Raw genomic sequence first — 143,404 nt, 5'->3', positions numbered from 1 at the left:
ACATCTACGAAATATCTTCGCAGCAGAACCAAGTTGATACATAACACCGGCCGTCGGGTGGGCCGAGCCTGGAGGGAGTGTGACTGCTAATGGTTTTCTCCTTGGGCTGATGAAAATGTTCTAAAGTTGTGATGGTTGCACAGCTCTGTGAATATAGGGAAAACAATTGAATTACATGCTTTCAATGGGTGAATTGGTTTGTGAATTATATCTCAATGAGGATGTTAGTATAACAAATAGGGTATAAATACTGTATGTGTACTGGAACATCCATGTTCGTAGCAGCCAGGAAGTAGAAGCAACCCAAACGTCCATTGACAGATGAAAGGATAAACTAAATGTGAGATCTCCATACAGTGGATTACTCAGCTTGAGAAAGGAAGGAAACCCAAAACAAACAAAACTTAAAAAAAAAAAAAGTTAGGAAACCCATCACACGCTGCAACGTGGATGAACCCCTTGAGGACATTATGCTCAGGGAAATAAGCCAGTCACGAAAAGACGAGTGCTGTGTGCTTCCATGGATACCAGGTTATGTAAAGTAGTCAAATTCATCGAAATAGAAAGCATGGTTGGCAGGAGCTGGAGGGAAGGGAGTTCTTGTTTCATGGGTATAGTTTCAGATTTGCAAAATGAAAAAGTCCTGGAGATCTCTTGCATAGCAATGTAAATATATTTAACACTACTGAACTGTACAGTTGGAAATGGTTAAGAGGGTAAATTTTACATATTATTTGTCATAATTTAAAAATTGGGGAAAAAGAAGACTTTGTGTCCTGTGTTGCAGAGCAGCACCCATTACCTCAACTCTGTCTGCCCTGACGTCCTGTTCTGTCCCATACAGGGCTGTATGGTCTCTGCAAACATGAGGGAATTTCTCAAAATGCCTTTAAAATATACTTAGGGAGTTCACGTGATATTGGCACAGTTGTTTCTCTTTGTGGCTTATTTTATTTTGAGAGAGAGAGAGAGAGATGAGGGCAGAGAGAGACTCCCAACCAGGCTTCACACTGTTAGGATGGAGCCCGACGCAGGGCTCGAACCCACGAACCCGTGAGATCACGACCTGAGCCAAAGTCAAGAGTCAGATGCTCAACTGACCAAGCCACCCATGTGCCCCTCTTTGTGGCTGATTTTAATCTCATTAACCTAGTTCTAGGAAGCTGATGATATTTAGAGATGGTGAGTTTAGAGGATAAAAATTTGAGGTAGAACTGTTCACATGTATTTTTTCTCATTAACTGCAACAACTAAAAGCAACTGAAGATCAGGTCTTAAATGATAGGAATGGGGCTGCCCGGCTCTTCTCTAAGTTTGGTGCACAGCAGGGTGGTCTTCAGGGAAGTGGAGTGGTGCTCACCCAACTGAATTCTGGGGCTGTCTGGCCTGTTCAGGCTGTGAGTGGGGAAGCGAGCAGCCAACGGCCCAAGTGTTGGACCGGAAAGCATCCTCGCTTCTTGGTTTATCTCTTTCCCCTCAGATCTACTGCCCCTTGTTGCAGTTGACAGACTCCCCAGGGGGAGGGACAGCTGGAACTGGCAAAGGCAGGCAGCCTGGGAGCCTTGTTGCTTCTGCCAGGAAGGCCCAGGCCTTAGCCCAGAGGTTCTCAAATCAGGCGGTTCTGCCCCCAGGCAACACTTAGCGATGAAGTCTGGAGACATTTTTGGTTGTCTCAACTTGGGAGCATGAGTGCTGGAGGCATCTTCTGGGGAGAGGCCAGTAATGCTGCTAAACTTCCTCCAAAGCACAGAACAGCCCCCCCCCCAACCCCCCCCCCACACACACACACAGAGAATGATCCAGTAGTGCTGGAGGCAAGCAACCTTGGGCCTTTGCAAGGCTAGCTCCTTGTCACCCCGGTCTCGATGGAAATCCATCTTTGCTCGGGAGGGTTTTGATCTGCCAGCGTAGTTTTCTTTTGTTTGTTACATTCTCACTATATTATGTTTTGTTTGTCTGTCTTTTGTCTGCACCATCTTCCCCCCCGCCCCGCCCACCAGGTGCAATATACTAATGACTAATACAAATTCCAGAAGTCTGCAAAGATTAGAGACCCCCTTCCTCCTCACTGCTCTGGCCCCAGCGTCTCACATAAGTTGTGGGTCCTAGTGAGATGCAGCCAGTATTTATTTCATCAAAGACTGAAAAGGATTTAATTTGCTCTAGTAACTGGGCCTCCTCCCTGCCCCCCAGGGCATGCCAACTCCTCTTTCTGTCTTTGTCCTGAAGTCTCTGACCCCTTCCTGCCTCCCCAACTCCTCCTACTGTGGTGGGAACAGGCAAGGAGTGAAACTCCTGGGGCTGGCCCCTGGGAAAAGCAGACCTGCAGGGCTCAGGGAAAGTCCCTGGAACCTTTGGCATCGGAGGAGTGGGTAGAGAGGAAGGACTTCTGGAAACTTAAAAAGCTGAATGGGGAAGGGCAGGCGGGGCGGGGCGGGGGTGGGGGGTGTCCCAGTGTACCTGGCCATTCACCATTTTTAGTGGAAAAGAAAGGAAGTGTATTGAATGCCTTCTAGGTGCAGGGCAAAGTAATCTTATTTAATCCTTTTAATAATTCTGAGATGAGGACACTCAAGTCCCGCACAATCAAATAACATTTTACGCCACACAACTAGGAAGTGGCCGAGTTGAGATTTAAATCAAAGGTGTGATTCCAAAGGCCAAGCTTCTTGTTGAGTCTTTTGGTGAGACCAGATAAGAAGAGTCCTGTCCTTGGGCACCTGGGTGGCTCGGTCGGTTGAGTGTCCGACTTCGGCTCAGGTCATGATCTCGCGGTTTGTGGGTTCGAGCCCCACGTCGGGCTCTGTGCTGACAGCTCAGAGCCTGGAGCCCGCTTCGGATTCTCTGTCTTCCTCTCTGTTTGTCCTCCCCTCTCATGCTGTCTCTGTCTGTCTGTCTCTCAAAAATAAATAAACATTAAAAAAATATATTAAAAAAAAAAAAGAGTTCTGCCCTCGAGAGGGCTTCCAATCTGGTGGAGGGGCAGACAGGCCCACAAATAAGCATACGGAAGTTGTATTAGGTATGGCCTCTTTGTCACTTCCCTGTAATCAAGTTAATTGCTCAAACACTTACATATCCAAATTAGTAGGCAATCCAGTACTGTGTGCTCCTGTCCCTCTCTCTCTTTCTTCCCCTCCTCATCGTTGTTTTCAAGAACCCCAAGTGTTTGAACCCCAGGGCTTTAGGTCTGTATTGATCAGTTCTGAGTGAAAGATAGCTGTGTGGTTCTTATCACCTGATCACTACAGAGATTCGTCATTGCAAGCGCTGGAGTGGTTACCAAGGTTACCACTCTTTACACTCCTATAGCAGCTGTTTATACTCCCGGACCCAGCCATCGTCCCAGAGGGAGTCCCCACGCGCCAAGGCGGCTCCGGCGTCAGGCATGTACTGCCAAACCTGCTTCGATCAAATAGGGCCACGGCAGTATTTCTGGTCCCACGTGTTCTTGTGGAACCTCCATCCCTCCGCCAAAAGGTGGGGTCTAATTCTCCTCCCTTTGAATGTGGGCTGCCCTCAGTGACTTCCTCCTGTCGAAGTGGATGCAGTAGAGGCAAGGCTGCTTGACTTGTGAGGTCAGGTCGTAAAAGGTGATGTGGCTTCCTTCCACCTGGTTGCCCTGCTGCGCTCTGGCCCTCAGGACCCAGTCACCCTGCTGCGAGGAAGCCTAGGTTGTCTGGAGAGGCCACATGTAGGTGTTCCTCTGACAGTTCCAGCTGCGGCCTGGGCAAGCGGCCAGCATCAAATGTCAGATGTGACCGAGCCAGCCTTCGGGTCTCCCGAGTCACACGATGACCTGTCCCTGTTGTGCCATGCCGGAAGTGACGATTCACTGAATCCACAAGCGTAGTAAATGCTTTTTTTTTTTTTTTATGCCACCGACTTTGGGGATCGTTCGTTGTGGAGCCGTCACAACTGGAATACCCGCACCTGTGAGAGTTTTTGTCCTGCCGTTGAGGTCACCAGCCCAGATACCCCTGTCTTCATTGCTTTTAAAGGCTTTGTCAAAGGTCAACCTTTGTGGGGGCACCTGGTGGCTCAGTCAGTTGAGCGTCTGACTTAGGCTCGGGTCATGATCTCACTGTTTGTGGGTTTGAGCCCCCATCGGGCTCGCTGCTGTCAGCGCGGAGCCTGCTTCAGATCCTCTGTCCCCCTCGTTCCCTGCCCCTCCCCTGCTTGTGCACACTCTGTCTCTCAAAAATAAATATAATCGCTTTTTAAAAATGGTCAACCTTTGTGTCATTCTGACACCTCCTGGAGAGAATTCATCTGCATCACCTATTTTGACATAAGATTCAGCATGTTATGTGAAAGCCACTCGTGTCTGCATCCTGGGTCAGCTCTGAGCTGTCTTGGAGAACAGGCCCATGTGTTCTCTGTCTTCAGTGGCACCTGATGTGTGGCAAGGCTAACAGTTCCTTATGTGATCCCTGCACGAACCAGAGACTCAAAATTCAGACCCGTTGTACAATATCAGATGTATTTAGTAGTTGTGTTTATGTATGTATGTGTGTGTGTGTGTTTGTGTGCGTATTTAACAAAAAATTCTTAGAGGCTCTTGGGGGGCTCAGTCTGTTGAGTGTCCAACTCTTGATTTCGGGTCAGGTCATGATCTCACGGTTCATGAGATCAAGCCCCGTGTTGGAGTCTGCGCTGACAGCTTGGAGCCTGCTTGGGATTCTCTGTCTCCTTCTCTCTGCACCCTCCCCCCCCCTCACCGCCCACTCTCTCTCAAAATAAATAAACGTTTACAAAAAACCCAATTCCTATGTATATCCATACAATGGAACATTATTCAGCCTTATAAAGGAATCAAGTTCTGACGCATGCTACAACACGGATGAACCCTGAAGATATTATGCCATGTGAAAAATAAGCCAGACACAAAAGGACAGATACTGTAGGAGTCTACTTATATGAGGCAGAGTAGTCAAATGGTCAGATTCATAGAAAGCAGAAAGTAGAGAGGTGGTTGCCAGAGGCCAGCAGGGAGGAGAGGAGGGGTTAGTGTTTAATGAGGATTGAGTTTCAGTTTGGGAAGATGAAAAGAGCTGTGGGTAGTTGATGGTGATGGTTGCACAACAGTGTGAATGTATTTAATGACCGTGAACCGTATGGTTAAAATGGTAAATTTTATGGTCTGTAAACTTTACCACGTTGGGAAAAAAAGATTTCTGTATAACCTGTTATTTTTGAATATCACCAAGACTCCATGGGACCCATTACACAAACTCAGCCCTGGGAGAAGCGATAGAGATGCTTTCTAGACAATTTCATCTCTTCCTCAGAAAACTTCTGTGCGAGAGCTACATAGGAAAAGAGGTCAAGTGCACGCATTGTGAGCCACTTCCCTTTCCTATCATGTGCCATTGAGAGCCTTTGCGTTGAAAGTTCAGCCCGTGATCCTCCCCACATGCTTCCCAGTCCTGTGGCTTCGGCTCTGTCATCAGACTCCAACGTGGCAGAGCTCCTAAGGCGCACATCTCGGCCACACGCTCCTTATGGTGCCCGTGGACTCGGCAACACCAATTCTCAAATAGAGCCCCCCCAGGTATACGACCCCTTAGCCTGAGGGAAAGAGCGCTGAGCCAGAAGCTAGAAGGCCTGGATCATTCATGTCCCGGGTCTGCGCCTCACTGCCTGTGTGGCCTGGACAAGTTGTTTTACCACCCTGTTCCACTCTTACTGCCCCCCACCTGTCACAAATACTTCCTGAATTACATCCTCATGCAATGTGTGCTCGCCTCCTCTTCTCTGATTAAGACCATTAGTCAGTCACTCTCTTACTGTCAGTTTAATCAGATTGTGAGGGGGCACTGGATAATTTTGCTGTGTGAAGAAGGCAGGCGTAGAAAGGGTCAGGAGTGAGGGAGGTAGATAGGCCAAGGGGAGTCTTTGGTGAGTGCCACAGCAGTGTGCTGGCTTTTAGGGGCAGGGGAGTGAAGTCGGGAGCTGGGAGATTGCGCCGGGAGATTGCCAGGCAAGTTAAACCACCTTTGCAGTTTTATAGGGATATATCATAAAAACAACCTAAGCTGCGATGCCTTTATGAGGTAGAAGACTGGTACCCTCCCTAGACCGAGTGTGATGTCTTGAGGAGAAGAAGGGGAGAGGGGATGTATATTTCTGAGACCTTTCCCCTAATTCTGTATTTTCTGACAGCTGTGTCGGTTAGGATTGGGTTCAGCTGCGAGTAATAGAGACCTTAAAACTAAGGGCCCAAAATACACAAGTTTATTTCTCAAATAAAAGAAGTTTAGAAGGTTGTAGTCCAGGGCTGGTTTGAAAGCTCCATGATCATAAGGGACCCAGGCTCCCTCCGTGCTCTCCACTTCGCCATCCCTAGGATATGGTCATCATCCTTATAGTCTAATATGGCTGCTGGAACTCCAGCCATCACATCATACTCCCAAGCCGCAGAATGGAAGAAAAGAAGAAAGAGCACACATGCCACCGCCCTTTCAAGACTTCCCAGAACTTCCACCCATTACTTAAGCTTACTCGTGGACTGTTACTTAACCTTGCTACAGTGGAGTCTGACAAATGTAGTTTTTTAGCTTGGAAACAATATACCAGCTGAGAAACTGGGATTCTTTTAATTTGAGAGAGAATTGGAGAATAGACATTTGGTAGGCAGTTAGGCCTATCGTGGTCATTAGGAAATCCAGTTCACTGAACCACATGTTCCTTTAGCATTTATTAAGGGGTTGTAATGTAAGAACCACTTTAACCTTAAAACTTGAGGCTCCTTTTCATTTGCAACTACGTGGATGGAACTAGAGGGTATTTTGCTAAGTGAAATTAGCCAGTCGGAGAAAGACAAATATCACATGACTTCACTCACATGAAGACTTTAAGAGACAAAACAGATGAACATAAGGGAAGGGAAACAAAAATAATATAAAAACAGGGAGGGGGACAAAACATAAGAGACTCGTAAATATGGAGAATAGAGGGTTGCTGGAGGGGGTGTGGGAGGGGGGATGGGCTCAATGGGTAAGGGGCATTAAGAAATCTACTCCTGAAATCATTGTTGCACCATATGCTAACTAATTTGGATGTAAATTTAAAAAAAACCTTTAAGCTCCTTTTGATGTGTTGTGTATAAAGATACTAAAGGTGTGCTATTCATTCAACAACATTTGCCAGTAAATGGCAAGCATAGCCCTGGAGATGAAAAGATGAGTAAGGCACAGCTTTTGAGCCCGTCCTCCCTTTATCACTACTGCTCCCGCTGTAGACATTTGGGCTGTTTTGGGGCACCTGGGTGGCTCATTCAGTTAAGCGGCCGACTTCGGTTCAGGTCATGATCTCGCGGTCCGTGAGTTCGAGCCCTGCGTCAGGCTCTGTGCTGACAGCTCAGAGCCTGGAGCCTGTTTCGGATTCTGTGTCTCCCTCTCTCTGACCCTCCCCCGTTCATGCTCTGTCTCTCTCTCTGTCTCAAAAATAAATAAATGTTAAAAAAAATCATTTAGATTTGGGCTGTTTTGCCTGGCTCTGCACACCCATGTTCTGAAAACAGCCGTGACTCCCTGCAGATGGGGAGGTCTCGGTCATACCTCGCGGGGGAAGCAAGCTGGTCATGACATTTTAGGCAACACTGAGATCCCAGAAAATAGGGAATGCAGTGTGAACATCTATTGTTTCAAACTGAAGAGAGCTGTTTCCCTTGAAGGGAAACAGTTAGATTTAGCACTAAGAATAGAGCAAGAGAAACATGGGCCCAGTGCCTTAAGCTGAGAAATGAATTTCGTTAGAGTCCCATTTATTGTCTATTGTCTCCATTGGTCGTTCTGGTTGGGCTGAGATCTGATTTCCACCTCAGTTCTCACAGTCAGTGCTATTACTTCCCTTTGTGTGACTTTTGGGAAAAACTTCAATATGAATCAGATTGTGTTGTTAGTTCCCACCAAAGAGAGACTTTTTTTTTTTTTTTAAGGCAGGGAGAATAGACTCAGACTTAGATCAAAATACTTACATCACAATGGAATGTCTTTTAGCAGTACTGTTGAGTCCTCTGCCTTTCATTGTTTCAGAGGCTGCAGCTGAGTGAGTGTTCCTGTCCTAATTTAGAACAGAGCGCACCTGCTGCTTAAACCCTGAACTTCCTTAAGCTCAGCCTTCCTTTTGTAGTTTTTTGTTTTTATGGTTTTTTTTCATGATATTTACAAACCTGAGATTTATTATCGATGCTTCCTGGTCAAGGGAACGCAGAAAACTCTCCAACTTAAAGGGAACATTGAATTTCTGGATTCCCAGCCTTTCTCATTCTTACAGGCTAACTATGGATCTTCAGGCTTCCCAGAGGTTCCACGAGCGATCAGTCTTCCAAAACGTTCTTCCTTTAAGTTGCCAGGATTCTATTTTTGATACTTGAAACCAAGATTTTTTTTTAAATGTGTGGTAAAAAAAAACCCCACGAAATGTAAATTTACCATCTTTACCATTTTTAAGTGTACATTTCAGTAGGATTAAATATATTCACGTTGTGAAAAAGATCTCCAGAACTTTTTCGTCTTGTAAAACCGAAACTGAAACCCAGTCAATGACAACTCCCCATTCTCTCCTCTCCCCAGCCCCTGCTAACCACCCTTCTACTTTCTGTTTCTATGGATCTATTTTAGATACGTCACATAAATGAAATCATACGGTATTTTTTTCTTTTTGCAACTGGCTTATTTCACTTAGCATAATGCGGTTTATCCATGTTTTGGTATATGACAGGATGTCTTTTTTTTTTTTTTAAGTAGGCTCCACCCCCTACGTGGGGCTTGAACTCACAACCCTGAGATCAAGAGTCGCATGCTGTACCAACTGAGACAGCCAGCTGCCCAGGATGTCCTTCATTTGTTAAGGCTGAATAATATTCCATTGTATATATCTACTACATTTTGTTGTGCATTCATCCATCACTCCACACTTGGGTTGCTTCCCTGTGTTGGTTACTATGAATAACGCTTCAGTGAACATAGGCGTGCACACATCTCTTCAAGATCCTGCTTTGAGTTCTTTTGGATAAATACCCAGAAGTGGGATTGCTGGATCATGTGGTAGTTCTACTTTTTTTTTTTTTCTTCGAGAAACCTCCATACTGTTTTCCTCTTTCGGTTTTAACCCGGAGGTATGGATATGTTAATCTCTTCGCAGGTTCAGAAATGTACATCAGGGAAACAGCAATGTTATTGTCAGCCACTTGAGAAAAAAAGAGTGGAGCCAAATTTATATCAAATCGAAATTATCAAAATGAAGTTACAGCAAAGTCACAGCAGTGAGCCTTTCATTTTGAAATCATACTCTGGAGTGCCTTCATTTTCAAGCTGATTTTCACTTCTTTATACTTTTTTCGGCCTTGTCTCATTAAACCTCATTCTCCATTACTCGGATGAATTCTCAGCAGAGTTAGCGATCACTTTTTTCCCCTAGTTCTCTTGCAGTGTTAGGTAAAATAAAACTGGACAGAAAGCCAAGCCCTTGCATGTGCACCACTACATAAATATTTTTATGGCTAAGGTTATGTGCACATTTGGTCAGAGGTGCTAGCCATAAATTTGATGTTCAGCGCTGCTGTGCTACACACGGCCACCAATTTACTCTGATTGTTGTTGAAACACGGACACACACAGGCGAAGGAGATAAAGAGGATAAACTTCTAGTTACAAAAAAGTCATGAGGATGAAAAGTACAGCAAAGGAATATAGTCAATAATATTGTAATAACTTTGGTGACGGACGGCAATTACACTTATGGTGCGCATTTCATAATGTATAGGATTGTGGAATCACTATGTTGTACACCTGCAACTAATATAATAGTGTATGTCAACGGTACTTCAACTAAAACGTACTCTAAGAGGGTCTCATATCATATCAAAAAGTCTCAGTTTGAACATTTTTGTTGGTCCAAACTCAGCCTGAGTGGTGGAGTTGAGCAAACCCAGTGCGACAGCTAGTAAGCATGCAAGTCTTCCTTTATACCTGTTTTTCCCCCCAAACATCTGAAATAATAGGAAGGTTAAGAGGTGCTGTTTGAAGCCCAGATTTCTTGTAGTAGAAACACTCTGAGGACACTTCCTGGAGTGGAGGGTGCTAAGCTAAAGGGTATGGAATCAAGACTGTGGATTCTGCCTACCTCCAGAAATTTCCTTCCTTCTCTGGGCAGCTGCCTTGCTTCCTAAGAAGCCCTGAGACAGTGGTTCTTCTTGCCCTTAACCACACATCTGAATCACCTGGGGCAATTTAAAATTTTGGGGTATTCACACCAGTGATTTTAGATCCTGGGCTGGGGGCGGGTGGGGAGTGGGGGGTGGGACCCAAGCAACAGTATGTTTTGAAAGCTCCCCAAGGCTGAGAACCGTTGTGCCAAAGAGAAAGAACAGATTGCTACTGCTTTCTCCCCAGCAGCATGATTTGTAAATTTGCCATTTTTGTTAACGAACAGCACACAAACTTATTTCAAAGTTGAAGTGCCACGTAATCGGAGACATTTATGGTCTCAAATATAACAGCAGGGTCCCTCAAGGAGTGTTCTCTGTACAAGAAATAACAAATGGATGAAAACGTATACGTGCCCAATCAGTACGTCCCCAAACTAATTTCCATTACAAAACCATTTTTCCATCTTATGAGTATTTGCCCGAACTACGGAGTATGTGTTATTTCTCCCATTTGTGTGGAACTTCGCACTTTTCAAGGAGCTCCAGCTCTGTTGTGTTTGGGGGGTCCACTTGGAGGGTCCCACACATGGTGCTGCTTGTGATTCTAGTGAGTACTGAATGGGTGTGACTCACTGGATTTTTTACCCTTTTAATTCTTTTTCACAGTCGGCCTCCTGGTCTCTTACCTTTGATGTTAACTGGATAAACTGTGGTTCGTTTCCTGTTATTTGCAACTTTGGAATTAAACACACAAATGAAATCAAAGCAGATGAAAGGCCCAGGTCAGCTATCTTGTTAAGGGTCACAGCTGTGGTTCTCGAAGGTCCCGGGCCAACAACTAGCTAGTCCTCCCTCCCTCCATTCGCCAAACGGAGGCCTCTCCTGCGGGGGCAGAGTTATTAAGGTTGGCCAAAAGCTCTCTGAAAAACATGTGTTATCTGAGTGAATGGTTAGTTTTTTCTATGCTGAATCACATATTTTGTTGCTTGGGAAATGTATCTGACAAAACTTAAAATAGATGATTTGTCCCAGTTTACTCAGCTTGTAAGGCCTTGTCCTTGAACGTCCCGTACCCCCCGGAGATGCTGGGAATAATAATGTGGTGCAAGTTCGCTCATTGGTTGGTGGGAGGGGGTGAAGAGGAGGCATTATGGGCAGCACATTTTCCTTCTTTCTTTCTTTTTTTGTTTTTTTAAAGTAGGCTCCACACCCAGCGTGGAGCCCAATGCGGAGCTTGAACTCATGACCCTGAGATCAAGACCTGAGCAGAGATCAATAGTCAGACACTTAACCAACTGAGCCACCCAGGTGCCCCAAAGGCAGTACCTTTTTTAGAATTTGGAGTCCGAGGTACTTGTGTTCATTGCAGTTTATAACTCAGAGCTTCAAAATTGCAAGGTCATGAACATCTACCCCACAAGTTGCTTGTGCAGATTAAATGATATTAGTTATGCATAGTAAATGTTTCTTACGCAGCCACTTGATGCGATCACTTGTTAGAAAACCATTCTGGTTTTAGTATATTTTCTGTCACAAGAAAGGAATTGAATTTAAGGAGTCTTACCTGTCACTCTACTACATGCCAGGCTCCTGTTGCTGCACACAGGAGGCAGAAGAAAACAATAACCTGACGCCTACAGAGCCTTTTAGGATCTACCTAGGTGGTGAGAAGAGCCACCCCCACATGATACATTCGACAATATGAGGCAGGGTTGCCTGGGTGGCTCAGTCGGTTGAGCATCCAACTCTTGACTGTGGCTCAAATCGTGATCTCATGGTTCATGAGATCGAGCCCTGCTTTGGGCTCTGGGCTGACAGCATGGAGCTCGATTGGGAGTCTCTCTCTCTGCCCTTCTCTCGGCCCCTCCCCCGCTCGTGCTTTCTCTCTCTCAAAAGAAATAAACTTAAAAAAAAATAAAAAAAATAATGTGAGGCAGTCTGTAAGCATGGGCTGTGGTTCATTCTCCTGGGTTAGGGTGGAGCTTGAGCCAGGAGTTCAAGGACAGAGACGGAGGAGGAATTCCAGGAAGGAGGAACAGCTCAAACCGCTATTAGCTCAGCAATTGGCTGTGATTCCCACGGGCCTTGGCTGCATACAGCAGGTACTCCCTCCAGGCAAGGAAGATGGCAGCTAACAGCCCTAGGCTCCAGCCTCCAGGTTGGGAACTCCTTGGAAACAGTGGGAGCTTTGAAGCCTGAGTGTACCCAGCCCCAAGTCAGTTCCTGGCAGGAGGTTACCCAGCCAGGTTCCATGACCGAAAACCTAAACCTGGACACCAGGGCCAAGAAGATGGGGTGGGGAGTTCTGCAAAGGAACCAGAAAAGGGAAATGGCGAGTGCACTGGGCAAAGACTGTGGCCATCACAGACCACGGTGTTTGGAATTCTGATATTTTGCTTTCTAGACAGAAAACCAAAAATCTGAATTGTTCCACAAAAACACCAGAAACCAAACAACTCTGTAGGTAGTCCCCCTCCGCTGTCTACAAGGTGCCACATTAAGGTCACTGTCATACTGAGCCCTATAGGGAATGTTCACTGTGTTGCTTGCCTCTCCTCCCTGGCACTGGGCACATTTTCTCTACGGTTTCTCACAAGTCCCTTTTTCCTTGCTCTTTCCCAGCTTGCAAACCCATGTGATGCTTTTTTTAAAATGTTTATTTATTTTGAGAGGGAGATAGAGAAGGAGAGGGGTAGAGAGATAGAATCCCAAGCAGGCTCCAGCTGTAAGCACAAAGCGGGACATGGGGCTCGAACTCACAAAACATGAGATCATGTCCTGAGCCGAAATCAACAGTCTGACATTTCACCAACTGAGCCACCCAGGCGCCCCATGTGATGCTATTTTGCAATGTTTTCTCTTCCTCCTTGTCTTACTTATCCTGTAGATTTTCACCGTGTCCTCTTTTGGACTCTTACTAAAACAAAACACTAATAATGAAGAACTTTCTTAAAAGCTTTTAGGATGTTGTATGCAACATATACTGGCCCAAGAGCCACCCCAGACTTCACTCTGAGAGTCCAGGTGGGAGTGTATAGATGATGATGATGTGATTCTAAATTTTTTAAAAAAGAAAGAGGTTAGGCACAAACTCAACAGCGTCAGCCAGAATAGCTTCAGAAGTAGATCTTCCATATATAAATACTCATACTGAAAGGTAATTTTTTAAAATCACAATAATGTCCTTCTAAGCCTTTAAATAAATCTGAGAACACTCTTGCTATCCTATCATTCCCAAATATACATAAATGTGTTTTATATTTTTCTTTGTTTATTTTCAGTACTCAAATTGTAAAGGCAAAGATTTATCTGAGTTCTGAAGACACTGTTTCCTTAACAGGAAATGAAACTGCCAGTGTTTTACAAAGCAGACAAAGTACCTAATTTGATGAAGAAACCATGCTGACGCACCAGAAGAAAATAGTCTTAAGCGTAATCAACTGAACATTTGTGTGTGTTTCTAAAATTAAGTTGCCTTTTAAAAGAAATCACATTGCTTTATAAACAAAATCATGTATTGGTGTGATCCACAGCTTAAAATGTATTTTAAGAACTTCTGACTTACATGCTGATTAGAAAACACAAAAGTCCCAACCATTTAACATTTGGGGATAAGGTGAATGGTGTTGGAAGTGGAGAGACAAGTCATTGGAAAATCTTAAGAACAGAGCAGTGTCAGGCCATACATACTGTTTTTTATTTTGAGAGTTTGCATTTTTTGGTGACCTGTTTATATTTTTGCTTTCACCCAGTTAGAAAGTTGCACAGGGGGCACCTTGTGGCTCAGTCGATTAAGCCTCTAATTTGATTTCAGCTCAGGTCATGATCTCATGGTTCATGACTTCGAGCCCCACATCTGGCTCTGCACTGACAGTGAGGAGTCTGCTTGGGATTCTCTCTCTCCCTCTCTCTCTCTGCCCCTACCCGACTTGTGCTGTCTCTCTCTCTCTCTCAAAATGAATGAACTTTAAAAAAAAAAAAAAAGGAAAGAAAGTTGCACAGCTTTACCCAGGGACAAAGGTTTGTTTTGTTTAAATAACTATTAGCTGATTTTTTTAATTAATTTTTTTAATGTTTATTTTTGAGAGCGAGAGCATGCGAGCAGTGGAGGGACAGAGAGAGAGGGAGACACAGAATCAGAAGCCGGCTCCAGGCTCTGAGCTGCCAGCACAGAGCCCTATCTAGGGCTTGAACCCACAAGCTGTGAGATCATGACCTGAGCCAAAGTCAGATGCTTAACCGACTGAGCCACCCAGATGCCCCTATTAGCTGATTTTTTAGTTTACCTTACAGTCTTTCAAATTACTTTAAAAATTATAGCTTGTAATTCTTGCAATATATGCTTTGTCACTCTGCTCATCTTACAACCATGAATCTTCTACAAGAGTAACTGGAGAGCAAAATGCTAGAATTTCCAGCCTCCTAGGCAGCTGAAGTTTACCATGTGACACATCCTGGCAAACGAAGAGTAGGTGGCAGTGCTCAGTGATGGTTTTCTTCAGAATTAAAAAAAGAAGAAGAAGAAGAAGAAGAAGAAGAAGAAGAAGAAGAAGACGACGATGACGACGACGGCCAAGCTATAGGAGGACAGGCTGGGTATTTTACCCTCTGCCTTCTCCTTTTCCCTGTGTACAAAGTGGACACATTGCTTGGAGGTTCTGGAAATGACATTTGAGCTGACTGCCGAGGAAGAGGAAAAGTTCATTAGGCAAAGGAAAACCCAGATCTTCAAAGACGGATGGTCCCCTGCCTAGAAATTATATTTAATAAAGAATGACTGAAGGCCTGAATATCTGATGCATCTGTCTTGGAATCATCAAAAGCCTGCTCCAGTGGGCAGGATTAAGGCTACCATTGGGCAAGTACAATAACAAAGAGACAGCTTTGGACCCCAGGCTAGCTGAAGTTTTTCACAAATGGAGCTTTCCAGCAATCCTTTGAGCTACCGTGTAGGTCATTTCCCTATTATCACATATATTCAAGTAGATGCTGACGGATAGCCACCGAGGAACGGTAGAAATGGGAGTCCTGCGTTAATGCAGTGATGCTACTATTTCAGTTTTGTTCAAGCATTTCTGCCCTTGCATGCCCTAAATAATTTTTGAACAACTATGTATCGCCTCGCATATTTGGTCTTTTAAAAATTTAATTTTTAAACTTTCCCTTGCAGATTTCAAATTGACATCTTATGTTTGTAAGCACATAGATTAAACAATTGCAAACAATATGATTTCTGATATAGTATACATTACACACATACTTTAAATCTATTTTTATTGTTTCACAATCTTGGCACAGCTTATTTAGCTCATTCAAGTAATGGAAAGTGACGCTCTGTTAACCTAATGGCAAAGCCAATCCTCACTGTCAAACTTATTAGGGAAACTAACTTTTAAAGAATTGTGCAAAATGTTAGCCCTCTCCCTGCTCACCAAGGAATGATGGCCCTGTAACTGACCGGATTCTTGCCTTTGTGCAGTTTGTGCTCTAATAGAGGAGACAGATCTTAAAGGGTTGCACAAACACAACTGGGAAGAGTGCAAGTAAGGAGTTGTTAGAGGAATGTATAATAAGAGATGGGTGTGTGGTCTGGAAGGGCTTCCCTGAGGCAGTGACATTTTAAGCCTAGAGTTGAGGAGGAATAGGAGTTAATTAGGTGAAGGGGAATGCAAATCTTCAAAGAAAATCTCACTTCATTTTTTTCACTTGAAATAAACATGAAATGGGGCACCTGTGTGGCTCAGTCGCTTGAGTTCTGACTTCAGCTCAGGTCATGATCTCGCGGTTTGTGGGTTTGAGCCCCGCTTTGGACTCTGTGCTGACAGCTCAGAGCCTGGAGCCTGCTTCAGATTCTGTGTCTCCCCCTCTCACTTCCCCTCCCATGCTCATGCTCTGTGTCTCTCTGTCTCTCAACAATAAATGAATGTTAAAAAAACATTTAAAAAGAGAAATAAACATGAAATATTATCTCACTTCTAATGATTAGATAAAGCATTTTGTCACCTGGATAAAATAAGTTGCAATTCCTATAAATTTTTTTTTTAGATCTTGAGAAAATTGTCCTAAATCTGGTCTGGGATAGAACTTTTATGTCTTTTATGTCTGATGTAATCTGCAGTCTCTTCTGGGTGGTAATTAACAATCCTGATAAAATCCTTGGGCAATCTCTTCATGGAATGTGTGGTTACCCACTAGCTGAGTGACTTCTGATGCTCTTTAACCAGTAGTTTCTGTATTGTACAGTGACATCTCTACCAAGAGAGAATCTTTGAATTGGCTTGCTTAGGGGAGTCTTTCTTTGTGGAGTTTGAAAGAAAACTTGTTTTGTGCCCCTAAGCAATCTGAGAATCTGGTGAAGGGGAGCAGACTATGTCACTCCAAAATATGTCTCTTTGACATAAAGATTATCTTGAGCTGGTTATTTTTTAAGAAACATCAGACACAGGAGAAGCTCTGAAAACCGACTAGAAATTAACCTTTTGTAAGAGACATTTACATGTATAAGAGAAATCTCCATTTGTAAGAGCGTCTCTCTCTCTCTCTCTCTCTCTCTCTCTCTCCCCCATGAAGAGAAGGATGACTATAAATCTCTAGGAACTCTAATCAATGGGAAAGGCAGGGAGAAACCTGCCTAACAACTATGCCTTTGTTTCCAGGCTTGGCCTGATAGTCTCCCACAACTGCCCTCCCTCAGCATTTTCTTTTGTCTTTAGCTGGAGATGGTGTTTAAGGTGGTCATTTCGGGGAGTTACTCATTTATCTTGGGCTTTCCCATGTACACAGGAGGTAAACATGTTATTAAAAATGTTTGTTTTTCTCCTGTTAATCTTTTATTCCAGGGAGTCTCAGCCAAGAACCTAGAAGGATAGAATGAAAATTACTTTTCCTCCCCCACACTGGCATTACTCTTAAGGAACTCTTCCCTTTGGAGCTATACATTGCTGAATTATTCTTTGCTTTGGTGCCCAGAGGTTTTTAGACTTAATTTTTTTTTATTTCTTTTTTTAACGTTTATTTATTTTTGAGACAGAGAGAGAGACAGAGCATGAACGGGAGAGGGTCAGAGAGAGGGAGACACAGAATCTGAAACAGGCTCCGGGCTCTGAGCTGTCAGCACAGAGCCTGACGCGGGGCTTGAACTCACTGACCGCGAGATCATGACCTGAACCGAAGTCGGCCGCTTAACTGACTGAGCCACCCAGGCGCCCCGGTTTTTAGACTTTAAGGTAGCACACTGTGCTAGGATACAAGGTGGATGAGGGATACACCTTTTTTTTTTTTTTTTGTCAAGTGGGAGAAGGGCAATTATGGAACTGGAGATAGGCAAGGGGAGCCAAGACTGATCTCTTCACCTCAGGTGCATTGTCAGGAGATTATTTCCAGAAAGAGTATATGGAATTTGAGGTTTGGAAACCAAGTTCCTAAAACTCAGTCTCCTGAAAAATTCTCAAAAACCTCAAGTAGCAAATGTTTCTGTTTGAAGGCCCTGAACTAGATGACTCCTCAGTGCTTGAGGCAGAGGCTTGTGTAAAAGACTATAGGGAGTGATTTATCAGAGATAATGTCAAGAGATTACTCTAAGGGCTCTGGGAAGGAGGCCCCTGGGGCAGCATCCTATGTCTTTTGATGATTTCTAAGGTTCCTCAAAGCCCACTCTTCTCAGTGGCTCTTTGAGGACAGAGTGATTATTATTCAGTGGTTATTGTTGCAGAAAGATCATGTGGTACTTTAGTCTCTGAAATGCAGACCAGAAAGAAACAGAAACTATTCTGAGTTTGTCTCTTAGGGGTTGTGATGCCGAGGACTTCAGGCCCATCGCCAAAAGGGTTCTTGGCTTTGCCTGGAAAGAATTCAAGAGCAAGCCATTTAGAGCAAGGGACAAATTATAAAGTATAGAAGTAAGAAAGGGGTTGCCTCACAGACAAAGTAGCAGTCTCTCCTCCCAGATGAGAAAAGGACTCCCCTTTGCCTCTACCAAGGGGTTTTATTAATTTTTTTTAAGTTAGCTAACCATGGAGAGACGGGCTTACTCTTTAACTTTGGGTTTATCACTTACAATTGGGTGGTTAGTTTCTCCATTGTCTTAGGGTTGTGGAATTATGCATAGGGAGTAATTTTAAGAATGTCCAGCCTAGGGCACCTGGCTGGCTCAGTCTGTAGAGCATGTGACTCTTGATGTTGGGGTTGTGAATTCAAGCCCCATGTTGGGCATGGAGCCTACTTTAAAAAAAGAAGCAGCAGCAGCAGCAGCAGCAGCAGCAGCAGCAGCAGCATGCCCAGCCTGTGTGCTTTTACTGCCACAAGCAGTGGGGTCTTGTGGTCTTCCATGAGTCGGATCTTGTGAGCCTTTTCATGACCTGCTGACTTTTAGGTTAAGCATCAGCCTAAAACCAAAATGGCCCTACTTTGGTCAACTTGTCTTGTCTCCCTAGCCTCCCATCCCTCCGGCCTCATTTGGAGTATATGAAATCTACGGGTTTGTTTTAAAGCTAAATCTCAAATAATTATCATTTGAACCAAAAGATTGTGTATATTTCATTTGAAGAAAGGCATATTCTTACACATTTTTTGTTTTTTTTCTTATCACTTGTAAATGTCGACTTTAAAATTTTCACTTCCTTTTTTGGTCCAGATCCCATGAAGATATCACTTCCTACAAGTCATTACCAGGAAATATCCAGGTTTGAAAATGTACGCTGTGTTTTTTCCCATTCAGTTGTAGTCAGAGTAGTAAACTTCATGAAATTCGAACCTAGGACAATACACCCGGAAAAATACTAGCACAATAACCTGGGTTGCAAAACCTGTTTAGCAAGTTTCAGCTGAAGGTTAATTAAAACCTGCTTGGAAACCTCTTAAAACAGGAACAAGAATGTAAGCCACACACCACCACCACCTAGATTCTTCCCTCAGGATCTTTCTCTTCACCACTTCTCTCGGTATCAGTGGGCACACTTCCCCAGAGTTCCTTCGGGTCTGGAGCAACACCGCAGTGTTGGTGACCACGAGTGTTATGGCGCTGGCATAACCCTTTTCCTCCCGTCCCAGGGGAGGAGCAATAAAACAGCTGCTCGGTACCCCCCCTCCCCTTTAGCAGTTCTAACAGACAGCATGCGTATGCCACTCCTGAAAGCATTTTAGCTTCTCTGGGAGGTTAAGTAGTGTTGGGTTCTGAGGCTGAAGGGTTGTAAGAATTTCCCCCAGTGTTCCATGTTTTAAGTTGACATGTTTTAAGATGAGGAAGAGTTAAGTGACATTGTTCTGGCCGAGACAGGAGAGGGCACAGAGAAGTCAAAGGCAGAATAGGCGAAGGTAGAAATGCTGTGTGATATGTGACTTGCCTGTAAGAGACTATTGAGCTGGCCGAACATTCTGGAACATTACTTACATATTCTTTCAGAAGTTCCTCAGGGTTACCGCTATTATTTCTTTTGTCCAGGCTTGTTTAGAGTGGTTGTCAGCTAACACCCCGTTGGTGGATAAGCATCTGCGAGATGTGCAGGAAACAAGGCCGGAGTATAATTATAACATAATGCTTTAACAACATTGCACAAGACTGCCTCAGTACTATATGCCAGAGTACATAGCGACTGTCTTGCTGACAGGCATTTGGATGGTGATTAGTGTTGGATCACGTCCTGGAATCAGGCTTGAAGCCAGAGAAACTGGAAAATGATTTTTGTTTTTCAACTCCTTGGAGGCCTGTGTGGAAAATTTAGGAGAGCACATTTTTGTTTCTAGTAACAGAACTGACATGTAATTTGAGGAAGAAAAAGTGAAATAGGATGGTTCTTGAACCACTTGCCTTGTCTTAAAGCTGGTCTTCTGTGGAAAAGTTGAATTTTCTTGCAGGGCTGGCTGAGAAGTGTTGAGGCAGGGAGCAGTTGATAGGAAGCCCACCTTCCCCCTGGTTCTTCCACACCTAATCTAGGCACAGGCAAGACCCTTTCCAGGTGGCAAAGAAACAGTCTTAGCCCCAACGCACCAGCAGTAATAATGACCAAAGGCCACCATGTATGATGACACTAGACAGTGAGTTGTGGTTTGTGAGATGAACTGGAGCCTGGCTGCCCAGTTCAAATCTCAACCCCATTGCCTTTTGGTTGTAAAAACAGTGAATAAATTTCTTCACCCCTACACCCTGCCTTCCTCATGCACAAACGATGGCTTTGTTTTAAGGATTAAAAGTGCTCTATAATTATGAGCTTTCTTTTTGTTTCCAATTAAATTGTGACTTTCAGAATGGGTGCCTATTACAAGAATAACATTAGAGTTGATTCTCCCTTTCCTTCTAAAACTGGGGCTGGGGGGCACCTGGGTGGCTGAGTCCGTTAAAGTGTCTCTTGATTTCCACTCGGGTCATTATCTCCTAGTTTGTGAAACTGAGCCCCAAATAAGGCTCTGTGCTGACATGGCGGAGCCTGCTTGGGATTCTCTCTCTCTCTCTCTCTCTCTCTCTCTCTCTCACTCTCTCTCTCTCTGCCCCTCCACAGCTTGTGCGCACCCTTTCTTTCTCAAAAATAACTTAAAAATTTTTGAAAAGTAAGTCTGGGGCTGGTTTATTTCATTTATTTAATGAAATAAATGGTTTTATTAAGTGCTCACAGTGTGCAATGCATGCAATAAGGCCCCGAGGATATAAAGATTCTGGGATATGGTCCCTTCTCCCGAAATGTTAACAGTCAAGGAGGTAAACGTTTCTGTTCACACTGTTATGTCAAAAGCATAAAGAAATAAGTAAATCTGAGGCCAAAGAGTGTGGTCAAGTGCTCAGAGAAGGGGCAAGCGTGTGGTAGAGAAGGCACATGCGTACGGAGTGTGGAGCCACAAACCTGGTTGACAGCCCAGACCTGCACGCCCAGAGTGAATCCAACTTGCTCAACCTCTGTCAGCCTCCGTTTCCTCATCTTTAAAGTGGGCCTGATTCAGTGGTGTGCCGAAGCAGGCTCGAACTCGCTTGGGAGAGCCTCTTGTTAAATATTCAGGAATTTTGCAAGCCAGTTAAAACCATTGGTAGCTTCAAATCAGTCTCGGTGGAAGTATTTACACCATGTTAATCAGCCACTTCTACAAATCAAGGCCCCCACCCCCACCCCCAGCGGGGTTATTAGCACAGGTCTGGAATATGTAGGGGAGGCAAAACTTGATCCTCACGGGGTCTTTGGCTGGGCTTGAGAATTTCATTAACGTAAAACAGATTAACAGGAGAAAAGCATATACATTTATTTAATCTAAATTTTATGTGACATGGGAGCCCTTGTAAGGAAATGAAGATCCAAAGAAATGGTAAAACCCAAGTGCTTTTACACTAGATTGAACGAAGAGAGTTCCAATTGTGGAAAAGTAACTAAAATATCCGGGGAGGCCAAAGGAAGAGAAGGATTATTTTGACGAACTCTGTTTGTACAGAATCCTGGCTTTGACTCCCTAAGGAAGCATGTTTCTTTTCTCCTGGTACGGGTGGGCATCTTTGCACATGGGAGTTTCATCTCCTGTTTTCAGAAAGAAGAGGGGAGATAAGACCGCCCTTCTTGTCATCTGCTGTTTTTCAAGCGCCTTTAGCTCAAAGTAATCCTTATGCCAAAGTGGCATATTTTGGGGTGGCGTATCCTGCCACCCTTCAAATATGCTACACTGATGTCATGAAGATTAATGAAGTCACAGAATCACGGCATCTGGCCCATAGTAAACGCTCCACATAGGTTACGATAAGTCGATCACATAGGATATATTAATAATATACATCCTGCAGTCCATATTCTTAATCTCATTTATGAATAGCAACTGATATGAAGAAAAGCCAGGATCTAATTCAGTTGCCTTTGACTCCAAAGGAGTGTTCTCTCCACCAGACCCAAACTGCCTCTGAAATCACTTTTGTTGTTGTTATCGATTGACTGGATGAAAGAAAGCAGCGTAAGCAATGGGGTGGAAGAAGACAGCCCTGTCCACAGCTGGCAAAAGTCTCTCTGAGCTAAGCCGGAAGTGAATGCCCCCATCCTCAGCCCCTCTTTAAAAGGCTCCCCCTGCTGTGCCCCTGTCACTACCGAAACAGCAGAGAACACACTTGCTCCCAATAAATGTCGCTTCTCTAGGAACCCCTGATGCTCAGAATTTCCTAGCTGTTGATGTCACATCTGGCGCAGAAAATGTACAAGATGCACCTGGTACATCTCAAAAGCGAGGACACTAACAAAACCTGAGGTCATGTCCAAAGGACCACGAAGCCAACTTGAAGAAGCTCTCCCTGGACAATCAGGGCAATGTGAGCTTCAATATGAAAAAATAAGAACAATGAATTAAGACACAGGAAATGTTTAAAGCCCATGAGTTAATAATGATACTTGGCGGGGGTGGAGGAGAGCCTAAGTGGAAGATGATGGGGAAGCCAATTCATTGTTTTGAAAAGTAGTAAATAAATGGGAAGAATCCAATATTTATCCTGCCTCTGTTGGGTGAACTGTATTCCATGGCAATGAACTGCAAGATGGGAGAGCGTTCTTCTTATAGGAATATTTTAGCTAATAACTGAAGAAATAGAATATCACCAACAACTAACGAATCAGTGGACCTAGCAGGTGTTGATATTCATGGCTGCCAACATAACAGAAAGCAACGGCTAGACATTATATGTGTCTTGATGGGAGAAAAAAGTCATCTATGAAATTTTCTTGCCAAAAACTCAAACCTGAATCTGCTCCAGTTGGGGCCCAGTTGGTAAAGTTTTATTTCTGACACCTTTGGCTCTCTTGTTTTTTAGCCGCACAGAGGCAGGCAGTTTTGTATTAAGGTTATGGCAGTGTTTCTCAAGCTTCATACAGACCCCTTTTAGAGGAAAGCATTCTCACAAACCCCCAGTGGTGACTGAAATTACTTATCTTACTTACTATAGACATATAACTAGATGTGAATACTTCATATTCACAGCTCCTATACAACTGTAAAACCAATATACATTTACAAATAAAATCTAAACAAAATGACCAAATAAAATTCAAATGAATGACACTGAATTAATATGAGGGAAGATGTTTTGCTCAAATCGAGTTGTTGCTTGCAAAGGGACACAGTACTGATGGCTGGGGTGGATGTTTTTGGTTTCAGCACTGTATGCACTTGGGTGACGCAATTGTGTGGTGATGTCTCTCTAATAACTCTCTAGAAGGCTCTCCTTTATGCTGTGTTCTGGGACTTGGTCTTTGTTAATGACATGGTGTGAAAAGTGAGCAACATGAACACAAACCGAAATGGCTGCACTCACACCGCAACTAGGATTCAGTTACAAGGTGATTGATTATCTAGACCAGTGGCTCTCAGCCCTGGCTTCCCTTTGAAATGCACATGCAAATACAATTAAATTAGGAGTTTTTCAGGGTGGGGCATTAGTATTTCTTAAAAGCTTTCTAGGCCATTCTAAGGTGCAGCCAATACTGAGAACTACTGATTTTGATGCTCTAGAAAATGCTTATACTGATTAATCTTTATAGTCCAAAAGAAACACCAAATTCAATCATTCTTAGAGTATGAGCTGGTTTGAGAGTATGGCGGTGAACCCCCAGGGGTTTGAGAAATTTGGTCTCCGGAGTTTGATCTCCAGGCCTACTTGGGTGGCCTTAGGCAACTTAGCCTCTCAGAGGTTTGGTTTCTCATTAGTAGAAGAAACTATTAATGGTACTTCCCTCTGCAATGTGTTTGTGAGGATTAGATGTACACAGAGTGCTACATGTAATGCCTGGTTCCTGGTGAGTACTTAGCTAAAGGTTAGCTCTTATTATTAACTGATGAGGGAGCAGAAGGCAAGCTGACAGGCCACAAACACCCCCACCCCCCAGGTGGGATAAGTGTGATATTCTGGGGCACTCCTGGCTGCCCAAGAACAAAGGAAAGGGGGAAAACAAATGGTTAACTGATGGGGATCATAGTCCTGTGGGACCTGAGTCTCCATCACCCTTCCAAAGTGCTGCGGGGAAACAAAGGCAGAAGGAAATGGCAGATAGAACTAAATTTCCTTATAACCTGCAGCCCATTGACAAATGCTTGAGGCTGGCAGGGTAAAACGTTTCTCCAGGAACTCCCTTCTGTCTTAATGCTAATGCTTTGCTAGAGGGAAAAACAACCTTAGCTTGACAATAGCTAGGCCTCCAGTATCCTGTGAGTCTTTAGCATGTGAAAATCTCACTGGAAACTTCCCCTGGACTTTACCGCCCCCAACTCCGTAGTATATAACCAGTGTCTCTTTCTGCCCACGGGTCCTGTCCCCGTGCTTTAATAAAATCACCTTTTTGCATCAAAGACATCTTCAAGAATTCTTTCTTGGCCGTTGGCTCCGGACCCCACGAACTCCACAATCACCCCAAAAACCTCCTCGTTAATTATGATGTTGATAACCCTCTGGAAACTACTAAAACATTTCTTGGGCAGGTGCAAGCCACAAGAAAGAGGGGATGGGAGAATGGGGTGCTGGGCGAACATTATGAGGAAGGGCATTTGGTGGCGTTAGGTGGGGCAACAAACGCAGTGAGGACGGATGGGATGTTCAGTAAGGGTGTGGGACTGTCAGTGTGAGCTGGGTAACAGCTGATTGGCGTGAAGCCTAGATGGGCAGTACACGGAAAAGGGATGAGAATAATGCACAGGGTCACCCAGAGGTGACAATGCCCAGGAAGAGATGATAAAACAAGAAAACGAAGATGCAGCCAGTGGAGCAAACAACTCTAGGAGCAGACAGGGCCACCTGCAGACTCTGAATGGGAGGCTAAGGCTGCCGTAGTCAGGGAGAAAGCCGCTGCTCCCAGCGGGAGACGGTGGCTGCTTTCTCAGAGCTGGGCCAGCCCCATTGGTTGCTGCTGAGCGTTCGCTTGCCTCCAAGAACAGTGGTGTCATCCATTCTAGGCCTCGCTGGAGACCCAGTGGAAAGGAGACTCACAGGATGGGGTAGAGTGGGCATAAGGCATTAATGAGTCATTCGGCCTCTTCTGAATTGTTGCTTCTGCCTTTTTGTGGAAAGGACTACTTCCTTTCCCTAGAAAGGCTATTCCCTGGAAGCTAGGCAGCTGATGATCTTGGGCTGTGGTTTGGATAATGACAGACCATGGCTCTACTCTACTTGGGTCAGTAGCAGGATGTCATAAGCCTATACACGGACAAACCCAGCTACTTCCGCTTTTAATCGTATCAGAAATTTTGATTTTATACGTTTTTAAGAAATGTAATACACTTAGCGCATAGCAGTTTTTTTTTAATTTTTTTTAACGTTTATTTATTTTTGAGACAGAGACAGAGCATGAACGGGGGAGGGTCAGAGAGAGGGAGGCACAGAATCTGAAACAGGCTCCAGGCTCTGAGCTGTCAGCACAGACCCTGACGCGGGGCTGGAACTCACGGACCGCGAGATAATGAGTCGTTCGCTCAACCGACTGAGCCACCCAGGCGCCCCCTTAGCAGTTGTTTTTTTAAAAAAAACCAACCACACAGAAAAACCCTGAAATATCCTATGTAATATAGTAATTGGCAAGTCCTTAGTCCGAAATACTATTCTCCTCAAGGGATTATGTCAGGCAGAGTGTTTTAGTAAAATAGTAATTTTAAAGTTATCTTTACAGAAAGCTGTCTTTCTCCCCATTTTCCAGGTTTATCATTGTTTATTATTTCCTTTAATAAAATTTCCCAGAACATGTTTTCTTACCTGCCTGGTGATTTCAAATTTTACAGATTGGTTTTAAAGTTTAGTTTTTAAAGAGGTGCCTTTGTAATCGAGTTAAACATTCAGTGGGCTGATGCTGTGGTGTTTCAGCTTTTAATTTTTCTTTAGTTTTATTTTAGCGAGAGAGAGAGGGAGCGTGAGTGGGGGGTAGAGGGACAGAGGGAGACAGAGAGAGAATCCCAAGCAGGCTCTGTGCTGTCCGTGCAGAGCCTGGTAGGGTGCTTGAGCCCAGGAGCCATGGAGATCATGACACTCAACCAACTGAGCCACCCAGGTGCCCCTCAGCTTCTAAATTTTAAACTTAAGGGACTTCTTTAGAGTGCACACAACCTTCATCAAAGCTTTCGGGTGACAGCGCTGTATTTTTAGGGCTAAACTCTAAGAAGAAGGAGAAAACAAAGAGTTATATTGTAACTCGCTGGGTTAATCTAATTTATTCACATATTTAACCACGGTCAGCATGTAGTTGTTTTCCTCAAAGAGGCCCACTTTCCAAAACACTTTTCAAAATGTCTTCTTTTCCCACAAGGCTCTTTGTGTTTAGTTAACCCTTTTTATGCTTGCGAGCTTCTCTCTGCCAGTTAGCATCCTAACAGGACCCTGGCTGAGAGTGGACTCTGTAAACTTGCTTTCATAGCAAGCTGTCTGCGCCACCAGTAAATCCCGGAGCTCTCCTGTGTTCGGTATAGTGCAGGATCCCATTGTTTATATGGCTGCCTTTGAATTTAGAAGCCAGAACAGACTTAAAACGGGGTGCAGGGCAAAACCCCCCTTTGACTGAGGAGCCCGGGATTTCTTTACTGGAGCACCCAGAAAGAAGATACAGAGCATTGTTTTTCAGGTTATCTGAGGACTTGGAAAACGTTCATCTTGGAAATCAGCACAGTGGTTCTTATCAACTACCATCTCCATTATTAGGGGACTTGCTGGGTTTAGTTTAGTTCCATGTAATGAGTAGTAAAAGGGGGTAATATTTATCTAAGACTGTCTCTTCCTCATGGTTCTTAGTTTCATTTTCATTCCTGGAGAAAGCTTTTGTTTACCACTCCCCCCCTCCCCCCAACCACCACCTGTGGTTTTCAGCAAATTGTCCACAAAAAAGCCCTTTGTTCCCACAGTATCATAGACTGGCCCTCCAGATAATTTCCCTGGTTGGTACCTGCATCCACCTCCAGCCTTTTTGTTTGCAGTCCCTGTAAAATTGTTGGTCCCCTCCCGATTAGCAAAGTGATCCCTTTTCCTGTCAGAGTAGCATTTTGTGTGGGAGGAGGTTGCTGCGGGCAATGTGCACGTGTCCCTGTACGCTCCCAGTCCCATCTCCACCTTTTATTTGGGTAATAAAAGGGCTTGCTTGTTGTGGGCTCGCTTTCTAACCTGGTTTCTCAGCTCTTGAAAAATCTGTCAGGTCAAGTGTAGTGTTACCAGTGTAAAGTCATTTTACATGCTGCTGCCTATAAAACCATGAAATTCAACTGGCTTCCTTCCAGACTGTGAGAACAGCTTGTGACCATTTTAAATTGGGTTAAAAACTGTTTTTAAACAACTGTAAAGTTAGGTTTCTTGGCCATTTTTATTTTGCATTCAACAGCAAGAAAAACGTCAAGAGAAAGATTCGTAAAAATGCTTATACCGATTAAATCAAAGGGTAGTTTATTATAAAAGAATCAAAACAGAAACTCTAAGTACCAGTGTGTACATTGTACACATTTAAATGACTCACAAGAATGAAGTTTTTTTCATATACATTAAGATCACACCACCTTGCTGTTTATCAAAAGATGTTCAAGGAGAAATCTGACTCCAAACTGCATACAAGACTGCCATCTTAAACAGACCGCATTTCAAACATGCAACAACGCCACTGGTAATAAAGCTTTGGAACGGGTGTTCATTCTATTATTCGACTACAAACAGGACAGAAAGCAAGATCAGTTGAGAATTTAATCTAAAATAGAATGGAAGCTGTCATTTTTCTGCACCAGCACTCCTCACTCCTCTGCTGCCATCTTTAGCAAATACTCCTTGTCGATCTTGAAGAGTCTCCATCCCTCTTCGCTGGACAGATCAGAAGCACCTCTTCTTTTGTAGAAGTTGATAGATGGTTCATTCCATTCGGCTACCAAGAAGTGCATGCTGCTGCAGCGACATTTCATGGCAACCTGTTACAAGAGACAGCAAAACAAACTCAGTGACATTTCACCTCCTTGCCAAGACCTGAATCGGAATCAGTCCTTAAAATAATTCAGTAACCCTTACGGATTCAGAAACCAAAACCAACACATACCTGGCTTAGGTTCTTCAGAATTTCTGATCCTATGCCAAAGCCTAAAAGAAAGAGAAGTACCGTTTACAAAGTCATCTTTAGGACTTGAAGCCCTGATTTCTCTTTAGAGCGCCCCCCTCTTAACCGAGCCATACCTCTATAGTCACTCATTACGAAGAAGTCCTCAAGATACAACAGTTTGCCAATCCACGGGTCATAGGTAAAGTAGTACATGGCGAAACCAACAACACTGTGTCCTGTAATAAGAGGATCACATGAGATGTGGACAAAAAACAACCCATAAAAGCTGTAGCTGCAAAATCAGAAGCCTATCATAGGTTTTTAAAAATATACATGCATGTATTATAGAAATAAGTAGCCACTGAACTGGACTGTTTCCTGATTTTTATGCTAGTGCAGTCCAGGCCACTGTTGGATGATCTCACTGTTCTGAGAACATGTATTTGCAAAAAGCACACATTAGAGCTAGCTGAAGCGAGGCTAAAATCGTGGACTGGCCACTCTGCAATCTGCTGGATCTCACACTCAGGAAGTGAGAATGCTTTCATTACTTGCCAGAGCAACACTGCTATAGTCTTAAAACTAAACACACACATTATTCACATCCTATCGATATATTGGTATGTTGACTTGGGAATAAGTCAGGTTTACACGGCAGTTCAGAATAATAAATATTTGTAGTTTAGAAACTCTGCTTCCTTAAAGGTCAGGACATCAGGCCAAAAGCGTAACGTTTAATTTCAGAACTTGCCTTCCAATTCGCACATCTTCAATTTGCTCTCCCCAGTTTTAAGCCAGAAGAAGCAGAGGTACCCAGAAACAGGTATTATGTAACATCCACATACCTCTGAAAAGTACCTCATCCCGTATGTTTTCCGTTCGTTTCTTCTAGCTTGGGGAAGAGACTTCAGAAAAAAACGAAGCACCCACCCAAACAACTTCCCTTTTTAGCTCTGTCTTCTGACCAGTCAACAGGGACCAGCAAAAAAAACAAAACAAAACAAAACAAAACAATCTGACTCCCTCTTATAGGGTGTCTGTAATTTCAAATGGAGGCAAAGGTTTCAAATTAAACTTTCTAGCCGTTTTATAGTCCTGAGCAAACACAGGAAGCGAGTACACTGGAGTTTCTGATCTACCGTGTTTTAAGTGTGTGATAATAGGACCTTACCTCATTTATCATGATCATCTACTTTATTGTGTAAAGGATCTTTTAGTTACCTCCCCGCCCATCCATGTACACGGAAGGGCCATGTACATGGCGAAGCTAGAGACTGTAACCTGAAGATTGGGACAAATTAAAGAAAAAAATGTGATTTAACACAATTACAAAAAAAGGTTACGTTAGGGTCAAACAAGAACCATTTATGAAACTGAATTACAACAAACGACATTATACCTAACTCTTCCGGGTCTCCACAGCACTCTGATACTTACTTAAACAGCTCAAACTCTTCAGGGTCTCCACAGCACTGATACTTACTTAAACAGCTCTTTCAACCTGCCCTATTATGTGCAGCACATCTACTTTTTTTTCTCAGTAGTTCGGACACTCGCTATTATTTCTGGCCAATTGCTCAGTAAGTATCTTTGGCCTGTGTTGTCAGTGGTTCTACACAACAGACACTATGTTTTTACACAACACTCGGTGTTTGGCTTCTGGAAGGGAAGGGTGGTTACCTTCCGGAGACCGGTGCTCCTTGGGCACTTCTGCAACCAGGCAGTGGTAGAAAGGGTGCTCTCCGAAACCATCCTCTAGTAGATCTGCAAGAAGGGGCAGCAGGGACAGACAGTGATGGCCTTGGTGAAGATGACAAGCACCGGACGCCCTTCCCCCGCCCTGCCACAGTTGCGTTACCTTTTTCAGTTAACATTACTTGCTCTTCCATATATTCGTATTTGGCCAGTTCCTGGGGCGATGCACATAGGAAAAAGGGAGACGAGAAGAAAACTTTAAGTGAGGCCCCGGCCTAACCAGCTCAGAGGGAACAGGGTGGGCGGGGCGGGGTGGAGATTCACTCCCAGAATCCTGCCCGGAGCGGCCGGGCCAAGGCTGGAAGTGGCTGGCGGACAAAGGGGGACCTGCCTGAGCCGCTTCCCACCTCCCGCCCCTTGCCCCAGTAGGGGCCCGGGCCTCCCGCTACCTTGATTAGCCGCAGGATGTCACTGCAGTCGGCGGCGGTGGCCGGGCGGATCACGAATTTAGCCATTTTCGTCTTTTGCTTTTCTTCCCTTTGCGGACCAGGCCCCTGTACTTGAACAGCAGGAGGAGGTGGTTCCTCATTCGTCTCCCGGGAGCGTCCTTTTCTCAGTCAGGCTGGCACCATGACCCGGCGAACCTTTGCAAGCGACGGAAAAGCTTCCCCGACTGCGACTAGCGCTGCACACTCGGGTGTCCGCTGGGCTCCGCTTTTTAGCGCGGAGAAGCCCCGCCTCCGGCCGTGAGGCGGAGGCCCCTCGTCCAATGAGGCTCCGACCGCCCCCCTCTTCCGGACACCGCCCTCCCTTCCGGACACCGCCCTCTCTTCCGGGCCTCCGTGTGAATCCGCCGGGCGCGGGCGCGGGCGCGGGCGCGGGCGCGGGCGCGGGCGCGGGCGCGGGCGCGGGCGCGGGCGCGGGCGCGGGCGCGGGCGCGGGCGCGGGCGCGGGCGCGGGCAGCGAGGCGAGCCACGGGGTTCTGTAGGGGCGCCCTCTACCGACGCCTCTCGAAACCTTCCAGGAAGCCCGAAATGGGAACCTGCGTGTCCCCCACGCACCTTCGCAAAAGGAAAAGAGGAGATCTTCTTGTGGTCCCTAGCTAGTGACTTTCCAGTTTCTTCCTTAACTGGTCAGGAAAGGAAACTCAGGAGACCCAGCCTTGGGCAACTTGAGGATTAGAGCAGCAGTTCTCAAAGTGTGGTCCTGGGGAACTTGTGGGTTCCAAGATCCCGTCAGAGAGTGTGTCAAAATTGGTTTCATAATAATAGTAAGACGTCATTGGTCTTTTTCATTCTTGTTGAAAATTTCCAGAGGCGACGTGATGTGTGTGTGATGAAGTCACTGTTCTGATGACTAATGGAATGTGTGCTTGTATATTCTATTTTTTATGTTTATTTATTTATTTCTTGAGAGAGAGAGAGAGAGGCTGAGAATCCCAAGCAGGCTCAGCACTGTCGGCGCAGAGCCAGATGCGAGGCTCGAACTCACGAAACCAGGAGACCGTCACCTGAGCTGAAATCAAGAGTCAGACTGAGCCACCCAGGTGCCCCATGCTTGTATATTCTTAGATTTCCTAGAATTTCCTAAGGTAAACTATTTGGGTTCTTCAGTAATTTTTCCCCTCTATATTTGTAATTTTTAGAATTAACACACTGTTTTCTTTCTTATTTTTTTCCTTATTCTTTCTTAAATCTCTGACCTTCCTTGTGGACACCCACTTCCCCTGCATGAGGTACACTCTTTACAATTTCCTTTAGTCAAGATCTGCTATTGAAAATTTTTCTGTTTTGCTTGTCTACATATGTCTTTAATTCATCTTAAAATTCTTGAAGGGTTTATTTCACTGCTTATAGAATTTGAGGTTGAAAGTTATTTTCTTGCAGCATGGTGATATCAGACTATCTTCTGGCTTCTATTGCTGTTGAAAGTTGTTGTAATCCTTACTTGCTGCATCCTCTGTGCTTCTTTTTCCCCTTTGCTTTAACTTTTTATTTTGAAATAATTACAAATTTACAGAATGTGTGATGACATTGCTCTCGCGACTAAAGGAATGTGTGCTTGTGTATTCTTGTGTTTAATAGAATTTTCAAAGGTAAGCTTTTTGGATTCTTCAGTAATTTTTAAATGTCCCGAGAGCAGAATGTTTGAGAACGGTTGAATGAGAGTATAGCTGTTTCTTGACTGTACCCACCGGAACAAGTATTTAGCCTTTTGCAGGTAGTTTTTCTTTGACATTCCACCTTCCCAGACAGAGCCCCTGAGGGCTTGCTTTGGCTGCCCTACTTGGGTTCCAGGATGAGTCAAAGAGAAAGCAGAGAAGGGTCCCACAGCGCTCTCCGTCTGTAGAATGAAAGGTTGGACTATCACCAAATGACCCCTCAAACATCCAACAAGTGATTCTCTGCCTTTGCTAGCAATACCCTGTATGTAAAAAGGAAAGCAAAAGTAAGTTCTTTGTTACCTTTTCCCACCCTCTGGGAATGTTATGCATAGTGAGTCACCTGGGAATTTACCAAATGTCTTTCTCAAAGATCTTTAAAAATAGCATTGATTCTCATCTGCCTGAGCTACTTCAGGTGATGTGTTTCCTGACACCATGACACATGGATGATCATCCATAGGCCCTTCCCTACTCCCGGTCTTACTCATGGGAGGATCGAGGAGAGCTAATTGCGTAAGTATGTGTTTACTGATAACGGTAAATTAGACCTCCATGACTAAGCACTAATGATAGCTGTCCTGTTGAAGCAATAGTACGGCTCTTTTCAGTTGGGTTGCTTAGTTTTTCAGAATAATGCTAGTTTCATTAAAATTTGTTTCATTTTCTATGTATTCTATTTTTTTTCAGTTGAAATTTCATGCTTTTATGCTTCACTTTGCCATTATGGCAAGAGGAGCCCATTCTTTTTTTTTTTTTTTTAAGATTTTATTTTTTAAGTAGTCTCTCCACCCAACATGGGAATTGACCTCACAACCCCGGGATCAAGAGTTGCCAGCTCCACCAACTGAGTGAGTCAGGCACCCCCAAGAAGAGGCTATCCTGAAAAGCAGATGGCTACAGAAAAAAAAAAAAAACCTCATTGTGATTGTGTTTGTGCAAATGTAGAAGCTTAGAACCCTAAGAAATTTGAATTTTCTTTTGGCGGTGAACCAAGTTAGGCTTTTCCATCGTCAGGAATAGATACAATGGATGACTAACATTACTCTTGATACTGGAATTTATATTTATTTATTTATTTTTAATGTTTATTTATCTTTATTGTGGGGTTTGAACCCACAAACCGTGGGATCATGACCTGAGCTGAAGTCAGCCACCTAACTGACTGAGCCACCCAGTCAGTTTATGTTTAAAACTGCATAAAGAGGGATTACCTGGAAAATTTTGATTTGGTTAATGAGTCAACAAATCAACAAGACTTATTGTGTCTTGTGCTAGGTACTTGGGAGTTATAAAGGAAGATTCAGTTTTGAAACCAGCCCTCAGGGCATGCAGTTTACTTTTAGAGTTGTGTGTGTGTGTGTGTAGTTTACTACAGCAGAATTTAAGTTTTGTGAGAAAGAGAATTCCTACAAAACTAAGGAGGTCTTAGTATGGGTAGAGTAGGAGGAAGGGAAACCACCAAGGCGCGTTGTGGGTGTTTTACATTCATTGTCTCATTTGATCTTTACAGTGTGTTGTGAAATGGGTAATGTTAGCTGCATCCATCTTTACAACTGAGAAAACTGGAGGCTCAGAGGGTTACACAGTTGCCAAAACTAGGAAGTGATAGAGCTAGGAATGAAGGAATTATGTTGATTTCCATGCCAGAGTGAATGAAGCTGTCCAACCTGCCCTATTGAACTATTATGGAAAGTGTCATGGTTTTCTTCTGTTTATAGAAGTAGTACACACTGATTAAGAAAATTGGAGAATGGCAGAGTTACAAAAAGTTAATAAAAATCCTGTTCGTAAGTTGGTTTTCTTCCAGTCTTTTTGTCTATGTACATGTACACGCAGGACTGATACTCAGTTGATATATACAGTGTAGTAGATTTAAAATGGCCGCAAATTCATTTCAGCTCCTCCCGTCAAGAGGTAGAGTCTGTTTCCCCACTCCTTGGATCTGGACTGGCTTTGTGACTTGCCTTGACCAATAGAATGCAGTAGAAGTGGTGATATACAACTTGTAAACAAGACCTCAAAAGGTCCTAAAACTTCTGCTCATGCTCTCCTGGGACACTGCTACTGCCATATGAGGAAGCTTGAGCTAGCTAGCCTCCTTGAGGAGGAAAGACCTCATGAAGACAGGGGTCCAGCTGGTAGCCAGCACCAACTGCAAGATACATAAGTGAGGCCATCTTAGGTCATCTAATCACACTTGAGCTCTCAGGTGATTGTGGTCGTACCAGTGACCCTAGGTGAGACCAACAGAAGAACAGCCTAGCTGATCCCAGGCCATGTTATTAACCTGAAGAATCATGAGCCAATAAAATGGTTTTTTTTTTAAGTCACTAAATATCGGAGTGCTTTGTTATACAGCAAAGGCTAACTGAAACTAGATGGTCGTTTTGGTTCTTTACATCTGGCTTCCATTCTGATTGGTTGTAGTGTCCGTTCTGACTGGTCTGTGCTTTTTTGCTGTACCTTTCAAAATATTAAAAAAATTACTGTGCGTGTGTGTGTGGGGTGTGTGTGTAATAACAACAAATTGGTATCCTATATGTATAATTCCTATCCTTCAGCGTAGTATATTGTCTCCTTAGCTACTACAGCTTTGGAATTCGATTCCCCATCTGTGTGGTCATGTCATTTACTTAACCTGGTTAAGTTACCATTTTTTTTGTCTGTAATGAGTAAATAATAAGAATATCCTTAATATGGTTAGTTGTTGTGAGGATTAAATGAGGTAATGCATAAAAAGTGCTCAGCATAGCACCTGGACTGTTAGCTTTATTACTATTAACATTTGTAGTATATTTTTCCATCTCATTAAGTATATTTATTTTTTTTTAAAAATATGATGGCTTCTTAGAATTCCATTCTGTGCAGTTTATTTTACCATTCTCTTGTTGAAGATTTAGATTTTTTTCACTCATAAATAATGCATTGATGAACACCTTTCCATCCAGGTTCAGCCCAGGTTTCTGATTGTTTCCTTAGGAAGATTCCTAGAAGTGAAATTACCAACTAAGCAGAGATGTCATTTTGTTGATCTGAAGCTAGACAAACACTCCAAATTCAGGTCCTCATTACATGAAAGTATAATTTGAGATGACTCCGCAGATGGGCTTGCTCTAGAACTTAAAATTATCTAAGTTTTGATAACATCTGACATCTGTATTCCACAGGTTATAATACTTGGGATAGACTAGAGTTTGGGTCTTCTCCAGAGGGGGTTTTCTTGCTACATGTGGGCGAAACTTTATGGGTATGATCAATAAAAACAACTAGCCCCAGGAAAATACCTTGTTTTGGGCCAAGGTTTTCTTTTATTTTTTTGTCCTTTTTTTTTTTAATTTGTGAAATTATCCTTTAGGGCCTGGAAAGCTGTTCCATCTTTAGGGGTGCACCATCAAAAGTGTAAGACTTCTCTTTGTAAATATAAAGTATTACGTTGCTTTAGGCTGCAGTTAAGAGGCTGGTCAGTAATAAGTAAGGTATTAATCAGGGCTCTTGTCTGCAAGTACCTGATTCTAACTAGTTTAGGCAAAGGGGGAATTCACTGCTCAGCACAGGGAGCACAGGTCTGACAGGAACTAGAACCTTGTGGTACAGTCTGAAATATACTGAAAAAGAGGGAAGATCGGTGCTTGTAATGGACATCTATTTGTTTCTCAGAAAATCATTTTTTGCTTTTGAATAATTATTTCCCCCCTAAGCCCCAAAAGATGGTTCTCCTTGGTGAGGGGGGAGGAGGCTCCCAATCAGAGCATGCCATCTGCTTTGTCAATATTGTGATCCAAGCCATGCCAACCAGTGTCTTTTCTCAGTGATGCCAAGAAAGTCCTTCCCTTTCTTCTGGCACATCTGAGAAGATGTGGAGGTCTGAGACAATGACTTTGACCTGCCTGGGAAAGACTGACCCCATTTGAGTTTCTGGCTCTGCATAGCCACAGGTGGAATGGCCTGTATGCTCCCAATCACCTCTGTTGCCTGCTTTTGACCCCCTCACACCCCCACCCCGACCCCCACCCCAGGTACTACTACTTTGCACGCTTGTAAGGAAAAAGGGGCCCGAATGGTTAGAAAGTCTCCATTCCATTCACTTCGGAAAAAAGTGGGGATAAGAAGCTCCTGGGCCAAAGAGGGGGGGTTGGGAGAGGTAGATACTGTGTGGGAATATGCAGAAATAGGGATGATCATACTTGAAATCCCTGGGGTTGAACTTTAAGACATGTGATATAACTCCTTTTTTTCCCCTGTCTGGTCATCTTTGTTTTCGTTTTGGTTTTTGTCTGGTGGTCTTTGTGAGAAGGCCAGCGCATTGGCAATTGTGTTAAATCTGCAGAAATCGCCTCTTGGAAACCAGATGTAGAGGCTGAGTGACCTTTAGGCAAAGACTTGGACACATTCCAACTCTCTGAATGTTTATGACTTAAGACTGGTGCTTTTGGCCCAAGGGCCATTGCTGTCCACCATGAACACTTTTTATTTCAAGGTTCCACAATAGCAAGACAGTTATTTGGAAGCAAGTTGTTTTATACCTCCCCTTTTGTATCAGTTATCTATTGCCACATAACAAATGACCACAGACATACTGGTTTATGTTATATACATTTATCATTGCAGTTTCTGTAAGTTGGGTGTCCAGGCGTGGCTTAGCTGGTTCCTTTGATTAAGGCGTCAGGCAGGCTGCATTCTCATGTGGGAGTATGGCCAAAGAAGAATCCACCTGTGAGCTCAGGTTGTAGGCACCAGTAGAATTCATTTCCTTGACTGGGGACTTTGACTTCTTACTGGCTGTCAGTTGAGGCCACCTGTGGTTTCTAGAAGCTGCCTGCAGTTTCTTATCACGTGGGCTTATCCAGTATGGCTGCTTACTTCATCAAGCCAGAAAGGAGAGTCTATAGAATAGTCTGCTATAAGATAGTGTTTTTTAATTGTGAAAAAACCCCCACATAACATCAATTTTATCATCTTAACTATTTTTAATCATTTTTACAGTACAGTAGTGTTAACTATGTGCATATTGTATGACAAACCTCTAGAAATGTTTCCTTTTGCAAAACTGAAACTCTACACCCATTGAACACCTCCTCATTTCCCCCTTCTCCTAGCGCCTGGTAACTACCATTCTGCTTTCTGACTCTGTAAGTTTACTCTTTAGATACCTCATATAAGTGAATCGTACACTGTCTTTTTGTGACTGGCTTATTTCACTTAGCATAATGTCCTCAAGTTTTATCCATGTTGTAGCCAATGATAAAACTTCCTTCTTTTAAAAAGTTGAGTGATATTCCATTGTGTGTATATACCACATTTCTTTTTTTATATGCAAAGTTTCACAAATTTTATTTTTTTAAGTTTTTATTTAAATTCCAGTTGACATACAGTGTTCTATTAGTTTCATGGATGCAATATAGTGATTCAGCACTTCCGTACATCACGTGCTGCTCATCACAAGTGCCCTCCTGAATCCCCATCACCTATTTCACCCATCCCCCCACCCACCTCTCCTCTGGTAACCATCAGCTTGTTCTCTATAGTTAAGAGTCTGTTTCTTGGTTTGCCTCCATCTCTCTTTTTCCCCTTTGCTCATTTCTTTTGTTTCTTAAATTCCACATATGAGTGAAATCATATCTTGTACCACATTTCTTGACACTTAGGTTGCTTCCACTTTTTGGCTCTTCTGAAAAATGGCACACTGAGCATAGGTGTGCAAATGTCTTTTCAAGACCCTGTTTTCAACTCTTTACGATCTTTACCCAGAAATGGGATTGCTAGATTATATGGTATTTCTATTTTTAGTTTTTTTTTAATTTTTTATTTTTAACGTTTATTTATTTTTGAGACAGAGAGAGACACAGCATGAACGGGGGAGGGTCAGAGAGAGAGGGAGACACAGAATCTGAAACAGGCTCCGGGCTCTGAGCTGTCAGCACAGAGCCCGACACGGGGCTCGAACTCGCGGACCGCGAGATCATGACCTGAGCCGAAGTCGGACGCTTAACCGACTGAGCCACCCAGGCGCCCCTCTATTTTTTGTTTTTGAGGAACCTGTCCATGTTTTCCATAGAGGCTGTACCATTTTACATTCCCACCAACAGTGCACAACGGTTCTCTTTTCTCCACATCTGCACCAGCGCTTGTTATCTTCTTGGTTTTGTGTTTGTTTGTTTGTTTGTTTGTTTTGGATAGTGCTCATCCTAACAGGTGTGAGCTGATAGCTCTCTGTGGTTTTGATTTGCAGTTCTCTGATGATTAGTGATGTTGGGCATCTTTTTATATGCTTGTGGGCCATCTGTATATTTTCAGTGGAGGAATGTGCATTTAAGTTCTTTGGCCACTTTTAAACCAGGTTATTTTTTTTTTCAATTTTTAATTTAAAAAATGTTTATTTTATTTATTTTGAGAGGGAGAGAGAGAGCATGAGAGAATCCCAAGCGGGCTCTGCATTGCTGGCGCGGGGCTTGATCTCATGAACCATGAGGTCATGACCCCAGTTGAAACTGAGAGTCAGACGTTCAACTAACTGAGCCACCCAGGTGCCCCAGGTTATTTGTTTTTAATTGTTGAGCTGTAGGAGTTCTTTCTATATTCTGGATATTAACGTTTTATCAAAGATATGATTTGCAGATATTTTCTCCCATTCCTTAGCTTGCCTTTTCACTCTGCTTATTGTTTCCTCTGACATACAGATATTTTTAAGTTTGATGTAGTCCCATTTGTCTATTTTTGCTTTTGTTGCCTGGCAAGAGAGGGTTTTACATAATGTAACATAATCATGGGAGTGACATCTTATCGCCCTAACCACATTCTCTTGATTAAAAGCAAGTCACAGGTCCTAGCAATATACACGTGGAGAGGATCACACAAAGGGGTGAACACCAGGAGGCAGGATCATGGGGGCCACCTTAAGGTCTGTCTGCACGCAAAGGTCAGTAAAAGCCCATTTTTTATTTAACATTTAACAAACATTTTTTAAGGTCTGTTTCCTGCCAAGCATTGTGCTTGGGGATTATGAAATAAATGTGGCATGGTCTCTGCTGTCCACTGGCTTACAGTTAAACATTACAGGTTCTAGTTATGGGTGGAAGGGATCCAGCCTCCTAGAGAAAAGTGACAGGAACAATCAGAACTGACGGGGCAGATACACGGTTTGTCGCTTGTCCAGTGTGACCTACCTCCTTGAGGCAGCCCTTCCTCTCTCCCCTTCTGGAGTCCTGTCCAAGGGAAGACGATTGCCCACTACTCAGCTGAGGGGTTGAGGCTCTAACTCCTCATAAATACTTAGGAAACTTGCAAAGTACAGTCAGCCATCCTTAGGCCTCCCAAAGTTTCAGCTCTTTGAATCTAGGTATGGAGGTTACTCAATAAGAAGATCATAGGAAATAATTGCCTGTTAGTGCACAAAGTTTTAGACACCCCCTCTTTTCCCTGTGGCCCCTGGGTACGTGTAATAGATTTTATAGTTCAAAATCCAGCTTAGCAATCTTTGTACCATTCACAAACTGGCAATTAAATGTTAACTGTGAATCCAGAAAATAGAGGATACTTCAAAGAAGGAAAAGCAAGGGCATGAACTCCACCCAAGCAGCCTCTGTGTGACCTGAGGAGCAAGGAACAGACCCACATTAGAGCCCTGATGTGAGTGGATGTTGGGCATATTCTGCTGGGGACAACAAAGGTTATTACCTTAGGACTTATTCTGGAGGTGGAGGAGAAGGTGGTGAATCATTCCTTTTGAAGAGATGATGGAGGTAGGAGAAGGGGTGCAAGAAGGTCAAAGGGGGACCCAGAACCATAGGATTGGGAGAACTGTAATACATTTTAAGGTCTCCTTAAAAGATCAATTATAGAAGGGTGCTACAGGAGAGGAAGAAATGAGATCTGCAGCTAGCATTTCTTAGTGCCTATTATGAGTGGCATGCCTGGCTTGGCATTTTACAGATGTGATTTCCTTTAGTCTTTTTTTGTAATGTTTATTTATTTTGAGAGAGAGAGCATGAGCAGGGGAGGAGCAGAGAGACAGGGAGAGAGAGAATCCCAAGCAGGCTCCGCGCTGTCAACGCAGAGCCAGACGCAGGGGCTCGAACTCATGAACCGTGAGATCATGACCTGAGCCGAAATCAAGAGTTGGACGTTTAACCGACTGAGCCACCCAGATGCCTCTGATTTCATTTAGTCTTTTTGTTTTTTATTAAACATTTTTAAATGTACTCCTGAAATCATTGTTGCACTATATGCTAACTAATTTGGATATAAATTAAAAAAAAAGACTAATGAAAATAGAGAACACAAAAAATATATATATATTGTACACCTGAAACTAATATAACACTATATGTTAACTATACTCAAATTAAAATTGAAATAGGGGATGAGATCATGCCATTTGAGATAACATGCATGGACCTAGAAGGTATTTTGCTACATGAAATTAGTGAGACTAAGAAAGACAAATACTATATGATTTCACTCATAAGTGGAATCTAAAAAAACAAACAAACAAAAAGCAGAATTGAACCTATAAATACAAAGAACAAACTGATGGTTGCCAGAAAGGGTGTGGGAGGTTGGGCAAAATGGGTGAAGGGGAATAGAAGATACGGGCTTCCAGTTATGGAATGAGTAAGTCACAGCATAAGGATACAGTGGATGATATTGTAATAGCGATGTAATGGGACAGGTGGTAGCTACGTTGTGGTAAAAATAGCACCATGTATAAACCTGTCAAATCATTAAGTTGTGCACCTGAAACTAATGTAACATTGTGTGTTAGCTATACTCAAAAAAAAAAAAAAAAAAAAAAGAAAAAACATCTTTTAAAAATGTTTATTTATTTTGAGAGAGGCAGAGAGAGCACAAGCAAGGGAGGGGCAGAGAGAGAGGGAGACACAGAATCCAAAGCAGGCTCCAGGCTCCGAGCTGTCAGCACAGAGCCTGATGTGGGGCTGGAACCCATGAACCTCGAGATAATGACCTGAGCTGAAGTTGGACACTTAATCGACTGAGCCACCCAGTCAGGGAAAACTGGGAATGAAATCAGCCATTTATTTTATTTTATTTTATTAAAAAAAGCCTTTTTTTAATGTTTATCTGTTTTTGAGAGAGAGAGAGAGAGAGCGCGCGCGCACGCGCGCGCAAGTGGGGGAGGGGCAGAGAGAGAGAGGGAGACACAGAATTCGAAGCAGGCTCCAGGATCTGAGCTGTCAGCACAGAGCCCGACACGGGGCTCAAACTCACGAGCCATGCAATCATGAGCTGAGCTGAAGTTGGACGCTTAACTCACTGAGCCACCCAGATGCCCCTGAAATCAGCCATTTAAATAAAGCTAGCATGGATGAATATAATCTGGAATAGTAAGGGTTAAGAGTTTTTTTTTTTCTTCAAAGCCCCCCAACCTCTATTGTTGAGATTTCTGTCATCATAGAAGCATAGAATGGTAGTGATTCACTAGTACAAATTTCTCATCTAATAGCTAAGAAAACTGAAGCCCATAGAGGGTGAAGTACTTGTCCAAGGTCACACAGCTAGAAGGTGGCAAAGTCAAAAATACAAGTGAGGTCTCCTGATTCTAAGTCAAGAGATCTTTTACTATACCTCAGAGGTCTTCTGGCAAAAATGGAAAACTTAAAAACAGACAGTATATTAAATACTGTCCTAAGGCTAGAGTGCAGGTAGAAAATTGTAAACATTCCATACATTTGGTCCACTTCTCACAAGTTAAGTTTCACTAGCGCATGCTTTGTTTTAATTATGGCAAAGAATGCTTGGTCTTGTTCCAGTCTACTCAGTTTCTTCTTCTTCCTAAGCCTTCTGTCTCTGGTCTCTGCCTTGTGCACCTCCCCCCCCCCCCCAACCCCTGCCCATCCCAAGGACTGATAAGTAGGACTCTGCTGTGTGAATCACAAACACCTACAACTGAGACAAACACACAATCAACTTGCTAGGAGATCCATGCCACTTAAGAGGCTGCAGGCAGCTGCCCCCATCCAGACTTCTTCACGGGAGAATTCCAGAGGCCACAGAACTTCACATTCATGGGGGATTCCCCTCTGAACGTCTTGTCAGTGAGTCTGGGGCATCACAGTATCACCATGCTTTCTGAGATCAGCGCTATCCCAGTTCTTTGAAAATGGTCATGGGGGAGGGGAAGAAAAAATAAAGAGGTTAGAGAGGGAGGGAGCCAAAATATAAGAGACTCTTAAAAACTGAGAACAAACTGAGGGTTGATGGGGGGTGGAATGGGGGTGGGTGGGTGATGGGCATGGAGGAGGGCACCTGTTGGGATGAGCACTGGGTGTTGTATGGAAACCAATTTGACAATAAATTTCATGTTAAAAAAAAAAAGAAAATGGTCCATAGCCCTGCATTCATGTTATTCCCTTACAGACAGAGCACACACTCCTAATCTGACAGGAGGAGTGGGTTTTCCTATCCAGGCAGGTGACATAGAGAATGCCAGCCTATTGACATGAAGCCAAAGGGCAGTTGGCTCAGTAAGTACTTTTTGGGAGGTGGGGTTGAATGTACTGTGTGGCAGCAAAAGCAGGAAGTTTGAGGCCAGGCAGACCTAGGTGCAAATCCCAGTGCTGCCAGTTACCAGCTGTGTGATTTTGGACAAGATTCTTGAATCTCAGTGTGCTCATCTGTAAAATGGAGTTAGATCGTTTTGTCCTCTCACTATTGTAAATATTAAATGCTGTTGTGAGGGGCGCCTGGGTGGCTCAGTCGGTTAAGCGTCCGACTTCAGCTCAGGTCACAATCTTGTGGTCCGTGAGTTCGAGCCCTGTGTCGGGTTCTGGGCTGATGGCTCAGAGCCTGGAGCCTGCTTCCGATTCTGTGTCTCCCTCTCTCTCTGCCCCTCCCCCGTTCATGCTCTGTCTCTCTCTGTCTCAAAAATAAATAAACGTTAAAAAAAAATTAAAAAAAAATAAATGCTGTTGTGAAACCCTTTATAGAGTGCTTATAATATAGTTGGTACCCTCTAAATGTTTATTCCTTTCTGTCTGGCTGGTAATACAAGGAGTATAACAATTTTTAGATTAGGAAAAATAATTGTGAATAGTCCAATAAGAAGAGGGAAGGATTTATCTCTAAACCTATTTTTATCCTGCCCTTACACAGGATCATTCTCTTATTCATTGACCTTTGTCATGAAGCTTTGACCTTCCTCATGAATAATCACTGTGATGTGATTCAGTTAACATTTGCCAACCAATGAGGCCTTCCCGGTGATCACAGAATCAGGAGTCATCACAGAGGTTGGGTAGTCAGTATTGTAATCCCTATTGTACTCTGCCCAGAGCGTTTTATCTGCTTGGCCAGACATCATGTAGACAAGGTCCAGTCCAGAACACATCACCTAAGATAAATTATTTACAACTCCGCCTCACTTTAAAAGTGGACCTCATCCATGACCTGATTAATATTTCACTATAAACCCCACCTGGAGATTTTTTAAAAAAGAAGCAGCTTGGTGAAAATAGGAGAAAATGTGGAAAAGACCATTATACAGAACATATTCATTCACACAACTTTTTTCCTTTCTCCTTTTTACAGGTATTTTATAGTTATGCCAGATAGAGGGAAATTATGCAGTTACGGTGCTTAGAATCTGGGCAAGACAGCAGACAGAACAATTTCCCAAACTTTCTATTTGGTACCTAGTCTCTGAAACCATGGTTAAAAAGAAAAAGCTGTAAAAGAGCTGTGAATAGTGGTTAAGCACTCTTCCTTTACCTTCAGCAACATGTAACCATGAAACACAATGTACGGTTCTATCATTCTCTTGTTCCACTTCCAGATTAATCCAATTCATTGAAAATTCTCTTCAACATGTCCAAGAATCCCAGTGAACCCCAAGGTGCGTAAACACAAACCACACCAAGGCACTACACAATTAAATTTCTGAAAAGCAGGGATAAAGACAAAATCTTAAAGATGAGACTAATCACTGGTTTGTCATCAAAAACAATGCAAACCAGAAGATATTGGGAACATCTTTATTTTTTTAAAGTTTATTTATTTATTTTGAGAAAAAGATTGCATGGGAGGAGCAGAGAGCGAGAGAGAGAGAATCCCAAGCAGGCTCTGTACTGTCAGTGCGGAGCCCGACACGGAACTCAAACTCATGAACTGTGAGATCATGACCTGTGCTGAAAGCAAGAGTTGGATGCTTAACTGACTGAGCCACCCAGGTGCCACAGAACAACATCTTTAAAGCATTAAAAGAAAAACGCTGTCAACTTCCAATTTTATATCCAGTGAAAATGAAAATGTTCTTCAAAGATGAAGGCAAAATAAAGACATTTCAGTTAAGCCAAAGCCAAGAGAATGCATCGCTAGTGAGTTTACACTACAAGGAATGCTAAGGGAAGTTCTTCAGGCTGAAGGAAAAGGATACCAGATGGACACAGGGGTTTACACAAAGGAATGAAGAGTAAATATGGTAAATATTTGGGTAATATAAAAGATATTTTTCTTGTTTTTAATATCTTTGAAAGAGAATTAACTGCTTAAAGTGAGAATAATAACAGTATATTAGGGGATTTATAATAATTATCGATATAGAATTTATGAACACAACAGCAGAGATAGGATGCAAATATATCATTAAAAGATTCTTACATTGTATGTTAAATGCTGTAACATTCAAAGGTAGACTGTGGTAAGTTTAAAATGCATATTGTAAAGCTCAGAGCAACGACTAAAAAATGAAAAGGGTGTAGCTCGTTTGTCAGTAGAGGAGATAAAATGGATTCATAAAAAATAATCCAAGGGAAGAGAGGAAAAGAGGGAAAAAGGAACAAAGAACACCTAGGACAAATGGAAATATAGGACTAGTGTCGTTCCTCTGTCAGGTAAGAAACTACCAAAGGAAAAGCCTAAAACATCTGTATTTACCTGTTAAAACAGAGGTGCTATGTTTGGCCAAGATGAGTTGTGATTCTTTGAGGTTGGGCACATTGCAGTCCCAGAATGATATTGGGATTCTGTTAGCAAGGAATTGGAAGGGAATGGCTGTAGGGTAGGTAACTAAAGGTGTCTGCTGGGATTGGTCCTGGAAGTATAGAAAAAGAAGAATCTCAGAGGCCAAAATTGACACTACTCAGCTTGGCACTGTACTAGAACAAGAATACCCCAATGAAAGAATTCCAGCAGCTGAATCTTGAGATGGATCTTTGAGTATTGTGGGGATGGATATATCAGTCTCTCCTTATTCATTTATTTAACAGATTTGTATCGTGTCAGGTATTGTTTTTATCTCTGGAATTATAGCAGTAGAAAAACCAGACAAAGATGTCTGCCCCCATGATGCTTACATTCCAGTGAAGGTATCTTAGCTGAATGCAACAGATTCCACGTTCATCAGTCAATTTTCTGATTATAATTGGATTTATTATGGCCCTCGAACTGTCCCACATTTCATTATGAATTAAGAAATTCGTATTTTTATTTCATCGATCAGTCGCTTGGTTGATGTGACTCTTATTAGGGACATATATTTCACCTTTAGTGAGATGACAAACTGTGTTTTTGACCTGCTTATCTGAGGGCCAGTACTTGAACCATGGTAAATTCAACAAGGCATTTCAACCCTGTGAGCCCCTGTGGGAGGCATAAAGCCACACAGCTTTCTCTAGTTAATACCTCAATAGTGCATCTTTCTCCCATTTGGAGAAAGATGTTTAAATTTATTCATTTGTGTGAAAGGGATACCAGAAGGAAATATTAAGTTGTAAGGTTCTAAATATCTCTGAAAAAAAGGAGTGCTGACTTTGAAACACTGTGATTTGTGTGATGTATTAAGAACTAATGGGGTTAAAGTTCCTCCTGCCAGGATTTAAGCTTTAAAAAAGTTTCCTGTTGATGGTCATTTAGATTGTTGCTTTTTTTCCTGCCCTTTCATACAATGCTCTTATGCACATTCCTGTATATATCCTTGAGTACAAGAGCAATGATAGAGTATTTACCTAGGACTGGAATGCTGTGTCAAAGGGTTTATGCATGTTCAACTTTATGGAATACAGCCAGATTGCTCCTCAGAGTGATTATGCCAATTCATACCTTCTACTAATCCGTGAATGAGAATTCTTGCCTGCCATTCTCTGTCCTCACCAACAGTTAATATTTTCAGACTCTTTGGTTTTTGCTTACCTGATAGGTATGAAATGGTATCGTATTATGGTTTGAATTTAATTCATTGATGTTGATCTTTTCAGATGTTTTTTGGCCATATATTCTTTCTTCTACTTGAATTGCCAATTCATGACCTTGTCCATTTTTTATTGGCATCTTTACCTTTTTCTTATTCATTTTTAGTAACCCTTTTATATAATTTATTATTCTAACTTCTCACCCCTCCTTTTTGTTATTTTTGCTCCAGACATGTACCACATCTGTGGCTAGGATATTTTTCTTTGTTGATAGTGTCTTTGGTTAAAAAATATAGTGTCTTTGGTTATATGGAAGTGTTTCATTTATCCATCCATTTTGAACTAAGATTATACTACTGTGTATAAGCAAGTTCCAAATTTTAATATTATCATGGCGAATTTTCCCTATTTTCATGTTTGTGGCTCTTTATATTTAGTGGCTTTAAAAATTTAAAGTCCAGAGCTCCTGGGTGGCTCAGTTGGTTAAGCATCTGACTTAGGCTCGGGTCGTGACCTCATAGTTTGTGGGTTAGAGCCCTGCGTTGGGTTGTGTGCTGACAGCTTGGAGCCTAGAGCCTGCTTGGGATTCTCTGTCTCCTCTGCTCTCTGCCCCTCCTCCATTTGCTGTCTCTCTCTCTCAAAAATAGATAAACATTAAAAAAATTAAAGTCCATTTTTATGAAATAAATACAGCAAATGCAACTTTATTTTTGTAAATATTTGCCTGATATGTCCTTTCTCCTAATCTTGACTTTGACCTTAATGTATCTTTATGTTAATGTCATACTGAGAACAGGCCACTGGGCATGGTACACCCTAGTTGCAGAAAATAAGGGCCCTGTGGCCAGTACCAGCTTATATGTTTATTATTCAGGTTTTGAATTTCTTCTTGCTTCTGTCCCTTCATCACTTACTGCTGTCGTGGTGGACAGGACCAGGGGGTGGATAAGGATGATATGTATGCAAGGATCTAGCCAATAAATGAGACATACTCAGATCCAGTGAAATAGTAATAGGTTCTGAATCTATTTTTGCCAAACACAGTGGAAAGAAGTAGAAATAGAGTTTCCTTATTTCTGGCTTGAGATAGAAAAGAGTCCTAGTTTAGGAAAATTAACATTCAGAGACAGGATTCTGAAATGACAAATTTCAGGACATTTTGTTTGCCATATGTTGGTGGGCCATTTGATGATAACCTAGCAATTAAGCTAGAACCATATGTCATTACTTTATAATTTACCAAAGTAAAAATAACTGTAGAATACCTTTTTTCCACATGGGGAAACTAATCAGAAAGGGAGAAATATTGGCTGAAGGCCTGTATAAATGCTGAATATGCACATGAGAGGGGAACTTGAGGATTATGATTTGAGGCCCCGTGATCTAGGTTTCTAGATGATTTCTCATTTCCCAGTTTGTTCTCATTTCCCAGTCAATTCCCCTGACTCTGCAGAATTGCCTGATTCTAGCAGTGATTGGTGTTATAACATGGCAGGAATCATGAGACTACTTCCCCAGATCTCCCCATATCATGTTTTTCTGGGCAAGTCTGGAGTATAAGACCACGCCCTCTGGTGGAGAAAGATACCACTCACTGCTATTTGGGAAATGTTTGTTAGTCATCATTTGCTAGCCATTTTAATTTTGGGGGAAAGATATTTAATATCTCTCAATCCTAATGTCTTTATCTATCAAATGGGAATACTGATCTCCTACAGTTCTTGTGAGGATTAAATAAGATAGCTGAGCGATAAGTGCTCAGTAAATAATACTGTCCATGCTAGTATTCCCTCATAGTTGAACAGATATTTATTATGTATTTTCTGTATGTTAGGCACCGAGATAAGTAGTCAATACATGGGTGGCTATCATACTGCTAATCCATATTATTATATAATTAAATTACAGTGTATTCGGCACTGTGCCAGGTATAGGAGCCACAGCAGTAAATAAGATCGAACATTTAAGTCTCTGGATAGGTTTTTCTGGTTCTATTAGTGAGACTCTTTTCTCCCTTATGAGTTCTCTGGACTTCCAAAGAGATCACAGCCAGATGCTTTCCTGCAATGTGGCAGGTTCTGGCTGACTATGGGACGGAAAGGAGGGTAGAAAAACATGATCAGCCTCTGTCCCTTATAGGCAGGTGGGAAAGAAGCTGCTCACGATGGGGGTCTTTTGCTTTGCTTTGCTTTGCCTTCCCTTTCCAGAAGAACCTAGCGTACCATGGGGGATGTTCTGCTGTCACAGGAGAAAAGAATATAGACACAGAGCAACACAGACCAAAATGTTCACTCTGGCCCTTGCACAAGAAAGGACAAGAAAGTAGGGGAGTTGTATTTTCCCAGTCCTTAGGGAAAACCCAGCCTTTTGGACCTCTTCCTCTCCTTAGCAAGTGTCAGTCATCCAGTTCCTTCTGGATGAGACAGGCTAGGAGGGTAGAAAAAGACTGAGGATTTCCTAGGGCTTGAATCAGTAGAAGAGGGAAGAAAAGAAAAAAACCCTTATCATGGTCCTCCCTTAGAGAGGATAAGCTGTAAAAAAAATCAGACCTTCCTCACTGCCAACGTTCTTGTGCTCTCAGGGACTATAATGCTACAAAGAGTTGCTTTCTTTTTCTCTACTAAGTGTCCTCTTCTGCTAATCAAGCTTTCATAGGAGGCACCAGACTCCAGGAATAGGGGTGGGGATGGGGGGGGGAGTAGAAAATAACCCTTTACAGTAATAAGAAAAAAAAGTTATTTTTAATTTAAAAAGCATCTTGAAGGGTTTAGATTATGCATAGATAATTGATTAAATTTATAATCCTGGGGAGGGTAGCTCTTGAGGTTGACATTTATCTTGAGGTTGACATTGTTCTCTCCTACAATAAATCATCCTTTCTTTCAGTGTGATGGACCCAATCTTTAATTTGAACTCTGAATATGATCTATAATGTGGATCTTTTTGTTCTTATGTTATACTCATATGGAAGATTATGAAAGCTCAGTCTAGCTGGTTGTTTAAAGCCTGGGTTAGGACTAAACTAGCCTTTGAAGGTGTGAACATTGCTTAGAGTTCCTCTCCCTCCATGACTAACCCCCTCAAGAGCTGCTTTCCATCTTCCAATCAATAAATCTTAACTAGACCTTGAGAATGAACTATATGCCCAGACTTGAGATTTAAAAGATGACTCCTGCCTTTACAAAGCTTACTGTATCATTGGAGTACCATGATGGACACTTCAAAGTCATCAAAGAAAGAATACAAACAAAGTATAATTAAGTGATAAATTGTCAGATACAGACTTAGTGAAATAGAAGTTTAGAACAATGAAAAGTTAATGATGACTACAGGAGTCGGGAATTCCTCTTAGAAGAAGTAGGACTTCAGTTAGGTTCTGCCATTCCATAAAGAGAGGAAAGTACTCACTTTCACCAATGGCCAAATGACGGAAAGAGCCTAAATGTCCATTAACTGATGAATGGAGAAAGGAGTTGTGGTTTATATACACAACGGAATACTACTTGGTAATGAGAAAGAATGAAATCTGGCCTTTTGTAGCAACGTGGATGGAACTGGAGAGTGTGATGCTAAGTGAAATGAGTCATACAGAGAAAGACAGATACCATATGTGTTCACTCTTATGTGGATCCTGAGAAACTTAACAGAAGACCATGGGGGAGGGGAAGGGGAAAAAAAAGTTAGAGAGGGAGGGATGCAAACTTTAAGAGACTCTTAAAAACTGAGAATAAACTGAAGGTTGATAGGGAGTGGGAGGGTGGGGAGGGGGGGTGATGGGTATTGAGGAGGGCACCTGTTGGGATGAGCACTGGGTGTTGTATGGGTACCAATTTGACAATGAATTTCACATTAAAAAAAGAGAGAGAGAGAGAGGAAAGTACTTAGCAAAAGGATCATAGCATGAACAGACCAGAGAAAGAAACCAGAAAGTTCAGAGCCTCTGTTTGCTCATCTGTGAAATGAATCAGGAAGCCAGACTGTTTTCAGTTTTGTGGGTCCAGCAGTTAGCAGAGTTTCTCTCATAGCAAAGGCACCTGATATGTGTGTGGGTCTTGAACAAACATGACATGTGGAGGAGATGGTTTGGAGGTTTGCCTACCCAGAGGCAAAGTTGATGTTAGCGAACTGGGACCCTCCTTCAGGAAGCTGGGGCTCAGCTCAGAACTACCCTGAGAGAGGCACACGTTTCTCCCAGGACGTGGACCTAAGTCCTCTGAGAACGCAGCAAGAAAGGGATGTCTTGCTTACGTACCTCCCTTCTGTTCCGGACACATGGCCCTAGTTGCCTCTAGCACAAGATTGATTTGGGTTGGTCACTCAGGGAACTCTCCTGCCTGCAAGTGAGCAACAGGGCCATTGATACAGTGGGACCTGGCCAGCTTCCATGGGTGCCTTTAATTAAAATGATATATGTTATGGCACAAAAACAGACACATAGACCAATGGAATAGAATAGAAACCCCAGAACTAGACCCACAAATGTATGGCCAACTAATCTTTGACAAAGCAGGAAAGAAATCCAATGGAAAAAAGACAGTCTCTTTAACAAATGGTGCTGGGAGAACTGGACAGCAACATGCAGAAGGTTGAAACTAGACCACTTTCTGACACCATTCACAAAAATAAACTCAAAATGGATAAAGGACCTGAATGTGAGACAGGAAACCATCAAAACCCTAGAGGAGAAAGCAGGAAAAGACCTCTCTGACCTCAGCCGTAGCAATCTCTTACTCGACACATCCCCAAAGGCAAGGGAATTAAAAGCAAAAATGAAGTACTGGGACCTTATGAAGACAAAAAGCTTCTGCACAGCAAAGGAAACAACCAACAAAACTAAAAGGCAACCAACGGAATGGGAAAAGATATTTGCAAATGACATACCGCACAAAGGGCTAGTCTCCAAAATCTATAAAGAGCTCACCAAACTCCACACCCGAAAAACAAATAACCCAGTGAAGAAATGGGCAGAAAACATGAATAGACACTTCTCTAAAGAAGACATCCGGATGGCCAACAGGCACATGAAAAGATGCTCAACGTCGCTCCTCATCAGGGTAATACAAATCAAAACCACACTCAGATATCACCTCACGCCAGTCAGAGTGGCCAAAATGAACACATCAGGAGACTATAGATGCTGGCGAGGATGTGGAGAAACGGGAACCCTCTTGCACTGTTGGTGGGAACGCAAACTGGTGCAGCCACTCTGGAAAGCAGTGTGGAGGTTCCTCAGAAAATTAAAAATAGAGCTACCCTATGACCCAGCAATAGCACTGCTAGGAATTTACCCAAGGGATACAGGAGTACTGATGCATAGGGGCACTTGTACCCCAATGTTTCTAGCAGCACTCTCAACAATAGCCAAATGATGGAAAGAGCCTAAATGTCCATCAACTGATGAATGGATCAAGAAATTGTGGTTTATGTACACAATGGAGTACTACATGGCACTGAGAAAGAACGAAATCTGGCCCTTTGTAGCAACGTGGATGGAACTGGAGAGAGTGATGCTAAGTGAAATAAGCCATACAAAGAAAGACAGATACCATATGGTTTCACTCTTATGTGGATCCTGAGAGGGGGAGGCTCCACCAGGGGAGGGGAAGGAAAAAAAAAAAGAGGTTAGAGTGGGAGAGAGCCAAAGCATAAGAGACTCTTAAAAACTGAGAACAGGGGCGCCTGGGTGGCGCAGTCGGTTAAGCGTCCGACTTCAGCCAGGTCACGATCTCGCGGTCTGTGAGTTCGAGCCCCGCGTCAGGCTCTGGGCTGATGGCTCAGAGCCTGGAGCCTGTTTCCGATTCTGTGTCTCCCTCTCTCTCTGCCCCTCCCCCGTTCATGCTCTGTCTCTCTCTGTCCCAAAAATAAATAAAAAACGTTGAAAAAAAAATAAAAAAAAAAACTGAGAACAAACTGAGGGTTGATGGGGGGTGGGAGGGAGGGAGGGAGGGGAGGGTGGGTGATGGGTATTGAGGAGGGCACCTTTTTGGATGAGCACTGGGTATTGTATGGAAACCAATTTGACAATAAATTTCATATATTGAAAAAAATAAAATAAATAAAAAACAAAACAAATTAAAAAACAAAAAAAATGGTATATGTTAATTAGCCAGGTATGTGTGATAATGTGAGTCAGGAGGACAGATAAACATCGTCCCCTTTAATTTCTTGGAAAACTTTCTTAGCCTTTTTATAAAGCGTTTAGTTATGAAACTGGAAAAGTCAATTTGAATAATTTAGTGTCTTTTTCTCTAAGGGAAGAACTCTCTCACATGTCATTTCCTCTCTGTGGCTTTCCAGGCCACTATCCTGTCACCTTACCAAAACTCCTTCAATATTCCGTTTCAGCAGAATGCATTACTTACTGCTTCCTCTGAGACCTTATGGGGCATTATTCACTGGAGCAATTATCACAGTGCATTTGATTACACTTATGTTTTTTTCTCTCTGGGCAGTGAATTCCTTGAGGTCAGGAACCCTACCTATTTGATCTTTGTAGCCTTAGCACCCAGCACAGCACTTGGCATATAGGAGTTGCTCAATAAATGCATTAGATTAATATATTGGCTCTATTGATTATTTTGTATTTAAACTTTTTTGTAATTAAAAAATTTTTTTAATGTTTACTTATTTTTGAGAGAGAGAGAGAGAGAGGCAGAGTGTGAGTGGGGGAGGGGCAGAGAAAGAGAGGGAGTCACAGAAACTGAAAAAAGCTCCAGGCTCTGAGCTGTCAGCACAAGCCGATGTGGGGCTTGAACTCAGGAATGGCAACATCACGGCCTAGGCCGAAGTCGGCTGCCCAACCAAATGAGCCACCCAGGCTCCCCTTTAAAAAATTGTTTTTTAATGTTTATTTATTTTTGAGAGAGAGAGAGAGAGAGACACAGAGCATGAGCAGGGGAGGGGCAGAGAGAGAGGGAGACACAGAATTCGAAGCAGGCTCCAGGCTCTGAGCTGTCAGCACAGAACCTGATGCCGGGCTCGAACTCACAAACTGCGAGATCATGACCTGAGCCAAAGTCAGCCATTCAACCGACTGAGCCAGGTACCCCCAGCTGTGTTGATTATTTTTTTAAGTTTTTATTTAAATTCCAGTTAGTTAACATATATATATAATATTAGTTTCAGATGTACAATATAGTGATTCCAAACTTCCACACAACAACTGGTGCTCATCACCAGTGCCCTCCTTAATCCCTATCCTGTATTTAACCCAATACTCCCTTCTATTAACCATCAGTTTGTTCTCTCTCTCTCTCTCTCAAAAATAAATAAACATTAAAAAATTTAATAAAAAATAAAAAATTTTAGTGTTTATTCATTTTTGAGAGAGAGAGACAGAGAGCGAGAGGGGGAGGGGCAGAGAGAGAGGGAGACACAGAATCCCAAGCAGGTTCCAGGCTCTGAGCTGTCAGCACAGAGCCCGACGCAGGGCTTGAACTCATGAACTGTGAGATCATGTTCTGAGCCAAGTCGGATGCTCAACCAACTGAACAACCCAGGCACCCTGAGATTCTCTTTTTAAATGTTTATTTATTTGTTTTTGAAAGAGAGAGTGGTAGAGAGAGAAAGGGCAAGAGAGAATCCCAAGCAGGCTCTGCACTGTCAGCGTGGAGCCTGACATGGGGCTCCAACTCACGAATTGTGAGATCATGACCTGAGCTGAAATCAAGAGTCAGACACGATCCACTGACTGAGCCACCCTGGTGCCCCGTAAGAGACTCTTAACGATAGAGCACAAACTGAGGGTTGATGGAGGGAGGTGGATGAGGGGTGGCTATATGGGTGATGGGTGTTAAGGAGGGCACTTGTTATGATGAGCTCTGGGTGTTATAAGTGCTGAACCACTGAATTGTATTGAAATCAATATAGCACTGTATGTTAACTAACTAGAATTTAAATAAAAATTTGAAGGAAAAAAAGGTCACACTAAAAAATTATTCTATTGCTGAGTAACAGATTACCACAAGCGTGGTAGCTTACACAACAGACATTTATTATCTCAAAATTTCTGTGGTGAAGAGTTTGGTCATGGCTTAGCATGGTTGCACTCAAGGTGTCAGCCAGGCCTGGGGTCTCATCTGAGGTTCTGGGTCCTCTTCTAAGCTCAAGTGGTTGTTTGTAGAATTCATTTTCTTGCAGATGTAGAACTCATGGTATCTTGCTTCTTCAAGGCCAGTGGGAGACTCTCTATCACCGAGGAAGGCTGGGTTCCTCTTTTAAGGACTAACTTGATTAGGCCAGGATACTCTTCTTTTTGATTAACCGAGAGTCACACTGATTGGGACCTTAATTAAATCTGCAAAATGCCTTTATGTTCACCTTATACCAATAACCCAATCATGAGACATCCCATAACCCAATATGATGACATCCATCGTATTCACAGGTCCCACCCACACTGAAGAAAAGTGACATGGATACAAGACATAGATATCAGGGAGTGGGAATCTTGATATTCTGCCTACTGCAAGCCCTGAATGAGATGCCTCTGAATGGCTCTGTGCCTCTCTTAGGGAAAATAGGTAAGTCTGAAAGCCAAAGGCTAGAAGCAGGAGTGACCTCAATTACTATTACCTCTAATGACCTACTGGGGGAATTTATGCTTCCTGAATCTGCAACTCTGGGCTCTGTGGAGTTTGAGGTTCTGTTCCACATAGGGTCACACTCTTGCCAATGGGTACAGCAAGGGGCCCATTTAACTATAAGTATGGCTGCTGCCAGGGCTCTGGATTCCTGTGGCCAAGGAGTCACCATCTTGGCAGGGGTAATCGCCCTTAATTAGCAGGAGGATGTAAGGTTGCTGCTACACAATGCAGTGGAGAGGAATGTATGTGGAACTCAGGTGTGTGTGTGTGTGTGTGTGTGTGTGTGTGTGTGTGTGTGTGTGTTTATATTATTTATATTTATATTGGGTTTTTTTTCATGAGTGCGATAGGCAGAATCAAGTCCTCCCAAAAATGTCCCCAACCAACTTCCCAGAATGTGTTAATATCTTAGGTTACATGGCAAAGAAGAATTAAGGCTGCAGATGGAAGTAAAATTGCTAATCAGCTGACATTAAGATAGGGAGATTATCTGGGGCACCTGGGTGGCTCACTCGATTAAGCGTCCACCTTTGGCTCAGGTCATGATCTCATGGTTTGTGGGTTCGAGCCCTGCGTCGGGCTCTATGCTGACAGTGAGGAGCCTGGAGCCTGCTTCAAATTCCGTGTCCCCCTCTCTCTCTGCCCGTGCCCCACTCACACCCTGTCTCTCTCTCTTTCTCTAAAAAAATAAAACATTAAAAAAAGATAGGAAGATTATCTTGGACTATCCTGGTGGGCCCAATGTAATCACATGGGTCATTAAATGTGGAAGAGAGAGTGTCAGAAGGTGATGTGACTCGAAGAAAGGCACAGAGAGATGCATTGTTGCTGGCTTCAAATAGGGTGGAAAGGGGCCATGGGCCAAGCGGTAGAAGTGGCCTCCAGAAGCTGAAAGGAACAAGAAAATGGATTCTCTTTTAGAGCCTCCAGGAATAGCCCAGTGAAACCTGTGTCAGACTTCTGACTTTCAGAACTGTAAGAGAATAAATTTGTGTTGTTTTAAGCCACTAAGTTTCTGGTAAATTTGTTATAGCAGCCATAGGAAACTAATATCGTGGGTGAGGAAAAACTGTCCAGAAGTAATTCACTCTTGTTGTATCAGGAGTACTTTGCATCCTAGTCCAGGACTGTGCCTTATTCGTGTCTGTATTGTTAGTCTCTTAAATGTCAGTGAATCTCTATGGGTGTCTGTGGTGTTGAAGGAGGAAGTGGGGAGGCACGGGGGGAGGAGACGAAATGGTGGCGGTGACAGTATTAGAGAGGAGGCAGGAAGCCCAAGAGTTGGTGGGGACTGAATCTAATGTCGGTTCTCTGCAGTGTGGACTGGCTTTTTGGAATGCAGAGAATTTGCAGGTCAGTGGCAGGCATGGGGAGGCAGTGCCCCAAGCAGCTTGGTCTTGGTGGAACTCTTGGTTCAGGAATGATTCAACAGTATTCTGAGCTTCCTGGATATGCCCCATCAACAGAGAACCCTTCTCTAATTCCCTCTCATCCACTCCCTCACCTGCCACCCAGAGTGTTTCTCAACCTTTATAGTCCCAGACAGGAAGCCACAGACTTCAGTTAGAGATGGAGCAGCTCTGATCACTGAACTCTTTAATTTGAGCTTCCTGTGAGCGACACTGTTTCTCTAAGGTCCCAACACTAAATCTCGGTACTGTAGGGCACCCCGAATATGCCCTCCTCTAACAGCAGCCTTGGCCGGAGGCATTTATTCTAGTACTTTAGAGCAGAGTGCTCTCAGTGTGTGTGTGTGTGTGTGTGTGTGTGTGTGTGTGTGTGTGTATCTATCTCTACTTTGTATCTGTCTGTCTGTATCTGTATCTGTATCTGTATCTCTGTCTCTCTATCTATCTCTATGTCTGTCTCTCTGTCACTATGTATCCCCTCAGGGAAGTATTGTGAGTACTGCCAGGGCCAGGGTGAGGGAGTTAGAGCAGCCTGAGCAATACATGGGGAGTGAGGAATTGTGGGTAATAGTAGGACCTAGAGGAGGAAATGGCAACTTTGAAGAGACTTTTAGGAGTAAAATAATTCTTTCCTCCCTCCACAGATGAGGCCAAACAGAAGCCGTATGTGGTGACCTGTGCGATGCGTTAGTTACTTATATAAACTGAACGAAGCAGTCTAACAATCCTGTAAATATCACACATAAAGATGAACCAGCTAGTGTCATGTCGGTATTTCTAAAGATAAAGTAAATCAGTACTACTGGCACCATCCGGTTTTTGTGTGGTCCCATCTCCAAAAAGCACGAAATACAAATTTATACCCAAAAACGTGTTTTATGAATTCAAATCACCAGCATGATTTTAGCATGTATGAAATGTACAAATCCTTATTGTAAAGTAAGTTTTGAAAGCTTGCATGTACTGTGAAGCATGAGCTTTTGCTAAGAGAGTGAAATATGTTTACGGCTTTGTTGCCTTCATGGTTGTGTATCCCGGTGCAGCTATAATTGTGTCACAGGTACTTGTTGCCTTTCCTTGCCCCAGGAGCAGCAGAATTAGCTTCTACACTGGCCCAGCTAAACAGGCTACCCTGAGGACTAACAGGAGGCTCTATTTCCCAGCTGGGATGGTAGCCCCTGAGGTGGGGTTAAGGTGGGTGGGCAAGAGAATGGAGGGAAATAGGGTGCAGAGTGAGGAATAAATGTAAGAGAACTGAGTCTTTTGGCACAAGTGGATTAAATGGGAGAGAGGGTGGGCATGACAGGATGAAGAATGAACAGAAGGTTAGGCATTGGTAGGAGAGACACCATTGAAATTGTACTGTTTAAGCCCTCTTTTGTTGAAAGAGGCACTTTTATTGAAGATGACACCCTGAAATGAAGACGTCCTATCCTAAAGAGGCCCTCTGATCCCATGTCACTAATAGTATGACATATTTTAAATATTTGCTATTTAAAAAAAAGTTTATTTATTTATTTGAGAGAGAGAGAGAGAGAGAGAGAGAGAGAGAGAGAGAGAGAGAGAATCCTAAGTAGGCTGTGCACTGCCAGCACAGAGCCTGACATGGAGCTCCAACCCACAAACTGTGAGATCATGACCTGAGCTGGCATCAAGAGTCAGATGCTTAACCAACTGAGCCCCCCAGGCACCCCAAATATTAAGCAAGAGGAAATTTGTTAGAGGAAAAGGAGAGCATTAAAGATAAGAAAGTTTCAACACTTGTTTTTTTTTTTTAATGCTTATTTATTTTTGAGACAATGCGAGAGACAGAGTGCAAGCAGTGGAGGGGCAGAGGGAGACACAGAATCCAAAGCAGACTCCAGGCTCTGAGCTGTCAGCCCAGAGCCCAACACGGGGCTCGAACTCACGAACCGTGAAATCATGACCTGAGCCAAAGTCGGACACTTAACCGACTGAGCCACTCAGGCGCCCCTCAACACTTGGATTTGATGAGCAGTCATAAAAGTGGAACTGAGGAAAGGTAGGGAAATTGATAAAAATCACTGTTCCAAAATCACGTAGCCTGAGTTTTGCTTCCCTTGGCACAAGCAGGTATATTACTAAGCACTTTCATGTAACAGCTCTCTAGTCTTTCCGGGTTTTTCTTTAGGGTTTGTGAGGGAAACCCCTTTCCATTGTTTCCTCCTCTGCCTCCTAATTTTGGATCCTTTTGTGTAATCTCTGTCTCTCTGTCTCTCCCTCTCTATATATGTATGTATATATAAGGAACTAAACTAATTTTTAAAAAGTAATTTCTGGATCCTAATTGAAATTGTAGCAAGAATCAGTGTTGGAAAGTCAATGACATAGTTTTCCAAAAACATATTCTACCTAAATTAGTCATCTAAAAGTTTATATGGTTTAATAGTCCAAGGAAAGATGGTTACTAGATACTTTTCACTCATTACTTGATGGAGAAGACGTTTAATTTTTTAATGTTTATTTATTTATTTTGGGGGGGGAGGGGCAGAGAGAAATCCAAGCAGGCTCTGCACTGCCAGCACAGAGCCTGACATGGGACTTGATCTCACAAACCGTGAGATCATGACCTGAGCTGAAATCAAGAGTCGGTCCCTTTGCCGACAGAGCCGCCCAGGTGCCCTGAGCAGACAACGTTTTAAGTTTTTTTTTTTTACCTGATTTTATTCTTCTACTTGCAATAATGACCTTACTAATATCTTATGTATCTGTCAATGCCTTTTATTTTAATGATACATTTGATACTATATCTGTTTCCCTGATACCAAATCAAAACAGAACTAATGGGACACAACAGGAAACAAAAAGGTGGGGTGGAGAATCTGTTACTTAAGGACAGTGATCTCACCACTATACAACTGTTGCATGTTTCCTGGTCTGATTTTTGACCACTTGCCTTCTACTCCTGCCACCCCAAATTTGGTACAACATATATGCTTTACAACAATACACATACAGAAATCAGGGTTGCTAAGCTGTTTTAAGATTTTTATGCATCAGCCATGTGAGAAAATTGTAGACATGTGAATGAATGCTGGGTGGGCTGGGTTTAGCAGGAGTTCTGTCAGGTCAGAATTGAGGTAAGTGGGTTAAGTGATGGGATCATTTTTTTCTTGTTTAAGTTATATCTGTAGTGGCCATCTGTGGGTTTGGTTGCTCAGTACTCCTTTTCTAAGAAGTGCTCCATTTCCTTATCTATGTGGTTACTGTTGGAAATAGCCATGTTAGTAGATTGTGATCTAGCACTTGGCCGTGGGTCTCAGTGAGGGGATTCCTGGTGAGCCACATGGGCCAATCATATGATCTTGCCCTGCTGCCACAGTTGACCTGTTCAGGGGTGTGTACCTGATCCCACTTGGGCCAGTGAATCTCTTCTCAGGACCTTTTTCTAAATTGAAGTATAACTGACATAAAATGTTATATTGGTTTCAGATGCATGACGTATTGATTCAGCAATCCTGTACATTACTCAAATGTTCAGCATGATAAGTGTAGTCCACCATCTGTCACCATACGAAGTTATTAAACTAGACTTGACTATATTTCTTATGCTGTGCTTTTTCATCTCCATGACATACTTATTTTATAACTGGAAGTTTATACCTCTCAATCCCCTTTCTTCTCAGGAATTTTTGTACTTGGGATACAGAAATTTGGGTCAGTCTCCATGTGGCTATGGTTATAAGATGTAAAGTTCAGGAATTTCTTTTGCTATGTGGAGAAAGACATTATACAGAGAAAAAAGAATGAGGCCAGTGTGCAAAGGAAAGCTAAGATAGAGATCAAGAGAAGGCATCTTCATGGCATTGAGTCCCTGGTTTCAGCTGTTCTGGTTCAAATCAACACCATTTATATGCTGATGAGAATGTGTCTGGCTGGAAGGTGATGTGACTGCACAAAAATCATGAGCTGTCCCTATCCATTGTTATACCATGTTTGTAACCTGAAAAATTCTCTTGAATTTTTCTCTCTGAGCCTGACATTGCATTAACGGAAAGTTCAAGTAAAAAGAAGACAAAATAGTGCAATTCAATAAAATATTTATTGTACTATGTTAGGTGTGGTAAGAGTGTTAAAAAGTATAGGTGACACAAATCATAACAACACCAAAAGGTATTATCACTGAAAAGGTACAGACACTTATGAACAAAAATGAAGGAGATCCCTGCAGGCTGAAAAGAGAGTCTTCTGGATGTGGGGCTGATAAAAGGGACAGGTAGGTAGAGAGGAAAGACAAAGCCAAAGACCATGTTCCATTTGTAATTTATAACGTGATTTTTTTTGAAAAGCCAGCTTAATAAAAATCGACACATTTTTACTAAGCATGGTGTACCATAAAAGCATACAATATGGACCTTGCCTCCTAGGAAATAAACACCTTCAGGGGCAATGCAAGACTTTTGTATATTTTGGAAAGATCCTCTCTCATTACCTTGTTTTGTTTCTTTAGACTGCTTTATCACGTTTAAAATTATGTTATTTGCTAACTTGCTGACTTATTTTCCTTCAAAACTAAGCTCCCTAAGGGCAGGGATTTTTGTCTATTTTGTTGCATACCCAGCATCTACAACAGCGTCTGGCGCACTGCAAACGGTTTAATAAAAATTCCTTGAATGAAATGGAGAATCAGGTCGTAGGGTAAAATCATGAAAACTCTGGCTTTAAATATTTCTGGGCCAGCCAAAATCTCCAACTTTCAAACACTAGGGGGCAGGCTAAGATTAGAATAGAAATGTTTTTCCATTTAGGTCAGAGGTTCCTAACTTTGCTTATGTAAAGCATCACCTCAGGGAGCCTTTAGACGTTCTAAGATCCTGTCGGACTCCTAACTAAATAGGAATCCCCAGAGGGTGGGGCTCAGGGATCACTATTCCGTAAGGCTGCCCAGAAGATTCCGACGTGCAGCTAAGCGCAAGAACCACAGACTGGGAGCCGAGGCGTGGGGGTCAAGGTGGCGCGGCCTTCGGCGAAGCGTGATAACGGAGACAAGCTCTGAGGATCCCTCGCCTCCACGCGCTCCCTGGCCGTACTGTGTGGGGCCTTTAATCAACAATGGCGGGGATAGGCCTGTCCTGTGGGCAGTAACACGCCCGGCGCTGCCGATCCAGTGGGAAACTCCGCAGAGACAGGCTCCCGGCCAATGAGCGAGGCTTCAGGCGCCCGGAGCCCACCCCGCTCCGCAGAGAACCCTCGCCCCCGGGCAGCAAGGCCCCGCCTCTGGGCTGGAAGGCCCCGCCCCTGGGCGGCTGCCCCCGCGAGAGTGCGGTCGTGAAGAGCGAGGTCTGCTCCCGCGCTCGCGCTCGCCTTGCTCTCGACTTCCCTCCGCCAGCTGTCTCGCGTGGCCCGGGTCTCTGGTCGCGCGCGCGGCCTCAGGGCAAGATGAGGCAGGCGGCGCTGCGGTAAGTAGCAGGGGTCCGGCGTGGCCCTTTCGGGAGGGTCGCCGGCGCCCGCCCTCCGCGCTGCTAGCGGGTCCGGGCGCTAGGAACCGGCCGCCGGCTGGCGAGACTGATGCAGTGGTTTGGGGGGGAAGAAAGTGGGGCCGGGTGGGAAGGGGCGCCCGCCTTCCGCTACGACGCCTGGACGCGTGCCCTCTGCCCCCGAGTGAAGCACCGCGACCCCCACTCCTGGAGCGGAGTTTGATATTAAAAGCGAAGCGGCACTTTGAGGGAGGAAGTTGGGTGTTCCCTGAAATTCCTTTCTCTTTGCTCATCACGGGTGTGGTTTGGGGGTAGCCGCTTGTGAGAGAGCTGGCGTTTAGCACTCCACCTTACTTCACAGCTCTTTGCCCTCCTTGGGAGAGCACTTTCAGGGTTAAGTGCTTGACCCACTTGGACTCCGGGTTAAGTGTGTTGTAATGTGGGGAGAGATTGCGGGGCACCTCTTAGGCTGCCGGGACCTCAGTCAGGACTGTGCGCCTAGGTGCCGGAGTCCAGCTCCAGCAGGTCCAGGGATTCCCGAAGGATGAACGGCGTGGGCGAAAAAGTGAAAATAGAACAAAACTAAAATAAAAAACAAAAATAAAAATGGACACAGACAACCGCAGTGTGTTGAACTGGCCGATTTATTGTAGCAAACGTGGCATTATATATGCGAGTGATTTCCTTGTAATATACGTCGTCTGTGTTTTTTAACATTACCTAATTTTGAAAATGTTCCTGTGTGTCATCAACCTTTAAGAAAGAACATGGCGATTTTCCCCTAATTTTCCCGCATACCCTTTGATTATTGATTAATTTCTTACATTATTCCATTATGCATCTGCATTTGTCTATAATTATCTATAGTCTATAAAGCATTTGCTTTGCCGTTCTCATGAAAGGCCCTCCATTTCTCAACACCTCAAGTGGAACAGTTACAGGGACATGACCTCCTAACCACATGAGACCGAGGCAAGGTGCACCACCTTGGTCCAAGGTGCCAGGAAGGGGCCAAAAACGCCTTAGAAACCCTTGCCTCACACATTCTCAGACGGTGCACCTAGGAATTAATTAACCATTCTGTAGCTTAACCGACTAGGTTCAGTCATCATCTGGAATGCCTCTGGGGGGCCAGGTCGGCCTACGGGTTGAAGTCACCTGTGCCCAGAGATACACTCCTTTGCCGGAGTGGGGCTTTCAAATCCATATGTCTCTCCTTTGCTGGCCGCCTTTGCTGGCTAAGGCATGAGGCTATCCTTCCTGTAAGTAGAGGAGTCTCCATGGGGGATGGCAAAGGCTAAACGTAAGGCCGCACAATTTCTGGTGGAACCTTATTTTCTTTCCTAATGGATTTTTCCCCAGAGGGCCTGTCGAGGGCCATTCCCCAGCAGACGTAGTACCCCAGGTAGTTTTAAGGCCGAATTACCTAAAAGTGGGAGGACAAGAAGCTTCGCTGTCGGTGGGCCGCCTTGCAGTCACCAATCCGTCCACAGCCCGGGCCCTGCCACTCAGGCTGGGTAGCTCGGCTTCCAGCACCTAGGACTTTTGGTGCTGATTTGAACTTTACCTTGAATGAGCAGCAAGGCCCTGTAAGGTGAGGTGGGGGGTTGATTAGGCTACTTGGACAAGGAGGATGCCTTTTTCTGTGTGTCACCTCCCAGCTTGCCCAGTTAAGGCCTCGGGACTTAGACTCTAGGACAAGTCTGGCTCTCCCCCAAACCATTTCAGCTGAGCACTCCAGCTGTCTCCAGCTTCTTTCTGCCTGGCTGGGCCCCCAGGGGCCTCACCCCTGTTCCAGCTTCTGGAATCATGCTACAGGTGCGCCATCTCTCCTTGTGTGCCCATACTGGTTCTGAATGACTTATCTCTGTCATTTGTCTTAGGGGTCCTGGATCTCCCTCACTATTCCTGTGGATCTTGCTATCAGTTGAAAAAGGTTCTCTGTCTCTCTCTTGTGTATAGCACTTAAAAATAAAAGCTTTATTAGCACTGTTTAGACAGAGTGAAAGTCGTTATGGGAAGGGTCACAGTTGACTTTAGCTTACATTGGACATGATGTGAAGGGCCTTCTACAAACCTCCATGATCTTGCCATGTGCCTTTTCCCAGGAAAACTTTCTTGATCTCCTCTCCCCCAGTTTGGAAGTCTTTTTCTTTGCACTAATAACTCTTATAAACCTGCTTTCCTTTCTTGTGAGTCCTGTTGAACCTTAATTAAGCAGGTACTCTGTTAGTTGTTTAGTGAGGCAAAGAGTTCATAAATGAATACAGACTGTTCAAGATGATTAGGTTATTTGACTAGTGTGCAGTCTTTGTAGCTTATTTTTCCAGACTCAGGAAAGAGTCACTGAATTCGTTTAGTTTCTAAATTGAGGCATTTCCCCGGGGTGGAGGGCCTATGAATGGCGTTGCCTGCTACTGTACTGGAAACTCTTCCCAGACACCTACCCTAAGCTTGGGACCCAGAACAGAGCTAAGACCCTTCTTTTCACACCTTAGGTGACTTCTGTGACTTCTTAGGCAAGCCATGAAGAGATTGGGCTCTTTGGTCTCCTTTCATTGGAAAGTTTTAATCATGGAGTCCTACGGCCTGAGTGTCCCAAAGCCTCTTGACGGTTTCTTCTAACGGCCTAGGGATTTTGCTGTAAAGCTCCCTAGGTCTTATCAGGGAATAAGCCAGTAACCCTGTGGTACTGAGGTGTTGGGTAGTGATTAAACCATTCTTCCTCTCCCTCCACCTCAGCGCTGTATATGTAAAAGGGAAGTAGCCTGAGATTGTGAAAAGAGCAGCTTGCCTGCAGATGTGTTCGTGTGTGCATGTGTGAATGTGAACTTCTTTATCCTTATGACAGTCCCTTAGGATAGGTAGTATAATTACCCCGTTTTACAGATGAAGAAAGTTTTGGTGGGGAGGGGGGGGTGGGCGGCATAGTGGAGTTAGTCCTCGCTTGTCCTGGCATGAGGTAGTAAGAATTTACTAATAACTTGAACTGGAATGAGTAATAGTATCTGGAGTTCTTGACCTTGTCAGTGCCTTGCCTTCTTCAGCTGTGCATTCAGATTACTTTGTCAATTTCTGATATTATATATGTGTTATCCATGATATGATGGTGGTTAGGAGTCAACACTTAAGAAACAGTGAACCAAAACCAACTTAAACAACTTGTTTTGGCAGACTAGGTTAGGTGCATTTGGGTAAATCGTTTTTATTTTGTTTGGGGATTAGGAAATTTCTGCCCACAATAAATACTCTGAGTCTGGAAAGGGTTAATTCTCTTTTCAAAGTTTATTAACTTATAATTGGATTTAGCTTATTTATTGAGGAAATATGGTGTGATAATAAAGAACAAAATAAATGTTCATAATTAATTTACTCAGCTGTTTACCAAATTGATTCAGGGCTTCTGAAGCTAATAAAAAAGCAAGAATAAATCCATTAAACCTGGTTGATATCTTTTATTTATTTTGTAGATTGTTAGCTAGTTGGTCTCTTCTCTCATGAAATGTTTACTCTAGTTAGATGATTTATGGAGTAGCCTCATATGCAAATATACAGACCCTGGAGAAACAAGTGGATGTGGAATGGTTAAGTGTTTTGGGAGGAGGGTCTGGTTTTGGGCGTTGCCGGGACGCCATAGAACCTACTCTAGTGTTTTTTTATCTTGTTTTGTAGGCTTTGTACCACCTTGGGCAAGGGGCTGCGTGCTCCTGGCAGAGGACTCACTCAAGGATCCGAGAATCCCGAGAAACAGAGAGTCCTCCACATGCGTGAAGGCAAGCATGGGTGTTTGTGTTTTAGGTCCACGTGGTGAAAAACCCTGTCTTATTTGGGAGGCATACAGATAGGTACTTTAGGGTGAATGAGACATACTAAACGTAGATTTTTCCATAAACTTCTCATTTATAAGATGGTCAGAATAACTTTGGGTAGAGACCACATTCAGAATTTGAGCTTTGGTTCCTAGGAGCCTGGGAGACAGCTCTTTTAATTAAATGGCTTCCACTTTCTGTGTGTTGGTACTGAAGGGGAAAGCAGAGAAAAAAGAGACCTGTTGCATAAGAGATGGACCCTTCAGTTGCAGCAACTAAATGCTCCTGATCTATAGTTTTGTTAGAGGGATAGTTAATCCATGCTCAGTTGAAGTTAATTTCAATTTCTAGTCTGATATGCAAACTATGGCTGCCTCTATCAGTTTAGGAGTATTCATTATGAACAAAATTGTGGCTTCTTCAAAAGGTACAAATTATATATATACGTACACATGTATATACATACGCATATACATATATATAATTAAAATTTCTTTAAAAATTTTTTATGTTTATTTATTTTTGACAGAGAGAGAGAGAGGGGCAGGCAGAGTGTGAGTGGGGAGAGGCTGAGAGAGAGGGAGACACAGAATCTGAAGCAGGCTCTAGGCTGGAGCTCCAATTCACGAACCATGAAATCATGACCTGAGTCGAAGCCGGATACTTTAGCTGACTGAGCCACCCAGGTGTCCCAAATATTTAATTAAAATTTCTACTTCTTGGCCCTCACTACCCCCTTTATTCATATGCTGACTAAACTACTAATAATCATTATATGTCAGTGAGCATCGGTAGTCTGTGTACTACTTGGCATACTTCCTGTCCATTCTTTTATTCAAGGAACTCAGGAGGGAAAAAAGTCAGAAATAAGACACATTTACTAGTGGTTACAGGCATACCTTGGAGATACTGCAGGTTTGGTTCCAGACCCCTGCAATAAAGTGAATACAGTGAGTGAAATCAATTTTTTTGTTTCCCTGTGCATTTAAAAGTTAGGCTTACACTACACCGTAGTCTATTAAACGTGCAATAGGACTATGTCTAAAAACACAGTGTACGTATCAAAACAGCTTAAATAGTACCACCAAAGCTCACTGATCGCGGATCACCTTAACAAATAATAACGAAAGAGTTTGAAATATTGTAAGAATTACCAAAATGTGACACAGAGACATGAAGTGAGCAAATGCTGTTGGAAAAATGGCGGTGATGCAGTGTGGCCACAACCTTCCAATTTGTACAAAACATACTTTCATGGAGCACAGTGAATACAATAAAATGAGGTATGCCCATATATTCTGCAGTTCTCTCTGATTTAGTTGTAATTAGAGTTTGTACCAAATTTATGGTGTATAACAATTATTTGATAGAAAAATCAACTATTTTTTCGTTAAAGTTTAAGTGCATGTTATCTAACCATATTTGGTTTTGATCACTTAGCCATTGAAGGACCAAGTATTGCTACGGTTAATTTCCCATAACTGGAATATATACTTTTAAGTCCTATATAAATGCTAGGAAAAAAACATATGACATCAACATGTGAAATCCTATAGACTTATTTTTTAGTCTTGAATTTCTACTGCTTATCTAATTTATTTTCCTTTTATCCATATAGCATGTTCACCTATACATGTGAATCACGGTGTGTGTGGTAATTAGTATCGACTTTTTCTTTAACTGCTTAAGCTTCTTTGCATTAATTCATTCTTGCACTTTTTGGGCATTAACTAACATTAAATTACATTCTTTGCTTTTCCTTGATTTACATCTTTGCTTCACTTTTGTGGCTTAAACTTTTCTAACAATTAGGATAGTATAAATATATGAAAGATCAGTTAGAATGAGACTCCTATTTGAGTATCACTGTCAGTCCCTGCACTAATCAATCTGCTCTACCAACTGCCTATAAGAAGCTAGGTGAGGATTTTGGTCATAATATCTCCATCGTAAAGGGTCTCCTACTGACACTGATACTACCCCACCCGATGAATAATTGGAGTTACCCTGTTTTGTTTGTGTATGTAAATCCCAGTGATTGGCACAGAGTATTCTTTTTCTCACTAAGGAGACAGTTAGTTGTTTCACGTTTTTGGGAAGCACAGGCTTGATCCCTTCCTTGAGCTGTTTGTTGTGGCATTAAATGGAAATTAATGGATCTTTAAAGCTTTTGAGTGCATGGGTCGCTTTTTATAGTTCTTCAACTCATATCCATAATCCAATTCTAGTATTTTTGTTTCCTGGAATGACCTCTTTATTTTTGTTTCAGTTCGTGATAAGTTGCGGGAGATAGTAGGAGTCTCCACAAACTGGAGGTAAGCACGCTTGTGCTCATTCATCCTTTCACCTTTAAAGTGGTATGCTAGGCTGTATTTAGGCTCAGCTGATGGTCTCATTGTAGGGGTGGAGGGAGCCCTGTGTTTGGAAATGGGTTGAGAGGGTTTTTTTTTACTTGGGGGGAAGACCAACATTCCAACATACTCATCATTTGATGCATTCTTGTCATAAAATAAAGTCATTTACCTGTACTCTACATTTTTCAAAGTGCATTCAAGTATATTACCTCAATGATTCTCTACAAAACTTGTGACATGCTTACGGCATATGTTCCTATCCCTTTTTTTACATATGATGAAACTGAAACTCAGAGAGAGAATGAATGAATTAAGGATCAGGGTTTGGGAATTAAAACTCAAGTTTCTTGGTTTTTCTATTTGATGCAGCCTGGCTCCTTTATTACTTCTTGCCACTTCACAATTAACCGGATCTCTCAGTATTTCCCTGCTGTGAAATAGGATAATATCCCTCTTGGTGCACAGAACTTTGAGACTAAAATGAGATAAAAAGAAAAAGCAATCACTAGACATACAATAATCTATTGTTGGTATAGAAATTATCTAATGACTTATTTTTTGCTATTTATATGAAAAATTTCAATGTTTTGAAAAATAGAAAAGATGAATACCTCTGTCCCTACTATCTTGATTGGTACTTACATTTTTCCAGATTTGCCAATATGCATATGTTGGCTGAATTGTAATTCACTTATTCATATAAGTGAATTATAGGTATCATGACACTTCATACATCTCCAGTAAATAAATATGTTCTCTTGTGTAACAAAGTCAGCAATCGTGTGTATCTCCAACAAACCAGATATTCTCTTACTTGATGAAATATACAGTAATTCCCTCATAGTATATTACTCATGCATACAGAATTTCTCAACTGTTCCCAAAATGTCGTTTATAGCTTAAAAAAATATCAAGATCCAATAAAGAATTGTATATTGCATTAGTGGTTATGACTCTTTGGTTGCTCCTAGTCTAGAATAGTAGACAATTATTCTCCCTCCTGTTTTTTGTGTATGAGCTTGACTTTAAAGTTTTTTAAAAAAATGTTTATTTAGTTAGTTTTTTGAGAGAGAGAGGGAGAGAGAGATGGACACACATGGAATGTGAGCAGGGGAGAAGCAGAGAGAGTAGGATACACAGAATCTGAAGCAGGCTCTAGGCTCTGAGCTGTCCACACAGAGACCACTGTGGGGCTTGAAGCTACAAACTGCAAGATCATGACCTGAGCCAAAGTCAGGTGCTTAACCGACTGAGCCACCCAGGCACCTCTATGAGCTTGACTTTAAAGAGACCAAGCCATTTGTTGTGTAGAACGTTCCATGTTCAGGATTTCCCTGGTGCTGTTTAACTTGTTTCTTTATTTCTTATACTTTTGGTAGGCTAAACCTTTCTGGCGATACTACTTCATAAGTGAAGCTTATCTTAATTAATGACATTGTCAGCATTTTAGTTTCCTATCCCCTTGGTGCTCTGTCTCTTCTTTTCCACTTTAATCATTTCTTTGTCTTCCCTTCCCATCTCCTTTTCATGTACTTTTCCTCTTTACCTTTTGCTTTGCCTTTCATACTTCGTTTAGATATAGTTCATTTTTCTTCCTCTGTCTTTGTTTCCTGAAATCAAAGGCAGAGATAGAGATAAACATAGACATAGACATAGAGAAAGAGAGAGAGAGTGAGTGAGTTGGGGGCACAGAGAATGTGAGAATTGTCAAGGTGAGAAATGGGGATATGGGATTCAGTGGCCACTTTGTTCTTTAGCCCATATATGTATTTGTGCCCATCCCTCTATTTTTAATTTTGATTTGAAATATTCTATTTTTTGAATACACCTTTTGATGAGGGTGAATATGTGGTTTAAGTATATTTATATCACTTACAAGTATGTATTACCTTTTTTATCTATAAGCCCAAGACATTTTAACAGAAAGTTTTTAATTTCACTGAGTGCCAAGTGGGGATGGAGGGAAGGAAGAGAAGGTGAGCAGGTCCAGACCTTTTTCCTTCTTTGATAGGGTTTGACCAGCCTGAATGTCAATGGCATGTGGGATCGCACTGCCCCCTGTGTTTCATGTAGTTTGCCTCCTTTCTTCTCAGAGACCATGTGAAAGCAATGGAGGAAAGAAAATTACTTCAGAGTTTTTTGGCTCAGTCACAGAAAGGACTGCCACCCAGGAGAATGAAAGACAGTTATATCGAGGTTCTCTTGCCTTTGGGTAGTCAGCCTGAATTACGAGAGAAATACTTGACTGTTCAAAACACCATCAGGTAAAACGGCACTCTTTTATTTATGTCATTTATTTGTTTTTATTTCTTTTGTTACTAAAACTTTGAGATGTAATTTACACACCATACTGTCCACCTATGTAAAGTGTGCAGTTGTGTGGATTTAGTATATTTGCAGAGTCGTGCGGCCATCGCCGCAATTTTAGAACCTTTCATCCACCCAAACTGTGTTATTCATTTTTTAAGGGGTGATCATCATGATTTTCATTTAATCACAGTTTTCTTTGTTTCACAGATTTGGCAGGATTCTTGAGGATCTTGACAGCCTAGGAGGTACTGGTATTATTTTAGTATTTCTAAATAGATAGTTATAGCTATATATTGAATCATTTGGCTGGAAAGGGCCTTTTTAATTCTTTAACTTGCCCAGATGAGGACATTCTAAAAGAGCAGTAAAAGAAGGGCAACTATTGCCTCTGAATTGTCATAATTTTTTTCCTGAAAATGTAGATTCCTGCTGAACAGTTATAATCCGAGTAGTCCTTCTTTCTAATAACTTTTCAAAAAGTCTTAAGTTTTTGGAAAAGTTGTTTGTACAGTACAAAGAATTCTTTTTCTTTGAATCATGTGAGAGAACAGTATTTCCTACAAACCAGGACATTCTCCTACCTAACCACAATACAACTGTCAACATTGGGAAGTTAACCCTGATACATTAGACTGTTTGATTCTTGGACGCAACTCAGCCTTCACCAGTGGTCCTTTGTAGCAGAAGGGATCCATTTCTTTTCTTTTTTTTTTTAATGTTTATTTATTTTTGAGAGAGAGACAAACACAAAGAGTGTGAGCAGGGGAGGGGCAGAGAGAGAGGGAGACACAGAATCTGAAGCAGGCTCCAGGCTCTGAGCTGTCAGCACAGAGCCCAACACAGGGCTCGAACCCACGAGCTGTGAGATCATGACCTGAGCTGAAGTCAGACACCCAACTGACTGAGCCACCCAGGCGCCCAGAAGGGATCCATTTCTTAATCACATGTTGCATTTAATTGTTGTATCAGGAATAGCTCCTCAGTATTTCTCTGACTTTCATGACCTTAATACTTTTGAAGGTTATAGGCCAGTTCTTTTGTACAATTTCTTTCAATTTGGATTTATTTTATGCTTCCCCAAGATGGGATTTGAGATGTGCACCTTTGGCAGGAACATCACAGAAGGGATGATGTGTTCTTATTGCATCTCATCAACTGGTGCATAATTCTCATTTGTCCCATTACTGGGATGTTAACTTTGGTTCTCTGATGAAGGCAGTGTATGTCGGGGTTCTTCACTGTAAAGTTACTCTTTGCGCCTTTGTAATTAATAAGTACCTGGTTGGCAAGTAATTTCAGATCTTATAAACATTCCATTCCTTCTCAGACTTCCAATGTATTATTTTAAAATCAGTATGGACTCAAGGATTCCTATTTTATTGAATGGATTGTAATATGTCGCTGTCATCTCTTGTGGTGCTCAAATTGTGCCGGGACTGTCCTAGTCCCTTCAAGCTGACTTCTGTGTTTTTTTAAATGTGTCCCCATCATTCTTTGAGCACTTCTTTACTTTCTGGCACAATAAGACCTCCTAGGCTCATTTGTACTTTCCCTGCCTCAGTCCTGGAATCAGCCAAATCTCCAAGGAGCTCTGGTTCTTTTTGATGGGGAATGGTAATTAGAAACCAAGATAGGGATACTGGGAGTGGTCACTGCTGCTGAGGTGTCACTGCTCCCATGTTCTTTCAGTGGACAAGCTGGAGAATATTTGCACATGCACATAAATTTATATCTATGTTTGTCTATTTATCTATCTCTGAAGACCATGGGCTCACACTGGCAGTTGCAATTCTGGATCAGCACTACAGTTTCATTCATTTTCCCCTTTTCATATTTGTAATTCCTCTTTCCAGCTGGCTCCGTTATTCTAAATCTATTTACTTATTTGGTAAGGTCCCCCTGTATGTAGCTCATTTCTTATCTCTGCCACCCCTAGCCTCTCATGGATGCTCCCCTCACCTCACTGGGATTCATACCAGGTCCTGTTCTGCTGGGTCACCCTCCTCATTGTGCTCAAGCTGCAACATGCTGGGCCATCGCTTTTGTTGCCTTCTCTCTTTATGTCCTCCGGCCCTGTTTGGGCTTTAGCACCTTACTCTGGGCTACCTTGCTTGCTCTCACTAATGACTTTTGGACTGAACTGTTGGGAATGGGTTTAAAGAAAGGGTCTAATGACTTCTACAATATAGAAATGAGTCCATTGTTAAGCTTATACCTAGCTGCATGTTTCTTCAGATTAAATAAATTCAGTTAAACATTCTTATTGGCGTTTTAACAAAAACTACACACACACACGCGCGCATGCGCGCGCGCACACACACACACACACACACACACACACACACACTCTTGACTTTGGTTTACTTAGGTGTCCCTAAATACACAAACTCCCTTGGCATTAACCTGTTTTTTCCTCCTTGCCTCCTGTTGATGGCCATTCTTTTCACCTCTCCACTTGATTCTGTTCCTTCAAGTTCTTTAAAGAACTTGCCTTATCACCTAATCTTTCTCTCTCATATCGCAAGCTGTTTCTCAGCTTCACATTCCCTCACCTTCTAAACATATTCAAGGCTCTTCCATCTTATAATGGAAAGTAGGTAAAATCTCCTTCCCTTAGAACACTGTCAAACTATCTTTCTCTTTCACTTCAGAGCTAACTTTATGGAAAAAGTTGGAAAAAGTCATTTGCTCTTACTGCCTCTGTATCTTGACTTCCTGTTTATTTCTCATTCTCACACTTGCTGGCTTCTGTTCCTCAGAGCCATTGAACTGCTCTTGCCAAGCTCTCCATTTTCCCCCTTATTTTGTGATCTAATGGGTGCTTTTCAAGGTTTACCTGACCCTATTGTGGTTCCTGATAAATATTGTTGAGCTCATGCTTGGGCTTTGTGACACTTCTACCTCTCTGGCTATTCCTTTCCTGTCTCCCTTGTAGGTTCCTCTTTTCCTAGTGATCTTTTGAATGTTGGTTATCCCCAGGGTTTTGTCTTCTCCCCTTTTTTTTTTTTTTGCTTATCTGTACACTCCCAGAGCTTCACTTGTTATCAGTATGTGGAATACTTAGGAACCTACATTTCCTGCCCTGCTTTTCTGAGTTCCAGATCGCTTTGCCCTCTTGCCTACTGGACATCTCCATTTGGATATGCCCTAGGCTTCTCATATTTAACATGTTGAAAATAGTCCATTTTATTCTTCCTCTATTCTCTTTTTCAGTGAATGGTGTACCATCTTCAGTCAGGCAAGCTAGAGACCTGAGATTATTAACATATTGAAGAGAATATTAAAATATTCTCTTCTTTTCCATCGATACTGACATAGGCCAGCCACATATGATTTATTCTGTGGGTACCACAGAGGCTTTAAGTGGACTTTCTTGCCTTTAGCCTCTTGTTCCCCCAGTGCATCTGTTAGGAGGTGCATGGATGGAAGGATTTTTTTGTCACTTAACAAATATTTATTGGGTGCAGACCCATGTCCTGAGGGCTGAAGATACAAATTTGAATGAATCATGGGGGAAGCAGGGAGGCCACTAAACATGGGAGTATAATACAACTTTAAATGCACAGAAGCATGCTTAGCTTATTAAAATATGGCAAGTATACAGATAGTCTCAAGGTGGTGTAGGAGTCAAAGGTGTTAGGAGGAAGGAGGAATAACTCTAAGTGAAATGGTTGCTTCATGATAAGGAGTCAGAGGGAAAATAGATAGTTGAGTCCTTGTGATTTGTTTCTCTTTTATGAAGATGTTTGATGCTGTTGGACTCATGTGCTGGGTTCTTTTTCTAATTGAGGCAGTGTGTCTCTGTGGAGTGGTGATGGGCCACCTGCTGGGCTTGGGCTTTAGACTTCGGCTTCTTGACCAAATCTAAAATTGAGTGGGTAGTCAGATTAGAAGATCCCCAAATCTCTTCAATGTGTAGAAGTCTTTGGACCTAGGATAAGGCTGCTAGTGGGATATGGGGGGTTGGGTCTTCAAAACAAGATAAGACTTTTTATGGATTCAGGGATTCAGTTGTAAATGTTGAGCAATAATCTTGCTTTTCCTTTCTTTGGTTCTCTTCTTTTTTCTTACAGTTCTCATTTGCTACATGCACACCAAGATTCATTCAGCTAAGGCATCTCCTCTGTCTATAGTTACAGCCCTGGTGGACAAGATTGGTAAGCAATATTATTTTCTGTGGATACTTAGAATTCTTAGTAATCATAAGAGATTATTTTTATTTTTATTTTTTTTTCAACGTTTATTTATTTTTGGGACAGAGAGAGACAGAGCATGAACGGGGGAGGGGCAGAGAGAGAGGGAGACACAGAATCGGAAACAGGCTCCAGGCTCTGAGCCATCAGCCCAGAGCCTGACGCGGGGCTCGAACTCACAGACCGCAAGATCGTGACCTGGCTGAAGTCGGATGCTTAACCGACTGCGCCACCCAGGCGCCCCGAGATTATTGAAATTAGAGGAAATATTTTTGTTTTAAGGAAAAATTTTTATGTATGTATGCGTATGAAAATGTCTCATGGTATATACTAAAATACATATTTATTAAAATGATCTTTGAGTGGAAGGGTTTTGCATAATTGCAGTTTTATTTTTTTTAGTTTTAAAAATGTTTGTTTATTTATTTATTTTCACAATGTTTATTTATTTTTGAGAGGGAGAGTGCAAGTGGGGAAAGGGCAGAGAGAGGGGGAGACAGAGGATCCAAAGCAGACCCTGTGCCATCAGTAGAGAGCCCAGTGTGGGACCTGAGCCCACCAACTGCAAGACCATGAACTGAGCTGAAGTCAGATGTTAACCGAGTGAGCTACTCAGGCGCCCCTCCAGTTTTAGTTTTTATATTCTTTGCATTGTCTACATTTTTCAAAAAGGTATACAGTTCTCTTTTGTATGTCAAAAACGTTCTTTTTAATTTTGAAGACTAAAAAAAAAGAAAAAAGGAAAAGTGGTGGAATTTGCCAGAATATACAATGAAATTTTCCTTTTGTAATACGGAAAATTTGGGGTGTGGTTTGAACTCAGATTGACTTTCTGTTTCGCAGATATGTGTAAGACGAGCTTAAGTCCAGAACAGGACATCAAGTTCAGTGGCCATGTCAGCTGGGTTGGGAAGACATCCATGGAAGTGAAGATGCAAATGTTTCAGGTATGTATTCGTCTAAAGGTTGCTGGCTTGTTCCAATACAACCAGCTAGTCCCAGCGAAAGAAAAGCATATTTACCTATGCTTTTTACCTATGCTATACCTATGACAGGTATATAGCTCACCAGTTCTAGAAAAAGAATTGAAAATTCATGTCATGCAGATGGTGGGTTATTAATGTGTTCTTCCTGGACAAAGACTGACACTTTGTTTGGTGTCTCGGTTCATTGTTTATTACTTTCAAATCATATATGGCTACATGTCAAGGTGCTTATTTCTGGTTTTGCCCCAGAGAATTTCACAAAAGTCTGAGTTACATCAGGCATGAATGGTACTTACTGGTCACTGTGTTAGTTTCCTCGGGCTGCTAGAACAAAGTACCACAAACTGGGTGGCTAAAAATAACAAATTAATTATCTCACAGTTTGGCAGCCAGAAGTCCAGAATCAAGGCTTCAGCATGACCATGCTCCCTCTACAGTTTGTAGGGGGAGAATCTCTTTTGCTTCTTCCTATCTTCTCATGGTTTGGTGGCAGTCCTTGGTATTCCTTGGCTTGCATCTTGAACGCTTTGATCTTGGCTTCCATTGCCACGTGCTCTTTCGCCCTTGGGTGTCTGTGTCTTTGCGTCTCTCCTCTTCTTCTTCTTTTTTATTAAATAATCTCTGTGCCCAGCATGGGGCTGAGACTCATGACCCCAAGATCGAGAGTTGCATGCCCTACCGACTGAGCCAGCCAGGTGCCCCTCTTCTCTTCTTATAAGGACATCAGTAATATGGGATTAAGGGCCCACCCTACTGCAATATGACCTCATCTTAACTGATTATATCTGAAACGGCCCTATTTCTAAGTAAAGGTATGTTCGGAGGTACCAAGGGGTAGGACTTCATATATTTTTGGAAGACACAAGTCAACCCATAACAGTCACTTAGACTAAAGGTAGCAGTTAGGAACAGCCCCACTAAGGAGCAGAACTCTGAGTAGCTGTTATAAAGAAATGAAGAAATTTGACAAGAAACAAGTACCTCAAAGAGGATAACAGCACAGAAATCAGATAATTCAGAGTATGTCCCACGTTTCATTGTGAAAATTTATTTAAGAATGACTCATTCTGGGTGCACCTGGGTGGCTCGGGTAAGCTGCCAGCTTTGGTTCAGATCATGATCTTGCGGTTGAGTTTGAGCTCTGCCTTGGGCTCCGTGCTGACAGTGCAGAGCCTGCGTGGAATTCTCTCTCTCTCTCTCTCTCTCTCTCTCTCTCTCAAAAAAAAAAAAAAAAAGAATGACTCATTCTGGTGAGCACAGCATAACGTATAAACTTGTTGAATCACTGTGTTGTACACCTGAAACTAATGTGACATTGCCAACTATGCTCAAATAAAAAAAATAAGGAAAAAAAAGAATGACTTCTTCAGTTATGCCAGAGTATTTAGTAGGCTCATTATTCAGATAGACTTTTTCTCTTCTGGAATTATGAAGTACTTCACCTTTTGGAAAAAGTCTAAAGCTTGTTCTGCAGTAACTAAAGTTTTTGTCAAAATAGTTAAGTAGTTTTTTATTTGGGGCTCTCTGTAAGCAGTTGGATTCTTTAAGTTCCATGTTGTCATAGCTGACAGTAATACTGTTGTTAGAACAAAACACAGTAAGCATGATGGGGATGCTGCTATGATTAGTCCACACTTTTTTTTTTTTAAGTTTATTTGTTTTGAGGGGCGGAGAGGGGCAGAGAGGAGGAGGAGGAAGAGGAGGAGGGAGAGGAGGAGGGAGAGGAGGAGGGAGAGGAGGCGGAGGGAGATGGAGGGAGGGAGAGAGAGAATGAGAATGAATATCTCAAGCAGGCTCCATGCCCAGTAAGGAGCACAACTCGGGGCTTGATGCAACCACCCTGGGATCATGACCTGAGCCGAAGTCAAGAGTCGGACATTTAACCGACTGGGTTGCCCAGGCGGCCCCTGTCTGCATTTTTTAATCTTCATGGTTGATTCCTAGACTGCTCAGATTCCTGCCATAGGAATCAAGGTAATTTGAATCTGGGCCAAATAGGTTGAAAAGAGTTACAGGAGTTATTGTGGGGAGAGGGCCAATGAAAATCACTGTCAGACAAGTACAAACTTCTGTTTTAAGTTTGTATTTCTCATTGACCATTTTGACTAGTAACTTAAGACTTGAGTGATCCTTTCTATTCCAGATAGGAAGCTTGGCGGTAGGTGCTTTGCCTCTGGTTTAGGTACATGTAGGTTCAAATCCCAACTCTGCTGCTTATCAGCCATGTGAATGTGGGTAAATTACTTACCTTCTCTGAGTTTGCATTTTCTCAAGTGTAACGTGGAAACAGTAATAGTACCACGTTTTTTTGTGTGGTAAGCATGAAATGAAAAAACAACCTAACCATAGGAATTAGTTGGTACATTGCCTGTCACACAGTAACCACTAGTCAAATGTTGACAGTAATGTTCATTTATTATCATTACTATGGAGGTGGTCCCAAATATTTTCTGGGCTTGACCTTCAGACTCATCTTTCTGCACGCCTGTTTTATCTCTCCTCCTACATGTGCTCTTGCTACCTTAAATCAGGTGTGTGACAAACTGAGTACCTCAGCTTCCTTCCCAATCCTGATCCTCCTCCATTTCCCCCTTTGCTGCCCTGGGTCCAAACCTTTGTCATATCTTTAAATTCGTCCTTTCCTATACAGCCTTTTGCCAAGTCTTGCAAATTCATCACCCATAGCAACCCACCAGAGAGTTCTTTCTTCCCTTTCCTCTCGGCCTCTGTGTTTCATTCAAGGCCTCACTGCCTCCTTTGTGAGTACCTTAACTGTCTTTTAATAGTCTACCTGCCTCTAGTCTTTGCTCTCTCTGTTAATTGTACAGATTTTTATGAGTTAGATCTTATAAAGGCAATCTTAAGTCACATTGCTTTCCTTCTCCAAACACTTCAGTGACCATTATCTGTGGATTAAAGTCTGAACTCTTTTGACTAGTTAGGATCTAAGGTGCTCCACAAACTAGCTCCCACCTGCCTTTACAACTGTAGTCCCTCTGACTTATCATTCCTATACCTTCTTAGAGCTTGCTGCTGGACATTTTGAGCATTCAAAGAATAGGGAGTTACTCATTTTTGCATTCTTTTTTTAATGTTTGTTTATTTTTGAGAGACAGAGAGAGAGAGAGAGAGAGAGTGAGCGAGGGGGAGGGACAGAAAGAGAGGGAGGCCAGAATCTGAAGCAGGCTCCAGGCTCTGAGCTGTCAGATGTGGGGCTCAAAAGCACAAACTGAGAGATCATGACCTGCCCTGAAGTTGGACGCTTAACCGACTGAGCCACCCAGGGGCCCCTCAATTTTGCATTCTTGATGCTTGGCACTAGTAGGTGTTCATTATAATAAACCATAATGTAAACAGTGAGTGAGTAGGATGAGTATCATTGCTTATTCTTTTTTCTTGCCTGAAATCCTCATGTTCTGGCTGCACACATTCGTATTCTACCTCTGCTTCCAGGCCACCTTATGCTCAATCCTTCCCTGATCCTTCCAGCTCATACTGCCTGTTCCTTCCCCATGACTTCTGATTCTTTCTCCTGGTACCTGCTCTTCTCCTCCGCAGAGCAGCATATGAACACATCTTTTCTCTTCGACTACACTGTAGGCTCCTTGACATAAGCAGCATCTGGGTGTGAGTCACCTAGCCCACTTCCTTGTGTCCATTCATTTAACATTCACTTAGCAGTTTATCGAATGCGTGTTCTGTGCTCAGTGTATAGTAGTGAGCTAAACAACGTTTCATTCTTTTTTTTTTTTATTTTTTTTTTAACGTTTATTTATTTTTGAGACAGAGAGAGACAGAGCATGAACAGGGGAGGGGCAGAGAGAGAGGGAGACACAGAATCTGAAACAGGCTCCAGGCTCTGAGCTGTCAGCACAGAGCCTGACGCGGGGCTTGAACTCACGGACCGTGAGATCATGACCTGAGCTGAAGTCAGACGCTTAACCGACCAAGCCACCCAGGCGCCCCAACGTTTCATTCTCTTACAGTTTACATTCTAGTAGTGCTTGATAATTTTCTGCCTCAACTCATATACATCATCAATCATTGATTATCTTCTATCTGCCAGTCTTTGTGCTAAGTGCTAGGCATACAAATGTGAGTAAAAATGGTCTTTGTCCTCAAGGAAAGCATGCTGCAATCAGTGATTATGATATACAGATGGTCCCTGACTTAGGGTGGTTTGACTTCCTATTTTTTGGCTTTATGATGGTGTGAAAGAGTGTTCAGTGGAAAGTGTACTTTAAAGTTTGAATTTTGATCTTTTTCTGGGCTGGTGATATGTGGTGCTGGGCAGTGGCAGTGAGTTGCAGTTCCTGGTCAGCCACGCCATCAGGAGGGTAGAGGACTGACGCACTTGCAACCTGCCTGTCCCCATATGGCTTTTCTGTTTTATACTCTCTGAACGGTATTAAATAAGTTCCCTGACATATTCAACACATTGTTATTAACGAGGCTTTATGTTAGATGCTTTTGCCCAATTGCAGGCTAATATAAGTGTTCTGAGCGTGTTTAAGGTAGGCTAGGTAAGCTGTGATGTTCTGTAGTTTATGTGTATTAAATGCATTCTTGACTTAAGATATTTTCAATTTATGATGGATTTGTGGGGATGTGACCTCGCTGTAAGTCGAGGAGGATCTGTAGTATATTAAGTATCATGCAGCTTTTCTCAACAGAGGCGCTACTGGCATTGGATGTAGGAAAAATTCTTAGTTATGCAGGACAGTCCCCCGCACTGTGAGGTGTTTAACAACTTGGTTACCCCTGCCTGGCTAGTAATGTCCCTCAAGCCGTGTGACAACCAAAACCAGTTTTGCACATTTCCAAGTGTTCCCCGTGGGAGTAGTATCCATCTCTGTTACATTGAGTACCACTTTCAGGGAGGACTTTGTTTCCACTCTGGTGGCAAACCAAGGAAAGGATGATGACCTCTGCCTGGGGAGGGGGCAGGGGTGGGGAGAAGTGTCTTGAGGAAGGTGGCTGTGAGGAAGGCCCAGGCTCAGGCATGGATGGGAGGAGTTCAACAGCACGGTACATTCCAGACCTCCAAGTTGTCAGGTGTGCTTAGGGAAAGGTTGCAGCTGTGAAGGGCGTGTTTGGTGAGCAGAGAGGAATCTGGACTCTGTTGTGGAGAGCTTTATATATATTGCCAGCAAGCTTAGAGCAGATGTGGGAAGAAGGTTGAGGGGGAAGGTGATGTGGGCCTGAACAGACAGCAGCGAGGAGGACTAGTGAGGAGGTTTGTTGAAGAGTGAGCCTAGTATGCCCTCAGCTTATGATAGGACTTTATGATATAACTTCCCTGGAAGTACTGATTCCTAGAGGATGAAGAAATACCTCAAAGCTTCAAAGGCTTGTACATTGTAACTATTTCACTCATTACGTGGAATGACCAGTGATCCTTACCCCTTCTTGGGAGCCCCCTACGCTCAGCTAAGGGGGCACAAACGTGTGCTGGTAGCTGGCATACTGAAGTTACTGAATATTCTAATGTCCATGGGAGCGGTGGGCACTTCACCTGGCTTTGTGTGCCATTATGAGGACAGGTAGGCCTCAAGAAAGCCAGAACTTTGCATAACGCAGGACAGTTAAGTGACAGTGATGCAGAGGGTCCCTCTGTGACCCTTGCCCTTGAGTCTCAGTCACGCACACTTCCAAAGCCCGTAGGTCATGTCCATCCCAGCCCTTCTCGCATGGTGTACTGTTTGAATTTTGGGGTGTCTTTCTCCTTTTCCAAGACCACAGCCTTCTTGGTCTTGCTCCATTCCCACCCAGAGCTTAGTTCTGTGTCTGGCAACTCAGCAGATGGTGGTTAATGATGCACTTTTCTTTTTCTTTTCTTTTCTTTTTTTAAAAATTTTTAATGTTTATTTATTTTTGAGACAGAGGGAGACAGAACATGAGTTGGGGAGGGGCATAGAGAGAGGGAGACACAGAATCTGACACAGGCTCCGACCTCTGAGCTGTCAGCACAGAGCCCGATGCGGGGCTCGAACCCACAAACCGTGAGATCATGACCCGAGCCGAAGCCGGACGCTTAACCTGCTGAGCCACCCAGGTGCCCCAGCACTTTTCTTTTTCTAATTGCAGCCCTTTCCAAAGCATGTGTGACATCTGTTAGAATTGTCATAGGTCTTCTTGTTAAATGTATTTCTTATGTCTGTATTTTCTTTCCACTGTTCTTTAGTTACACGGCAATGAATTTTGTCCTGTTTTGGATGCAACCTTTGTAATGGTGGCTCGTGATTCTGAAAATCAAGGGTAATTGCTGTTTTTTCCTAATTCTTTATTTTGGAAGACTTCAAAGAAACACAAAACTGGAGAGAAGACTATAATGAAATTTCCATATACTTATCACCTAGACTTAGAAGTTTTAACACTTCTGCCGTATTTGCTTCATCTCTTTATTAAAAGTGTATTATTTTCTTTATTATATTTTATTTTTTTAAATGTTTATTTTTTTTTGAGGAGAGAGAGAGAGAGCGAGAGACAGAGTGAGCAGGGGAGGGGCAGAGAGAGAGGGAGACACAGAATGTGAAGCAGGCTCCAGGCTCCGAACTGTCAGCACAGAGCCCGATGCGGGGCTTAAACTCACAGACCGTGAGATCATGACCTGAGCCAAAGTCGGACACTTAACTGACTGAGCCCCCCCCCCCAGGCGCCCCAATGAATTCATGGATTTTAATAGTAAATGTATTTCAGTAAATTGCAGCCATTGTTCTTGATGCTCAGAGCGTACTGTGTTTGGGCAGTGGGAGCTCCTTTAAGCTGGCTCCTGGAGTAAACTTGTTTCACATTTCCCCACCAGTCTTCCTGTTCTCTGGTACGGTGGGATATCTTGGGCTCACTTTACACATTTTCTTCCTCAGTCCCAGAATCAGCCATTTCTCTGAGGAGTCTTGGGGTTCCTCTTAGTGAGTACTGGTATTTAGAGACCAGAATCTGGGCACTAGAACTATATTTTCTACTCATTTGTCATTATTTCTAAGCCTTTTCAGTGGACAGAGTTAGGATGTATATTAAAAAGCAACAGATATCGGACCTCGTGAGTTAATGTACCATCAATTCCAAGTCAGATTGAACTTTACAGATTTTAACTTATTTGGCTTCATACTTTTTTCCCCTTAAGTTGAATTCTTGGTTCCTAACAGCAGTCACCCGGAAAGCATTCGAACGGGGGGGAAAAAACTGTTGAACTGTGGGGGGTGGGTGCTGGGCTGGGAGGAAATAGTACAGGATTGCTATTGGTATAGGACAGAGTCTGGGGGCCTGTCGGAATCTAATTTGTATTAGAAACTTGAGGTAGGGGTCCTCATTGAGAAATCTTTGCTGCCTCATGAAAAACTGCCTTGGAAGAGTGAGTTAAGGTCAAACAGATGTGAGTGTAGAATGCTACTCTTCACTTTCCCACTGGGCTGGGAAGGCCTGTGGGTCCTAGGGGCTGGCCCTGGGTGGGGGACTCCTTTCCGGCCCTGTGGCATTATTTAAAATTTCTCTCCCATTGTTTCCATTGTTGTTTCATCAAATCTTTGGATTCTGCTACAGTGAAAGCACCCCCCCCCCTTATCTGTTTTCTCTTTTGAGAAATTTGCCACCTTCAGAAAAGTAGAATGATGCAGTGAGCACCCAGAGAGCCCTCACCTTCAATTCACCAATTGATATTTTGTCTTACCCTCTCTCTATAAATACACACATGTACACACTCTTTCCCTGAATCATTTGAAAGTAAGTTTGAGACTACTTCACCCCTGGATAGTCCAGCATCTGTCTCCTAATAATAAGGTTATTCTGTTACACAGCCTCGATGCCTTTATTATATCCAAGAAATTTAAGTGAGACAGTTATATTATCTAATATACAATCCATATTCAAACTTTGCCATTTGTCCCTAAAATATCTTTTATAGCTCTTTCCTCTGGGTCAGGATCTGATCGAAGATCATGTATGGCATGTAGTTATTATGTTGTTTTTTTTTTTTAAAGCGTCCCCCTGCCATTTTCTATCTCTGAAGACGTTGACATTTTTGGAAGGGTCCAGGCCAGTTGTCCTGTAGAATATTCTACAGCGTATTTTTGACTGTTTCCTCATTATGACAATCAGGGGAAACTTTTTGGTGAGAGGCAGTGTTCTTTTTATAATGGGAACTTTCTAGTATACAGCTTACTCTGTAACTAGAGGGCTCCTTACTTGTTCCTGGGTTATTATATGAAACAGTGAGTAAGCATTACCTAAAACAAACAGCAGAGACTTGGAAACCAGTGGGTAAATTGTTCACCTTCCACCTTTCCTGGGGAAAACTGTATTTATAAGCCTCTTAAACTGTATTCTTTTCTTTTCTTCTCTTTAGGCCGGCATTTGTAAATCCACTCATCCTTGAAAGCCCAGAGGAAGAAGAACTCTTTAGACAAGGAGAATGTATATTAATTTGTTTATAATAAGATACAGTTCTGCAAAGCACACTAGCTGTACTGCAGAAGAGGTTATTTAAGAGCATGTATGGACTGTTCATACCAGTCAAGTAGTCTTACTCATGCTGAGAATTTATTGAAATTAAAAATACCTTATTTTTGGTTCCAGAATCCATAGTTTAACAGTTTTCCTGATTAGACAATATTTGTTAAGTGCAAAAATTTGTTTTCTCATTTTTAGTAAAATGGGAAATGTATCTTAGTGAAATAACTGCTGGTCAGGGCTCTGGTTCAGGATGGTCTTTTTAAAAACTTTTTAAAGTGTTTATTTTATTTTAGAGAGAGAGAGGCAGAGAGAGAGGGAGACAGAGGATCTGAAGTGGGCTCCACACTGACAGCGCAGAGCCCAGTGGGGGACTCAAACTCAAGGACCGTGAGATCATGACCTGAGCTGAAGTTGGACGTTTAACCAGCCGAGCCACCCAGGCGCCCTGGATGGTCTAAGTGTGGTCTTTAAGTGGTCTCACACTGAGCCAGTGTAATTTCCGTGTGAAAGCAGGGAGTCACTGGACACTTTATGTAGCCTCAGCAGCCTTCTTTGGGATATATGTACAATTTCCGGTGGGCTTTTTGAAGTCAGGAGATACTACCTTTGTAGGGTCTGAGGCAGCCAAGGTCAGGAACCGCAGTGCTGCAGTGGGACCCTCCTGATCGTAGCTCCTTGTCGTCCTGTGTTCCAGTGAACAAGGGGAGAAGGGTTGCCTTCAGCTCCACGTCATTACTGAAAATGGCTCCCAGTGCCGAGGAGAGGACAACCATACATGAGATGTTTCTTAGCACGCTCGATCCAAAGTAAGTTAGGATGGTGAGATTCCAGGTTGGGAAAGCATTTAAACCTTGGCCTTCTCCAGAGCCACTTGGGCCTCAACATCTTGGGAGTTGTTTTGCATATATTTTACCTTTCATCAGTAAAATCATGGCATTAAGAGGGTTTCCTGAATCTCCTTTTGTACAGGACTATAAGTTTTCGAAGTCGAGTTTTACCCCCTCATGCGGTGTGGATGGAGGATTCAAAACTGAAGAGCTTGGAAATTTGCCACCCTCAGGTATTGTAAGCCAATGAAAATCTTCTAAAGAGGATAACTTGCTTTGGTGATTCTCATCTGAAATTTGATCCGCCTTCAAACTGACCTCTGTTCTGTGGCATTGTTAATTCCTTTGTTCTGTATATGAGGGTGGTCATGAGCTTGTATTTGTTAATAATTATTTTATGCCCTATAGGAGCGGAACATTTTCAATCGGATCTTTGGCGGTTTCCTTATGAGGAAAGCGTATGAACTTGGATGGGCTACTGCTTGTAACTTTGGGTGAGTTTGGCAGTGTGGCACCAGTAAAAGTATTCAACTTCTGAGAGACAGTTTGCAGTACCCCGTTGAAATGAACCATTTTAGGCCAGTCTGGATGTGTTGGGGTATGTGCTTTGTTTTTCAATCAATTTTACACTGATACCACCTCCACTTGGTCTTCATTTTCAAAGGCTGTTGCTCTGACTTTGTCAGTTAGTGCATTAAAGACCTACTGAGAAAAGGTGATGACAGTGCAGAAAGGAAAAGATAGAGTGGTGATCTCGTCACATTGGCATCCCTTACCATTTCTCACCGGTATGATTATTTGCCCCTTCCCTAGGTTTATTCTCTTATCATTCACATTTTGCTTCAGCTGATTGTTAGGGGAGAAATAGACATCATCTGAATTTTGTGGTTGACCCAAATTCTGCCTTTGTCTGTTAGTGGTTCCCGACCGTTTGTAGTAGCAGTGGATGATATCATGTTTCAGAAACCCGTTGAGGTTGGATCACTGCTGTTTCTTTCTTCGCAGGTAGGTGTGCGATGAGGGATGAAATAAATTTTTTATCACTTGGGCCCGGAAGAGAAGGTTTTTTTTTTTTTTTTTTTTAATTCTAAAGCCACTGTTTCTCTTATGACTGGCTTTTCTCCCCTTCCTAATGCACTTGACTAATTATCAGGTCTAAATCTCTTAGGTTTGCTTTACTCGGGACAATTACATTCAAGTCAGAGTGCACAGTGAGGTGGCCTCTCTTGCGAATAAAGAGCATATGACCACCAATGTCTTCCATTTCACGTTCATGTCAGAAAAAGAAGTGCCCTTGGTTTTCCCCAGAACCTACGGAGGTAAGCAGCAATGTCTGTCCTTAGTGAATGGATGAACGTATAAAGAAATTTTTCTTCTTTTAAATTGTTGTAGGAAGCAAAGAGACGCCTCTTAGCTCCAAGAACGTGTCTCTAGGAGATAGCACTTTCGAGGGTCTGCTGCCCTGACGGCCAGGATGCCTCATGGCCTGCAGGCTGCCATTGCTGCTCTGCCTGACCTGGCTACCGTCTGAAGGGTCAGTCCAGCTGTAAGTGGCCACTGGTGGTCAGAGACTGGTGCAGCCACAGGAAAGGGGCACGAGTCGAGGCTCACCCCTCAGGATCCTTGCACACCCCCAGCCCGACAGGGCCTGCCTAGAGCCATTTTTGCACGCTCCTTGTTGCCCTTGTGTTCCCAAGTAGCTTAGCTGTCCGTACAATGATTTTGTAAGGTGCCATGGGCTTCTCCATAGTTCTCTCTTTTGTGTTTCAGAGTCCATGTTGTATTTAGATGGGCAGCGGCATTTCAACTCCATGAGTGTACCGGCGAACTTGAGAAAGGACTACCTTGTGGAGCCCTAGGAAAACCATGCTTGTTTAAGAGCAGCCCTCCACGGTGGCATAGTGCCCGGTGAAAGCCCGATCAAGTGTTTTGGTTTCAGTCTTTATTCTCATCCTCTGTTGAGAAGAAGAATGTATTCAACCTTTAGGATGATCAGCAAAGCAGAACAAGAGAGTGGCTGGGTGGGGCAGAGGAAGAGGGAGTTATTAAACAATAAACACTCTGAAGACAATTTAAATTAGAAACCTACCATGTCACCTCCTGTGTGGTAAAGAAATGAGGGCAGAATGCCTTTATATGCAGTTGGAAACGTTTCTTTTCTTAAGCTTATCACAAGCTATCCGTATGTGCAGTTTCCTGCCAAGGTATTTGGAGGGCATTCCTTAAGCCTGACGCTGCAGTTCCCCTGTATTGTCTAAATCCCATCAACCCTACACGAGTCCTCTGTGTTTTGCCTGCGTCTCCTTCCCAGCTTTGGTTGTTGGCAGGAGGCAGATGAAAAGTTGGGGTGAAGGGAGCGAACAAAAGGTAAGGCATTTGGAAGGATTTGTGGGAAGCTTTAAGCCTAAAGCCATACCAAGAGGAGGTGTTCAGAGATGATCTGTATGAGGACACACAGGACCATGTGTTCATTCTTTCATTCACCAGATAGCTTTTCACACTCTACTCGGAGCTGGCCAGGATATATCTGATTCAAAAACAGGAACAGTGACAATAATGGCTGCTTATGCTTGCTGAACACTTGCCATGTGCTAAGGCACTGTCCTGAGCACTTGATGTGTATTAGCTCATGTATTTCTTCCACCACCACTAGAGGTAGGTTCTCTAACCCTCTCAGGTTAGGTCACTCAAGCACAGACAGGTTAAGTGACCTGCTCATGGTCTCACAGCTAGTAAGTGGTGGTGCTGGCATTCAGAGGCAGGCAGTGGTGCTGGCATTCAGAGGCGTGTGGCGCCAGGGCACGCTTGACCAGTACATGGGACTGCTTTCTGTGTCCAGGATCACAGTGTCACCTAGGAACCCAAAGGGAGGTATTCTCATGAGTCTAGCCAAGACAAAGTTCCTTTCTTGATGGGATGGGAGGTCGATTGAGTCCGGGAGAGACAAAAACCAGGCTTTTGGGAAGAAAAGAGTCCTCTCTGGCAAGGTGTTTCCCCACACTGTACTTGCACCATCCTGAGCTTCTCTGGGCCCTTCAGTACAGTACAGCATTTTGCAGATTTACCTGTGACTTGGTGGGGACTCTGGGAGTTGTGTGAATGTGTTAAGGGCAGTTCAATGAAGAGACCTACTGTCTGCTGTCGTACAGATTATATGTTATACATTTAAACATTTTTTGCTTATTCACTGAGATTCTTTCTAGAACTTTTCTTGTTATTCTAAGCATGGTTCCAGTAAATATCCTAAATAGCTAAAATATTTAACCTTTAAATGATTTCCTTAGGAAAATTGCAGAAGTGATACCTACGTCAGAATAGTGTGCACACATTGAAGGCTTTGAATATGCATTTCACATAACCTTCTAGAACAGTTGGAGACCTTCATTTACTCATCGATTTCCCTGAAGTTTGCCAAGTTTTATTCTTTTTAAACATCTTTGCCCTTTTGATAGCTGAAAAAGGATATTTGTTAATGGGCTGTCTTTGAATTTTGCCGAGATTGAACTTCAAAAAATTGCTTATTGTGTTTTTAGTTAAATTACTAGTTCAGGTATGGATATCAGAATCTTAACTCAGAACCTGTTCCCTCCCATTAAAGGTTTTCATATGATAAGAACAACAGGTTTTGATTTTTATTAAAACAATTTTTTTAGGGTTTCATTTTTAATACAGGACTTGGAGAAGATGAGATGAAGCGAAATATGAAAGACATACAGTAGGCTCTAGATATTTAGTGTTCTGTCCCTCTTTAAAGATAGTGAGTGTTTGGTCCTAGCACCATTACGTGTTGAGCATGGAATTTCCTAATGTGGGTTGGACATGGTTTTGTATGAGTTGTCCATCCCGAGACATCCTAATTTTACTTCAGGCATTTATTACCAAGTTCTTTGTTTTTTGCTTAGACATGTCTTCAGTTGGTCTTCGAGGATGGTGTCTTTAACACTGGTTTTTTAGAAGAATTGACACTGATATGCTGTGCACTATGTTGTGCGTGCCCTTGTGATGCCGTGGATCCATTTCTTGTGGAACCTGAATACTCTGCACATTCCCTTTGCTACCCGCGTTCTCTGTGATGATCTGCTTTCTCTCATCTCTTAGAGCCCAGAGCTTGATGGCTGAAGAATGGAAGTCTCCCCTCCCACCCCACACCCGTCACCCCAGGGAATTCAACATTTTAGTTTTCTTTTTGATAAGCTTGTGCAGAGAGAAAGACCCTTTATCTTCCTAAAGGCATATTTGAGTCTGTGGGATGGCCAGGCCCACCCGGGGAGTTCTTGTCCCTGTGGCCTTGGCTGCAGTCACCTAGGCAGCTGTAGGCAGCTGTGTGCAGCCGGGGGCGTGTCTGGCGCCGGAACATCTGGCACCTCAGCTGGGGTGGCTGGAATCGGGTGGGGGTTGGCCAGACCTCTTAACAGGCTGGTTGGATTTTTTAAGTGGTGTCTTGAGGGCTCCAAGAGCAGCCAGCCAGAGTTTTAGATCCTAACTACACCATCCTCCTGCCTCTCAAAGCCATTTTCGTGCCGGGAACAATCAGTGATGTCCTGGAAGTTGACAAAGAAGGTACCTCGGATACTAGTGCTAATGAAATAGTCTTGTATAAACATTTATTAACAAGTAACACTGGGAAACACTACATAGGATACCCCTCCTCTGGTAGTTTTTAAAGCATATTAGGTTACAAAAGACTCTGAAAAGTAGGTCCGTAAGAACACCTGTTTAACTTTGTTTAATCAGCTTTTGTGAAACTTACTTGGCCATGGTCCTTTTTTCTTATTAATACCTATTAATAAATTGCACACATGAGAAGAGGGAGGCAAAAGGAAGTGCATTAGAGGATGGTGAAGGGTAGTTTATATTTGCTTCCATTTTGATACGGAGAAGACAAGTTTGTTACCAATTTCTGTTTCTCGCCAGAGCCTCAAGCTCAAATTCAGTGTTTTATGCTTTACAACAAAAACATTTGAGAGGAGTTAGGGATTCTTTATTTGGTTCCAGAACCCCATGACAACTTGTATGTTGGTGAAGTGCTGCAATAATCAGTGAGAAGGTGTAATCATCATAAAAAAGGAACTTTTATGTATGACTAACATATTGGAGTCTTAGTATGTGTCAGGCAATATGCTAATGGCATTCAGATGTATTTGCTCATTTAATCCTTACAGCCACCTTTGGAGGTCAATAGCATTGTTACCCACATTTTGCAGAGAGAGGTGAGGCTGCAAAAGGGACAGGGACTATATATGTAATCTCAGGATACAGTTAGGTCTCTAACCATGAGAGATGATGGTGAAATAGTTTTGGGATTTTAGTTCCCTTATAGAATAGATTTTCACTGCATTTGTGATTGACTCTCTGAATCGACTTGTGAATGGTCCCCCCCCCCCTTTCCTGGGCTACAAATAATGCATTACTGTAAAATAGGTAACCAGAAAGAGGAATTAAAAAGGATTGAGCAAGTTCAAAAATGGATTTAACGGTCTTGACTCATCATGTTGCTTTTAGATGAGACTCTTGTGTCATAAAACTTTTAATCTAAGGGGATCAATCTGAGGTGGATTTGGGGGTCCTTTCACCCAGAGGGCGGGTTTCTGGAAGGCAGTGTGCAGTGATGTGAAGTAGTGTTGGCGTGAATGTCCATACCTGGGAGGTCTTGCCTAGGGCTCTCTGCCACTGGCTAGGTCTGGGAGTGGGCTAAGGGCTTCATCTCTTCAAGTTGTTTTCCATCCCATAAAAGAAGGGGCACCTTCTTCATTCCATAGTCCCCTGATTTAGGCCTATATTGTTTCGCTTGATTTGGCTGTTTGGTTAGTGAAATATTTTAATGAATATACTACATATCATCTTAAAAATCAAGTCCTATTTAAGATATAAAAAAAGCCCTTCTGAAGACCATTCAGTAATCCAGAGGCATTGAGAAATTAGTATCTCAGAGAAAGGATTAAAGTAACCAAAAAAAGGGTAAGATATTTTGGTTTGTGTCACAGAAATTGTGCATCTTTAGTAGAATAGGATGGCTAAAACAAATGAACAAAACCCTAATGGAAGTAAAATGAAAATTACACATGACAAGGTATTGATACAGCAGGTGTTTATTTCATCCTGATTACATATACATACTACATATATACATATATATATATACACATATATATATATATACATATATACATCTTATATACATTTATAAGAAGACTATATAACACATCATGCCTAGTAGTGGTAAGTATTATGTGAAACTTGTTAGACATGTGCATGGTGCATACATTTATGTGTACTAGGTCACAGTGTAAAATGTACTAATTGGGTCACGGTCATTGATGGAAGGAGTACACTCAATACAAATAAAGATGTGTACTTGAGCTGTACTTAGGTTGATCAGAATTTTGAAGTTTTACCTTTAGAGTTGTAAAAAACCCCCAAACAACAATAACAAAGCCATTTGAGAGTTTAGTTTAGCCTGATAGGGTCTTAGGACACAGCAAGTCGCTGTGCCATTTCCGTGTGGCTGGCGCCACCTGGTGGCCTTTGGGTTACAGTGCAGCATACTACCTTTGATAGAAAACTCGTAGATCCAGTTTCTGATGTCCTGACTGAGCTGTACAAATGGCCATAGCTTGAAGTTAATGAGTTTCACTTCTTACCTTCATCTGGCCTTGGCCACACGCCTTTAACCCTAACCAATCACCTGTAAAGTACATGCCATCTCCCGAAGGATTATCATAGAGGAAAACCAGTTAGTGCTTCATCTCTTGAGACAGAGTCCCAAGTACTGTCTTTTTATAAAAGGACAGTACACTCGGAGGTGAAATGGCCTTCGGTGAAGTAGTAGGAAATGCGAACTCCTTGCCTGTGGGAAACCTTCCCTCATCCCTGTATTGTAGCTTCTCATGCTCCCCTTAGGGCCTCCACCATTGGTAGGTATTTTTGGATTTATTGCACTTTGATGCTCTTTTTATATGCTTTCATTTGGGAGACTCTGGGCTCCTTGAGGGAAGGGATTGTTTCATATCTTTTTATCCACATTGCCAGCAAAGTACCTTGCACACATGTAGGTAATATTTCCTGTTTGAACAAGTGCATGGCTTAGGTGAATTTGGGTTTGGACTTGTCTTTTGATTTTGTTAATGAAGAATTTTTTTGTTCATATTTGAGAGAGAGTGTGTGTGAGCACGAGTAGGGGGAGGGGCACAGAGAGAGGGAGAGAGAGAATCCTAAGCAGGCTCTGTGCTGTTAGTGTTGAGCCTGTTGTGGGGCTGGATTTCCCCAGCTGTGAGATCATGACCTGAACTGAAATCAAGAGTTGGATGCTTAACCAACTTGAACCACCCAGGCGCCCCTTGATTTTTTTTAATTTAAAAAATTGTAAGCTTAAGCCTCAGGAAGGTGGATCTTTAGAAATATTTTTTTAGGGGCACCTGGGTGGCTCAGTTAAGCGTCCGACTTTGGCTCAGGTGTTGATCTCATGGTTTGTGAGTTTGAGCCCCACATGGAACCTACTTCGGATTTTGTATCTCCCTCTCTCTCTGCCCTTCCCTGCTCACACTCTCTCAAAAGTACATTAACATTAAAATAATATATATGTTTAGGATTTTACGTAAGTGTATATAACATTATGCCAAAATTGCATTACCTAATAATGGAACTGGTAACAGTTGCTTTGCTATTGAAGACTAAATACATAGTAGTTATGATAAACATTTTCTTCCTTCTAAAAGCTAGGTACAAATTATAGAAGTGTGTATGTATGTATGTGTGTATGTATATTTGTATATCTCCTTTCACATGGAGACCTTTGTAGATCTATTTACCTGAAATACACATTTCATCACATTCATATAGTAGCAACTCTCTTCAAAGACCTTTCATTAACTTAGTGTTGTCAGAAAGTTCTTGTAAGAAATACAAGGATGCATTCCATGATACCAGATGGGGGGGTGGGGTACAAAAATCTCATTAAATAATAAAACAGTGGTTAATGTATTTGCGAATAAAATATACAACCTGGAAGTCTACTGACAGATGGAAAATTTAGGATGTAGCATTAGATATGTCCTTGGACAGAGAAGAAATGATGGGAGTGGGGAATGATTGCATGAGATTCTGGGGATTAAGACTCCTGAAAGAGCATTCTGCCACAATCATTGTAAAGTTCCGAACACTGCTAAGGCTTAGCTGGGGAATATTCGACACAAGATTACATATTTGAGGCAGAAGCGGGGAATTAATAGATGTCATCTATGTATTAGTGGTCTGAAAAGACATTGCCCAGTGTATTTCACAGAAACTTGAAGCCACCTCTTGACCTACTATTTTGGATAAGCCCCTATGTGTTAGGGCACGTTCTCTTCTGCCGCACAGGCAGCTACTAAACTACACTGGTCTCCTTTCTTTAATCAGTTGGCAGCTGTCTCTAGAGAAGAGTCTCTTCACCTTACTATTGACATCTCAGGCCACATACTTCTTTGCTCTGGGGGCTGTCCCATGCACTGTAGGATGTTTAGTAGTACTCCTGGCGTCTACCCACCGGACGCCAGTGGCACTCCCACAGTTGTAACAACCAAAACCATTTGTGGACATTACCATGTCCCCTGGAGGCAGTTGAGAACAGCTGCATGTTCCGGGAACAGGTGCCCTGTAGCTACATCCCAGTCAGGCCCGGGGCCCATCCTTTCCAGTAGGACAAGGGGACTCTTCTTTCTGAACAGTTTTTCTTGTCTTCTGTAAATGGTCACACGAGATCATCTTTAAGGATATAATTTCGGATCTGTGGACTTTCAGAAGTCAGCTGTTTGAAGGGACAGTTTATAGAAGGCATTGAAGAGGAGTGCATATTTATTGCTATGTTTGTCAGGCTATTTACATTACCCAGTTAACATGAAAGTGCCGAGTCAGGATGTATTTTCACTTGTGAAATGGCTACACTTTCAGCACCTGCCTAGTCAAATGCTAAGCTCCTTGAGGGCAGAAACTTGTCTTTGGTTACTTGGTAAGTGCCAAGTATATAGAGTAGATCAAAAGTTGCTGAATGAAACACTTAATAGCTGGCTTTTTGGAATGTATCTAAATTGTCTTCCTTGTAAACATACCTAAAATGAATATGTAGCTAGAAAACTATTAATGGAATGGAAATTAGTAATCAAGAAGATACAGCTGTATTCCAGGAGTAAAAATTTCTAATTTTCTAATTGGAAAGAGGAAATATCAAGAATTCCAGGGGAGCCTGGGTGGCTGGGTTGAGCACTTGACTCTTGATTTCAGTTCAGGTCATTATCCCAGGGTCGTGGAATCAAGCCCCGCATCGGGCTCTGTGCTGAGCATGGAGCCTGCTGAAGATTCTCTCTCCCTTTGCCCCCTTCCCCCACTCACGCTTTCTCGCTGTAAAAAAAGGTTGGATTCCAACTGTATTGAAAGTGGATTGACAAGACTATCATAAACCTGTCTAGACACCAAAGTACTAGCAGTCTTCAACTTTACTAAGGTCGGCTTCTAAAATTTCAACGGTAAACTAGCATTTAGAACATACTTAGCAAAGGGTTATAACTGGCAGTTGGGTTTCCACGTCCAAGTCCAAATACCCGTCACTAGTCACCTGCCATTTATGACAGAACTCCGGAGTTTCAGCCAGGAGGCTGGTAATACCTTCAATTTTAGTGATGGCCTACCTCAGGGAGCGAGGGGCTTTTTGTGTGTTGAGAGGGGATTAGCATGGAAGCCAGATGAGGCAGTCTCTTTGGTACCAGCTTCTGTAACTACACAACACATATACAGATAATTACACTACGGTCTTTGCCATAGTGGGGTGGTAAGTGGGATGATGGAAGTAGCATTGGAGTCCAGCTTTATATATGGTCGTTTGCGAAGAGCCAGCTACATACATTTAGGGATTCAATTTTTGTTAAACTATATAAGCATATTGTTACATGTAGATTTGGTACACATTGAAAACGTGAATTTAGGGGAAGTAAGGGATGAAGGGGCTGTTCTAAAGGGCTTTGTGTCGTACAGAACAGTGAGTTCTGGGGTCAACTCTCCCTACCCAGATGCTATGGAAGGTGAGTGTACATCACAACTTGTTTTTTCCTGCCACCCTCAAAGGTATAAAGAAGTGAGCCACAATAGAGTGTTAAGACCCCAGAAACTAGAATTAGCCTGTTTGGGTTCAAAATCTGATTCTACCTATGCTAGCTAGTGGCGTGACTTTGGGCAATCAATTTATCTGAACTTCACTTTCCCCAACTATAAAAATAACTCAGAGAATTGCCCTGGGGATTAAATGAGATAATGCAGCTAATCTACCTAACAGGATGCTTGACACATGGCACTTGTTACATAAATATTAGTTACTATTGTTACTAGCTGGACTCAATCTGACGTTTTTTACTTCTGAAAGATAGGGAATAAATGTGTACCTTGTGGCATCAGTGTTTTAACTTTGGACCTGACATGAATCAAAAAAAAATTTTTTTTAATGTTTATTTCTTTTTGAGAGAGAGAGCGAGCATGAGCGGGGAAGGGGCAGAGAGAGAGAGAGAGAGAGAGAGAGAGAGAGAGAGAGAGACAGAATCTGAAGCAGGCTCCAGGCTCTGAGCTGTCAGCACAGAGCCTGACTTGGGCTCAAACCCACAGACTTTGAGATCATGACCCGAGCCGAAGTCAGACACTTAACTGACTGAACCACCCAGGCACCCCATGACCTGACGTGAAGTTTTATATTCTCCAAGAAATTACTGGCGTAACACAGTATGGTAGTAAAACGGTGAGCTTTACTGAGAATTGTCGAGCATGGTAACGTGAGGAAGTATTTTTCAGTTGACCTTATCAAAATACTTCAGTTTTCCAGCTGGATCTGGAATTATCTGTTAAAAGAAAAGCAAATTATTCATTTTAAAAATGTTATTTTTTGTTGAAGTATAATTGATATAAAGTATCCTGTTATTTTCAGGTATATAACATAGGGATTTGATATTTTTATACATTATGAAATGATCCCCACAAGAGGTCTAGTTGCCATCTGTCATCACACAAAATTATTACGTTATAGACTATATTCCTTGTGCTGTACTTTTCATGTCTGTGATTTATGGATTGTATAACTGGAAGTTTGTACCACTTAATCCCCTTCATCTATTTTGCCCATCCCCCAACACAGCTCCCCTCCGGCAACTGCCAGTTTGGTCTCTATTTTTAATAGTCTGGGGTTTTGTTTGTTCATTTGTTTTGCTTTTTAAAGAGTCCACATAGAAGTGAAACCACACGGTATTGGTCTTTCTCTGACTTATTTCACTAGCATAATACCCCCTAGGACCATCTATGTTGTTGTAAATGTAAAGACTTCATTCTTTTTAATGGCTGAGTATATTCCATTGTCTTTATACACACCACATCTTCCTTATACATTCATTTCTTGATGGATACTTAAGTTGCTTTCATTTCGTGGCTATTATAAATAATGCTGCAGTGAACACAGGGGTACATACATCTCTTAAAATTGGTATTTGCAAATTACTCATTTTAAAAGCCAAAGTGCATCATTAGTAGTCTGGCATGAGTTGCCCATCTCTTCACTAAAAAAGATAAACTATGATTTTTGTGTCCCAGATTATATCATGTATAAGGAAAAACTGGATTTGTCCTAACTACTAATCTCAGCTATCCAAAAAGGCAAATAATTTGTTAATAAATTAACATCTGTACTCAAGCATCCCCCAATTTACTTATAGATCTTCTCTTGGCCACCAGGCTTTCATGACATCTTCAGGTTTGATCTAATTAAGTCAAACACATTAAGGGAGCATGGCTACAGATGTTAATGTATTTTATTAAATTTATTTTTCATGTTTTATTTTTTGTCTTTTTTGAGAGACAAAGAGAGACAGAGTGCAAGCAGGGGAGGGGAAGAGAGAGAGGGAGACACAGAATCTGAAGCAGGCTCCAGAGCTGTCCGCACAGAGCCTGATGCGGGACTTGAACCCATGAATGTGAGATCATGACCTGAGCTGAAGTCAGACACTAAACCGAATGAGCCACCCAAGCGCCCAGATGTTAATGTATTTTTAAAGTCATCTGCTGATGAAATGGGAGTATGCCACAGCCTGAAAGGCAGCAGTGTGTTCAAATGGATTTTTAATTTTTCATTTTCTTAAAAATAATTGACATAAAGAGTATGTGTATTAAATTATTAGTGTATTAAGTTAGTGTATTAGTTTCACGTGTATATCATAGTGATTCAGTATATACGTTATGAAATGTCACCACAAGTCTAGTTACCATCTGTCCCCATACACAGTTGTTACAATATTACTGACATATTCCCTATGCTGTATTTTTCATCCCCATGACTTATTTTATAACTGAAAGACTACTTCTTAATCCCCCTCATGTATTTTGTCCATCCTCCTACTGCTGTCCTCTCTGGCAGTCATTAGTTCTCTGTATCTATGAGTTTCTGTTTTTTGGTTTTTTGTTTTTGTTTTTTAGATTTTACACACACACACACACACACACACACACACACATCTCACGGTATTTGTCCTCCTCTGACTTATTTCACTAGCATAATACCCTCTAGGTCCATCCATGTTCTTGCAGATGGTAAGATTTCATTCTTATTATGACTAATGTTCCATTGTATATATACTACACATTTTGTATCTGTCAAATGGATTTCCTGGAGGTTTGGAATTGCAACCTTTGAATCTCAAACTGCAAAGTAAAAAAAAAAATACTCAAATATGACATGAAGTATTACCTTCAATAACTATTCAGTGAATGTACAAACACTCTGAAAGAAAAAAAATGTTCCCTCTTTAAAAGCATCACAGCCTTAGAAGATTAGATTTTTTTGAAATTTCCAATATAATTTGACCTCACATTAACTATGTTATTTGATAGTTACAGGTCAAGTACATCTATCTCTGTACAAAAAGTAACCTATTGTAATCAGTTTACTGTAGTTTTATACGCATTTTCTTCAGAATTTTTCTTCAGCATATAATAAATATTACCTAATTTTTCAGGCATCATTTCAAGTATTATGTGTTTGCCAATATATAACATCTCTGCATTTAAATTCAGTCTGTAAGTACTTGTAGAATAACTACTCTGTGCCAGTAGTGTGCTGGGCAGTGGGGTGTACAAGGATAAGGACATTAAAGTTCCCGCCTTTGAGGCTTGTACAACCATGTGGGGAAGATGTGTGTGTACACGACAGCTTTTGCTGCAACGCACAATATGATCACGTATGACACAGGCCGTGACTGAATGGAGGCTGAGATGGCATCAAGGAAGGCGTCAGAGTGAAGGTGGCATTTATGTGGGTCTCGAAAGACAAGAATAATTTGGAGAAGGGAGAAGCTATTCCAGGCTAAAGAGCTGAGCAAAGGCACACAGGTGTGAAAAAGCAGGGCTTATTTTGGGACACACTGAGTGGTGTCACACCGCGGGAGCACAGCGTGCGTGCGTGTGTGCACCGTAGGGAAGAGGGCCTGCGACAGGCTGCTAGATAAGAACAATGCCAAGTATGTGAAGTTGGGCCCACGAGTCCTGGAGGGCTGCTAAAAGAGTCTGCTTTAGAGAGTGACATGCTCTAGGGGGAAGAGAACCTGAGGTCAGGGCAACCCATCAGGAGGCCTGTGCGATACACAGGCGAGAACTGACGGGGACACAGGAAAAATTCATCTCTTTTCAAACTACCCCAAACTAGCTGCCACCCTCACCACAGTCACCAAAGAGGACACATTTGTCACTTCGCTGTGTTCCAATTCTCCATGGCACGTGACACCGGTGTCCCTATTTCCTTCCTTGCAGCCCACCCAATTCCTGCCACACAGGCCCTCTTTATGTTTCCTGAACATGCTAAGCTGGTTCCTGGCCTCAGGGACTTGCCCTTGCTTTTCTTTCTGCACTGCTCTATGCTTCACTCACTCTGTCTGTTCACTCACGTTTCAACTTAAATGTCATCTTTGAAGTCTTTCCTGACTACTTAATCTCCCAGGCCAGACACTACCCCATCAACTCTCATCATCGTGTTTCTCAAAGCATTTGCCATAATCTAAAATTAGCGTTAGAATGTAACTCCAAGGGTGGACTTTGGCTATGGTATTCACTAATAAATACCATCTGCCCATTGTAATAGTTTGAATAGTTGCCATACAGCAGGTGCTCCAGAAATGTCTGTTCAAAGGACGCTCGTAGAATCAGAGTAGAATTGTGGTTGTTGGGCTGGGGGTGGGGGAAATGGGGGGATGCCAACCGAAGGGTACAAGCCTTCAGTTTTAAGATAAGTTCTAAAAATGTAATACGCAACACAGTGACTATAGTTAGTAATACTGTTTTGTGTACTTGAAATTTGCTAAGAGGGTAGACCTTAAGCGTTTTCACCCCACACGAAAGAAGGTTATCTTGTGAGGTGATGGATTTGTTAATTAAGCAGACTGTGGTAACAATTTCACAATGTATGCATATATCAAATCATCACTCATACAGTTTAAATATATATAATTCTATTCGTCAAATATGTCTCAATAAAGCTGAGAATAAAAAAAGAATGCCCGAACACAGTATGTGATAACATAACTCATGGTTTTTATCACATTCTCAGAGGGTTTGTGGACCCTCTAAAACTTGATCAAGTGGATAGTCAGTATGTTTTCTGAAATGTAAAATACTCATCCTCTAATACCCTTCGTAGTTAATTTGTACTTCTTGGAAGTTCTTGCTGATCTCAGTACATGCCTGTGATTGACGGTGATGTTATTCATCACTCACTGTTGGTTTTGCTACAGGTCCAGGGGAACATGCCCCCTACTTTGAAAATCCATCCAGAAATGCTTTCTAAGGCTTCTCACGTGACACCTGTAGCTTCTGATTCATATTTCTATCTGTAAGCCTCACAATCAATAACTGTAAACTAACCTGATGACTAAAGTACCTAGTGCTCAAAGTACCTTTAATGCCTAATTTCATATCTATCCTTGAGATCCATCAGATCTGTGTAAATAAATTGTACTGTAAATAAATTTGTACTATAACATTAACTCTGATCCCCAAAGGCAATGCTGTTTTGCAAACCCATCAAAAACAGGTTCAAAATCAGTGAAATGTTACTTTACTCAATCTGAGTTAGGTTATAGAGTGAATTTCTACCTCTCATTGTCTAGGATGAATAGTACTTTTTTGTTGGTGTGCTAAAGAAGAAAGTTTTACGGATCTGTATTTTTCTTTTATCCTAAGATAATGATTTCTTCCTCCAATGCTCTAGTATTTGTCAGTTTCCTAACTATAGTTTGTATAAAACTGTTGATCTTTAGTAGATAAACATGTTATTTTAAAAAAGTTCAGACTTTTTAAAATGTGTCCAAATTTTACTTTGGCCAGAGACTACTTCAGGGATTGTCTATAAATTATATAGCCTCCCTAAATGTAAGGGTATACCTGTTTCGATCTTCCTTCAAATGATAAGGAGAGAAGCATTAGCTTCAATGTTATTTAAGCCAGATTTTCTCAAAAGTTTTTACTATAGACAGAAAGGTTTTGCTTGTGACTATTTTCTTTGCCCATAATGTGTAGGAAGAAATTCCATTTATGATCTCTAAGACCTCTGAATTTATTCTACCAGGTCTCCACTGTTCCCTTTTTTTGATGGTGTATTTCTCTGGATACTTGGCTTTAAAATTCATAGCATTAAATCACGTATTCTGCTTTCTGCAGTTTCAGCCACTCTCTCTATAGTCCAAAGAATGCCTGTACTCTTATGATTTCTATTAATATTTACTTCATTTGCAAAATCAAGATAGTTCTATTACAAGGAGAGATTACCGTAACGTTGGCATTTTTTTTTCCCCACCTATCCCCTTAACAGAAAAATGTTTGACTTACTGTGTCACTACCTGGTTTCCAACCAGCAGGACAGACTGAAAGGAACAAAAATTGGCAAAAAGATTAAAAACAGATTTCACTTCTCTTCACAACTCTTGGCTTTTGTTTTTCCAAAATGAAACTGAAAATGGAGCCTATAATAATGAGAACGTTTCTAGGCCACTGAACACCTGACTACTGTTAGCTTACCTGTTTGCACCAAGGAATTTCAGTCACGGAGTTTATAAGCAGGTAGCTCATCTATTTCCATTTTTGCCAATTTTGTCTAGTTACATGTACACTATAAGAAACCAAGTTGAGCATTCCTCTAATAAAGTTGGAAGGTTTGGGAATCTGGTGAACTGAAAGGTTGGGGCATGGTAAAAATTTCTCTGAATTTACCGAAACTTCCAATATAAGCTTCTCTTCTGTTTTCTGCAGTATTTTGTAGTGATGTCATAATGTGCTGTTTGCCAAATGAGAGTTTAAAATTACTAGGAAAGTGGGATTTCCCCTTTCTGTGAAATGCACCCTTATCCAGGCACTGAGTTACACTTTGGAAAGGAATGTGTAACATATGTTCCACTTTAGCAAAATCTGACCTTTTCTATTTAGCTAAACACGTAAACACGTGCAGTGAAAGGATAAACTTCTAGATTACTGGTGTGATACCGAATAGCTGAGGAACAAAGCTAAATCAAATCATGTAAACATGAAAATAAAACCTGTATTACTAAATACTGCCAGACAGGCACATTTTAAAGTTTACAGAAACCTAATTTGAAAAATTGCAGTAGCAGAAACTTTTCTCTTTGAGCCCATCCAAAAGGACTGTGCAGATAATGAATATTTTTGCATTTTACCCTGTAAGTAGAATATATTAGTGATATTTTGCTAAAATCACTTTAAATAATAAATGGATCTGCTCAAAATATCAGGTAATAATTTGAAAACAATCAGAAGACTTTGGAACCATCCACATTACTTTTTGAGTAAGAAACAAAATTAATCATGCCATAATCTCTCAAATGAAAAAATCAAAAGGCTAAGATGTTTAGAAGGAAAGGGTACCTTCTCCATGTTTGTCAGTGTACTGGAATGCTTGAACCAAACGCAGTGTCTCATCCACTGATCTTCCCACAGGAAGGTCATTCAGAGTAATTTGTCTTAGGATCCCTTTGTCATCAATAATGAAAAGGCCTCTGTAAGACACAAGGGTGGTACAGGTGAGGTCATTCAATCTCAATTAAGACAAGTATTAGTTCATGTGAATCCCTGTGCCATCCACACAGAAGGAAGTTATACAGAACCAATAACATGCTACCTATCTTCCTGACTGGTACAAAAAACACAGGCAAATACAGCACCCCCCTGCCCCCCACACTTACCTACTGTATAATTTGGGATTATCATTGTTAAATGGTAGCTTTAGAAATTTGTTTTTGTCTTTGAAATGGACTGTTGTATTTCCAGTCAAATCTTCACAAGTACTAGGTTTGGGATTTTACTGCACTGTAAGTGAGATTATGAAATTACATAGCAAAGTCTTCCTCTGGGTGAAGCTGTGATCCATCTTTCTTATCTCTGACTCTTTAGAACGCCTTTGTATTTCGTTTTTCAATGGTGGAAAAAGACTGAGTCACCAAAGTTACCTTTCCCTCTAAATCTCTATATGTGTGACTCACTTTAATGGCCTAGGGAATAATTGAGTAGTTTAACCTAAAAGACCTGCTGAAATGGAGTGGTGTTGCAAGAGTTAAAGCAGACTAGAGAAAAACAAAAATTTCCAAAGGACTATTGTCTTTATTTCAGTCAATATGGATTACAACCCAATACTTGGTTTAGAGAAAGATCTCAGGTTAGTAGGGCTGTTTGTGTATGAGTATTAAAAATAATAACAACTATTTTTAATAGAAATACACAGAATTATATACCTCTTACATGAAACTTTATTTCAAAATCATATTAAACATAACTAAAATGTTCCTGCTTATCCTACGATACATTCTTTTAATGAGCACCACGAAGTCTGAACTAACTATAGCTCCGTCTCCTTGGGCTAGGTCAACTTGGCCAAATGTGGGGACAAAACTATTAACTACTATTCATATGGGTGTTCTTTCGTGTAGCTACTTTTACGGTAGAAAACGGTTGTCAATGGTGATGAAGTCTATTCTGAAGTAAGTGAGCCTGAGCTGAAATTTTGAGCTTACTTCTGTAACGTACATCATACCAACACACACCACAGAGAAACAAACCTGCCCTTTCTTTGGTAGCAAATTCGAGTTCTGTTTTCTCTTTTAATTTTGCGAATTTTTATCTTATGTAGACTTTGAGACTAAGACATTTGCCATATTTGGTATAATATATACATATGTCTCTTCCTCAGAGAACAGATAGGTCATTTTTATAAAAAAATCAGAAATTAAAATGACAATATGTATCTCAATAAGAACCTCAGAAACCAAAGGTAGCAGGGCAATGCTTTCAAATGTCTTTCAATCTAGAATTCTATACCTAGTGAAATTGTTAATTAAGCACAAGAGCAGAATAAAAACATTTTCAGGCATGGAAGTCCTCAAGTATTTTACCTTCTAATGACCTTTTTAAAAATATTTTTTAATGTTTATTTATTTTAGAGAGAGAGACAGAGACAGAGTGTGAGCGGGGGAGGGGCAGAGAGAGAGGGAGACACAGAATCCGAAACAGGCTCCAGGCTCCGAGCTGTCAGCACACAGCCCGATGCAGGGCTCAAACCCATGAACTGTGAGATCATGATCTGAGCCAAAGTCAGATGCTTGATCAACTGAGCCACCCAGGCGCCGGTCCAATGACCTTTTATTAGGAAGCTATGAGGACGTGCTTCAGCAAAAAAAGAGGGATTAAATAAAGAAGTCAGGCATGGGAGCCTAAAAAGTGGGCATCCAACAGAGAAGAAGCGAAGCAAATTCCCAGGATGCTGGTGCGCAAAGCGCTACGACAGCAGCTGTGGAGCAGGTCTAGAGAGTGGTCAGTCTGAACTCAAACAGGAGGATGGAGGTTTCCAGGAAAAACAAATGACATGAAAAATGTAGTATTTAGAGTGGTTACAACTAGCTGGGAAGTTTAGGAAGAATTAGTGATAGGTATATAGAAAACTAAACGAATGAAACAAAAAAGTAGTAGTTTATTAGCCACAATAAAATAACAAAAAGTTTACTAGAAGGGAAATGTAAACCCTAGGACACTACACTTAAGAGCTTAGCAGTGAACTGGGGCGCCTGGGTGGCTCAGTCGGTTCAGCGGCCGACTTCGGCTCAGGTCATGATCTTGCGGTCCGTGAGTTCGAGCCCCGCGTCGGGCTCTGTGCTGACAGCTTGGAGCCTGGAGCCTGCCTCCGATTCTGTGTCTCCCTCTCTCTGACCCTCCCCCGTTCATGCTCTGTCTCAAAAATAAATAAACGTTAAAAAAAAAAATTTAAAAAGAGCTTAGCAGTGAACAATACTTATATAAAAAAAATAAATACTGGCTTAATCCACAATTACCACATATTACACGGAAAGATAAGTTTGGGGATGGTGTAAGAAAGTACTATTTACCATTATAAATAATGTCAAAATTGATAAATTCAGAAAAAGTACAGGAGTTGGAAGTATGGAGATAAATAGTAAAAGCAGTAGCTAAAGAATTGAAAGCAGTTTCCTCCAGAAGCAGCACTAGGAGTAGGGAGGGGATTGTTGCTTAAGACAGTCTGACTTTTGGGGTGCTTGGGTGGTTCAGTCAGTGAGCGTCTAACTTCGGCTCAGGTCATGATCTCATGATTTGTGGGTTTGAGCCTCGCATAGGGCTCTGTGCTGACAGCTCAGAGCCTGAAGCCTGCTTCAGATTCTGTGTCTCCCTCTCTCTCTGCTCTTCCCCTGCTCATGCTCTCTCTCTCTCAAAAATGAATAAACAAACAAAAAAGACAATCTGACTTTTTTTTCAAATTTTTTTTTAACATTTATTTTTGAGACAGAGAGAGACAGAGCATGAACAGGGGAGGGTCAGAGAGAGAGGGAGACACAGAATCTGAAACGGGCTCCAGGCTCTGAGCTGTCAGCACAGAGTCTGACGCAGGGCTTGAACTCACGGACCATGAAATCATGACCTGAGCTGAAGTCGGACGCTTAACCGACTGAGCCACCGGGGCGCCCCCTGACTTTTAAAAACTATGTGCATGTATTTCTTTGATGAAAATAAAAAATGTAAAAAGAAACTACAAAATAGCTAGTATTAGATAATTTTACTCGGTTAGTATTCAAAGAATTCCAAATTAAAAAAAATTATTTTGAATGTTTATTTTTGAGAGAGAGAGAGCTAGTGAGTGAGCGAGCAGGAGCCGGGGAGGGGTAGAGAGAGAGAGACACACACACAGAATCTGAAGCAGGCTCCAGGCTTCGAGCTGTCAGCACAGAGCCCGACACGGGGCTCGAATTCACGAACTGTAAGATCATCACCTGAACTGAAGTCGGACACTCAACCGACTGAGCCACCCAGGCGTCCCTAAATAATTCCAAATTTTAAAACAGCTTCAATCTTTTTAGTGGCATTTTAGTTTCTGTGAATTAACTTAGTAATAAACTATGAAAGGAGAAAATATTAAAGACTTGGCGAGTAGAAAAAAAGAAACTATTGGTAGTGACACATGATATAATATGAAGGAACCTTGGAAACATTGTGCTAAGTGAAAGAGGATAGTCATAAAAAAGCACACAGTGTAGGATTCCATTTATATGAAATGTCCAGAATAGGCAACCATAGAGACATGAAGTAGGTAAGTGGTTGGCTGCCCAGGGCCAGGGTGGGGGGACTGGGGAAAGGGAGAATAACTGCTAAGGGGTGTGGGGTTTCTTTTTAGAGTAATGAAAATGTTCTAAAATTGCCTGTAGTGATGGCTGCACAACTCTCTGGGTCGACTGGAAACCCCGGAATAGTATGCTTTAAATGGGTGAGTTGTGTGTGAATTACATCTCCATAAAGCTGTTATAAAAAACAGAGGATTATAAAATACTGACATCTTCACATAAACATTTTAAAAAAGAAACTATTCTCACTGCAATGCAAATTGACACTATAATTATAACAAAATCACAGCTGTTCTAAAGTTGCCCTTTTTTCAAAGACTTACAGTGGTGTTTTCTTAATTTTTCCCACTCCTCAAGGCACGAGCCTGCTAAATACTATGATACTTGTATTTGGAAAAACCATTACTGGCATCATTTTAGAAATAGAAAAGAGGAGAAAGAAACAGATAAGGAGTTTGGGTACTGGGGTTCGAGTGTGGGCTCTGCCATTAATTATTTAACTTTGGCTAAGTTCATAGAATTCTATGAATCTGTTTATCTGTGAAATGACAGAGCTTCCAGCTCTAACAGTCTATGATAACTCACAGAGTTTAAGTAGGGCACTCACCAATTATTTTAAAACACTACAGGGGCGCCTGAGTGGCGCAGTGGGTTAAGCGTCCGACTTCAGCCAGGTCACGATCTCGCGGTCCGTGAGTTCGAGCCCCGCGTTGGGCTCTGGGCTGATGGCTCAGAGCCTGGAGCCTGTTTCCGATTCTGTGTCTCCCTCTCTCTCTGCCCCACCCCCGTTCATGCTCTGTCTCTCTCTGTCCCAAAAATAAATAAACGTTGAAAAAAAAAAAATAAAACACTACAACATTTTTGCAAATAGAGCAAATGATACTTCTTGCCTTGCATCTTCTAACTCCATTTTAAGGAGGATTACAAATATATTTGGATTTGTCCTAATATAAAACCACTGAAAGGTACCTAAGAGTATGGCCTGAGTCCTCCAGATATACGCCATAGTCCTTTGAGATTTGATGATTCAGATCTGAAAGAAGTGGAATCTTTATTGGCCCAAGTCCTCCTTGTCTTCGAGGGGTATTAATCCTGTAACAAACAGAACAGTTACCTCTCAGAGCTAAGCAAATGGCATGTATCCAAACAGCACTCTTTCTCTGCAGACACATACAAATGAATGAACGCACAACACACACATTCTTTCTCTAATGAAAACAGGCTAATATACATTCTATTTTTTGCCTTTACTCCCCAGTTAATATGTTCATTTCTTTTAAACACTAAATATGGAGATACATATCACATTTTTAATGTGTTGACACAGTGTTTTTTATTTATCTATATTTGTAGACATTTAAACTGTTTCAGTTTTTCTTTTGCTTTTATAAACACTGCCGGAAACATTTCTGTATTCTCAGCTTTGTACACCTGTCTGATTAATTCCTAGAAGAGGAACTGATGGATCAAAGGATATACACTGTCCTAAGTATAACCTTAGAATTGTGATCACAAGACAAAACCTTGAGAAGAACAATAAAACTAGATAATATTTTAATATTCTTAGACACAAAGAAATGCAAAGTCCATTTAAAGCAGCAAAGTAAGTTAGTTACAAAGTCAGACACATCAACCTTCAGATTTAGGTATTCTTTTTTAAGTATTCTTTTGAAACCAGGGAAAGTCAGCTGGTGTCCCAATGGGAAGGCACTGACATAGCAGCTGGAAAACAGGGAAATACTGCTTCAGATGTCTGCAGCCCCAGTTCCGATACCCAAGTAGAAATTTCTGGTTGATATGAATCCTATCCAGCTGAGACTGCATCCCCCCAAATTCCTTGAGAAACCAATGCCAAATTATTTGGGATGACATAAGTTTTTCCTTAGTGGATTTGTGTTGGAACCTACAAAGATTTAGAATTACTACAGAAGTGACAAAGCAAATTAAACCCATGGTTTTCGCTTTGTGATTCCTATTGAAAATGTGTAATGTGAAATTTTATTCAGTTTATAAATTGTAAAGAAACATTTAAAATATTTTTTTCAATGTTTGTTTATTTTTGAGAGAGAGAGAGAGAGCAAGAAGGGGTGGGGCAGAGAGAGAGGGAGACACAGAATCTGAAGCAGGCTCCAGGCTCTAAGCTGTCAGCACAGAGCCTGACGTGGGGCTCGAACTCATGGACCGTGAGATCATGACCTGAGCTGAAGTAGGACACTTAACTGACTGAGTCACCCAGGTGCCCCAAGAAACATTTTAGGTAGTAAAAAATAGTAAAGAAACATTTTAAAAGGATCTAAAATATATTTGCAAGAATTATTACTTAAGTTTTGGAAGTTTTATCTCAAAGTTGAGATAAAGGAAATAAAATATATTAAATATGTAACTGCATTTAAAAATACTTGAGATAAAGGAAATAAAATATATTAAATATGTAACTGCATTTAAAAATACTTGAGGTAATTACTTAAGAAAATATAAATTGTAGCTCCTGCACCAATTAATATTTTAGTTATATATGTGTATATATAATTATAAATACAGAAAAAGATGTTTTGAATTTTTCACCTTAATGAATTGAATATTAACTTTTAAAACCAAAAATATTTCTGTACCATCTTTATTGTGCATAAAATTTTGTGCACAGAATTTTGGATATGCAAAATTCACATAAACACACACATTTCAGCTTGTAAAACATACTGCCTAATTGCTCTCCAGAAATGCTAAACCTACTGTGTGTGTGGGAAAAGAATGACACCTTTGTCATCACTGGATGAAATTTTTCAGTATTTGAAATCTTGGCCAATCAGGGAAAAAAATGGCATCTCTTGTCATTTTAATTTACAATTCTTTGCAATTAATTAGGTGAAACACCTTTTCACATTTAATGAATTAAAAAATTATTTACAAAATCAAGAAAATCATTGCTTCTTGAAAAATAATTATAAAAACTATTTTGAGTTTGACTTAGTATTAGACAACTATATAAGAGAAAAATGGAATTATAAGGAATTTTTTTCTTCCAGTTTAAGGCTACCCAGTTTGTCATAATAAAGTAATCATACATTTCAGTGGTTTCTGCTGAAACCATTGGATATCTGCTGAAACCATATGGATATTATGTCTTTTGCACTGAACTTTTTTATTTAAAGAAAAAAAATTTTTAATGTTTATTTATTTTTCAGAGAGAGAGAGCGTGAGTGGAGGAGGGGAAGAGAGAGACGGGGAGACACAGAATCTGAAGCAGGCTCCAAGCTCTGTGCTGTCAGCACAGAGTCCGACGTGGGGCTCCAAGTCACAAACTATGAGATCATGACCTGAGTGGAAGTTGGACGCTTAACCGACTGAGCCACCCAGGTGCCCCTGCAATGAACTTTTTTTTTCCACTCTGGAAATGTCCTATGAAATCTGTAAGCACTTTTACCATAACTTCATTGAACTAGCAGCTCTCAGATAATTCTACTTCCAAACTGATAACTATATTCCTGTCACATTAAGAGTTGTCTGCCCATAATTTAAATCCATTCCTTTTCCTACAAATCTAAGTGTAAGATACTGACCAGGCCAAATGGGTAAACTGTGAATCGACAGAGCATGCTACGACTTCAGCGTTGATAGATCTGAATTCTTCAATTCTGTCACCAAAGGCGATGATTTCAGTTGGACACACAAAAGTGCTGAAAGTTAAAAAAAAATATACATCGGTATTCTCAAAATACGCATGTACCTAAAGTTTCAAATGACTTAGTTGTTATATACACCTTTAGCATATAAAAACACATATTAAGAACAACTTCAGGGGTGCTTGGCTGGCTCTGTTGGTAGAGCACGCAACTCTGAATGTCACAGTTGTGAGTTCGAACCCCACATTGGGTGGAGAGATTACTTAAAAAAATAAATCTTACAAAAACCAATTTTTATATATGAACACTGTCAAGATGCAGCTGTCTAAAAGACTGTCATTTGATCACATATCATTTAATTAAGAAAAGTATATTGCAGAGTTCCCAATTACATCTCAATGAACTGTATTTTTATAACCTAATGGATCGGTGGTCAACCAATATCCCCTTCTCCCTTACGGCAGCACCTCCTCTCCCTTCATTTGCTTTTATTTAATAATGATTTATATAGTGCCTTATAGCTTTCAAAGATGTATACAAATTTTACATCATTCCCTTTTTTAAATATTTCTATACCACCCCTATGAGCTAGATGCATGATGTTTATTTTAGAGATGAGGAAATCTCTTCCATCCCCCTCCCTTTCTTGATAAGGTCCTCTTCTACCCTGTCTCCCCATCCTGTTGTCAGAAGGGCATGTTTAGAGAATATTACCTCAGGGTATTATTTTCCAAACCATGGTAGGGAATACTGAAGCCAATTTACTGAGTTCTAACTAACATTTTAAAAAAGTGGAATAGAAAATACGAGAATACATTATATACAGTAAGGGTGTTATGAAACATATGTATGTACAAGTGCATATATATGTGTGTTCAGGAGTGATATTAAAAATACTTAATAACCTTAACTCAAAGTTGGCTTTAGCTCTGGAGGTTTCTTGAAGGGACCAGGTGGGAGGGGACTGGGAAAGTGGCTATTTACCATCTGGTATGGAAGTGTTTCAGTACTGTAATGAGCATGGCTGTACTGGTGCTTACAGACTGAATGTTACCCTGTATGTACATGGAGTGTATTGGGCGGCAATGAAAACTGTATTTCATACTGTGTGTCGTGGTCAAGAAAGTTAGAAGAACACAGACTTAGGGGACAAATTCCTACCACAGCCCAAAGCAGGCTTTTCAAATGTTTCAGTTGTTCAAACGTAGAACTGCCACATGCAAAGCAGACAGTTCTAATGTAGATGTTATCTCTGGAAACCTAGGCTAAGATATATATATTTTTTAAATTTTTTATTTTTGAGAGAGAGAAGCACAAGTGGGGGAGGGGCAGAGAGAGAGGGAGACACAGAATCCGAAGTAGGCTCTCTGACAGCTCAGAGCCTGACGCAGAGCTTGAACCCACAAACCGTGAGATCACGACCTGAGCTAAAGTTGGATGATTAACTGACTGAGCCACCCAGGCACCCTGATATGTATTGTTTTGAAAGTATTTATTTATTTAGAGACAAGAGACAGCACGAGCAGGGAAGGGGCAGAGAGAGGGAGAGAGAGAATCCCAAGCAGGCTCTGCACTGTGCAGAGCCTGACGGAGGGCTCGAACCCATGAACTATGAGATCATGACCTGAGCCGAAACCAAGAGTTGGATGGTCAACTGACTGAGCCACCCAGGCGCTCCTATGACATGTATTTTTAACATATTCCAAAAGGTAGGTACGGTCAGCCCCTGCTTTCCTTCCTATTATTCAAAGAAATGCTATGTAGAGACACATTTATTCAACTTCTTAGTGAAGACAGAGAAAAAGTTCTGACTGAAAACTGAAGGGTTACGTATATGACTTCTGTGCTTGCAGATTGTGGCAAATGCCCGAGAATTCTTCCTTTCTAACCAGGCCCAATCTGGCATTACATAGAAACAGAAAAAAGTGATCTTAGCTCTTTGCCCCAGAAGGCCATTGGTAACATCATGTTCTATATGTCTTATTCATTATGGGGTTTTAAGTAACACTGGCAGAAACAGAGGATATTTGTCTGCTATGTTAGACTAATTTCAAAATTCACGTGTAGCGTCATATATATTCAACAGACGTGTTAACTTATTCATTTTAGAACATGAATTTAGTAGGCCTATCATTTTTATATATTAAAATTTCTACTTCTGGCTTCTATTAGAAATTAAGTTACATCATACATTGTAGCTAGTCAGGCCACAATACAAATTGATTAGAAAGAAGCAAGTTCTTACTAATTTAAAAGATTATGTATTATCCAGATTTATGACTTGTTTTATTCTCAATGTACTAATTTTCCTTAGAATTTTTCCTATTTGGATTACAGAAAGGGTCAGCAAACTTCAGTCAACAGGCCAAATCCAGCTTATCTTATTTTTTGTAAATAAACTTTCAATAGAAGACAATATTCATTCATTTATATGTAGTCAATGGCTGTTTTTTGTGCTACAATGACAAAGCTGAGTAGTTGCAATAGAGATCACAAGACTAAAATATTTTCTACGTGGCCCAATATAGAAAAAGTTTGCCGACCTGTGGCCTAGGGACCACCTATAGAGATGAGCTGAAATACATCCTCCCTGTAAGATTAAGGTTTTATTTATATAGTTCTAGATTAGTCCTAATGGAAAAAATACCTTAATATACAGTGGCAAAGACAGAAGAAACTTCTACTTTTTGTAACCAAAAAATATATTCAAACAGGAAAAAGATAAACTCAAGACAACTCTCTTTTTGGTATCTTCACTTTCATGGAATTTGAAAAACACTCCAGATAAAATTATATCATTGATAAGACTATAGCTGTAAAGAGTATTTGAGTCAACTTTCTATCTAAAAAGTACTCAATGTCAGAGTTAAAGAGAAAATTCCCCCAATAACCATAATTTATATTAGTAGGCATTATTCCTCAGGCATATGCAGTATTTTCAGGAAAATATTCAAATCACAGGAAAGCAGTATACACAGCAAAGAATAAATATTATAAAATCATAGTTAAATGGCATCAGTATTGTAAAGGGCTAATTTTCTAGTTAACAGAGATACATTAAACAGACTTGTGGCATAAGTCTATTAATTGCTTTCTAAAATATTCATTTTCTTGCCTTAGCAAGAAGCTTTCCTTTCTTTAATGATTACGTTACGATAACACAATCATGTAGATTTAAGTATAACGTATTGGGGTTAGTGGGTTATGGGTCTGAAATACATGGCAGATGTTACCTTCTTGAAAAAAATTCATCTTGGCTTGCCTTTTAAGAACCAAGAGCTAAATTAAATAATTTCTATTTGATGTTCTCGAATAATGATTGATAATGACTGACGTTTTACTACTTGTACCTGTATTACTTACAAATCAAGGGGGTAGAAGAAAAAAACCAGGTATTTCCCATGATAGTCAGTTAACTTGAGCTCCTTGAACTCTCCATTTATCACAGCTGTTCCTTCCCAATAAGGCGCTGGCTTGGAAACTAAGAAAGAAAAATATATGAAGTTCTAGAACAATGAGAAAATCGGTGAGAGGACAGAAAGACATCTTCAGGAAATTACTAAAAATCAAGGATTCTAAACCTTTGGACCTCTTTAGCAGTCTGGTGAAGCTTATGGACTTTTTCTAAGAACAGTGTTATTGAATGCATAAAACAAAATATATAGAATTACAAAGGAAACTAATTACATTGAAATGTAATGATGAAAATAATAAAAAGCAAATTGGTGATATAGTAATGCATGTACCCTTTTATTAACACTTTAAAACTGCAAGATCTAGCAGTGGTCTCATAACTGTCCAAGATAATGATGAGCGTAAATTTTGTTTCAGGATACCTGCAATGATGCGGCAGAAGAACATCTGTGATTCTCTTGGCAACAGGTATAAGCAAGTACTGCTAAAGCTAATATGATTTGTTGCTGATGTTTATAATGGAAGGAAATGCTAAATTTCAGTTGGAGGTTAGTGAAACTAAAGACTTTGTTTTTCTTTTTTTTAATCTTTATTTTTCAGAGAGAGAGAGAGAGAGGGAGAGAGGGAGAGAGGGAGGGAGAGGGAGGGAGAGGGAGGGGGGGAGAGAGAGAGAGAGATTGAGAGAGAGAGAGAGAGAACGCACAAACGGTGGAGGGGCAGAGAGGGCCAGAGAGAATCCCAAGCAGGCTCTGTGCTGGAGCCTGACACGGGGCTCCTTCTCACTAACTGTGAGACCACGACCTGAGCCGAAATCGAGAGTCATATGCCTAAGTGACTGAGCCACAAGACTTTGTCTTTCTATTTATGCTCACAGACCCCATATATTCCATCCCTGCACTAAACCCTACTGGATGCTTCACTATATAGCCCCTCCAAGTTTATAATTAGATTATCCTTTTTCTAATGGTAGTCTTTTAGATGTACTCATGTAAATGTTTGTCCAGTTTCTCACATACACACAGAAGACCTGCTGCCACACTCTGCAAATATGTCAGGTGAGAAGTGTAAAATCCCAGACCATGGGATTATTTTCCCAGGGGGCTCTGAAACAGGAGACACCCCTTAAAAGTTTCAACTGACCTGACAGAAACTGAACAGTCTGTGCTGCTCTCTTGTAAGGGCATGCTGTAATTCTAGCCAACATGACGTACCTTCATCTTCTGTTAACACGTTCACAGGGCGCTTAAACTTTCATAACCATTACATACACTGAAGTCAATACTTGCTTCCAAGTTTGACTATAAGGTTCCTAGAAAGTAAGGCTTAACAATAGTCAGCACTTTTGATCACTCTGAAAATAGAGACAAACTTAAGATGAATTTCTCTGCAAAGTTAATATATAACACATGATGATTTATCTTGAGCCAGCAGCCTACCTCATATAGATATCCTGATCTAATTCGGTAAAGGCCAGAAGGGAGAAGTGGATAGGAGAAGGAAAAGTGGATAGGAGAAGGAGAAGGATAGGGAAAACCAAATTTGAAAAATAATTTTTTTCTGAAAATTCTGATCTTGGAAATTTTGGGGTTTTGACTCAAGAACTGCAGTGTTCTAATAGTTTTTTTTGATGGCATCTTTAGGGTTTTGTATATGTAGTATCATGCCATCTCCAAATAGGGAAAGTTCTGTTCAAAAGAAAAAAACTCATCAATTTCTAGGGCAAAAAGACTGCAATTACTTTATTAAGATCTATAAATGGAATTCCCAAAGCAACCCCTTGTATTTGTTAAAAAACAAAAATTGTCCGGAATATAAATGGCAGAGTTAACAAAGAATCTGGCAAGTGCAGAGCAGTAAAGAAGAACGTTTAAATTCCTTCTTCCCATATCCCCCATCAATTTAACTACTGTCAACATTTTGATGTGTTTTTTTCCATTCTTTTTTAAACACACAAATTTGGATCATGTTGCACCTGATTTTAAAAAGGGACCAGCAATGAGAACTGAGTAATATATGGAAAGTGTTGAATCACGGTATTGTACACCGAAAACATATAACTCTGTATGTTAACTACACTGGAATTAAAATTAAAAAGGGAGGGAATAGTAAGTCATGAAAGGCTTTTCATGTTACTGAAATTAATTCAAAATTATTTAAAATTTAATGGCTCTATAATATTCTTTTATGAGTAAAAGTCCTCATAGCTTTAATTCTAGATAAGCCTACATGTGACACGGAAATGTGGCAAACATCTAAACTTTGAAAAAGTAAATCTACTTAAAGGGAAAGAGAAATCTATTATTACCATTTATTTGCTTCTATAAGCAGACCTTGATGGGATTTGTTTCTTATGGGAAATTTATGTAATGCCAGTAAATACTTAACTGACTGACATATTTCAAAATATCTTCCCAAACCAAGTAAAAGCAACAGGACTTGTAAATACTTTGATTTTTAAAAGTGCAAGACTGGCTTTTTAAAAATGAAAATCTAAAAGTACCTTTGTTAACTTTCAGTAGGAAAGAACTGCAAATGTGTAAGAAGGCAAAATAGTTTTTCTCACTTCTCACTCCCACTCCATCCTAAGTCAAAACAACATCCCGTTTTACACTGGGGATTCGTAATCGTGAAGCTTTACTTTTGTCACTGAATACAGGCATGAAACAGACTGTAACGGAACCAAATATACATCTACAGAATTGCCAAGTGATCCATAGTAAAAACTGGTTATTTAAAAGCAAGCCATAGTCTTTATCCTTTAACTCCTGGCCACTTCTTTTTGGCCAGTCTTAACATCCAGATGCAGCAGGCCACAACTTTCTCAGTATCTATTTAGTCTGACGTGTCCTTCCTGAAAGTGGTCATTAGTTGTGTACACTGGACAGAAATACAAATAATCAAAAGCCAAACTGGCAGGACACAAATTTGCCACGTGGTTTATCATCAACCCAAATGCATTACTTCCAACCTCGGTTTTTCCGTTTTCCTACAAAGAGCCTCCAAAGTACACCCTGTAACAAGCTCTTCATTTCTGAGAAACAAAGAATACCCATTACCTATACAGGTTTTGGGGAAGGTGGGTTTTAATATCCTTTATAAGATGCAATAACAGAAGAAGAAAGAAAAAGGAAAGTTTTGCCCTCCTGAGCATTTTGGTTAGTCACTTTTCTGTTTAAACTTTCTGCGAACCATTATTCAACTTCTCAATATATTCTTCCCTGAAATAGTGCTTGAAAATAGACACGATGTGCTACTGGCACTTTTCGATGTTTGAGGAAGCGTTTCAGTTTGCACAACATCCTGATGCCTACAAACTCGGCACCCCTCCTTCCCTCATCTGCGGCTTTGGGGTAACCACCACTTCTTCCAAAATCTGATTCGGGGAACCCCTCTCCGTCCCCCCCCCCCCCCAGGGAGGCAGGCCCGCCGGGGGACCTAAGGCCACCTAGAGGGTGCCGCCCAAGCCAGGCCCCCAGGTGGCAACCGAAACACGGGTGCACGTGTCTCCAGGCCCTCTCCACCTCCCGCTTTCCTGTGCCACCCGTTACCCTCCCTCTTGGCGGGGCACCACCTACTCTTGGCTTTGCTGAGGTGCAGGGAGTGATCAGCGGCCGAAACCCGGGACGTCTCCCCTGGGTACACTTGTCCACCCGCGTAGAAGTGACACTCTTCTTCGCGGGTTCGGGGCCTCTCCTCTGCCTCCCAGGCCCGCAGAGCTCCGGCTGGCAGCAAGAAGAACAGCAGGGGCAGCATGAGCAGTCTTCGGCTCCGGCCAGAGGCCGGAGTGGTCGTGGCTAGCGGCGGCGGCAGCGCCTCCATGACCACGCGAGCGCAAACACACGTCCCTAGGCTCGAGCGCGACTTATCCCGCCGCCAGGCGCCGGACGCCCGCGTGAGTCGGGGCGCGGCCTCGCGAGACCTGCTCCGCCCCTCCCGCCCCCCTGCACCCGCCCTATTCCCCGCTCCCCCACCCCCCGCCCCCCGCCACGTGGGCTCCAGCCCCGCCTGCTCGCCCCCAGCTGGCGTTTGCGCTTGCGCCCCAGGGCGGGCCGGAGCGGGAGCTTACTTAGCCCAACTCTGGGAACCAAGGCCGCTCGGAGGCGTCGTGCGTGAGGGTCCTGAAGCGCCACTGCCCCCCTCCGCCGCGGTACAGTTTTCTGTATCCTTCCACGCCCATCTCTTTCACAGAGCCTCACCGTCACACACCACCCTAAAGTGAAACTAACCTATCTGCCTTTGAATGGCTCGCATTTTATACTTCGAAGTTACTTGGTCTTCCCTTGAAGTGATGGGTTTGTGAAAAGTGCCATGACTATCCACTCTAGCTGCAGCACTTTTAAGTCCCCAGAAAACTTGGAGAAGAGAGATCTAGCCTTTTACCCTTCTCAAGCAGGAAAGGGCAAACCGGAGGTTTGGTGACTTAAAGTTGTCTCAAAGGTGTTTTGTTTTGTTTTTAAATTAAGACTTGAAAAGTTCCCAGAAAAGCAGACTTTTCTCCCAGCACAGTGTTGTTCCGTCTTCTGATAATTACCCCATCATATTACAGGAGGATCCCGTCTATTTTCCTGCGAGCTCTTGGCATCTTTCTGAAACCCGCAGAAGTCACCGTGTTTTGCCTCTGTTACACTGTCAAGCTCCCTGGGGTTGAAATCGATGTTTAATTCATCTTTTGTTTCCCAAGGCACCTGGCACTCTGCGACCATTTGCTATTGTAAGCGCTTGATTTTCTAAATGACCCCTAATGTTCCCAACAGTCTTAGTTTTCAGATGCTTTGGCATATTATAGCTGCTACTTGTGACAGTCCTTTGAGGCAGATAGGAAACCTAATTTTTCCAAACTCAAGCCTTACCCCCAGTCCAGCCTATTATATACCTCGGAAGAGTTTGAGTTTGATGGGAATAGGGCTAAAGGTTCCTGGCATCCTACTCCCTCCGCTGCTCCTTCAGGCCCCCAGTCCCTTCCCCTGCCCCTGTCCGCCCCTCCCCTTCTCCCGCCCCCCCCCCCCCCCCCCCCCCCGCACTCCCGCGGGTGTTTGCGCTTGTGCTCTGGGGCAGGCCTCGGCTGCCACGTGGTGCCCAACTCCAGGAAGACTGCTTTGTGGCGTCCATGGTGAGTGGTCTCCCGTCTTCCTGCCCTCCTTCCCGCCTGGCTTCAGCATTGCTCATCCATGCAGGCCCAGGTCTTCGGAGAGCTTCGCTGGAGATGGTCTCCCCCCATTGGTGAGCTGGTGACTGGTCTTCTGCAGCCAGCGCTGTTTTAGATCCTCATCCTTTGGCACCCACCTAACCCACAAAGCTTCGCTACCGCGCGCCATCCTGTCTCCTCATCAAAAGCTGAAATGAACCATTCTGCTTTGGAATGGCTTGCATTTTATACCTTTAACAGACATTTACTTTCCTTTTCCTTGGAGTGAGCTGGGTGAATAGTGATCACCCCCCTCTCCTGTTGTATCCCTTTTAAGTCCTGGGAAAACTTGAAGAAAGGTCTAACCTGAAAAGCAGTATCTCGAGACTATTTATTCTTTTCCAGTGGGAAAGGCACTCTTTCAGCAGGAAGGGCACAGAGGTGACTTAAGCTTGTCTCAAGGTGTGTATAATTTTTAAAAATTAAGACTTTGTAAGTTCCCAGAGAACCCTTTCTCCCAGCACAGCGTTGTTCCATCCTCTGACAATTAACCCCATCACTCACCCATTTGCTAGGATGGTAAGTGAGAACTGGGGGGAGGAGACATGAGGTATACCAGAAAGACAGGGGCCACTGGCAGCCCTTATGCCCCCTGTGAGTCCTGTCTTCCTGTGAACTCTTGTCATCCTTCTGAATCTCACAGAAGCCATCCTAACAGTTTGTCTTTCCTCTCCTAGACTGTCAGCTCCCTGGAGTTGAAATTGATGACGAATTCATCTGTTTCCCAAGGCACCTGGCACTCTTGTGAGCACTTGACTTACTAGTATGTGTGCTGCCAAAGTGAGCACAGCACTTGATTTTCTAAATGACACCTACTATTCCTAACTGCCTTGGTTTCCAGTTACTTTCACATATTATATCTTTGCTCCTCGTGACAACCCTTTGAGGCAGATAGAAAACCTTCCCTTTCAGACTCCTCTCTCACCCCAGTCCTGCCCATTGTATGCTTTGGTTTTTGTTTCCCAACACCCCTTTCCTGTGGGCAAAGGAGGAAAATATGAAGCCACCTCCCTTTTCTGAGGTGGGGGTCTGGGGAAGCTTGTCCTTACCCATGACGTTGTCTGGCAAGTCTTGACTTTCGGACGGCCCATGGGCAGGAGTCCTTTGACGAGGTTGCTCTCCTTGTTCCCATTCTCCTTCCCTGACCTCCTGTTCCACGTGGAAGGGGAGTGGGGCCCGAGGGGTTCGGGACTGATTCCCAGGGATTCGGCTCAGGCCTATGCCCCGAGGTCGGCTTCGGTGATCCATGTTGACTGCTAATCAGCCAACAAGCCTCAGAGAATTCTAGGCCCTAGGTTGGGCCTCTTAGTTTGAGAACTGGGAGAGGAAACTTGAGTGTTATGCCCTGGCACCTCTGCTCTGGGCTGAGCTGAGGTGCCCCAGTTGACAGCAGGGGCTGCCCACCAAGTGGGCCCCAGCGAACCTCCTGCCCACTGGAGAGAGTGGCCAGGTTGGCCAGCTCTCAGGCACCAGCTGTGCTCCTCTTAGTTTCACTGGAATCCCTTGGCAACTGGCATTCTGGGTGTCTCTTGCCCTGTCCAATGATGTTTCCTGCCTGCCTGCCTCTTGTAGGCAGACACTATGCTGTCACAGTGGCAGTCACAAAGGAGCTGGAGGTGGGGGCCTTGCCCCCAAGGCACTGACCATCCAGCTGGAGTCAACTGTCCAGATTAATAAGACAAAACCCATCAGGCACAGAGGGGGTGGTTCTCTATATAGAATGCATCTCAGAAACACCTGGGGAGCTTAAAAACATTCAACTGTACTGACCAAGCCCTAGAAATGTTTATTTAAGAGGTCCTTTGTGTGTGGGGGGGTCCAAGTCATCTAGGGTTTCACAGGTTGCGTGTCTGGTTAAGAACCACCATTGATGGAGGGCAAGGGCACAGATTGTGGAGTGAGCCGAGTCTAGGTTCCTGTCGGAACTCTGCCACCTATTGGCCTTGTGGCCTTGGGAAATGTATGTAACCTCTCTGAGCCTGAGTTTCATCTGCAGATGGGAGGCATTAATACCTTTCTCATGTTGTGAAACTGCTATGCTATGAGTTTTATGATATAAATGTAAAACCTGATTAGGAATGTGGGCTAGACTTAGGACTCACTTCTTATGGATATGACAGGAGGAATGCTTTGTGATTTCTTAGGCTCAGTCATAAAGAGGATAGTTTCAGTCCTGTGCTTAGATTGCTCATTCTAGTGGAAGACTTTTTGTCCAAATTATTTTTGAGATAAAATTCATAAAACATGTAATTTATCATTTTAAAATGTGTAATTCAGTGGTTGTTAGTATAGCCATCATGTTGTGCTCTGTGCTCACCACTATTTCCCATTGGATGCTCTTTCCTGCTTTGTCAATGATTAATTGGCCATACATTTGTGGGTCCAGTTCTGGGGCCTCTATTCTATTCCATCGGTCTATGTGTCTGTTTTTTTGCCAATACCATACTTCTTTTTAAAATTTTTTTTAAATGTTTATTTATTTTTGACAGAGAGAGAGAGAGAGAGAGAGAGAGAGAGAGAGAGAGAGAGAGAGAGAGAGGGGGACAGAGCATGAGTGGGGGAGGGGCAGAGAGAGAGGGAGACACAGAATCCAAAGCAGGCTCCAGTCTCTGAGCTGTCAGCACAGAGCCCGACACGGGGCTTGAACTCACAGACCGTGAGATCATGACCTGAGCCGAAGTCGGATGCTCAACTGACTGAGCCACCCGGGCACCCCGTACTGTCTTGATGATTACAGCTTTGTAGTAGGGCTCACCACTATTTAATTCCAGAACATTTCCATCACCCCCCAAAAGAAACTTTAAGCTCTTAGCAGTCAATTACTCCCTTCCCTCTAGCCCCTGGTGATGACTAATCTGCTTCTGCTCTTTACAGATTTGCCTGTTCTGGACATTTCTTATTCATATAAATAGAATCTTACAATATGTGTCCCTTTGCTTCTGGCTTCTTTCGCTTAAGTATAATGTTTTCAAGGTTGATCTGTGTTGTAGCATATATTGGTACCTCATTCCTTTTTTCTTGTGGTAAAATATACATAACAATACCATTTTAACCATTTTTTAGTGTATAGTTCAGTGACAGTAAGTACATTCACATTGTTATGCATTCGTCAGTAGCCTTCAGATTTTTTCATCTTCCCAAATTGAAACTATACTGATTAAACAATAAGTCTCCATTCTCTCCTCCCTTCAGGCCCTGGAAACCACCATTCTACTTTTGGTCTCTGAATTTGACTATTCCAGGTGCCTCATATAAGTAGAATCACATAATATTTATCTTTTTGTGTGTGGCTTCTTAAGCTTTGTGGGGAAATAGGTTCTACTTACATAAACAGTTTAGAAAAAAAGCTTAGGGCGGAAAGCCGCCACCACTGGGCGAAAGTGCCCGAGGTTAGCTAGTGAGATATTGTAATGGGATCACGAGTACTTTCCATATGATGCCAATATACTATTGCACTTTCATCACAAACTCCACTTGCACCCCCAGACCCTTTGCTTCTTACACGCACAAGTAAATGATTATTGTTGGTTGTTTTCTCCACGTTCACGTGTGTAAGATCTTGTTTTCTTCACAGTCGCCCGTGGGTGATATCTTGTGAGCTCAATAAACATGGAGATGAAACCCCTGCTCGGGGCTCTTGTCTCCCCCTGGACATTAGCTTCTCTCATATTCAGTGCTGTGTCCGCTCTCTTGCTAGACAAGAGAGAACTCCAGACTCATGGTTTGCGACAAAGTTTAATGGTTTCTGTGTTGTAGCGTGCATTGATACTTCATTCCTTTTAATGGCTGAACAATATTCCATTGTATGGATGTACTAATTTTGTTTCTCCATTCATAAATTGTTGGGTTTTTAGGTTGTTTATACATTCATTCATTCATTCATTCATTCATTCGTTTATTTACTTAAATCTCTACACCCAACATGGGGCATGAAGTACCTGAGGACAAGAGTTGCATGCTCTACTCACTGAGCCAGCCAGGCACCCTGGTTGTTCATACTTTTAGACTATTAGGGATGATGGTGCCGTGAACATTCTTGTACAAGTTTTTGTGTGAACATATGTTTTCCCTTATCTTGGATATACGTTTAAGACTGGATTGCTGGGCTATATGGGAACTCTATGTTGAACTTTTTGAGGACCTGTCAAAGTGTTTTCTAAAGCAGCTGTACCATTTTACATTTATACCAGCAATGTGTGAGGGATCTGGTTTCTCCACATCCTACTCAACAGCTGGTATTGTACATTGTTTTGGTTATAGTCCTCCTATTGTGTGTGAAGTAGTATCTCATGGTGGTTTTGATTGGCACTGACCAAATGACTAATGATGTTCAGTACCCTTTCAGGTGCTTATTGGGGATTTGTGCATAGTCTTTGGAGAAATGTCTATTGAAATCCCTTGCTCATTTTGTAATTGGGTGGCTTTTCTTTCTGCTGTTGAGTTATAAGTGTTTATATATTCTGGATGATAAACCCTTTTCAGACATTAGCAAATATTCTCTTCCATTCTGTGGGTTGTCTTTCTACTTTCTTGACAGTAACCTTTGATGCAAAAGGTTTTAATTTTGATGAAGTCCAATTTATCTATCTTTTTTACACCTATGTTTCCTTCTAAGAGATTTATAGGTGGTATTTGATTATTTTTGAGTTATTTTGTATATTTTTGAGGTAGGGCTCAAAAATATTTTTTGAGCACCTACTATGTACCATACACTGTCATTGGGAGACAGCAGTAACAAAACAGATGTGTCCCTGCTATCATCGAGCTAAAATTCCAATGGTACTCACAGACCTGAGTCCATGGTCACGTGAGTGCCCTGAACGCATATATGACCACACACTATTTCTGATCTGTCACTGGGGCCCAGAGAGTATGAGGACTGTGGGAGAAAGTCATGCCTTCGCATGGTTGGCAAAGTTGTGATATGGGCTGGAGCTCCGTGATGTTGGAGGAAATCCTTGTCTGAGACCATCGGACGGTTGCAGGTTCCATGAGGGACCTCACAGTGCAAGCCCTGCCACACTGAGTGTCTTTCCTCTGCATAGCCACTTAGACACCCCCTCGGTTCCTAGGTCTTTTGTGACCCACCCCTGTGTTGGGTAGCCCCTTGGCTGCTTTTCCTTTTAAGACATTATCAGGCCACTGTCTTTTGTGGGGTCCACATCTGTTCCCTAGAAACATAGGTTTTTCTGCATTTTCTGCCAGTTCAGTTTACATCTAAGCTTGTCATTTTATTGTCCCATCTGCTAAGGACAGTCCAGCCACAGCCTCTGGACTTTACTTGTGTGAGTCAGACACTAGTTCCTCTCATCTTCAACCTATAGGAGACACAAGATTTCTGAAACCTTTTGTCATTTGCTTGAGGTAGCAACATTTGTCCCTCTTTCATTCTAGGAGAAGTCATGCACCAAGTCATGAGAACACTCAAGCAGCCTGTGGAGAAGCCTATGGGAAGAAACTGGGCCTCCCACGAACTTCTGGCACCACCATGCCAGCCTTGTCACTGCACCACCTTGGAACCAAATCTTCCAGCTCCAGTCGATTCTGATGACTGTAACCCTGGTGACATCTTGACCATAGCCTCATGCTGTGCCCTGGGCCAGAAGCGCTCAGCTCAGCAGTGCCTGAATTTGTGACCTGCACAAACAGTGAGTTTGATGAATCTTCATTGCTGTTTAATTTTGCGGTTTTTTGAAATACAGCTCACATCCATACAGTGATTTTTAGTATATTCATTGTTACACAACTGTTTCCGCTATCTTATTCTAGAACATTTCTGTTACCTCAAAGTGCTACCCCATACCTTTTAACAATCACTCTTAGTTCCCTCACTCTAGTGCATCACCTGACAACAACTAATCTATTATCTGACTCTAAGGATTTCCCTGTTGTGGGCATTTGCTATAAATAGAATCTTATGATGTGCAATCTTTTGTGAATGACTTCTTTCGCATATATATCATAAAGTTTCCAAGGTTGATCCATGTTGCAGCACGAGTCAATCATTCATTCCTTTTTTTGTTAATGCTTATTTATTTTTGATAGAGAGGGAGAACGTGAACAGGGGAGGGCAGAGGGAGATACAGAATCCAAAGCAGGCTCCAGGCTCTGAGCTGTCCGCATAGAGCCCGACGTGTGGCTTGAACTCACGAACTGTGAGATCATAACCTGAGCTAAGTCGGATACTCAACCTACTGAGCCGCCCAGCTGCCCCCATTCATTCCTTTTTTAAAAAAGACTTTTTGTTAGAGTAGTTCTAGGTTTAATATGAAATTGAGAGGAAGGTACAGAGATTGCCCATACGCCCCCTGTCCCCACACATGCATAGTCTCCCTCATTATCAATGTTGCTCACCAGAATGGTACATTTTTTGGTGAGGATGAACCTGTATCGACTCGTCGTTAATCACCCAAAGTCCATAGTTCACCTTAGGGTATATGCTTGGTGTTGTACAATCTGTGGGTTTGGGCAAATGAATGACATATATCTATCATTATAATATCGTGCAGAGTACTTTTGGTACTCTAAAAATCCTCTTTGCTCTGCCTTCACTCCTTTTTATAGGTGAATAATATTCCATAGTAAAGCTAATTTGTTTATCCATTCTTCAGCTGATGGACATTTGGGTTGTTTCCACTTTTGGCCTATTGTGAATAATGCTGCCATGAACATTTGAGGATAAGTTTTTGTGTGGACATATTTTTCAGTTGTCTTGGTGTGTGTCTATACTGGAATTGCTGGACCGTATGGTAACTCTGTTTGGCTTTTTTAAGGACCTGTTACAGTGCTTTCCGCAGCAGCATCCCCATCACATGCTAGTAATGTACAAGGATTCTGATTTCCCCAAATCCTTGCCAACACTTGTTATTGTCCGTGTGCATGATTATAGCCATCCTGTTGTGTGTGAAGTGGTATCTCATTGTGGTTTTGATTTGCATTTGCCTAATGACTTAATGAGGTCAAGCATCTTTTCATGTGCATTTTGGCCATTTGTGTATCTTTTTTGGAGAAATGCCCATTGTTTATTTGGGTTGTCTTTTGTTTATAGACTTTTAAGAGTTCTTTGTTTATTCTAGGTACTACAACGTTATCAGATACAATTTACAAATAGTTTTTCTTATTTTGTGGTTTGTCTTCCCTTTTTGATACTATTATTGGACATAAAATTTTAAAAATTTTGATAATTTCCGGTTCAATTACTTTTACTTTGGTTGCTTATGCTGTCAGTGTCATACTGAAGAAACTGACGTGAACGCAAGGTTGCAGTATGGCAGAGAAGGAGAGAAAAGTGGGGGCACAGAGGGTAGTGGGAAGTCATGTTGGGGTAAGGTGAGGGAAGGCAGTATCCCTTTGTCCCATCCTTGTAGGAGTTTTCAGGGTGCATGGAGACCCCTCACATATGTGACTGCCTTCATATATCTCTCAGCGAAAACGTCCATATCGGAATATCCCTGTTGTGATGTTGTCTCTGCACTTTCAAGACTCAGTGTTTAGCCTTTTGGGTTCTCTCAGAGGGACTGTTTTCTAAATTTAAAGGCCCATTAAAAAGTCTCAGTATTTTCTGGTTGTTGAGTTCACCGCAGCTTCAGGGATCTACTCATCTGGCTGGCCATTGTAGGCAGTGCTTTGTTTTGGTGAACGCTAGCTTCTCACCTTTATGTTCCTTTTGCAGTTTGTATAGCATCACGTCAGTCCTGCAGGCTCTGTGGGTTCCTCGCCAGGCCAGGAAGCCTGAGCCCAAGTTTGGGCACATGGCAGTGAAGGTGCCTTGAAGTGACCTGTCTTCATGTGGGCCCCTGGCCCAAGCTCTTGAGTTTTCAGAAGCTTTTGACAGATTGATCCCACAGGATTTTTAATTCCTTCCACTTGGAGGCTAAGGCCATAATATGCTGTTGGGAAAATGTAGGTGATATCCTGTAGGCCGAAATGGGATGCTCTTATTTGAGCAACACAGTTGTGAAGTTCCTTTTTCTCAGATGAGGTGACTTTTTCTAAGGTTATCTATTCAAATTTGCACAGAGCTTTCCAAGTGTTTCTTTTTTGAGATACTTTTTTGATATTGTTGTCCTACAGTTGTTGGAGGAAAAGTAGAAACTTTTCCAAAACACGGGCTTTCTTCTAGAATAGGTCTTTGTCAAAAGTTTGTTGAGTATCGTTTGACAAGTGTAAAGAGAAAGTAACTTTTTTCTCTCCTACTTATGCATGAAAAGTCCCTTGGGGATATGTTCTTCCCTAGTCTGGGAGGAAATTTCCAGAAGGTCCGATAGCCAACTGTTAACTCTTAAATAAGCAACCATCCTGTGATCACTTCCAAGCAGCTAGAAGCACAGTGTACTATAACAGTCAAAATGCTATGTTCCTGAATACTGGGAATTTCTGTCTAAACCAACTGGAGCCTTCATGGATTTTGTCATCCTGCCGGTGATGTGTGCATATGTGTTAATAGGATAGATATAGTACTTCTTGTTGCCTTTCCTCTCTTCATCTGCTCCCTCTACTCCTTGATCACCATTCCGGATGTGATCTCCAGGGAGAGAGGTGTGTGGAGAAGACCACATCTTGGCCTGGTCTGTAAAGTTGTAATGTGGTTTGGGGGCTGTGAACAGTGAAGTCCTGAGCTGACACCATCGTGGACACATTTCGAGCTTCCTAAAGGGACCTGAGACTGCTGGCTCCTGCCTCATCAGGTGCCTTTCCTCTAACTGGCCACGAAATAACCCACATTTCTGTTGGGGTCACTACTTCTCTGGCTTCTCTACCTTGGTGCCTTCCCTTTAAGACAACCGGGTATACTCACTTTTATAGGGTTCTCATGTCGACCTTGGAAGTCACAGTCCTGTGAATGTGGACGAACTGTAGTTTGCATTCAGTCCAGCCCTCTTATCATATCTTCTAGCCAGACATCTCCAGCCCTTGACTCCTGACCTGCTTGCACGAGTCGGACATTAGTTCTGGTATCTGGCTAACTGAAGAAGACATGAGTCCAGCTTTCTCAAGCTTGCTTTTATTTGCTTTTATTTGATTAAGGTCAGGAGGAAGTGATCTTTGTTTGGTCCTTATGAGAGTGGAGAAAATGCTTACTATTATCGCTTTCTCAGGGTACACGTACTGACTTCGGAAAACCACAGGCTTTTCCTCCACAGGTCTTCCTTCCCTCCGCAGGCCTTCCTTCCCTGTGTGAGTTAGATGCTAGTGCCTTGGGTCCCGTTATCTAAAGGGCCCAGGGATGTGGCTTCTCTCTGGACGTTACACCCCCCTGCACAGCCAGGTTTCATTAGGCCTCTCTTGTATCGGGGTTTTCTGTCTGTCCAGGTGCCCATCTTTGGTGTTTCACTTTTGAGATTCCCTTTCGCAGAGTACATGTGTGGACCGTAGAAAACACAGCTGTTCTTACAGCAGCTGTTAGAAGTGCCGTCTGCTCTAAGCCCGTCCTCTCTTGTATCTTCCGACCCAGTTGGTCCCTGCCTCAGGTTCTCAAGTTAATTTCTGTGTCACACACTTGTCCCACTGTCCCCCTAACTCCAGGGGACATACATCCAGCTTTCTGAAACTGTTATTTGCTTGAGGCACGGGAGACATAATCTCGGTTCCCCCTTCATGAGGGTGGAGAAAATGCCCGCTATTGTTCCCTTTTCACGGTCTACAGGTGAACTCTGGAAAATACATGTCTTTCTTCTGCAGCTGGCTGATGTGCAGTCCTCTCCAACGTCAGCCTTTTTCTTTCTGTATTGGCAGGAGCAGTTCTAGCTCCTGCTGTTCTTCCTATGGGAGTCCAGGCACCATGAGGGAAGCTTTCTGAAAGGTTGCACTTGAGTACTCTCTTCCAGCCGTCCTCCTCATGAGGTGCTTCCTCATCCTCTCAGGGTCTGTTGAGATACGGGGCTTTCTGCCCTGCCCCCATCGGAGCATGGAGCTGCAGGTTGAACAAGCACTTAGCTGCAGCCTCGAAGAGGTTCTCCACAAAGTGGGGAGCAACATGCACTGAGGTCGTTAAGTCCCCTTTTGTTACCCCGTCTTCATTTTGATGTGTGGAGTGAGAATCATGGGAAGCTGGCACATTTGCCTCATTCTTCACTTTTACTCTTTTTTAAAGTATTCAAGTGTCAAAATGTTAAATTTTTTCATGTTTTTAGTGGAATGAGAATTTGGGCTCTGGCCTTGGCTTCATATATCTCTGTGCGTGAGATGACAGGTTTTGTCTAGAATGTGTGGCCCCCGAAGTTATGATGCCCTTTTATTATGACGGCCACTCTGGCCAGGTTTGTGCCTAAGAGCGATTCCTCAGGATCTGGTAGAGCATCCTGTAATCTAGCTGGCTGAGAGGGTCAGTAAGGTTCCCCCACTGGAGGACTGTGCTTTCCATGTCAGAGTGGATAGGGTGCCAGGGATCCATGGCACCTGGGTTGACCCCGGTTGAATCAGTGGACGAGACTCCCCTGATCTGTCTGGCGGCACAGCAAGGGCAGATCAGGGGAGATGAAGCCTACCTGGATCAGTAGAGCAGTGCAGGCCAGGTCATGAGTAGCGTGGCTCCCTAGGATCTGCTCGCACATTCCTTATCTACATGGTGCGTGAGGGGGCACGTAAGGGTCCTCCCACCATGCATCCTCTTCTAGGCTGTGTGGGCCTGTTTAGGAGTAAGATAGATTTTCTGGGATGCCGTTGTATATGCTACCTGTTGAAACAGTTTGGAGGGTTAGGCAGGTAGAGGTAGGATAGGACTTAAATCACCTGTCCGATTGACGCCTAATTGTTTTTAAAAGTACATTTTTTGGTGGGCTGGAGAATGGCTGGAAGAATGTGCAAGTCAGTGCTTACTAGTGCCTGTTGCTCCCACCGCATAGCCCCTCCTCTTCACATCCTGGGCCTCCAGCTGAGGATAGTAGATGATCTCCAGGAAGCTGGCGGTGTGCTGTCTGTGTAAAAATATTCCCGGTCTAGGGGGCTATGGGGCGCCTGGGTGGTGCAGTCGGTTAAACGTCCGACTTCAGCCAGGTCACGATCTCGCGCTCCGTGAGTTTGAGCCCCGCGTCAGGCTCTGGGCTGATGGCTCAGAGCCTGGAGCCTGTTTCCGATTCTGTGTCTCCCTCTCTCTTTGCCCCTCCCCCGTTCATGCTCTGTCTCTCTCTGTCCTAAAAATAAATAAAAAACGTTGAAAAAAAAATTAAAAAAAAAGTATTCCCGGTCTCTGTTTCTGCAGAAGGTGTCTGAAAGCAGGAGAGAGAACTTGTAGTGAAAAGATCAAAAGCTAAAAATGATTTTATCATCGAGAGACCTGTGAATCCAGCGATTCATCATCTACTCTGTGTACTAATATGTAACTGGTATTTTAATGTGTTCTGTGTTGAACTGTGCATGTTCACATGGTATCAGAAAAATTTCTCTGATGTTCAACACTTTTCATGGTATTCTGGTATCTTGTCGACTTGAACGTTGAAGGTGTTATTATCTATGGCCTTGGATGCCCACCAGCAAGGAGATTTGCAATCTTCAACAAAATTCAGGGCTTATCGGCCAGTTTTGATGCATAAAACCATGTAGATGGTCTTACACACTATATCTCTTGTAGCCAAGGAACAATTTGCCATCTTTTCAAAACTGTTCTATGTTCCTGAGAGAAAAGTTGTTGCTGCTACAAAATGGCCACAAAACTTGACCAGTTTGTCTTAATGTAAAAGAGGGAAAGTTACATCAGGCTTTGTCCCACATGCTTTTGGCAGATTGCCTCCACAGGGTTTGAAACTCCCTTTTCCTGGATGCTGATCAGGTAGGTCACAGTGCCCTTTTGGAAAAATACGGTTAAGTATAGAACAGGACTCAGGGGCAGTAGCTGAGCTCATTGATAAAGTATTTGGGGCAGTAGGTTATGCAGAATGTACTGAGGTCCATAAATACAGTGAGTGGGAAAATGACATGAAGATTGTATTTGGGAAAATGTATTTGGGAAGGGTGTATATTGGGAAAATGATATGAAGGTTGTAGTTGGCTGTGCACGTAGCTCCTTGGCCCTGCCAGCTGTCCTGGAGGACAAGGAGTGGAGGTCACCTGGTTATCTATGCCCGACCCCATGTTTCAAGCCTGTCTGGCCACATCTGTATTGGTAATGACAGGAAGAGGATCAAGAGACTTAGACCCCCTTGGTGAGATCCGTGTTCTTCTTGCTGTTTGTCTAGCACCTTCAGCATCACTGTTCTACCCAGCTGTTTCTCTTTTTAATTAGTTTGGCCTCTAAATGTAGCATTTTCCAGGGCGCCTGCGTGGCTCAGTTGGTTAAGTGTCTGACTTCAGCTCAGGTAATGATTTCACAGTCTGTGAGTTCGAGCTCAGCATCAGGCTCTGCGCTGACAGCTCAGAGCCTGGAGCCTGCTTCAGATTCTGTGTCTCACTTTCTGCCCCTCCCCTGCTTGCACTCTGTCTCTCTCTCAAAAATAAAATAAAAACATAAAAAAAATAAATGTTGCATTTTCTCAGAAGGTGTCTCCCAGATGTTTGGTTATGAGATTGGGGGAAGTGGGAGGAGGCCCAGATTCAGGACAGTGAAGACAGCGCTTACCACACTGGTAACTGCGTCCAAAGTTTCTTTCCCCCTTCTTCCACTTCCACTTGGTGGGCTAATGCTAGCAGACCTAGTTTTTGTCAGGTTTTATCCAGTTAGCAGAGTACCTCACCTTAGAATATGCAGTTCTAGGCATTTATTGCTTGGGTCTCAGTAGTCTCGGCCAATGCTTATTATCAGAGGACGAGTTGCTTTCAATATCCAGTTCAAGACAGACTTTCAGCAATATGTCTGACCTATAGCCTTTTCCTTCATTGTACCCTTAATTGTAGGTACTGTGGGCACATTTCCTTACCCACTTTATGTATTTCAAAAGTGGTGGTAAGCCAGTGTTCCTTCATCTTGTCATTCCATGAGACCCTGCTACATCCTGACCTCCTTCTGCTCTGTCTGGTTGTTGTCAGAGAGAATGTGTATATTGGATTATCTCCTTTCCATTAATGTTCAGGTAGGGTATTTAGATGAGTGCATATTCTCTGAGAGCCTCTTTTATATTTTTCAGCTCCTCTGAGAAGATTGGTCTTTGTTGGATTTGGGTTCACTATAGCTTCTGGTGTCCAGCCAATCCATGAATTGTCCTGGAATTTTGCAAAAACTGTTTTCTCCTATTTGTACTCCTGCCTTTTGAGTCATGGCACTTTACATGTCCAGTTGCCAGGTAGAAAGTGTGACCTCACATTTGCAATGAAATGGTGGTGGCATCTCAGATGGCCCTGTCTCCGTGTTGGGCCCTGGTGTCGGCACCTGTGTGGAGTGGGAATTCAAGGTGTCTGCTACTTTTGACAAATTTACTTGGTGAAGTTTTAGCCTCTTAATTCCAGAGGCTGTTAAGGTCAGAGTGTAGTTTTTGAAAAATATAATTGATCCTGCCGGCTAAAATGGGACGAGTTGATAGTGAAAAGTATAGGAGGAGAACCTGGATGTATTCCATGGTCATTCAAGGGCAGACCTAATTTAGGAAACCACATGTGCAGAAGATGAGTATGTGGAAATAGATTCCATTAGGATTTTCCTAGCCTAGCCACTGTTAGAAAAGTGTCCTGGAATGATTGGAATCCAGTTGTCATTCTGAGAACCGCTGTGTTTTTTGTAGATATCACTCAGCATAGTGAATGAGAATCTTGAGAGGCATGGGGAAAAATAGACATTGAGCAACAAGGGGTAAAGACAGGAGAAAAGGGGGTTGAACTGAAAGAAACTCAGGAAGACAAAGTGGGTGTCATATGCATGTAACCCAGTGTCTCTTCATCCCATCCTTCACTGGATAATCAGCTTGCATGCACACCCTCCACATATGTGAATGCATTGAGCTCTTCTTTGGGTTAGTAACCTCTTTTAATTCTTGGAGGATCATCTCCAGTGTGAATATTTCCTCCCCATGTCAAGCAGGGGAATTTGTACCAATGGATTTTCTCAGGAGGCCTCTTTATTTTTCATATTTTCAACGTCTAATTAAAAAATACTACAACAGGGGGGCATACCTGGGTGGCTCGGTTGGTTAAGCATCTGAGTTCAGCTCAGGACAGGATCTCAGGGTTTGTGAGTTCAAGCCCTATGTCGGGCTCTGTGTTGATAGCTCGGAGCCTGGAGCCTATTTCAGATTCTGTGTCCCCCTCTCTCTCTGCACCTCCCCTGCTCATGCTCTTGTCTCTCTCTCTCAAAAATAAATAAACATTAAAAAAATACTAGAATAGGGGCTCTTGGGTGGCTCAGTGGGTTAAGCATCTGACTCTTGATTTTGGCTCTGGTCATGATCTTACGGTTTGTGAGATTGAGCCCTTCTTCGGGCTCTGTGCTTATAGCTCAGAGCCTGCTTGGGATTCTCTCTCTCTCTCTCTCTCTCTCTCTCTCTCAAAATAAATAAAAAAATTCCTAAAATAGATTTGTTCATAGCTGAGAAGTCATCATATATAATAATCTCTTGCCTTGGACTTTCAAATAGTCCAGGATGGAGTCCTTTTCCTACAGTCCTCACTGTGATGACCTGGCTGTCCAGTTCATTTGGAGTGTATTCTGATGGGAATTTGTTCACTGTGTCTGCAGTTGTGTTATTGTTGAGCTTGCCTTCACGGGCACACACAAAAAGTAACTTTTTCCTTCTCTTTATAAACGAAAACTGGCTTAGGGCTGTGTTCTTCCTATGTATGGGAAGAAATTCCAGTAATTTGCTTACTTTTAAATAACTTATCCTATGGTCACATCCTTAGAAACTCAATCTAAAATAATAACCATAACCCCTCCCTGTTCCTGAATATTGAAAAATTTCTTTCTGTTCCTAGTTGACACCTGCTGTTTATTGGCCCTGTGCCAGTGGGAGAGGTATTTAATCTCCCTGAGCCTCAGTTTCCTCTAGTGTAGGTGGGAGCTATTTTTTGACCCTCACTATGTGTAAAACCAAAAAGAAATGGTAAATAAGAAGCCTTAGTACATCTCCTGATACTAAATATTACAGGCCACTTGTAGCTTTGGAGTCCTGACCCAGGTCAGAGAACCGCTGCATACTTTATAGATACAACTAGACAGAATGAGGGAAAATAGGAGAGGAGGAGTGAAAAATAGAGAAAAGGGAATTTTGGGGTCAAGTGGAGTACAGAGGAGACCGAGAGAATTATCAGAAAGTCATGATCAGGTAAAGTGGGAGAAAAACCAGTATACTTTTTCTCATCCTTGCAGGACTTGTTGGGGAGAATGCAGACCTTTCACATATGTGACTTCCTTCATTTTTCTCCAGGCCTGAGTCCTTCCAGTTGTTCTTAGAATTTATATATTGGAATATCCCTAGTGTGATGTTGTCCTTATACTTTCAAGCCTGGGTGTTTAGCCTTGTGGATTTTCTGAAAAAGCCCGTTTCACATATTAAAGTTCTCTTAAGACTTGCTATTTGTTGACTGTTAATTTCACCATAGCTTCAGGTACCTAGTCAAACCAGGCCCACCATTGTGGGGAGCCCTTTATTCTGTCATAAACCAATTTCCACATTTGTACTCTGTTTTCCTATTGTAGAAAGACATGCTGGGGTTCCAGGTGGGTTTTTTTGTCATTTCAAAGACCCTGAGAAAGTCATAGAAAAATATTTTTGTCGAGAGCTGACAAGTCACGATGTGTCATTTTCCATATTGTATTATCATATATTAGAGTGGGTGACTTTATGGCTCTCCTGCAGTCCTTACTATGATTTCTGGAATGTCATGTAGCTTTGGAGCATTATCAAATTGGAATTTGATCAGCTTTTCTTCATTCTGGTTTCTGTTGGTCTGATATAAGCGGAGTCTAAAAGAAAGCAACGTGATTCTTTATCTTTTCCCTATGGGAACTCTGTTGGGGACCTCTTCTTCCCAGGTCTGGGAGAAAAACCCAGATAGTCTCATAGCTTTTCTAGTTACTCTTACATAGCTAAATGTTTCTTTTTTAATTTTAATTTTATTAAAAGTTATTTTAAAGTTTTTATTTTATTCTAGTTGGTTAACATATAGTTTTATATTAGTTTCGGGTATGCAGTACAGTCATTCAACACTTCCATACAATACCTTGTTCTCATCACAAGTGCACTTCTTAATCCCCATTCCCTATTTCACCCATCCCCCCCGCCATCTGCATCCCCTCTGGTAACCATCAGTTTGTTCTCTACAGTTAAGAGTCTGTTTCTTGGTTTCTCTCTCTCTCTCTCTCTCTCTCTCTCTCTCTCTCTCTCTCTTTTATTTTTCCCCTTTGCTTGTTTGTTTTGTTTCATAAATTCTGTATATGAGTGAAATCATATGGTGTTTGTCTTTGTCTGACTTATTTCGCTTAGCATAATACTCTCTAGCTCCATCCATGTCATCAATGGCAAGATTTCATTCCTTTTTATGGCCAAGTAATATTCCATTGTATCTATATACCACGTCTTGTTGCTCTGTTCATCCACTGATGGACAGTTGGGCTGTTTCCATAATTTGCCTACTGTAGATAGTGCTGCTATAAACAGCAGGGTGCATGTATCCCTTTGAATTAGTATTTTTGTATTCTTCGGATAAGTATCTCCTAGTGCAATTTCTGGATCATAGAGTAGTTCTATTTTTAACTTTTTGAGGAAACTCTATACTGTTTTCCAGAGTGGCTATGCCTGTTTGCATTCCCACCAACAGTGCAAGAGGGTTCCCCTTTCTCCCCATCCTTGCCAACCCCTGTTGTTTCTTGTGTAGTTGATTTTAGCCATTCTGACAGGTGGGTACAAAATCATTGTAGTTTTGATTTGCATTTCCCTGATGATCATTGATGTTGAACAACTTTTCATGTGTCTGTTGGCCATCTGCATGACTTCTTTGAAAAATAACTATTCATGTCTTCTGCCCATGTGTTAATTGGATTATACATTTTTTTGAGTGTTGAGTTTTATAAGTTCTTTATATATTTTGGATATTAACCCTTGATCAGATATGTCATTTGCAGATATCTTTTCCCACTCCATAGGTTGCCGTTGAATTTTGTTGATTATTTCCTTTGATGTGTGGAAGCTTTTTATTTAATTTTATTAAAAATTTTTTAATGTTTATTTAATTTTAAAGATTTTATTTATTTATTCAGTTAATTTTTTTTCAACTTTTTTAATTTTTTTATTTTTGGGACAGAGAGAGACAGAGCATGAACGGGGGAGGGGCAGAGAGAGAGGGAGACACAGAATCGGAAACAGGCTCCAGGCTCTGAGCCATCAGCCCAGAGCCCGACGCGGGGCTCGAACTCACGGACCGCAAGATCGTGACCTGGCTGAAGTCGGACGCTTAACCAACTGCGCCACCCAGGCGCCCCTATTCAGTTAATTTTTTAACATTTATTTATTTTTGAGAGACAGAGAGACAGAGAGAGAGAGACAGAACATGAGCAGGGGAGGAGCAGAGAGAGAGAGGGAGACACAGGATCTGAAGCAGACTCCAGGCTCTGAGCTGTCAGCACAGAGTCCAACCTGGGGCTAGAACTCATGAACAGTGAGATCGTGATCTGAGCCGAAGTTGGATGTTCAACCGACTGAGCCACCCAGGTGCCCCAATGTTTATTTTTGAAAGAGAGAAAGACAGAGTCTGAGTAGGGGAAAGGGGGCAGAGAGAGAGAGAGAGAGAGAGAGACAGAATCAGAAGCAGGCTCCAGGCTCTGAGCTGTCAGGACAAAACCCATGTGGGGCTTGAACTCACAGACTGTGAGATTGTGACCTGAACTGAAGTTAGATGCTTAACCAACTGAGCCACCCAGGTGCCCCAAGAAGCTTTTTATTTTGATGTAGTCACAGCAGTTTATTTTTGCTTTGTTTCCTTTGCCTCCAGAGACATATCTAGGGAGAAGTTACTATGGCTGATGTCAAAGATGTTGCTGCCTATGTTCTCTTCTAGGATTTTTATGGTTTCAGGTCTCACATTTAGGTCTTTCATCCATTTTGAATTTATTTTTGTGTATGGTGTAGTCAAGTGGTCCAGTTTCATTCTTTTGTGTGTAGGTGTCCAGTTTTCCCAACACTATTTGTTGAAGAGACATTTTTTCCTGATTGGATATTCTTTCCTGAAGGTTAATTGACCATATAGTAGTTGTGAGTTCCTTTCTGGGTCTTCTGTTCTGTTGATCTCTGTGTCTGTTTTTGTGCCAGTACCATACTGTTTTGATTACTGCAGCTTTGTAATATAGCTTGAAGTCTGGAATTGTGATACTTCCAGCTTTGCTTTTCTTTTTCAGGGTTGTTTTGGATATTTGAAATCTTTTGTGTTTCCATACAAATTTTAAGATTATTTGTTTTATCTCTGTAAAAAATGCTGTTGTTATTTTTGACAGGGATTGCATTAAATGTGTAGATTGCTTTGAGTAGTGTAGACATTTAAATAATATTTGTTCTTCTAGTCCATGAACATGAAATATTTTACCATTTCTTTGTGTCATCTTCAATTTCTTTCATCAGTGTTTTATAGTTTTCAGAGTACAGGTCTTTTACTTCTTTGGTTAGGTTTATTCCTAGGTGTCCTATTGTTTTTGGTGCAATTGTAAATGGAATTGTTTTCTTAATTTCTATTTCTGCTGCTTCATTATTGCTCTATGGAATTGCAACACATTTCTGCACATTGTTTTTTTTTTGGTGGAGTCTTTTGCGTTTTCTATATAGAGTATCATGTCATCTGCAAATAGTGAAAATTTTACTTTTTCCTGGTTGATTTGGATGTGTTTTATTTTCTTTTTGTTGTCTGATTGCTGTGGCTATGGCTTCCAGTACTGTGTTGAATAGAAGTGGTAAGAATGGACATCTCTGTCTTGTTCCTGCTCTCAGTTTTTCCCCATTGATGATGATGTTAGCTGTGGGTTTTTCATATATGGCCTTTATTACGTTGATATATGTTCCCTTTAAATCTACTTTGTTGAAGGTTTTTGTTAGGAATGAATGTTGTACTTAGATGCTTTTTCTGCAACTATATAAACGATCCTATAGTTCTTATCATTTCTTTCATTAATGTGATGTATCACATTGAGTGATTTGTGAATACTGAACCACCCTTGCAACCCAGGAATAAATCCCACTTGATTATGATGAATGATTTTTTTTAAAAGTATTGTTGGATTCAGTTTGCTAGTATTTTGTTGAGGATTCCTGCATCCATGTTCATCAGGAATATTGGCCGGGTGTACTCTTTTTTAGTAGTGGATTTATCTGGTTTTGGTATCAGGGTAATCTGGCCTCATACAATGAATTTGGAATTTTTCTTTCCTTTTCTCTTTTTTTTTGGAATAGTTTGAGAAGAATAGGTATTGATACTTTAAATGTTTGGTAAAATTTGCATGTGAAGCCATCTGGTCCTGGACTTTTGTTTGTTGGGAGTTTTTTGATTACTGATTCAATTTTTTTGCTGGTTACCAGTCGGTTCAAATTTTCTATTTCTTCATTTTTCAGTTTTGGTAGTTTATATATTTCTAGGAATTTATACATTTCTTCTAGGTGGTCCAATTTGTTGGCATATAATTTTTAATAATATTTTCTTACAGTCATTTGCATTTTTGTGGTGTTGGTTGTGATTTCTCCTCTCTCATCTGTGATTTTATTTATTTGGGTTCTTTCTCTTTTCTTTTTAATAAGTCTGGATAGAGGTTTATCAACTTTGTTAATTTTTTTTGAAGACCCAGCTTCTGGTTTCATTGATCGTTTCTATTTTTTTTTTTTTTTTTTAGTTTCTGTATCATTCATTTATGCTCTAATTATTATCATTTCCTTCCTTCTTCTGGCTTCATGCTTTGCTTGTTGTTCTTTTTCTAGCTCCTTTTGGTGTAAGGTTAGGTTGTTTGAGATTTTTCTTGCTTTTGAGGTGGGCCTGTATTGCTGTGAACTTCCCTCTTAGAATAGTTTTTGCTGAATCCCAAAGGTTTTGGGCCATTGTGTTTTCATTTTAATTTGCTTCCATATTTTTATTAGAAAAAATTTTAATATTTGTTCATTTTTGAGAGAGAGAGACAGAATGCAAGTGGGGGAAGGGAAGAGTGAGGGAGGCACAAAATCTGAAGCAGGTTCCAGGCTCTGAGCTGTCAACACAGAGCCTGACGTGGGGTTTGAACCCATGAACTGTGAGATCATGACCTGAACCAAAGTTGGATTCTTAACTGGCTGGGCCACCCAGGTGCCCCTGTATTTTTTTTAAATGTTTTATTTTATTTCCTGGTTGACCCATTCATTGGTTAGTAGCATGTTATTTAACCTCCATGCATTTATGGTTTTTACAGATTTTTTTCTTGTGGTTGACTTCTAGTTTCATAGTGTTGTAGACAGAAAAGGTGCATGGTATGACTTTGATCTTGAATGCGTTGAGGCCTGTTTGGTGGCCTAAGATGTTATCTATTGTGAAGAATGTTCTATGTGCACTTTTCATCACTTTCATTTTAATGCACTCTCAGGCCTCTCAACCGTTGTACAGTTCTGATGTGGACACGAAAAACACAGTCTTTTCTTTCTTCTGCATGTAATTGAAGTGCGTTTCACTTCCAAGCCAGCATTCTTATTATACCTTCAAGGTGCAGCTTTAGTCTCAGGTTCTTGACTCAATTGTGTGAGCCAAATATTAATTCTTCTGTTTTTCACAAACTCCACAGGATGTAAGACAAACTTTCTGAAGCTCTTTGTCATTTGATTGAAGCAAGTGAGAAATAATCTTTGTTTCTCATCCTTCAGGGTGGAGAAGTTTACTATATTTTCTTTCTTTCTCTGTTTTTTTTTTTTTTTATTTATTTTTGGGACAGAGAGAGACAGAGCATGAACGGGGGAGGGGCAGAGAGAGAGGGAGACACAGAATCGGAAACAGGCTCCAGGCTCCGAGCCATCAGCCCAGAGCCTGACGCGGGGCTCGAACTCACCGACCGCAAGTTCGTGACCTGGCTGAAGTCGGACGCTTAACCGACTGCGCCACCCAGGCGCCCCTCTTTCTTTCTTTTTTTAAATAAAAATTAAAAAAAAATGATTATTTATTTTTGAGAGAGAGAGAGAGAGAGAAGAGGGGCAGAGAGAGAGGGAGACACAGAATCTGAAGCAGGCTCCAGGCTCTGAGCTGTCAGCACAGAGCCTGATGTGGGTCTCAAACTCATGAACTGTGAGATCATGACCTGAGCTGAAGTCAGATCCTTAATCGACTGAGCTACCCAGGCAACCCGTACTGTATTTTCTTTCTAAGGGTCTGTCTGTCCACATGGAAAACACAAAACTTAATTCTGCAGTAGGTGGAGGTGTAATTCATTTCCCAGCCAGATCCCGAAACTCAGCTGATCAATACACGCACATATTATTGTAAATGATACTCTGACTGTATTGTGGGAAGAATTGTGTTAAGTATGTGTAATTCTTCTCTTGATTGTAAGGGATGTTCCCAATCGGAAATGCAACAGTAGAATTGTGGTAGTGGGACGAATGGACAATTGGGAGCCCACTAGACTTCCCCAGCCCAGCCATGAGGTATCAGTACAGCAGTGTAGGATTCTGGTTTGAGGGATGTATAACAGGAAGACTCTACATTGGTCAAGGAACTAAAGAAGGTAGATGTGCTTAAAGAGACTATGTCCAGTAGCCCTAGGCAGCCAGTGGAGAAAACAAAGGGTACTTGGGGCCTCATTATAGATAACAATAAGCTCTATGTGGCAGCAGACATTCTCATCCTGGTAGTTCTAGATATCATAACATTTTAGGAGTACATTGTGCATACTGAAGGGCCTTGTCAGTGGTGGGATATGCTAATGTTTTTTCGGATCGCACTAAAGCCATGTGATTAAAGTCTATTTGCCTTCATGGGTCAGATTACATTATCTGTTAATGTGGCAGTGCATTAAGACCCATAATTTCTCACCAGTGGATAGGTCAAGACCTAGAGAAGATGAATACATCATCTGAGGTGTCCCAATTCCATTTCATGGATGACATTATTTTGCTTGAAAGTGACAAGAGCCGTGGATGGTCCGTTTTAGCTGGTCCGATTTCTTAGTAATTGGCTCTAGAAGATTAATCTGTTACATATTAAGTAACAACAGCCACCGAAGTAAGGAAATGACACAGTTTGGGGTTTTGTCTTCCCTTCTTAGTACTTAACTATTCACATTCTTACATCTGTGAATTAATGGATTATAGTCTATTAATGCCACTAGGCATTCAAAAGTATTCTGAAATTAAGTCATTAACATAATATCCAATATTGGTAGCTCAATGTCTTTGTGTGCTTTTGTTTTGTTTTGCTTTATTTATTTATTTATTTATTTATATTGAAGTGTAGTTGACATGCAGTGTTACATTAGTGTAAGGTGTACAACATAGTGATTCTGACAAGTCTATACATTATGCTCTGCTCACCACAAATTAGCTATGTGCTTTTGTTTTTTGTACTTGCCTGATAGCACCACTGGGTGTATTCTTTTGAGAGAGTGTTGCTGGCTTGTTTGTGAGTAATGATGGACTTTGAGAGAGCAACACATCAAAGGCGGAGGTTTTTACACTCTCACATCTCTATCAAGCGATTGGTAAGATGAGAATCCCATGAAGTGGTTATGGCCCATTGAGCCTCCATGTTTACCTGGAAGTGCTCTATCAAGGAAAGAAGTTAATTGGGCATTAATGGTGTCTTACAGCTACAGGAAAATGTACCTAGTCACTCTCCATGTATGCTTGTCATAGATGCAGAGGCTTGGACATCAACTTTGGCTTCTTGGTGGCTTTGGTACACCAAATTTCTTGTGAATGCCTGGGTCTAGTTTGTGGATTTACCAACTAAATTAAATTCCAGTGGGTGATGGGGGCCACTGTAGCTGCACAACACCAACAAAAACTGTTGACAGTTGTGCCTGGAATGGGAATTCTCCTCAATCAGTGGAGTTTAGGATTGGATGCTTGTCCTGGAGAATAAGCACCCAAATGGATCTTGCTGCATTTTACTGACTCATGTGCAGCTGGTAATGTCCTGGCAGTGGGGGCTGGTGGCTGGCAGCTGAAAGGCTAGATGATCAATTTTTAGCCTTTGTTGGAATGAACATTAACCACCAGGACACTAAAAATGCACACCATCTATTTGTGCGTTATATGACCATGGATAAGGACCCTTTGAGGGAAACTCTATGGAATCACCAAGCTCATGAAACATGTCATGTCCAGGTTAGGACCAGTGCTAACTGGAGAGTGTATGCAGCAAGACATGGTGATTTATCTACAGTTTTGAACCTGACTAAAGACAAGACCCAGAGATTCCATTGCCTCAGGCCACGGACTCTCTGAAATTTGCAGAGTGCCAACTGCACGGTCAAGTAGAGAGGATCTCTCTGTCCTATAGCAGAAATACTAGAGCTGGTATTCTATTGCACTTTCAAGTGTACCATTGGTCATGGACTATATTAGATAAATTTTCTGAGTATGTTACTGCAAAACCATTTTCAGAGCAGATTGGGGAATTTTTGCAATAGATGTTGACTTTGCTTTGTGTTTGCATTCATTGACTGCTTCCAGTCAGACAGGGTTGCCTAGTTTCTAAGAAGTGCCCGGCATTTTGAGCTCTCTGGGATGTTTTCAGGGCTGTTCATGGTTACTAGAATAGCCAGGTAGCACATACTGTTTGTTGTAGAATGGCTTCGATTGTCCTAGAAGAAACTGAAAAAGAGAAAGGGGTGACTGCTGCTCAGTTCCCAGTAGAACACATGTGAATTTGGGTTCTAACTGTGGCAGCTTCCAGAAGGGAGCCTATAATTTATGTAGAATTATGTCTTTGAGAGTAGGGGAAGGAGACCCAGAGTCATGACCGTTGAATATATGCTGACCACAACAACTCTCATTGACGATTCTATATTCTTTCTAACTGAACATCCGGAAGGGCCATGGGACAGTGTCAGCAGAACAAGTTTTGGTCTATTTTGCAACATAGCCCAGCACCTCCCTTTCAAATATGGTTATACTAGGCCTTGGTTGTTTCTTTTGAGTCTTTGCCATATGTCTTAGAAGAGAAGAGGGGCTACTTTCAACATCTTGTTCAATACATATTTTGAGGGGTGAGCCTGTTTCACAGAAGCTTCACTTGCTGCATCCTTAGTTGTAGGCACAATGGGTGGTTTTCCTTTTGTACACTGCTTATTTTAAGTACAGTGGTGGTTCCTATGTACTGCTGTGTTCTCAGAGCACCCGTGAAAGGTGAGGTTTATCTGCTCGGGACATGAAATGATGCCTCCATATGGTGTGAAACCTCCTCTTCCTGTGGCTTAAGAGCATCTGCTTGTGTCCTGGTGGCCTTGGGAGAGACACTAAATTTCTCTACCTCATTGCTTCATCTTTATATGGGATATAGTTCAATACCTTGTCTATGGATTGAAGCTGAAATAAATGATAAATATGAATCTTTTTTTTAATATGAATCTTAACATAGCTTCTGAGACTCAAAAGTAAAGGATGTGTAGGTAAGGCTGGGATTCACAAATGTTTCTCCCAGACATGTGTGTTTTGGAGCCATTTGAACTCTGAAAGTAGCCTGTAGTTGAACATGGACAAGTTTTGACATCTGTCATTTGTACATGTAGCCAAGGTTGGGTGGTGTGGAAGAAAGAGAGAAGGGTAGAGGCCAAACGTGATTGTCATTTTTATTTGGGGGAAGGAGCTTGAGTAAGAGTTCCCACTTTTATGTTTTCTCTCTCTCGTGTTCCTCATTGACAAGCTAAGCGTCCAACTCTTGATTTCACTTCAGGTCATGATCTCATGGTTCATGGCTTCAAGCTCCGCATCTGGCTCCGTGCTGACAGTGCAAAGTCTGCTTGGGATTCTGTCTCCCTGTTTCTCTGCACCTCCCCACTTGCACACATGTGCTCTCTGTCTCAAAAATAAATAAACATTAAAAAACTGTAAAACGCTCTTTCTGAAATAAAAAATCCAGATGCTATTAGGGCCCATAGAAAGAATGCAGGATTTCTTCTGTGGTGAGGTCAGAGTGGGTGAGTGAGTCATCAGGGAATACTTTCCGAATAATGTAATTTTGAGGCACTGATTATGTGGTTGTCACTAGGTGAAGAAATCCCTTGTGTATAGGGCAGAGTTAAGGATCAGGAATGAGCTTCTGAGAGGTCCAGAAAACAACATTATGTAAGATCTTGATGATGGAAGGGGTAATGTGGACCCTAGGACCTGGAGAGACCCAAATAAATATGTAATATGAATTTCCCACCTTAACTGAGACATCAGGATGTTCAGCTTAGGAGAAGGGCACTGCGGTAGAAGTGTCAGAGCCATTCTCCAAGTATGGGTCTTATGAGTCCAGGTCCTTTGCTCCTACCATTTTCTTCCTCTTTCAGCTTTCGTGGATGTCAGTCATTATTTCTGAAGTGCTTTGTCAGTGATTTTGTGGCAACTGGGAAGCAGTCCTTGTCCCTCCCTCATGAGGGTGGAGAAAATTCCCAGCATGCTAACAACTCCCTCTGAAAATTCTCTTCTCCTTTCAACTAAAGAATTTTCTATACCTGGGTTGAGTGATGGGCTAATTCATTTGGATCCATTTCTTTGCAAGGTGGCCTGATACTCACTTTATTATTTACTTGTTTATTAAATTTAAAAATTTGAGTATAGTTGACACACAATGTTACATTTATTTATTTATTTATTTATTTATTTATTTATTTAGTCTTGGCCTTTGGAGCCTCTGCTAGTGTCTTACCTGAGAGGATGTGTGTTCACCTTCCCATTCAATACAAGCTTTCAAAACTGTATCTGACCACAACACCTTCATTTGCCGCAACCATAATTTTGCACTGTGGGTATATATCTGTATGTTCTTTACATGTTTGAAACATTCCCCCTGGTCTGAAGTAAAATAATTGATTGTCTTTCCTAGTTGTGGAGCCTGTGTATTGCTGAAAATCAGTAGATGCTCATGGGGTTTACACCTTCATTTGTGGAGTGGATTGGTATTTGGCTGATGGAAAAGACCTCATCCACATGTAGACAGTCAC

At 42.1% G+C, this 143,404-nt stretch overlaps 3 protein-coding genes and 2 long non-coding RNA genes across 9 annotated transcripts; 3 read left to right on the top strand and 2 right to left on the bottom strand.

Annotated features, from left to right (window-relative positions):
• Nucleotides 1-27,410: 27,410 nt before the first annotated feature.
• SAT1 (spermidine/spermine N1-acetyltransferase 1) lies at nt 27,411-30,548 on the bottom strand. The gene is made up of 6 exons (XM_015064595.3): nt 30,288-30,548; nt 30,002-30,053; nt 29,824-29,907; nt 28,278-28,379; nt 28,144-28,184; nt 27,411-28,018 (listed from the first exon to the last, which is right to left on the bottom strand). Exons 1-6 carry the CDS (start codon nt 30,351-30,353, stop codon nt 27,848-27,850), a joined length of 516 nt encoding a protein of 171 aa, XP_014920081.2. The 5' UTR covers nt 30,354-30,548; the 3' UTR covers nt 27,411-27,847.
• A 7,722-nt stretch (nt 30,549-38,270) lies between these two features.
• LOC113597748 (uncharacterized) lies at nt 38,271-57,898 on the top strand. 3 transcript variants are annotated; one of them, XR_008290053.1, is made up of 7 exons: nt 38,271-38,918; nt 41,861-42,054; nt 42,377-42,483; nt 43,112-43,253; nt 43,791-44,435; nt 54,530-54,665; nt 56,782-57,898. It is a non-coding gene; the product is annotated as an uncharacterized LOC113597748 (long non-coding RNA). The 3 variants fall into 3 exon arrangements; XR_008290052.1 differs by lacking the exon at nt 43,112-43,253 and having other exon boundaries at nt 38,274-38,918; nt 56,782-57,897; XR_003418529.2 differs by lacking the exons at nt 41,861-42,054; nt 43,112-43,253 and having other exon boundaries at nt 38,277-38,918; nt 56,782-57,897.
• A 3,476-nt stretch (nt 57,899-61,374) lies between these two features.
• Nucleotides 61,375-86,593, top strand: ACOT9 (acyl-CoA thioesterase 9). Its single transcript, XM_027054419.2, has 16 exons — nt 61,375-61,557; nt 65,248-65,348; nt 67,003-67,029; nt 67,654-67,699; nt 69,832-70,002; nt 70,256-70,293; nt 74,122-74,205; nt 75,085-75,188; nt 81,412-81,485; nt 83,572-83,639; nt 84,373-84,484; nt 84,648-84,738; nt 84,914-84,999; nt 85,423-85,510; nt 85,674-85,824; nt 86,276-86,593. The coding sequence occupies exons 1-16, from the start codon at nt 61,538-61,540 to the stop codon at nt 86,362-86,364; spliced, it is 1,350 nt and encodes a 449-aa protein (XP_026910220.1). The 5' UTR covers nt 61,375-61,537; the 3' UTR covers nt 86,365-86,593.
• An 8,655-nt stretch (nt 86,594-95,248) lies between these two features.
• Nucleotides 95,249-118,871, bottom strand: PRDX4 (peroxiredoxin 4). Of its 3 annotated transcripts, XM_053202175.1 has the most exons (9): nt 118,455-118,871; nt 115,796-115,942; nt 112,170-112,287; nt 108,744-108,860; nt 106,153-106,275; nt 101,432-101,562; nt 100,382-100,416; nt 96,224-96,270; nt 95,249-95,361 (listed from the first exon to the last, which is right to left on the bottom strand). In XM_053202175.1, the coding sequence occupies exons 1-9, from the start codon at nt 118,651-118,653 to the stop codon at nt 95,358-95,360; spliced, it is 921 nt and encodes a 306-aa protein (XP_053058150.1). In that variant the 5' UTR covers nt 118,654-118,871; the 3' UTR covers nt 95,249-95,357. The 3 variants fall into 3 exon arrangements, with proteins under 3 accessions (XP_053058150.1, XP_053058149.1, XP_026910307.1); XM_053202174.1 differs by lacking the exon at nt 96,224-96,270 and having other exon boundaries at nt 118,455-118,868; XM_027054506.2 differs by lacking the exons at nt 96,224-96,270; nt 118,455-118,871 and having other exon boundaries at nt 115,796-116,121.
• LOC128311570 (uncharacterized) lies at nt 95,357-126,555 on the top strand. The gene is made up of 5 exons (XR_008290049.1): nt 95,357-96,585; nt 108,373-108,593; nt 112,638-112,768; nt 116,767-116,931; nt 122,800-126,555. It is a non-coding gene; the product is annotated as an uncharacterized LOC128311570 (long non-coding RNA).
• The last annotated feature ends 16,849 nt before the right edge of the window (nt 126,556-143,404 follow it).

Source organism: Acinonyx jubatus, chromosome X (assembly GCF_027475565.1).
Source record: "Acinonyx jubatus isolate Ajub_Pintada_27869175 chromosome X, VMU_Ajub_asm_v1.0, whole genome shotgun sequence".
Taxonomy (NCBI): Eukaryota; Metazoa; Chordata; class Mammalia; order Carnivora; family Felidae; genus Acinonyx; species Acinonyx jubatus.
Note: the sequence above shows the minus strand (reverse complement) of the source record. Positions and strands in the feature narration are given on the sequence as shown.

What these genes read in the sequence shown, in the direction of transcription:
- SAT1 (XM_015064595.3), bottom strand. Translation starts at nt 30,353, where the DNA reads ATGGCTAAATTCGTGATCCGCCCGGCCACCGCCGCCGACTGCAGTGAC. An exon ending in AGTAATGTTAACTGAAAAAG is followed by an intron (nt 29,908 to 30,001) that starts GTAACGCAACTG and finishes CCCTTCTTGCAG; the next exon opens with ATCTACTAGAGGATGGTTTC. An exon ending in CGTAATGAGTGACTATAGAG is followed by an intron (nt 28,185 to 28,277) that starts GTATGGCTCGGT and finishes TCTTTCTTTTAG; the next exon opens with GCTTTGGCATAGGATCAGAA.
- ACOT9 (XM_027054419.2), top strand. Translation starts at nt 61,538, where the DNA reads ATGAGGCAGGCGGCGCTGCG. An exon ending in TGGAAATTTGCCACCCTCAG is followed by an intron (nt 84,739 to 84,913) that starts GTATTGTAAGCC and finishes TATGCCCTATAG; the next exon opens with GAGCGGAACATTTTCAATCG. An exon ending in TGCTGTTTCTTTCTTCGCAG is followed by an intron (nt 85,511 to 85,673) that starts GTAGGTGTGCGA and finishes TAAATCTCTTAG; the next exon opens with GTTTGCTTTACTCGGGACAA.
- PRDX4 (XM_053202175.1), bottom strand. Translation starts at nt 118,653, where the DNA reads ATGGATCACCGAAGCCGACCTCGGGGCATAGGCCTGAGCCGAATCCCT. An exon ending in GCACCTCAGCAAAGCCAAGA is followed by an intron (nt 112,288 to 115,795) that starts GTAGGTGGTGCC and finishes TTTCTTTCTTAG; the next exon opens with TTTCCAAGCCAGCGCCTTAT. An exon ending in CACTGACAAACATGGAGAAG is followed by an intron (nt 100,417 to 101,431) that starts GTACCCTTTCCT and finishes TGTTCCTTTCAG; the next exon opens with TCTGTCCTGCTGGTTGGAAA.